This window comes from Drosophila sulfurigaster, chromosome 2L, assembly GCF_023558435.1.
Source record: "Drosophila sulfurigaster albostrigata strain 15112-1811.04 chromosome 2L, ASM2355843v2, whole genome shotgun sequence".
Taxonomy (NCBI): Eukaryota; Metazoa; Arthropoda; class Insecta; order Diptera; family Drosophilidae; genus Drosophila; species Drosophila sulfurigaster.
Window position 1 is genome coordinate 28,685,001 of NC_084881.1, and position 102,665 is coordinate 28,787,665.

The 102,665-nt window shown below is 39.8% G+C and overlaps 2 protein-coding genes and 1 long non-coding RNA gene across 3 annotated transcripts; 1 reads left to right on the forward strand and 2 right to left on the reverse strand.

Moving 5' to 3' along the window:
* Positions 1-2,317: 2,317 nt before the first annotated feature.
* On the reverse strand, positions 2,318-67,910 carry LOC133842653 (uncharacterized). The gene is made up of 4 exons (XR_009894420.1): positions 67,859-67,910; positions 46,123-46,221; positions 21,504-21,528; positions 2,318-2,362 (listed from the first exon to the last, which is right to left on the reverse strand). It is a non-coding gene; the product is annotated as an uncharacterized LOC133842653 (long non-coding RNA).
* LOC133846303 (damage-control phosphatase ARMT1) lies at positions 26,346-28,105 on the reverse strand. Its single transcript, XM_062281206.1, has one exon. It carries the CDS (start codon positions 27,932-27,934, stop codon positions 26,546-26,548), a length of 1,389 nt encoding a protein of 462 aa, XP_062137190.1. The 5' UTR covers positions 27,935-28,105; the 3' UTR covers positions 26,346-26,545.
* Positions 38,141-40,567, forward strand: LOC133844140 (zinc finger protein 286A). The gene is made up of 2 exons (XM_062277995.1): positions 38,141-38,392; positions 38,492-40,567. Exons 1-2 carry the CDS (start codon positions 38,305-38,307, stop codon positions 40,081-40,083), a joined length of 1,680 nt encoding a protein of 559 aa, XP_062133979.1. The 5' UTR covers positions 38,141-38,304; the 3' UTR covers positions 40,084-40,567.
* Positions 67,911-102,665: the final 34,755 nt, after the last annotated feature.

Consider the following 102,665-nt stretch of genomic DNA (forward strand, 5'->3'; position numbering starts at 1 on the left):
CAAGACGGACAGAGTCAGAGTCAGAGTCAGAGCCAAAAGGCGCGCACGCGGCTAATGAGCCAAGAGTGAAGCATAACATGTGAAGAAACGAGCAGCGCAAAGATTGGAGTGTGTGGAGTGTGTTGCAAAGGCGCCAAGTGCAGCGAAACAGGTTTCGCAAAGTTGTGGCAACAAGCAAAGGGTTGGTGTGGCACAGCTTCTGATGAGCCACAACGCATCTTCAGCTGCGAGTTCGGGGGTATTAATCACGCCGATTGTCCGATATGGGCAATGCGATATGTTGTAAAGGATGCGAAGAAGTCTCTCTCTCTCTCTCGCTTTGCACTTTGCTGTGTCGATAGCAGGGCGCATAATTTATCAAATACCTGAGAGACAGAGACAGAGACTCAACTAAAGCGAACTGAACTGAGTCAGTGGCTCGGCATGCCATAATGAACCTTAGCCTACTTCCAAAGGCCGCTGGTTGTTTCCCACAATTATGCAAAGAAGGAGAAAAATTGTTGGAAAATGCACAGAGTGAACAAACATGCCTCGAACATTCAACTGGCAACATTGGATAAGGTGCATCTCGACGGGGCCCAATTGCCAGGCCAAATTATAATGCATTACTTCATAATTCCCCGCCAGCAACTTGTTTGAACTGAGTCAGAAAGAGATTCCCTGGCCAGTGGGCAGTCAGGCAGTGGGTTGTGGGTAGCCATAGATAGCCATAGTCGTCGGGGATAGTGAATAGTGGATAACGTTTGGTGGGTAGTCAGCAATCAAATCACTTGTTGCCCCAAAGCTAGCCACGAGATTGTTAGACAACAATCAAAGCTAAAATCGAATGATCGACTAGGAAAATGCGCTGTAACTTTTGAGGGATTAAATAGGGAAAGATTTGACGCATAATCGAGATCACAATTTTATTATAAATTATGCTATGAATTGAGAAAATGTGCAGCATAATCCTGATCACAATTCAAAAGGAAATAGTTTCACAATTTGTTCAACTTTTCTACAACTTAATTCTTACGAACCTAGATCACTTCTATTTCATAGAATCATTTTCAGCTTCTAAACAGTCGTTACAACATAATCCTAACTATTGCATAAAGCGTGTCTTGAATAAGTGAATAAACAAATGAATTCAAAACTTGTTTACAAATTAAACTTTATAAACTGCGATCAAATGATTACTTTAAGCATCTACAGGGTATTGCAATCGTTACTCGCTTTTGTGGCCTACATTGGATACCAAAAGTCTCACTCCCTTTGCCTCGATTTGTTCTTCACTCTGGCAGTTAATTTGATTATGTTTGGCTGCATTGATTAACTGCCGCCTGACATGACAGCTCAATTCCAATGTCTCCTGCTTCTCCCTCTCAGCATTTCATGATTATCGATTGCGCAATGTCCCCATCGACATCGTCGTCATCATCTCTGACTCCTTAAGTGAGTCTTGTCTTTGGCAAACAACAACCAATCGAATTGGCCCTTTAGCTACCTTTGTCTGGGCATCGGCCACCGACCACTGAGACAACGATCGCGTAATCGCCCTTAATCCATCAATAAAACGGGGCCATCACGATATCGTTGCTCTCCCCCAGTTGTTGGCAGCAGTTGCCACTGTTGCCCAAAACAACAACAGCAACAACAACAACAATAACCAACGACAACAACATTCAAATTTGCCAATTGCAACCTAGAAGCGAAGCAAAACTGCAGTCGAAGCACCAGACACAAAACACCATCAGTCAACACAATCAATCTCTCAGAGACTCCAGTCTCGAGTCTAAAACTAAGACTTGAACACAATCTCACATCGCAACTCAGGATCTTTGGAGTAGTTTACAGTTTTGTTGTGAAAATATTTGAGCTGTTTTTTATTCATTAAGTGCTTTTATTGGAGCTTAACGAGCAGCCCAATCGATCAAGTACCCTAAAACCTTTCACTAATGATTTGATTATGCAGTCAGTTGTTTGTTGTCCCTTATTTGTTTTTGCTTTTTCCACGACAAAGTCAACGACAGCATAGCTCAGCATATGCCTCGGTCCAACTAGTCACAAAGTTGTGAAAATTAATTCGCAAATTGTTGTTGACAGTCTGCAAAGTTGCTTTCAATTTGTATTAATAGCAAGTCTTTGTTTGTTTTGCAACACTGTCACAATTACTTTTTATTAAGTTGCCAGCGTGCAAACTAAATATAGTGGAGCGCGAGTTAGCGAACATTTTTATTGGATGTTTTTGGCTCAAATCAATAATTAGAGTATTACGCAGATATATAATTAACTTGTCCTGATTAAAGTATTGGGAGATAATAAACTTACCTTACTTTTGAAGCAACTCTCTCTCAGCAGCAGTTAATAAAGGAAGTTATGCCTAGACAAAGATGAAAACTTTTTTTAGATTGATTGCGATCGAATTCAAATTGTGGAATTTTTTAAGAAATAATTCTGTATGGTAATTAAGTCTTGAGTTTTAGCTGCTTTGGCAGACAATGTGGTATATATTGTAACCCTTATGGTATATTTTGAATATAGTCCATTGTCGATATACCAAAAATGGCTTTCGGTATTTTTTTAAAGTATTTTTTGGTATATTAATTTGGTACATATTGTAACGTTTATTTTGATTGAAGTGCATTATCGATATACCAAAAATGGCTTTCGGTATTTTTCAGTATTCTTGGTATAGTAATTTGGTATATTTTAAGAATAATTCCATGTTTCAAAATGGGTGGCAGGATATTCGTTACTTTGACTGACAATATGGTATATTTTGCACTCTATGGTATATTTTGAATGTAGTTAAATGTTGCTTTGACTGACATTCTGGTATATTTATGCCTATATGGTATATTTCGAATGTAGTACTTCAAAATTATACCAAATATCGCTTTCAGTATATTTTAGTATTTTTGTGGTATATTGTTTGGTATATTTATACCCGCTACCCATAGGGTAGAAGGGTATTATAACTTTGTGCCGGCAGGAAATGTATGTAACAGGTAGAAGGAGGCATCTCCGACCCTATAAAGTATATATATTCTTGATCAGCGTCAACAGCCGAGACGATCTAGCCATGTCCGTCTGTCCGTCTGTGTGTCTGTCCGTCTGTCCGTCTGTGTGTCCGTCTGTCTGTCCGTATGAACACCTAGATCTCAGAGACTATAAGAGATAGAGCTATAATTTTTTTTCGACAGCATTTGTTATGTTTGCACGCAGATCAAGTTTGTTTCAAATTTTTGCCACGCCCACTTCCGCCCCCGCAAATCAAAAAAATCGAATAACAAGTGTAATTTTAAAGCTAGAGCTACGAATTTTGGTATATACAATAATTACTGTAGTAGTTATGATTCCTGAAAATTTGGTTGCGATCAGATAAAAATTGTGGAAGTTATTAAAGAAATACTTTTGTATGGGCAAAAACGCCTACTTACTAGGGGTCTGAGTTGCTTTGGGTGACAATCTGGTACATTGTGTCGTCTATGGTATATTTTGAATGGTGTGCTGTATCGATATACCAAACATACCATTTGGTATATTTTTAGTATTTTTTTAGTATTTTCGGTATATTTTGAAAATGATACCGCAATATTTTGCCTTTATTAAAAATGGGTAGCGGGTATCTCACAGTCGAGCACACTCGACTGTAACTTTCTTACTTGTTTAAGATTAATACCGTACTGTTTTTGCGAGCATTCTTACTTCTTTTTCATTAAATTTTTTGTCAGTTAATGAATTTACTTATATTTAGTTTGAATAATAAGGCTTTAAATGAAAACAAATTTCCTGATTAACTTCATAAACTTGCCGAGTCTAACAATGAAGCTCATCAAGTCGGAGGCAAACTCCTTAGCCTGAAAGTCAGGGCACGATCTTGCAGGCGGATAACAAATGTGTCCCAGAGACCCAAAACAAACGATGCGCCTTCACTTTTTATTTCCTTTAGCATATGGCAATAAAGCAACAAATTAACTGATGATCAGTGTCAATGGAATGCAACCATGTAAATTACACACAGCTCAGATCAGTTCAGTTCAGAGAGTGGAGTATGGAGTGGAGTCTTATGGGTAACGGAGACTTGCAATGTGAATCGGTGTCGTGATTACAGGTTGTTTGCAACAGCAGATGAGAAGCAGATGAGAAGGAGGAGGAGGGAGAGAACTATGCGAGAGTTGTTGTCGCGTTTTTAAGCGATGAATTAAGCGATATTTGCAATTAATAACTGTCATGCTGAAATCTGTTCGAATAATGAAAATTTGTTTAACTCAAATCAAAGCGGTCGCTGTGCAGAGTGCAGTGCAGCTGCCTCGAGGAGTCTGTGTCTCTTGTCTTGTCTTTGGGCCACACTTCCTTGACGTTGCCCACAAAGATTTCACAACGCCGTCGACGACGACGACTTTCGTGTTAATGGTATGCAGGCAATGCCATTGATTTCACTTCGATTATGGGGCACATAAAGAAACGCTTATGGCCTGTTCTCTCTCTCTCCCTCTCTCTCTCTCTCTCTGTGTCTCCTCGTCTGCCAATCTTCCACGCCTCCCCCTTCGGACAATAGTCGAGGTCGCCACGTGCGAGAAAAGGCGGCAAAAGTTATTGACTGATTATGAGATTTGGCACGCCATGCCACAACCAGAAGAAGGTGAATGCAACGCGTCTGCTGCTCTGTGGCTGTGGCTGCCTCAATCTCAACCTCTGGCCCTGCCTCCATCTCCTTGCTTCTTGCGTCGGCAGATTATGTTTTGAAAGTGCAGCCAGCGAGTGATTTCTTTATGAATTCATTAAACTTTAAATTGGTTTTAAATTGGCCACAGTTGTAAGCTGTGTGCCGAGAGTGTGGAATTTGGCACGAACTTGCTGCTGCCCACAATTATCAGACAGCACACATCTACATATGAGGCCTTACCTTGCCTTGCCCACTCGTGTGTGGCCAGCGAGTAAGCCAGGCTTTTGGGCCAGGCCAATAATATTAATAACACGCACTTTGTGCCTCCTGTTGCCTGTGGCCCCGTTGGACAGCTGCCGGCGGGTAACTGCAATGGCAAAAGGCAACTCCATCGCATCTTTTGTTTGTTTTCATTAAGAAAATATTGCAGCGTCAACATGAAATCAATACCGAGGCCAAGGTCTACACACACACATGCAAGACACCCGCACCCGCAGCATCAACTGCAACTGCAACTTCAACTGCAACTGCAACGGCAACAAACACCACGCCTTTTGTTTCACGGCTGCCTTTCTGATGGGGGTGACTGATTGCGATTGTGCAGCAGGCAGCCAGTCAGTTCAGCTCTCTCAGTTGTTGTTGTTGCTGTGGCAGGACATGTGCAATGTGCCGTTTGTCAGTGGCGCATAAAAGAAAGGAGTTTTGCTTGGATATATCAGGGCTGGTGCTGTGGCTGTGGCTGCTGCTGGTGGCTCGATGCTGCCTTCTACAGAAATCTGATACTTTCGTCTCTTGCTCGTAATTGTGCAGATGCATTGGCTAAAGGTGTCACTTGAGTTGTTATTGCTCTGCTCTCTGTTGTTGTTGTTGTTGCTGTTATTCTCGATGTTGCTGTCGTGTCGCGCAGCTATTTTTGACTAACGACAAACGGCACAAGTTGGACACGCGTTTGTGATTTGAGCTGACGTTTCTGGGATTGAAATAGACAAACACAGAAAGAGCGAGAGAGGATGAAGAGAAGCCACTCTTCGCTCACACCTGTTTTTGAGGCAGTGGAAAGGAAGGAAGTAAGGAAACATTCAAGGGGTTGCAGCAGCTGCAAAGTGGAAAGTGACTGAAGCACTGATTTGTATACAATTGGGAAATGTAGTTTCCTTCATTTATTTTCCACCTTAATTCTCTTATCTCGCAAATAATTACAATAATCCACGTGCTTAACTAGCCTCTTCGTATCCAGCGTTTGATCTGATTCGCTTTGCCTTTCCGAAATCGATTCTCACGTTGGCCAAGGCAAAGAAGGCAATTAAAATGAACGAATCGAATAATCAATAATCGATTGCATTTAGTAGCAGCCACACAAAACGTGCATTTAATTGAGGCTAGCAGCAAAATAAAACAACAGCAGCCGGCATAGTGCAAGCCCCACTTCATGATTACATAAAATTATAATTTAAATCAAATAGCGCAAATAGCAAAAAAGCAAATAATAAATAAGAAAACCAGCCGAAAATATCCAAGAAAAACAAAAAAACAACAAGCTGCCACCCACTCGATGCGAAGGACGTGGCTGCGGCTGCAGTTGCAACTGCGGCGCGGCGCCTCAAGCCAAATTATAACGATCTCTTTGCAGTCTCAATGTTCCCTCCAGAGTTCCATTCAGACAGTTGGCACACTGAAGACAACAGACACCAGACAGGCAAAAACAATGCCCAAATGATCGCGAGCCGATCAAAAAGCCAAAGCAAATGAAACCCCCCAAATGAAACAGAAACAACTGCCTCGCTGCGACAATCGACAATCGATAGTCGACAGTCAACAGTCGACAGTCGACATAACCCGCGGGCGCCTCAAACTTAAATGAAATTGAAATGGCCTCACAATTATAAACACAAACAACTAAGAACTGCTTAAGAAGTGTATGATGCAGACTAAATACCCTAGAAGAGGTAAAAGTTGACAATTCTATTTAAGGAAGCTAAATGAATATTTTAATTTTCAAAGAATTCTTCAGATTCAGATTTCAAATATCGTCCAGAAACTAGGGACAATAATCTTAACGTATTTGTAGTTAATTTATCAATAGAATTATCTGAAAGATATCAGCTCTTGTGAAATATTTGATAAATAAATTTTGCAGTGTAAAAAATAAGGGATAACCATATGTTAAATTCTTAAAAATAATTTCATTGTCCAAAACTAATTTATAATAATCTTTTCACCTAATCAACATTATTGCTAAATCTGCAGTAATTTTTAATGAACTTTACAATACAGAGGAGGAGAGAGAATACACATCTTCCATTCTGTAAAATGAACATTTTTAAGTTTAGCTATTTTTATATACTATATTATATTTTGAAATAGAGAAAAATACAAGACAATCTGTTGTTGTATTGCTCAAAATCATAGCACAATATATTGCAAATTTGTATAAATTTTGAAATAGAAGAAAATAATAGATTTGAGATATTGTATTTCTAACAATGATGACAAAAGTCCAAACTAATTTACAACCTTCTCCACCATCTTCAACCAATCAACACTAGTGTGAAATCTACACTCATCTTACATAAATTTTGCAGTCTATGGAAAGTTGTTATCTGTAAATATCTGTTATATACTTTAAATACATTAAACATCCACCAAAATAATTTAATGACACCCACTTTAACTAATATACATTAATATTTTAAGCATATCTGAAATATTAACATAAACGAAGATCCAGCAAAGTTATTGTAAATGTTTTGGCACATAAGAACTTCCTTAAAACTGTTTGATTTTAATTTGATTTGTCGCCTCATTGAGACAAACGACTGATTATGCAACTGCAGCAACTGCGATGGCAACTACAACAATGGAACCGCGAAAAGAGTGCTTAAAGCACGTGCAGACCTTGCCGCAAAATAGTATCTGCAACTATCGAGATATCGTAGATGCAACCGAAACGAAACAAACGATGAACGAACGAACGTTTGGCAACAATTTTAGTTTGAAACGCTTTTTTTGAGATATCTCGTTTGCAGCATCTGCGTTAAGTTGCCAAGCTTTTTATTTGCGATCATTATTATTATTATTTTTATGCAGTTTACGGTTTACAGCTAACAGAGTTTAAGAGTTTTTCCCCGAGACGTGGTCAGACATTGGCGGGCTGTCAGCCTGTCGTTGGACGGGAGAGTCAAAGTTCAATCAAATGAATGGCACCCACAACGTTTAATGTCTTTGATGGTTTTATTAGTCGAATGCCGACAGATAGATTCGTATCCGACTATGTATTTGAATACGTTGTATATTCGATCGCTGGTGAATGAGTGAATGAATGAATGTACTCGCGTATCTCTTCTTCTCCACTGACTCATTAGCCATTGTTGTGTTGATGAAGTTGTTTTGGCTTTTTCCTCGGCCAAAAAACAGCTGGTGATTTCGGCCCCTGATTACAGATATTTGCAGCGAGACTTTATTTTTTATTACGAGTATTTCGATTATGTTTATTGGTATGCAATTTTGCAATGCTCAAGAAAAAAGTTCAAGGTTTCGAAATTAAAAAGTAGCGCAGCTCGCAGCTCGCGAAACAACTCAATATCGATGCCGAATGCTGATGCTGATGATGATAATGATAATGATAATGATACTGACTGAGAGCTCTCTGGTCAAGGCTAGAAAACATCCTGAGGCATGACTCACACAAATTGGTGGGTGGAAATTGGCTGGAAAAACAGTGTATATTTTCCGAAGGAATGCAACGCTGTCTGCAGCTGATTACGGTGTGTATTTTTTAACGCGCTAAATTATATTTTATTTATTCTCAAATCACAATTACTAATTTCAATTACAGACTGCAAACTTCAAATTTCTATCTACTTCCTCTGTCACCTTTGTTTGACGTATCTTTTTATACTGGCTATAAATATACCAAAGGCTATAATTTGTATATTGGTATAGTACTTCAGTCAAAATATACCAAAATTTACTATATCATACGATGTTATACCAGAATATCACACTTTACCAATATACCAAATATATCGTTTGGTATATTTTTAGTATTTTTGAATATCTTAAAGTCGAGTCGGTTTTATACCGCGGTATGGTATTTTTTTGAATGTAGTACTATGTAAATATACTAAATAAAATGTTTGGTATACTATTAGTATTTGTGTAGTGTATAAATTTGGTATATTTTAAAGCTAATATTGCACCATTTTGAATTCAGTATATTTTCAGTATTTTTTCGGTATATATAATTTGGTATATTTTGTGAGTATCTCGCAGTCGAACGACTGTAACTTTTTTACATGCTTCATCTTTGCTCTCGGCATTTTCTCCTTTCCAAAAATGAAACACTGACAGGCTCATTTGTTGCTAGTGAGCCTTGTCTTGCCTTGCAGAGCAAAGAGAGACAGACCCCAATCACATAACTAGCTCCATCAGTGTTGTTTATACTCGCATTCTCCCCTCTCTCACACCCATATATCATTGGCTTGGCCCTGGCAATGATCGCTGGCAACAAGTGTTACGCCCAGCCAAGCCACATGACAATAGCTTTCAAATGTTTCTAATTAAAAAACAACGAAGAAATGGAAGAAAAAACCAAAACAGGCTGACTATATTTAGCTGACATTGTCCCTGCTGTTGTTTGTTGTTCTCCAAATAGATTCCTCCACAGCTGCCTCTTAACTCTCTGCCGATGCAGTGTAATGTGACCGATAACAACAACAACTGCAAGAGAGAATTGTGTTGTGTGCCCGCATAAAGTGAGCGTGTCGTGGCAATGGAACGCTAATCATAAGCATTTGGCGATGATTTAGTGTCGCCAGGCTGAGACACGTGTGTGTGTTAGTCCATCTCCCTCTCCATGTAAACTGCAATCAGGCTGCCACATCATGGGGCACATTGGGCGTCGTCGTCGTCGGCATCCTTTCAAGCTGCTTTTTCACACGCCGCACGTGAGAGAGCTTCTACCCCAAAACCAAAAAAACACTTTGGCTCCAATGAGCCGCACACAACTCACAAAGTGATTACCTATTCCGATTTCGATTCCGATATTTCGCTGGGGTTGTCTGTTTTTTATGTTTGGGGAGCGAACTAACGTTCAACTTTCTAGCCAACAGGCGCGTCATTAATTAACGTCCTGTTGTTGACTGAGCTCAGTTGAGTATTTAATGCTATTTGCTTTTGACGGCGCCGCACCACAACCACCCACAACAACGCTCTTTACCCCGTTCTCTTCCAGTATTTTTCTCTTCCATTTTGGTTTTCAATTTTCCAATTTTCGATTACCAAACACTGACATACTTTGGCTCGCTGCACTCTTAATTGCCGTTGCACTTCCACTTTACACAACTTAATTGCACCACCAGCTAAAGTACCCCCATCTCCACACCCTTTTGCCCTACCCCTTGCCCTGTGCTCCTACTTCTACCCCTTTCATGCTGCTTCTGTACTCTCGGCTATTTATTGTTTCCATTTGGCTGCAAGCGGGTTTATTACAATGTTGCCCTCGACTCAGCTCTTTGACTCTTCTGTTCGTTGTTGATTTTGGCAACTTTATTGACGTTTAACACGTTCACTCACTGAAAGGGGTTGACACTCGTCCTAAATAAGTTAACAACAGATGTTTACATCATTATTTTATGATGATGTTTATCACTGTGTTCAACCCGTAGAAACTAACTGTTCACCAAACGCACATTCCTGTTGCAACATCAACGACAAATAAACTTCTATGTTTCCTTTAATTAGCTAAAGTTCTAATGACAAACAAACTTGTTTAAAAAACAACATGAAGAATTAACTTGGAAGGAACTTTAGATTGCCTTGAATGCAAACTGAGCATAAACGAAGCTTGTCAATCAAAACAGTACAGTTAAATATAAGATTTGCATAAATTTAGTTAGAAATCGAAATAATTACACATTTGTATACAAAACAAACAATATAATTTATGCAAATTCTTACTTCAAGCAAACTTCTAAGCAATAAGAAGTCAGGATATTCTCTTTTCTATTGTTCGAGACTAATTGCAATATCTTCATCCTATTTGTATTGAAATTCTTCTGCTAAGCAACATTCTATTTTATTTCATGCTACACTCAATTTAGAAGTTGCACAATACTTAGCCCTCATATTTAAAGAATATATTTGCTAACAATATAATGTATGCAAATCTTTTTATCAAATAACACATCTTAATAATAAGAAGTCAAGAAAATACAACGTGCTCGTCAAGAAAGTTTTACTCTACTCTATTCTTCCTTTGTATGAAGTCGAAATAATTGCATAGTCATGTTAATTTTAAAAGATTTAATCCACATATTTAAACAACAAATTTGCTAATAAAGCAAACAAACTTCTCAGTAATAAGTGAAGCATTTCACATAAGACTAAATCTAAACTTTATCCTATTCAAATTGAAAATATCTCGCCAAGCTTCACTCTATTCTATGCCTCTTCTTTGCCCATATTTGATCTCTTACTTCCATCGCATACAATGTCATTCCAAACAAGAAGTTAATGTCGTATTTGTAGGCTGTTAGAGAAGCTTATTTCTATAGCCCAAAGTATTATTCATAAAGCAAACGCTTTACGTGTTGCGACTTGTGTTTTTTTCTTTTTCATTCTTTTCTTGACTGTTTTGTTATGTTTTGTTGGCTGCAAACACACCGATGATGATGGCTCGTAATCGCTGAAATTGGCTTAGTTTCACATAAAACTTGCCCTGCAGTCTCACCTCCCCATTTTTCCCCTCCTCCTGTCTGTGGCAACAATGCAAACGGCTCCCCGGTCGGTGCACATACATAATAAAACAATAAAAACAACTTTTACGATAGCCGCCGGATTCTTTTCTCGTATTCAAGTGCAATAAATGTTGGACGAGACAATCCGTCACTGCAAGCTTCCCCCTTGCACCTCCCTCCCTACGTTCCTCCAGCTGCAACACCTCCTACCGGTTGGCCTATTGCGTTGTAGAGAGAAATAGGTGACAATGCCCCCGAAAATGCTGCGAGACGCATATAAAAATCAACGTCGGGCGATTTGATGGCATTTTGAAGGAATCAATTTAATCGCATTTAATGCCAAGCGATAATACCCAATGCCTTCTGCATCAGATCAGTTCAGATCTTCAGATCTTCTTTCAGCGTTCATATAAAAATTTCAATAATTTTCCAGAGCTGCCCAAAAATACTTTCTTGCCTTTGCCGCTTGTAATGTGTGTCAAAGTGGGGAGCGAGTTAAGTGCGCCCCAAAGGGAATTGGATTCAACATTGTTCTGCTGTTGTTTTGTTCTTGTCAATGGGGCGACACCTTGCCGAAGAACATTCGTAGCAATAGCTTCAAAGATACATTCGTATCTTTACCCCATTGAGATATTCACTAATTAGTTGTTGGCTGCCAGATATTTATGCGTCGTTGGTGTCACTTGGCACATAAAACGGAGGTGGAAGATGGGGAGAAACTTCTTCTGCTGCTGCTGCAGCTGCGTGTGATAAAAAGGCCCAAAATTAGGCAAAAGGCGTGTAAAGTGCACACTGGAACGATTAACTGCCTGCATTAGCTGGGCGGCCTGATTAATACCGAGAATTAAACTGCAGTCTCTGCTCTCCAGCTCTCTCTTCAGCACGTGTTGTGATTTGCGACTCTGTTTTCGGGTGTCCCAAAAATACAGTTCTGATTCTAATTACCCAGTGGAAAGTAGTAAGAAATTTAAACGCCCATCTCTAAGACTTTCTGTATGCACTGCTAATATGAAAATGAGACTCCGCTGGCAACGGAACTGAGGAAAAACTGTTGCAAATGCAAAATGAAAAGAAAAACCACAAAGCACTAAAAACTGAAGACGTGAACGCGATGTTTGTGCGACGTAGCCTCGCCTGATCGCCTCAATGTATCACGATGGATTTATAGTTTAGTATGCACGATCAATCAAAAATCGTGAAGAGAAAGAATCACAGTGTGTAGTAGGAGAGCGACAGAGAGAACTCTGTTTTTTTTTTCATTGGTCTTGGCCATCTAACAGTAAACGATGCGCGCGGGGCATATTAAAAGAAAGTCGACGACGACGACGACGTCTTGACTTCCACTTTGGAGTTTTGGCACTGAGCGTTTTTTTTTTGTTTGAAGCGTTGCCAATAAGAATTATTACACCTGATTGGAATCTGCAGCCGCAGTTGTAGTTGCAGCAGTCAACAGAAATGAACTTGACCACAGCAAAAAATAAAAATAAAAAACGCCCACGTACTTGTGGGTGGGTCGACTTTTTTTATTTTTGTTTTTGAGGAACCCCAGAATCCAGAAAATCTGCGCCAAGAAGCGTTAGACCCCGACTGCATTTATTAACATTTTGACTTTGTGACCAATATACCGAAGAGACTGAAGACTGAAAACTGAAGACTAGAAGACTTGCAGCAGCAGCAGTTGGCCTGGTAGGCGTACTTAATCGATCGCTTGTTGATAGGCAAATTGGCAAAATGCAAAAAGGCAGCGAGGAAAACCTGTTTCGGGGGGCTTTTCCTTTGAACTAACTTCCTCAGCGGCGGCGACTGCCAGGAAAATTCGTGATGCGCAGCATTCATTTGGCTCACAACAAAAAAACTTTTGGTTTAGTTCTTGCGGTCCTCGTCCACTGTGTGATCTTTATCTGGTCTCAGAAATTTTTAGGGCTCCATCGACGACGACGACGACGTCCGCTAGTCATTTACATTTGCCTCAAATGAGAATTTCAAGTTTCGAACTTTGTGCGGAGATTTTTGTGTTTTATTTTGGCGACCGCCGTCGTCGTCGTCGTCGTTGTCGACGTCTGACAGTTGGAGCATTGCAAAGTGATCGTTAAATCACGAATATTTAATTGTCTTCATCACCTGAGGGTGGTTGAAATTAGTTTGGACTTGGCTTAAAACATTTCTTCTTCAAGCTCGTTGCTCCATTTGCAGTTGTTGTTGCGGTTTCTAGTCGGACTTCGTTCGTAATGGGCTTGTAATGGTTTCAACTTTCAGATGGACCCACTTTACTTAAAGCCAGTGCCCTCGGACACAGGCTTTGGCTTTAAAGGTCTGTTTTTCCCGTTTCAAATTGCATGCATAGATTTGGCCTCTAATGAGTCGTCAACCTCGCGACATTAAGTGCTAATTTTATGGCGATTGATTGAATATCCCCTTAAAACTAAGGTCAAGGAATGCCACAAAACGAAGCGTGAAAAATGCAAAGGCAACACTTACCAAAAGCAGATTTAAGCGAGATTGAGAAAAGGCTTTATTGGTATTTTAGTGGAAGAAATAAGATTCGTTGAACAGCTCTTGATTGAGCAATTGTGAGGAGACATTTAGTATAATACTAACAATTAAGAAAGCTAAAGCGCAACAGTGCGGTATTAATTTTAAAATATACCAAAATAATATACCACAAAAATACTAAAAATATACCAAAAGCTATACTTGGTATATTGTATACATGTAAACTATATCATAGAGTGTAACATTTGCCGAATTAATATACCGCAAAAATACTAAATATATACCAAAAGTTATATTTAGTATATTGATATAGTACTACATGCTAAATAAACTATATATTGGTGTATTGCGCCAATTAATATAGCGCAAATATACTAAATATATACCGAACGATATATTTAGTATATTAATATATGCAGTACTACATGCAGAATATACTAAAGAGTGTAAAGCCGAAAGCTAGATTTAATATTTTGATATACCACTAAATTAAAAATATACTATAGAATGCAAAATATACCAACTAAGACCCTTAGTAAGTACGCATTTTTTTCATATTAAAGAATTTCTTATACAATTTCTACAAATTTTATCCGATCAAACCGAATTAGTTATATTTGTGATGATTCAATTACAATTAAAAGACCATCTTCAGCTGCTGTTATTTTCAGCTTGATTTGCTGTGAACTTTGATGTAATATTCTCTGAATTTCCCATGTTTTGATCACACCTTGCCGACTTTTCCGAGCATAACTCATAATTGATAAACTGTTATGGAAGAACAATTCAATCGACTTCCCACGCTCAGCTACAAAATGATTTGTGTTAGTCGCTGTGCATTAACCATAAAAACACTTCACTTACAAAACAGAGCAAATATACAAAGAGTGAGGGCTGTAAAACAATTAACGATTGACCCCTTTCAACGAAAATCAGGCAGTGACTAAACAGTTATCAATTATTACGATGAATGTCAACAATTGAACATTGCGGGTTGGCAGCCAAAGCAATAGATAAACAGTTAGAAAGACAAAATGCTATTGAACGTTTCCCAGGCACAGAGGGACGGACAGGAAGTGGCAGAGGCATCGCATCATTGCACATGTTTCACATGATCGAGGGGAGGTGGGATGAGGGGATGACATCGAGCATATTGCTGCAACAAAGATTCCCACAATTGTCAAATCACAATTCCTTGGGGGGGAGGCAAAGGCATCGAAAATTCGCGAAAGCAGGAGTCGAGAAATTAAATTAGTCCAAATTAAATGGTAACATTGAGTCATTGTCGCAAGTCTCGAGGGTTGCTGCTGCTGGTGGCAAGCACAAGACTGCCACCGTTGCATTAATGAGCGACAAACGCTCTGATGATATTATTTACTTGTCCTACTTGTCACAGTCCCATTCGAATCATTTGCTGTCTGGCCACACTGGTCGAAAGTCAACGAGTAGAAGTTGTGGGGGGTGAACGAGGGTTGCAAGCGTCACGGCTGCCTGCACACCCTCACCCTCGCCCTCTCTAGTTTGTGCCACACGCATTTGACATACGTTTTGAGCAGCATTCAATTCTTAATATGCGACACGTGACCCACACTTTGCACGCTCTGCTCCCATCCACCTTAGTGGATGGATGCATCCCAGTTAGATGCAGGTCCTTCCCCTTCCCCTCCCACCTCCTGACGCATTTGACTTGTTGTTCTCTGACACGCGCAACGAGCGTCGAACGTCGTCCGCTATCGCCGAGCTGACATCTCTCTGGGCTTCCATTCTTCATTACTCTTTTGTGGGCTGACCAACGCCACGCGACATGCGATTGGCATTTGGGATTGCAATCGCGATAGCGTCTGCGACTGCGCCCCTCTGCTCTGATGTGGGCGTGGGGTATGGGGTGTAGTGTGTGTCTGCTTGTTAGGGTTGTCCACGGGTATGTGTGTGTGTGTGTGTACGTGTGTGTGTGTGACGACATGTGGCATACTGGTGGTGCATTAACGATCCTTCAGCTAAGCTTTGTTTGCTTGATCAAGTGCTCTTCTCTGAGCTGTTCTACTTCTTGTTTGATCATTACTTTTATGAGAACATAATGAAACAACCGCAGACATTTATAATGTACTGCAGAAATATTATAAATGAATATGATTGAGAAGAGGAAATATAAGTGCATATTTTTTATGAAAACTGAATTGAGAGTTCATTAATTTAAAGATTACTATGAAGGAAAAATATGCGAATATTTTGTATAAAATATGAATTCAGAGCTCATTTATTTTTGAAGAATACTGTCGAGGAAATGTGGAATATCTTTTATATTTTTTAGCTATAAAAAGTATCATATTTTAAATAAAAGGAATACTAAACTATAAAAAGTCAACTTTCAACTACATTTTATACTTTTCTAACACTTTTTCTAAGTTGATCTCTAAAACAATTAGAATGGGAATTACTCTTCTAATCAAACTTTTCATGGATTGAAATTCACATTTCTTTTGATGAGGCATTTTTTTAAACAAAATTTATATTGCCAAGATTTGAATTTAATGCATGATTTTACATTTATTTTACTTTACTTTCCATTATATTTTTAGTTGAATATTTTAACGCTTTTTAATAACACTTTTTGCTACATCCTAACTACTTTTCGGGGAATATGCAATGTAGAGAAATGTTTGGTAAACTCGTTTAAGGTGTGACCAACAGCTATGTCGCTAGATCCTAGTTTTGGTAGAATACGGTCACATAGTTTGAGATCTGAAACTAGGTCTGGTCACACTTCTTTTTTCGCTCTCTCGCGTTTTAAGTATGGAGTGAAGACTTAACTTTAAAAGCATCCATTTTCCTCACATAAGAAAAAAGTCTGGAGTGAAGTGAACTTTAGACTTCCCTTCACATTAGAATATTTATGAATGTAATTAGTTAAGTAAGCGCAACTCATCTCTGGCGATAACAATTCCTATATGCGACTTTCTATGCGCTGCTCATAAATCTGCTGGCATCGCCATGCTTGCAGCAATTGCAGTACTTTATTGACCCGATTGACCCAAAGCACGACGAAGTATTCGAGCGTTCGAACATTCGTCCCCGCGGGCAGTCAACGAAATAATCACCCAGCCGCAAAGTACTACAAGTACTACAAACGGCGGTCTAAGGATAATGTTTGTACATTATTTGACCAAATTTGCCCAAGTGAAGTCCAACAAGCAGACAAGTCCAAGTTGAAGGCATCGCATCGTGAGCGCATTTTCTTTCTTTTCTTCTGCCACAACAGCAACAACAATTTTCTACACGTTTCTTGCGGTTTATGTTTTTCTTTTCTGCTATGCTCTCTTGAGATCTGTTTGGGGCGAAAATTGCCATACAAATTAAGTGATTTGCTATTGACATTTCCGCGAGCCTTGAACGAAGCACGCGCGTGAATAATGAAGTGCCAAGATCGCTTACACTCCAGAGACCAACAACATCGACAAAGTCGTGGTCAATTGATCTTCTACGGGCGGACGGACTGCGGTCATTTTCACACAATTCACATTGACCCCGTGCGCACTGAGTCTGACCCTGGTTAAGGCTGGGTTTGTGCTCATGCTCAGCTCAGCTCTGAACCCTGCTGTTGTTGATGTCTCTGCTCAGGTTCACAGTTATGCAGCCGACAATCGATTTTAATTTGTTTAACTTGTGCATCAATTTCTGTGCTTGTTTGTGCAGCATCCTCTCCTCTCTCCCCCTCTCTACTCTCTTCGAAGATTTGCCAGCTGCCTTTGTGCATAAATTACTGACACTTGTCTCCATTAAAAATGAAGGTGATTCAACTGTCATTCGCAGCAGCATCTCAGACCTGAGAGCTCTCTGACTTTGACTTCGAGTTGGACTTAAGCAGTTGTTGTTGTTGTTACTGTTGTTGCTGTTGTTCTCTCAGTCACGGCTTGCATTTCACTTGGAATTGGAATTGGACATGGCTGAGGTTGATGTTGCGAACTGGAATGATGACGGCCTATTGCGAATGCCAATGAGCATCAATCGCTGGCAATTTTCATGTAATTGTTTGTTGTTGTTGTCTCGCATTGTTGCTGCTATTGAAGTGCAATTGACAAGCGATCTTCTGCCGAGCCTGTGTGAGTACATTTTAATGGCCATCTGACCGAACTACTCTGCTGAATCATGCACAAAATTAATGTAAACACATTCAAGTGGCAGAGCAAGCGAAATGAGAAACAAGCATGAGAATCAACTCCTTTAAATCATACATTTTCCTTCTTCTCCTATCTCTTTTTAGTTAACCTACTAATTAGCTACTTATGTTTATCATGTGGCTGGCACCTCGAGAGTCGTTAATCGATAGATCAACTTTCGTTTTATTCAAGTCCAGTTCGCACACAGATAAACACACACACACACACACACACACACACACATTTACAACAACTCGCGGTGGTCCAATTCGCTTCGAAAATGTGTCCTATAAATTAACTTTGACGCGTTTTAAAATATTTTAGCACTTTTTTGTTATCGCAGCGACAAAATCTATTACTTAATTTTTTATTTGCGCCCCATTCGGACTGCGCACATGTTTTGCAAATAACACTTGAAATGAAATATGAAATGCAACTAGCTCGAGAGGTCTCCAGCATTTAACTGGCCATTTATGTGCGTGATTATTACGTGATATCGCGCACATTGGGCCCATAAATAATATTAAGCCAGTTTCATAAACAGGCAGCCAAAGCAAGCAAAGGGGAATCCAGTCACAATCGCAGTTCCATTTTTTCTATACTTTTTTTGAATATGAATTTCGGTGCCCAATTGCCTACACCCTCTCTATAGCCAGACAGACAGATAGACAGACAGGCCTTATAAATGGTCGACTGCGGATTTCGATTTGGTTTTTTGTGGCTTTTGCTTATTTGCAATTGATTTCTGTTTGTGTTGGCGCATTGGCAAGCTTTTAAATCATTTAATATACCAATTATAACAAGTCAAGTAGTTAACATAAATCTGCAATGGACTCAAAGCAAACTTAAGTGATTTCTTGCACTTTACTTAGGCTCCAAATACCCAGGGAATTAGTGCGAAGAGGCAGTGTATGCTAGATATCATTGATCATGAATAGAATAGTAAATACACGAAAGAATTAACATGGTACGTGTGGTATTATATTTACTGAGGCCTTATTATTTTTATTATTTTCTACAAAATTTCAAAAGAAATTTTTCTAAATTAGATCAAATTTTAGAAATAGACAATTGTCACTAAACAACATCATTTTAAATCAAATTTTTGAAATCTTAATTAATTTTTGGGAATAAACTGTTGACTCTAAATAACATAATACATTCTTAATCATATATTCTGAAAATTTCAGAAGAGCATCACTAAAATAACTAAGAATGCGGTCAATATGATTTCGTACCTATTCTATAATTCATTAATACTGTAATCTGTCTATCCACATTTCAACATATAAACTGAAATTCTATATTTTATTTGTTGACTACAAAACTTAAAATCAAAATTTTCAAAATATGCACTTGACACTAAACCACAACATTTCAAATTCAGTTTTTGTTAAACTTAAATCAAGTTTCTAAACTAAACAAAGTTTCTGATACTAAGTAGATTAATTTATTTGACTGATTTTGAAAATTTTAGAAGAATCAACCTCCTACAGGGTATCTCGTCGCCTCGTTCAATAGCTAGACTATTATATTTTCTTTTTCTGTTGACTTTTTGACGTCGCTAAGAAATCAAAACTCATGCATTATGAATGCCAAAATTTTCTGACGTAGTCAATTTCAATTTTTATTTATTTTATTGCCTTTAATGCATTGCGCGCGGCACTCGCAAATAAATAAATATTGAAGCCAGCAACAGTAACAACAACACAACCATGACATTTTGCCATTCCCCGCATAAGGAACCCACATACTAATGTGTGTGTGTGTGTGAGTGTGTTTGCATATGTGAGAGAGTTGAGCCGGCAAAAATCGAAGGCTTTTCATATGTTGGGCTGACAGGTAGGTTAGTTGCCTCATTCGTGCCGCCGCCGCTAGGTGGCGTCTCGGCGGTGGCTGCCTGTCATTGGTAATGCAGTAATAACCAACAAGCGAGCAACCTCCTTCCCCTTCCCCTCCTCCACCTACTCTTCTATGCTTCCTGCACGTCAGACAGTCGCTGGTCAGTTATATACGAGACTCGATGCTTTTGTATGTATTTCCTTTTTGCTATTTGCTGTTTTCTCGTCTCTTTTTGATTTTCCTTTATTTATTTCTATTTTTCGGCTATTTTTCCACTGAATCATGGGGCATAGTAGTAACTCCCTCCCCCTCCCCACCCCTCTCCGTGTCTCTACGATGACGATGGAGCTACCCATTTGACTGTCTGCCCCAGTGTCTCATATTTTATCACAGCAGTCGGCGTCTCGAGTGGCCAAGTGTCTCTCTTTTTTGGCCAAGAGGTTTCTATGGCACATGCTGCACACAGCCGCTTTTGTTGTTAAGGAGTTGAGCCTCAGTCGAAAGCCGGTCGAATGGTCTTTTTGGCCGGCGTAAGTTTCGTTTTTTTTTTTTGTTTTCTGTGTTTTTTGGCACAGATTTACGACTTTTTAATGCTGTTTTGATTTGTTTTGCATAAGGGTGTTCACGTGGCCAAAATGAAAAGGAAAAACAACAGCAACAACAACAACAGCAACAACAACAACAACATTGAGAGAAGTAAACGTCTGAGATGGAGTCTTGGCTGCAACTGTTTGGCCGTTTGTCTTGTTGGCCGTTGTAATTGGGCTTTCAGAATATGACGGAAAGAGTGTTGCTAATCAGCAAATCGCACTCTGGCGTTGAGTAGACGAATTACATCGCACTTTTGACTCCAGCACGAGTCAAAGGAGGTGTGTATGTGTGTGAGGGAGTTGTTGAAGGAGATTGTAAAAAGGAAACTATGAGAGAATAAAATTGTAACTAAAGGAAGAGTTGATGTCTAATTGCCACGAATATTAACGAATATTAAATAGAATATTGTTTTAACAAAACTATGAGAGAATAAAAAATTAACTAAAGAATATATTGAGAACTAATTGTCAATACTAATTAAATAAAATATTGCCTAAACAAAACTGTGAGGGAATAAAATTGAAACTAAAGGAAGTGTTGATAGCTGAATTGTTTTATTCATTCAATTCATTTGCCAATTTGTCCTCTCACTGCAATTAAATATCTATAAATGCACTTTACTAACCAATAAACCTAAATCCGACGTTGTTAATGCACTTGGCAACTCCTTTAACCATATAAAATAATAATCCACAAGCCTATAAACCCATATTTTCATATCTTCATGCCACTTCTTAATACCCCAACCAATTTTAAGGCTTCCCTAGAGAAATTTCATGACTGTAAGCAAAACCACTTGGCTGCTAATCACAAAGCTGACACAACAACATTAACAAGCAATAATTAAATGCAAAAATAAACTTAAACTCAGCAAGTGCAATGAAGATATGCAGATAACTTTTTATAGGAAAACGAGAATATACAAGAAAAGTTGGTGAGGCATTTTTACAGTCAGTGATAAGAGTTATGTAATGGCATTTAAATAAGTTTTCACCTGCCAGCGAAAAAAAGGTGTGTAGCAAATAAACTCACCTCGACTTTGAAGATTGCAACAAACCTGTAAAGAAAAATACGAGGTATTAAATATTTATTTACTTATTTATTTATTGAGTTAAATATATAGCGTAAGACTGCATTTAAATATTTTATGGTTCACGGTTTGTGCTTTAAGATTTCTTTGTTTATTCATTTTATGAATGGAGAAATATAATCATACTAAGATTTTCACAAAATCTTTAAGAAATATATGTTGAGGTTTTATGTTAATATATAAACTTTCCTTTAACCAGATTATTGATTTATTAAGTTTAATATAAGAATAGAATTATAAGTAAGAATATACTTTAAGAATCTGAAATACTAACAACTAAGGCTTTTAATTTCTATGACTGCTTATTTGAGGTTTTTATTATTCCTTCATTTGATGAATGGAAAATTATACATAGATTTGAACAGAATCATTAAGAAACTTATGTATCATTTTAATGTTAACATATGAACTTTCTTTTAACCAGAGAAGCGAAAATATCTTTGTTGGATTTATTATTTATTTATTTACGTGTGTCTTTATTATACAAAATAATATAATAACTAAAAGAAGGGAGTGCTAGCTAATAAGGCCATCGACTAAATTTCTTTGCTGGAGCTTTTGAGGAATGGTCAGTTATAATTATATTAAGATTTCTCTAGAATCTTTAAATATAAGTATAATTTGATGGAAACATATAAATTTATGGTTTCCAAAGAATTAGGTTCTTTTCTTTGTCAAACTTTTGGCATAAAATGAATAAGTAATTAATATAATATTCAGTTTAGTCTTCATTTTAGTGTCCATTATAATTTTATTAGGTTAGATATTGAGTGATCTTTAAAAATATATTGTCTGATTAATGCAAATGATTGAGCTAAAAAGTTATTAAAGAGATGCACAGTGAACGCATTTCCATTTGCCAAATATATGGGGAACTGCAACTGCAACTGAGACAGTGACTGAGACTGTACAGGGCAGAGCAGGGCAGGGCAGGGACTGGACAGGACAGGCAGCTGGTTGGGCAGGGGCAGCGCAGTTGTTAAGTTGTTGTTGTCGAGTCGCAAGTCGTAAGTTGGGCAGTTGGCCAGGTGCGGGTGCCACACAAACTGGTTGGTCAGCGATGGCCAAACAACCGTCTATCTGTCTGTCTGTCCGTCTGTCCGTCTGTCTGTCTGTCTAGGCTGTGCCCAACGCAAGCTGACCAGCCTGTGCCTAGGCAGTGTGTTAGCTTGGTGTGGCATGGCCTGAGTCTGACTTGGCTGCGTGGTGGAAACACACCCGCATCGTGGCAGCGATCGTTTGGTCGGTCGCCTGGTCGCAGTTTAAAACCAGATTAGCGCCCAAGTCGATGGCTAATTTTTGTGGTACGTCGCTCGTTCAATGTGCGGCGGGGCGGGGCGGGGAGCGTTGTGTTGGGTTTATTTTTTAGCAAATTTGAATTTGAATTTTAGCGGGTGATAGTCGTTTGAATATACATATCTAATACTACTGCTATAACTACCACTTCACACAGGCCACTTGGTCAGTTTTTCAGATCTTTTTTTTTTTTTTTGGTTTTGGCGAATGTGTTGTTGCTTGGCGGGTTGACAGTGCCATTCGCCTGCCTAACCCAGCTACACAGACCCCGTCTTGGTGTCTCGCTGAAATATAGGATGACATGCTGCATGCTTATGGTTACGTGTGCACACACACACACACACTCGTATACCCAACAAACTGATTACGAAATGTTGACCTTTTTGCCGTTGCCTCTTGGCCACTTGTCAGCGCCTTTGGCGGCATTTTCGGCGAAAGGTTTATGTCAACTGCCAATTGGCAATTCACAATGTTCGCAGCGCCCCCAAAGGAGTCGCGATACTCGTAATTGCTCTCCAACTCTAACTCCAGCTCGAAGCTCGCAGCCAGCCAACTCATTTAATTTGCCCATAATTTAGACACAACATTTGCCTAATGCCTGTGACGACGACGTTTTGAGTGCCTGATTGTTGCCAAGTGCTCTCGCTATGGACATTTTTAGACTATCACAAACAACGCGTACAGTCATCCAACGATCCAAACACTGAATCACCCAATTGAAGCTTTGATTACACCAGTTTCTATTAGATAGGAGAGCGTGTCGTGTCTTTCCAAAGCGATATTTCAGTTTTATAGTAGAGAAACACAACATTTAAATAGTTCAAATAATGAAAGTTTTTAACTTAGATGAGTGTTATAGATATTTATGATTAATTTCTCATTCATTCTTTAATAAATTTATTATTTCATTAAGAAATATGATTGTAATTTGCTTAAATCTTGAAATATATTTTCATTAGTATTGAGATATTTATAGAATTCAGTATTTTTAATATTTATAGTATTTCTCAATATATCTCTTCATTGAATTCAATGAAGAATTAAAATAAGACTGTAATTTCATTGATCTTAGAATAAATTTCCTTTAGTATTTCAGTATTTTTAGTATTTCTCAATATATCTTTTTATTGACTTTTCTTCATCGAAATAAGATTGTAATTTCATTAAATCTTAGAATAAATTTTCTTTAGTATTTCAATATTTTTAGAATACGAAATTCAGTATTTTTAGTATTTGTTGTATTTCTCAATATATAACTTCTTGACTATCACAACTGTTTCTATTTTGTCGTGCCTGAAATATAATTTCATTGCCATCTCTAGCTTGTCTTATTTAAGAACTATGCGCATGACTCACTCGCAAGTTTTGATCCAATAAATTTATTCAATATTTGAGCTCAAACATTGTAAGCACTTGTACTATAGCTTTGACATCCGGTCAATCATTACATTTTTGGGGTGTAACATGCGATAAGCGATATGCAATTGATAATAAATATATACTCATCGATTATGCACAATGTTCACACCTTGCCTTCAAGGCAATGCGAGAGGAGAGTAGAGAGGAGAGGGAAGAGAGAGAGAGCGAGAGCTGGCGGCAAAAAACAACTCAACTTGAACAATTTGTCTGTTGATTCCTGTTTGCCAGCTGGTTCAGTGTTGCATACCTGCGCACAGCTTAAAGCTATTCAAATGTATGGATGATGGTTGGGTGGTGGAAATCACAGCAGCAACAATCATCACCTGGCCTGGTGATAAAGTTTTCAACCCTCCTCAGACAAAAGCACCAGCAGCAACAACCTGGTAAGCTGTTGACTGGTGAAATACCGAGGAGGCGAGGAGTCGGGGTGGCAATTGTGATTTTCAAGGGCGCATCTGCAGTCGGAAGTTGAAAGCAGCAGGAGCAGGCATAAACCACCCCACACCAAAAAAAAAACACGAGAAAACACGAGAACCAAGTGGACAGCAGCCAGTTGCTGTTGTTGCTGTTTGTGTTGTTGCCACTGATTTATTCTGGCTGTTGCTTTTGTTCTCATTCCGCAGCTGCGCAGTAGCTTGCTTTTGGCTTTGGGGTGGCTTTTTCTTTATGTGTGTTTCGGTGGGAAAATATAAAATTCGCCTGGATTGTTGTGTTCCATTTCCATTGCGTATCCCGACGTCAACAACAACATCAACATTTGCAATGTTCTGCTGATTAATTGCTCAACTTGGGAATGAGTAGGATGACTGTACCTTGAGATTTATGTGCAACGGAATTTTTGGCAATCGGCCTCATGTTGCTCTTTTCAATAACTTAATAGTTGTGGGAATGCTCATTTAAATCATTCGAAGTGCAATCAACTAAAAGAAGTAATTTCTCAATAGTTTCTTGATACAATTTTTAAGGAACACCCATGGCTAAGTATTCAAGACTATTCGAGTGCAAGTCTGGGAAATAACTTAACAAGAGAATGAAATAATTACAATAGGAAAGGAAAACAAGTAAGAAAGTTACAGTCAAGTGTGCTCGACTGTGAGATACCTGCTACTCATTTAGAATAAAAGCAAAATATTGCGGTATTTTTTCAAAATATACCAATAATACAAATATAATAAAAAATATACCAAACTGTATATTTGCTATATCGATATAGTACCACATTCAAAATATACCATAGACGGCACAATATACCAGATTGTCAGCCAAAGCAACTAAGACCCATACAAAAGTATTTCTTTAATAACTTCCTGTATTTTAATCTGATTGCAACCAATCAGGACTCATAAATACTATAGTTATTATTGTATACACCTTAATTCGCAGATTTAGCTTGAAAATTACGCTTGTTCTTCGAATTTATTGATTTGCGGGGGCGGAGGTGGGCGTGGAAAACATTTGAAACAAACTTGATCTGCTTGCAAATATAACAAATGCTGTTGAAAAAGGATTATAGCTCTATCTCTTATAGTCTCTGAGATATAGGTGTTCATACGGACAGACGAACAGACAGACGAACAGGCCTAGATCGTCTCGGCTGTTGATGCTGATCAAGAATATATACATACATACATTTCATGCTGGCACAAAGTTATAATATCCTTCTACCCAATGGGTAGCGGGTATAAAAACAAAGATTGCTGTCTTTGCTTTCTTTGCACAGTTAGCTTGTGATATCATCTGCAATTGTTGCTGTTGAGTTTCACAACTTTCCATTTTGTTATGTTTTTCTTTTTCAATTGATCATCAAGCCGCAGGGCAGCTCCTCTGCTGACAAATGGCTGCGCATGTGCGCCACATCAATAAAACCAACAGCATTAGTCACTCGACAATTGGCCAGGCTGCTCTCCGTGCAGATCAAGCTCCAGGCTACAGTTTGAAAATAGAAATGCAGGTGGCACACACACACACAACACAGAGAGTGCACCCAAAGGCACAACCCAAATAAACTCCTCTTGCTTGCCCCAACTTGTGGCAAGCAGCAGCAAACGACGGTGGGCGTAACGATGCAGTTTGATTTGGGCAAAGTGCGCTGACAAATTTGGAATCATTTATTTTGGGCATTGTGAGTTTTCTACGCTGGCAGCGTAATGCAAATTAAGACATAGTCAACTTCCCCCAGCTGCGGTAGCAATTTGTGAAAATAGAAAAAAAACCGTAATGAAAATGAAAAAAAAAAAATAGAAGAATGCTGATTATCAATGCAGACACCTCACTTGGCGCACATCAAGGACTTATCCATGCAACTTGCGGTCAAGTGCAAGCAATCGCATTTGCACTTCAGGCTATCGGTATATTGAATAACTCCATACGTGCCCGAGATCATCCAGTTGGGATCGGTGTGCAGCAAACGATCCGCAGTGCCCTCGCTTAAGCCGCAGATCACTTCGCATTTCACAGTGCGCATTGCACACATATTCGTTGGTCGAAAGCCTCGCAAGCACGTAATAAACTCCTCAGTTGAGTCCCAAATATAATCACCGAGCAACTTGCGATAATTGAGATCACCCTTGAAGATGGCCACGGCTGCTTGTGAGAGCAGCTTGTACAAACCGATGCTGCAGTCGACCATCACAAAGTAGGCTTGTGGCCCAGTCCAGAAATACGATGGCGGGGATATCACAATCCGTTGTTCGGCAAGCAATCGGTTTAGTTTCCAGCCCAGACCAGAGACACACTCATCTTTGTGATCCATCAAATACTTGAGGGTCCATTCTACATCGTGCGGCATCACATCGGATATATACCAGGGTATCGCCTTCACATGCATGCGCACCTGGGTGGCCAGGCCATGATCGAGCATGTATTCCATGAGCAGAAAATCGGTGAATAGCTCAAAGCCAGCATTATCGCAAATGTAATCGACAATGATTTCCTTGTTGCTCTTGGCCTTCATCAGGCAATTCCACACCAGCAACGACTCGTCGACCAACAGCCGCTTGTCCAGATCCGCCACCGAAGTCAGCACATTGATATCCGAGCGATCTTCGAGGGTGCTGAAGTAATAGGAATTTAGCTGTATGTCAAAGTGATTGCTCCACAAATTAATGCGCACAAGTTTTCCGAAATTGTCAAAGGATTTGCTCAGATTTCGCGTTGCCTTCGCCAGGCAAGTGATGGCCAACTCACTGATCCGCAGATCCTCCTGCTTGAGGTCAAGAAAATAGTCAAAGTTTCGAAGGTGCTTGCTGTTCTCAAAGAATGAATAGAGTCGCCTGTACAGATAACACTCGGCATGTAACCAAGAAGCCCTGAAATACGAACGCTTCGGATGCGGCAACTCGGATAGGAATGCATTCCATTCGGCCTTGTCCACCTCATTGCCATGGAACAGAGTGAATCTCCGATCGTTGCTCAGTTCTCGCTTCAATCTCTCGATGTTGTGCGTGATCACTTGAATGTCCTTCCACACCTCTTCGCCATGCTTCTTCACCAGTTCGTGTTCGTTGCTGTGCAGCGTGTTGATCACCTGCTGCATGATGCCAGGCATTCGTGCTTGCAACGCCACATAGGCAAAGCTCTGCTTAAAGCGACCCGAGAGCAGCGAGTGTCGCGGCGTTGCCACATCTAAGAGATCGGAATTGTTCGCGCTCGTCCTCATCTTGGGTTGAGAAGATCTTTCCGGTTATCGTTGCACATCTGTACATTTGAGACTGCTTTGGTTTCTACTTGAATTTGGTGACTAAAGCCGAGAAATACTAATGTTCTATTTTTGTTTGAAATACTCAATTTAATTTTGAAAAGTAATGCAAGTGATTTTTAAAATGAATTTCGATTTCTTCATGTCTTATTTCATTTTCTTTTGCATTTCATTTCTTTGCACTCTCAGACTCCTTTGGTTTCAAATAGAATTTAACGAGGTTGCATTCGATGTGATTTTCATTCGATATTCGTTTAATCTACTTCGTTCTGCTCTTCTTATCTCAATCCGATCTCAATTCATTTACTTCTCATTTCACTGTTTACTGTTTACCACCATTTCCGACACTCTCCTTAGCAACCAACTGTGGGAAAAGATCTCTTCCTCAGGGATGCGTGTTTGCTTCCTTCCGATCCGTTGCCCAGGTGTTCGTCGGATCATGTCCGAGGTTACTTTACACCACATACTCATCAACGCGATCAATGCCAAACGCAATTTGCATAATTCTCGAATAGATGGGATAACACTTGCGTGTTGTCATCCGGTTGGGAAAATCATAACAAGACAGAGGAAGGGTAAAGGGTTAATTTCGGGCCAAGGAAGCGTGGATCGTATTTGATGTGAATGTAATTTGCATGCGCTTGCCTTAATTGTCACATGTTAATAAACAAGTTCAAGAAAAGAGAGCGTCGCAATGTCGATGGGAAAAATGCTATCAAAGTGTTCGCCGATTCCCCCAGCGCAGTCCCAGGTTAATGCTATGCTAATGGGGCAAGGTGTGCACTTCCTCTAGCAACCCCTAAAGCAACTGAATACATCGAGAGTCGATCGAGCATTCTGCACTCTTGAATGTTATTTTTATTCTTATTATCGTGAACTGCGGATGACGCAAGTGTTCGTTTCTTTATAGATTTTGCCAAAAGCAAAAAGGAAACACCGAACTGATATGATTTTATGTTGTTTACTCATGACACACATGGATATGGATTTGCCCCCCAATTCGATTCAATGTTTGAATCCCCGTCGCAGACATAACTGCGTCAAAACATTAAGTTGCGAGTTGCGAGCTCATTAAGTGAGCATGTGCACCTTAGATGTACCTTCAACTTTGTCCAGGTGTTCCATAGAAATCGAAAACTTCCCCCCGTGACATACCAGTTTCAATATCTGCCTGCTGCTCAACCTTTTTTTTTCCTTTAGCTGGTGGTGAGGTGACTTACTACTTATCTACTTCTAGCTACTTCTCAAGGTGCTCGGCTGTGTTGCATATGCGTCTCTGCTTTGAGGAGTCGTTACTTTTCGTGTGGCAGTTGCAAAGCGGAGTGAAGTAAGAGTGCGTCATCGCGCTTTCAATTGTGTTGCCTTGTGAAATTCATGAGTAGCAGCTGCGCAATATTTGTGGCTACTTTTGGCATGTGCTCAACGATGCGCAATAAGAACACTTTCCTAGGGGGTTGAGGTTGTTTCCCACAAGCAACAAATAGTCGAAACAGGTCGAGAGGAGCTACAAGTTCTAACATGAATTCTATATTCTATTCTCTATTCAACATTTCTAACAATTTATATTATTATGAATTAGGAGCCATGTCCATTTGTTTCTCCATTCGCTAGACGTCCGAATTTTGGTACATACAATGATATCTATAGTCTTTAGTCTATAGTATTGGAAATTCTTTTGAATGGGCAAAAGCTCTTACATAGTACGATGTTAGTTGCTTTGGCTGACAATCCAGTATATTATATACTTTGTGGTATATTTGAATGTAGTACTATATACTATATTTGGCATATTTTGCATTCTGTGGTATATTTTGAATGTAGTACTATATCAATAAGCCAAATACAGCCTTTAGTACATTTTTTAGTATTTTTGCGGCATATAAATTTGGTATATTTTAAAATGAATACTAAATACTATTCAAAATGTCTAGCTGGTATCTCACAGTCGAGCAATCTCGACTGTAGCATTCTTATTTGGTTTAGTATGTTCACCGTACATATTCATATTTGCATTGATCTATTCAATAAAATGCAAACTTAGTACTAATATATACTAATATGTCTTTGCAATAAGTTATATAGCATATTTACTGTATAAATTTATATGTCATGATCTGTGCAACATTGCTAATAATTCCTTTTTATACCACTTTCATAATCTATATTGTGTAATCATTATTTAAGCAAATTTAATGTATACATTAACTTTTGTAATGATCTATTTAGCATAGTACCAAATTACTAATATACATATATTAGTGTGACTTTTCAATTACTTTTATGGCATATTCACTTCATAAACTTATATGCCATGATCTATTGTGCACTGTGCCAAATTACCACCAACTGTAATTAAGATGACTATTACCTAGATTTCTTTATTATACTTATAATTGCTGAGAAGAAGAATGATCTTCTAAGTAAATGTGTACATAATTATGCAATTATCTCAATGCTAAATACACTAATTATGACAGCAATTAAACTAAGTAAAGAATTAGTTTGTTCTATGTATAAAATAAGCAAAAAATCTTGCATAAATTTAGTCAGTTTCAATTAGTTATAATTTGCTGTTATAGTTGTCTAATTCTTTCACACCATTTTTTCTAAGAGATTGCACTCTGGAGTCTTAGTCTCTGCTCGTAGATATCGTTTAGTGCAGCACAGCAAGAGCTCAGCACAGCAGTCTCTAGAGTTATGGGCAGCCATAAAAACGCCTCAACTTTCACCCAAAAAGCGAAGCGAAATGTGACAAAATATGGCTCACCCGGTAATTGCTCCCGCCAGATCAGCGGATATATTTATGTTATTGCAGGTTCCTCTCTTTCTCTCTCTAAAAAATTGCATTATCAGAGCCATAAACAAATTAGGAGGGGAGACCTTAACAGAGAAGAAAAAAAGTGAAGCAGATCACTGGCAGCTGCAGTCTGCAGCAGTCTGATGATCGTTGCTCTAGGTGGAGCACTCGAAAAAATCTTGGCTCAAGTGGCGGTCCCATTAGGTGACACTTAGGAGCGGAGCGTACAATATTTTAGAAACAATGGAGGCCCCAACTAAGCTCGATAAGATTAATAACTCTCTGGCGCACGTTCAATTAATCTTTCGTCTAAAACAGAAAGAAATTTCCCTGCTTACGCCGCTGCTTCTTTCACAACTGACAACTTAACGGCAGAGGCAGCACGTCTCCTCCTCAGTCTCCTCTTCGGTCTTTGCGTCGTCGTGTACCTGCCGCATCGTCAGTGTCAATTGTGACAGCGCCCTGCCAGCCAGATTCTACCAGCTTCATTCATCCCCACTGACAAAACAAAAACAAACAAACGGACACGTTCAACAGCTACCAGAAAAGCTAGAGAGAGATAGAGATGCATAGAATGAAAGAGAAAGAGAGTCACTACATGGAATTAGTCGAAGATCATGCCCATGAACGTGACAAAAGTGAAGAACATGAAACTTTGCAGCTCACATCTCTCACTAAATTAGTTGTTTTAGTTGTTCGCTGCGCGTCTAAATTTAGTCAACCCAACAATCCATTGGCCATAAATCAATTATATGGTTTTTCGATGCCTCAGTCTCGAGACAATTTCCAGCATTTCCAACTTGGGGGCCCACCTCAGGTGCATGAGAACAGCAACAGAGACTGAGACAAAGACAAAGGTGCTTAGCTCTACCCTGTGCAGCTAATTAGAATATTCGGGCTGAGATAGAAATATACAGCGAATGCGACTAGTTCATTATTACGCTACTTATTTGTCGAAATAAGGTATTTCTGGCATTTGCAGAGAACCAAACAAAAAAAAAAAGAACAACACCGTTGACAACAACCAAAAAAACTATGAAATATGAAATCATTTGTAATAATTAGCGCGACATTTGCTGCTATTTTTACGGCAAAAAGATTGAAACTCCAGAGAGAGAGAGGTAAAAGCGCAGATCTGTTGCTTAATTTGTTTAATTACAAATCCCCGGTGTATGGGAAATACAAATAGGTTTTCTCGCTGACTTTATTAATGCCAACAGGCGCAAGCTGTCACTGAAATTGATGCACCCTCAACAGCAACAACAGCAAAAGGCGTAAGTTAAGAGTTCAGGAAAACAAAAGCAAATGTTTTGTAATGAGGTTGAAATTGCAGCACCACCAAAAGTTCTCTCTGTATTTCTGTTGTCAGCTCAGCTTACCGCAGGATAAACAACAACAACAATGGCAAAGCAAAAGCGAACCTGAGTCACAGCAGTTGAATTTTATTTGAATTAGCAACGCGCAATCAAAAACATTCAAACACGCATAAATTGAATCCCGTGGGATGATTTCTCTGCCGCGTTCCCAGCAACCCCCTCGGGCAGGCGGCAGCCAGCAACTTGTCACGTGATTCAAATAACAAATAATGCACCAAGGATCATCCCTTAGCTGCTGCTGCACTGAACTGGTCTTGGTCCTGGTCCTGGTTCTCTCTGTGTAATTCGAATCCAAATCCTCATCCTCATTCTCATCCTCATCCGCGCCCGCATTCGACTTGCCTGTAAGCGTGGGTACCTTTTATTTATTGGTCAACGGAATCGAATCATCCTGCTGCTCAGCCACCAGCAACCAGCCACCCTCCTCCACCCTTCTCCCTCCTTCACCCACCGCTTTCTCACGCAGTTGCAAGTGTAAATTCGCCTGGTCATGGGAACATTTGCACACAATTGAATCATTCTATTAGGCGCTCAATTGATGGCCTTTAATTGATTATTTGAAGTGCAAGGAGTGTCTTTTTCCCTTTCTCTCTATCAATTTCAGTTCGATTATGACCTAAATTTATGTTAAGCAACCCCTGCGTATTGCGTGTTCTTTTAACATATACTAAATTGAGTTGAAATTACGTGGGAGTAAGACACATACTTGAAATAAATTGATAGAACAAGCATCTGAACAGACGTAACAATCAATCATCAATTCGACACATCTTCATATTTACAGGATTTCAATAATCTTCAGCAGTTGCTTAAATAATAATTCAAATTTTTAAAAGAAACCTTTAGATATAGATTGCAGCTGTAGCTTTCCCTTTTTTGTTCTTTATAATTTTTCTTTCTCTGCAATTTGGCAATCACTTTAAATATTATATCTTGCAAATCTTTTTGTTAAAAGTAGAATGAAATTTCTTTGAAGAAGATGATTTCAATAAGCATTCTTCTGCTAGATCATTTATTCAATTGCTTAAAATATCCTTAAAGAAAGTGTTTGTATATTAGTACTATACTAGAATGGAATTTCTTTGTAGGTCGCTTTGCTTTTCACGATTCCAGTAAACATTATCTGGCAATTACCATAATTTGTGTTTCAAGTATAGCTCTAAAGTCCTTTGAGCATTATTCAATAAGCATTATTTTTCTAAATCATTTTTCCTTTTCTTGAATTTGACAACTACTTAAAATATTTGTCAAGAAATCTTTTTGTTGAATGTATATTAGAATGGGTTTGTTCATAGAAAGAACTTTTTTCTACAATTTCAATTAACATTAACTGGCAATTACTTAAATTATATTTCAAGTCTTGCTCTAAAGCCCTTTGAGTAAACTATGAGTCATCAAAAAATATGTCATTCCCTTACTCTTCCTTCCCTCCTTGACTTTTCTTTCCCAATAGCGTTTCATTCACAATCCCCGAGTTCAACCGAACTTGAACTTCAGCTCGCCCTTCAACTTGACGCAAACAAACAACCAAAAAAAATGTATACTCTTGAGGATGTTTGTCATTGATAAGCTAAAAATCAAAGACAAGCCAAGAGTGTGTAAAAATGTTGGCAGAAATATTCACAAATTTTTGGTGTGTTCGGTTCGCATATTAATATTTTCAAGTGAATCAGCGAGCGCAAAATAAAAGCTGAAAAAAGAAATATATATCATTTTTATGATATTTCAACATGCATTAACATAAACGCTGATGCTAATCTCTTTTTCCCATGAAGACTTCTGATACATGAGACTCGCCGCAGCATAAACAATTCATTATCGTGATTCATTTAACGAAAAAGCTAAAAAATATGAAAATTAAATCAAATCACCAGCTGATAATTATAATTCGTATTAGTCAAGATGAGAGCTACCGATGGATGTTGAGCTGAGCTTGGCTGAGCGGGTGGTCCCCCCTTCCCCTCTCTTCTCCTGAGTAGACCATGACAGTAAGCTTCCCAAGCAGATTAATATCTCAAAAAAAAGACTCCTAGAAGCGCATTTTAATTAGTTAGTTGACCAACAAATTTAATTTATTGTCACTTTGCGGGCCCCCTTAATGAAACACGTTCGAGTTGAGTTGAGTCTGCGTCTGCGTCTTCGACTTCGACTTCGACTCATAATTGACCAATTTGTGTGTGAGCTTAAGTGTGTGTGAGTGTCTTTGTTATATTATCTTCGTTATAATAGTGTTATCGAGAAAAGCGCACACGCTGTCAATAAAACAAATTAGTTTGAATTATAGACGTAGCTTCTAACTTGGCTAATTTATGCGGCGTCGGAAGCGACCCCCCAACCCGACTCTTTCTGTGTGTGTTCTTTACGTTTTCAATCTCGCTCTTGTTGTTGTGCTTTTATTTGTTTATAATTACCGTTAGCTTTGATAACAATATCAGATTTCAATAGTCGGCGGCATTTATGTTCACTGACCTGGACATTCTGTCCATTGGTCTCCATCTCTGCCTCTATCTCCGTCTGCGTCTCCTTCTCTTTCTACTTCGCCTTCGTCCAAGCTTCGCTTTGTCTGCACAGATCAGGCGCCAATAGTTCTAAGATCTTGTTTTGATTGCCGCGTCCCGTCCCATGGTCGGCGCATTCTTTTGCAGTCTGTCTGCTCAGTGGCTTGAGAAATCTGTAACTCGTGACAACACAACGGCGTGTGGCATGCAACTACTTTGCTTTGGGGGTATTGGGTTTTGCATTTCTGCATACTTTTCTTACACTTTTTCCTAGCAGACTTTCTTTTGTTGTCAGCTCGCTCTTGCGCAGCTGCAGCAGCAGCCGAGCTATGGCAAATTAATGACATTTTGCACTTCATTATGCGACTTTGGCGGCTCTTTGACACTTTGAAGTGAGGCACTCAGCTGTATCACAGTCGCTCTTTCTCTCTCTCTTGGCTCTGGGGCATGCCACATGCAGTTGGCAGTTTGCAGTTTGCCGTTTTCTTGCTTTGCTGTTTTGCGGTTTAGCTGCCAGGTGATGTGCAGTTAGCTTCACTCTGGTATCCGTTGTCAGTTGGCAGGCAGCCAGGCAGCAACTGGAGCTTCACTTGGTCAAAGATGACAGAGAAATGTTATCAGAGTAGAGACCCAATAAAAGTCTATTTAGAGCGTAAGCGAAAAAGAGAGAACTACAAGTGATCATTAAGCTATGATTATCACTTTGTAGTCGCTGCATTTGTGGCTTCAGTATTAGATTACACATTGATCTCTAAGGAATGCAAAGCTAACACACTTTCAATCAATAATCAATACACAATAATAGAGCTCTTAAGACAAACCATTTATTTTCAACTATCGTGTTATTGTATGATCATCATCATCAGCAGGACACACCGGTTCATTACAGAACGTTTGGCGCCAATTTTCACTTAAGAAAGGTTGTTTCGAAAATCAGTTGCACGTTGGTACGTGTCAAGGAGAAGAGGCAGCAGCTGTGCATCAGTCTTGAGGGGCACGGGACAACCCTCGTTGTGCTGTTGTTGAGATTTCTGCCAAGATCTCAAGAACAAGATGCTGCCCAAGGGTTGGCACAACAACTCAAAGTAAAAAAGTAACGTACAAATGCAGTTTCAACAAATCATTAAGAGTACCAGCTACGAACAACCACCGAGAGCAGGCGGCTTGGCTGGTTTGGGGTGGGCCAACTGCAGCAGCAGCAGCAACAGCAGCAGCAACGTGCCCAGTGTGGCATGCCAGGTAGTTTTGCACATACCTTTTTTTGGCGCATTCCAAGGCATTCCAAGACTTCAGGTAAAATGCGGCGGCGCAACCACCCCATAAAATCCCAATAGAAAGGGAAGCACAACTGCCAACAACAACTTGGCTGGCAGCTGGCGCAGCCAAACAATTTTCAATATCAATTTGAAATTTTAACATTATCACGGCCGTTACGGATTGCACCTAGATATATGTTAGATGAAAGAAAGGAGCGAGCCACACAGACACAATGGTTATTGATTTACACAGCAAAACGGATCTTTTGCTTGTTTGTCTCGCTGATTATTGTTAGCCAGCAAACATTTTGGCTGCATTTTTATTGGATTGTGAGCCATGTCACGTGCTATCAACTCAACAGCTGCCAAGCTATTAGAAGTATAAAAGCTATAGTTTCTTATTTTGATGTCTAGTCTATCTACATACATATATCTATAACTACATAATAAATAATAATTATTCTAAAGTAAAAATGCTAAAGTTTTTAAGCTTAAGTCTACCTATATTTCAGATCATCATCATGGTAGTTTCTAAACTTAAACTATAAGTTTATATAGATCTCAAATCATAATCTTTTTATAGTTTTTAAACTTTAACTATAAGTATAGCTAGATCTCTCTTTCATTTTATGTGAAATTTAAATTTTATTTTACTTGGTGTAGAAATAGTTTTCTTCAACTTCAATTAGTATTCATCTTTTCAGTTGTACTTTCTTATACAACGAAGCTGCCCAAATCAATGATGAATCATTACTTTATTGATTTTAAGCATATTAATGAAAATGTATAGAGATTGTATTACGTAATTCAATAAACGATCTACCAAGCTAAAGATTATTTACTCCTCTCTATTCTCTGATTTACAATTTTAAATGTTCCACACACAGTGTTCTACAATTTTGTAGAAATAAATTGATAGATGTATATAAATCGCTTTACTTAATTCAAGAATCCATCTCCCAAGCTAAAGGCTATTTACTCCTCCCTTTTCAATGATTTACAATTATACGTTTTCCATATATTCTGTTTTATATTTTTGTAGAAATAATAATCGACTTTACTTTAACCAACAAGAAATTATATTTCTCATTTCTATAAAATAATAACAATAATAAATAATCGACTGTACCGCAGCTGTTGAAATTTCGTGTTTGTGTTTAATTTCAAAAGAAACTTAGTTCAATTGAGTGTAAATGCTTGACTTAAAGCTGATCGTTAATGAGGATCATTGGGAGCTAAGGGAAGTCAGCGGCAAAGCTGATCGGCTTAATGCTTCAACAGTCTAAGAATCGTTCGCTATAAGCTGCTTAAAGCCAAGAAGAGAATGTTTCAGAGTGTGCTCAGACTGTTCTCTTAAATATGCTCCCCAAAGCAGTTGGCGCAACGAATGAAATGTGAAACACAAAGAGAGCCAAGTGTGGAGAGCAGAGCGCCAATTGGCTGCGTGCTCCCGCTCTCGTAACAGCTTAAAGCTGCTCTTAATCACAAGCAAAGAGCAAGAAGCTCACCTGCTCGCAAAGAGAGTGAACAGACTTCGTGTCTTTTAGTATATAAGAAAAGCCGATCGTCGTGTGACGAAAGGGACAGCAAAGCAACGATACGCACACTCGAAAGCGAGAGAGTGAGAGAACTGTGGGTTAAAAATAAACTTGCGTTGCAAGTTGTACATAAGCTCGGCAGCTGTCACACACACACACACACACACAACACACACAAATACACACGCACAGCTAGTGAGTGGAAATTTGAGCGTGTAAAATTAAATCTCAGTGGCAGCTGGTGGCGATCGTTGGCTGGTGTGTGAGTGTGTGTGCCAGAGGGAGAGAGTACTACACGCCGGCAACTGACGAATGTGTGTGCGAGTGTGTGTATGTGTGTGAGCATGTGGCACGTGCTCGCTTTTTGAGACAGAGATTTGTTGGCGGTGCCTCTGAGCAGCCTCTTGTGACTCGAATCTGCAGCTGGAGCAACGTTCATTGAACGACATACAGCTGTTGAGGCAGGCGACAATCACAGTACCAAGACCAACAGAGAGGGAGAGGGGTGCAGATCATTGAATGTGTGGCTCGTGGTGGTTGATTTTACAGCGCAGAATCCCCTAGCGATCAAGCGATAGGGAAGTAGGAAGTAGGTAGCACACACACACATGAGAGATTCTTTTCAAATTTTGCCATTTGCCACACTGAGCACTAAAAGGGGGTTGCTTGGCTCGGCTGGGGGTTGATCCTCTGTGCTTGATCCTCAGCCGTGGCCATATAAAATTAAAGTGATCCTCGGCGGTTGCATCATTCGTATACGAAACTGCAAGCGATCGAGACGCGTGCGCACGAGAGACGTCGCGTCAGTTAAACCAGAGTTCAGTGTGTGTTAAAAATATAGTCAGCTCCCTCAGAAAGTGATCATTATGGATAAACTCAAGTACAGCAAATGTCCGCTCAAGAAGCGACCGATACACGTCGAGGAATCGCCACTCGAGGATCAGTTATGCCATGGTAGGTTTCTCGCTCCACTCCCCGATTCGCAATCAACTATGGATACGCAAATATCTTGTGGATATAAAACTAACTCTGAAACTATTGCTTTGCTTACAGACGAGGGACCCGTTGATCTTAGCGTGGCTGCCGCTGCAGTGCCGATCGAGCCACACTGGAGCATCAAAGAGGAGCCCGAGCCACAGCCAGTGACCACAGAGCTGCGTCGTCGCTTCGATGCTGCCATGACACAGACCAAGGAGCAGCTGGCTCGTCGCATTTGGGAAGAGACTCGAGAAATCGCACGCGCCTTTCCCGATGTCTTCACCCGCGAGGAGATCGCCAAGAGTTTGGCTCGTTTGGGTTATGGGGACTTTGAGCTGCCGCCCGAGGATGAGGTGATGGAGCCAGAGCACGAACGGAATGTCGAAGAAGCTCGCAGTTATGCCAGCATTTCGCCACAGCCTCTGATGCCGGGTCCCATCAAAGTGGAGCCACACAACGAGGAACCGTTTGGTCTGCGCAACTACAACAACAATTTGATGAAGAGCATTGCCGACTACGAGGATTGCATGAAGCAGCCACAGACGCTGGTCGAAACCAACTATGCCGAGCCAGAGGATTTGAGTTTGGCGCCGCAGCGTCGCGGACTGAGTGAGAATGCCAATCTGCATAATGTGGCACGCGCTCTGCTCAGCATGCAACATATGGCGCCACAGCAGCAGCAACAGCAGTTGCCACAACAGCCACAGCAGATGTTGCAGTCGAAAGCACAGCATCAACACGATCAGGATGTAGACTTTGAGGATCAAGAGAATCAGGAGAATCAACTCAGTCTGAAGATCAAGAGCAGCAACGATCTGTACTATCAGTGTCAGCAGTGCAACAAATGCTATGCCACCTACGCGGGTCTCGTCAAGCATCAGCAGAGCCACGCCTACGAGAGCACCGAATACAAGATCATACGCAGCAACCCTGGCAACCCTGGAGCACCGATTGTCGATCAAACCGAGTTCTGCACCGATCAGGCTTCCGCACTCATTCAAGCTGCGAATGTTGCCTCCGCTCAGTCCATGCAGAAACCGGTGGGCGTGCCACGCTATCACTGCAAGGACTGTGGCAAGTCGTATTCCACCTACTCGGGCCTGAGCAAACATCAGCAGTTCCATTGTCCCTCCGCCGAGGGCAACCAGGTGAAGAAGGTCTTCAGCTGCAAAAACTGCGACAAGACTTATGTTTCACTTGGGGCACTGAAGATGCATATACGCACCCATACACTGCCCTGCAAGTGCCCCATCTGTGGCAAGGCTTTCTCCCGCCCGTGGCTGTTGCAAGGACACATTCGCACACACACCGGGGAGAAGCCTTTCAGTTGCCAGCATTGCAATCGCGCCTTTGCAGATCGTTCAAATCTTCGCGCTCACATGCAAACGCATTCGGATGTCAAGAAGTATTCCTGCCCCAGTTGCACGAAATCCTTTTCGCGCATGTCGCTGCTGGCCAAACACTTGCAATCCGGCTGCCAATCGGAGCAGGGTGCGCATGCCTCAAACGCTGGCTTCAATCAGCAGCAGTTGCAACAGCATCTGCAGGGCTACGAAGAGGCGCCGCATCAACATTACTATGCGGGGAGCGTCGGCAGCAGTGGCGGAGAGGAAGAGGAAGCTCATGAGTTCCAAATTCCCGCTCCCGTTAGACAGAGCATCTATTAAAACACAATTCTATATCTTAAGCATTAGCTTTGTAAGTTCTCAAGTCAGTTTACACACATTCAACTCAGGAATTCAGTGCCAAAAATTAGTCAAGGCAATTTTATTGCTCGTTAGGTTCAACATTATTTATAACTATTATTATTAATATGATATATTGAAATCTTAACGATTTTCGTAGGGCCAAGTCAAGGGTTAGCATTAGTTGAGCAGCAGTCGCCATTCGTTGTTATCTGTCGTTTTGTTTAAATTTGTTTGCCTGTATATTTCTTGTTGAAACTCATCGTGTACAAATCGAAATGGTGCGAGTTAGTATATTTTAAGTATAGTTTATCATTAATTTATGTATTTAATTTTAGTTAATATATTTATTTAATTTATTGTGTACATATTTACATTTATTTTATAGATTTATTTATACTTTTTTTGATATATATTTATTTTGTAAAACGCGGAAAGTAATAAAGAAACAAGCACAACAAAAGTTTACGACTTTTCCTAATATCGTGATATTTTTTCAAAACAAAATTCAACAGTTCAATTTGCTTTCGATTGCATTGTCACTTTCAAATTTCAAGCTTTTTATACCCGTTACCCATAGGGTTGAAGGGTATAATAACCTTGTGTATAACAAGCAGAAGGAGACATCTGCGACCCTATATAGTATATATACAACTTAATCAGAAGAAGTTATTTAAGAGGTACTTTAGCATTGGACAAAACACGACTACTTTCTACAGGTCTTAGTAGCAATGGCAGGCAATCTAGTATATTTTGTACTTTGTGGTATATTTTGAATGTAGTACTGAATACTATATTTAGTATTTTTTGCATTCTATGGTATCATTTGAACGTAGTACTATATATACAATATTTTTGGTATATTTTGCAATCCATTGTATATTTTGAATGTAGTACTGAATACTATATTTAGTATTTTTTGCATTCTATGGTATATTTTGAACGCAGTATAATATTTTCGGTATATTTTGCAATCCATGGTATACTTTTATTGCAGTACTGTATATTTGGTATATTTTGCAGTCCACGGTATATTTTGAATTTAGTACTATATCAATATACCAAATACAACCTTTGATATGTTTTTAGTTCATTGATTTGGTATATTTTAAGAATAATACCACACTATTTTGCTTTTAATGGGTATCGGGTATCTCTAAGTCGAGCACACTCGACTGTAGCTTTCTTACTTGTTACTGTTGCGCTTCTCTCTCTCTCTTGTTGTGTATTGCGGATGCTCATTTGCTGCGCAGCCGTTTGCAATATGGCAACAATTGGAGGCTCGCTCGTCGTAGGTGTCTCTTTATTTATCTATCGCATAAAAACGTTGCAGCTGATTCGCAAATTTAGCGAATCACAAAGCGCCGGCAACAACAGCAACCACAACAACAACAACGACAACCGAAAATAAAAAGATTGCCGCATTTTGTTGGTGCTAACAGCGGGTGGTGGGTGGTTGGTTAGTTGCCTAGTTGGCTCAGATCGTTGTGCTGCTTGACTGTTTGGTGGCTATTAAGACGACGAGTGGAGCAAAAATATCAATCGCTGCTTAAATCAAAATTAATTGCCAGAATAATAATTGTTTTGAACGTAAAGCGCCAAACGGCAAACGAAGGGGAATTGGCGCAGCTGCAACTACTGCGAGATTGCAACTGCAACTGCAACTGCGTCACCAGCCACGACAACAACGACAACGACTGCAACAGCAGGCGGCAAGCGCCAACAACAGCAACAAAGTACGACAAACGTCTAGTGAATTTTGAGAGCACTTTGGTGGGGACAAAAGGGTGAAGCGGGGGGCAACGAAAACCACTCAAAACAACAAACAACCCGATGAATCATCGATTTTGGGTCTACCACCGCAACCACAGCTCAGCAATAGCTACTTCTACTTCAACAACAACACCAACGACAGCAACAACAAGTTTTGCCCGTGCCGGCTTAGTGCAGCCGCACGCAGCTAGATGGCGCTAGTGGGCAGTCATCAGGCTTTGGTTCAATTAAACGCGTTTTCCAGTTCATTTTCATTATGCTTGTTTTTGTTGGTATTGTCGCTGCCGTTGCTGCTGCTGCCGCGATTTTTCAGTTTTTCCGCACTACAGCAGCCGCACCTTACTTTGTTGCCCCAAAGTCAACGCGGTTGCTGCCTCAAGCCGCATTATTATAAATGCCGTCCACGCAGTTTCTTACGCTCCACAACTTCCAGTTTCGTTTTCGTTTTTTCGGCGTTGCCTTTGCTTTTGAACCTCAGCCGAATTTGATACTCTAATCGAAGGGGTTTATAAGCTGCTAACAGATAAGGAAAAGCATTAAAGTTCAGTTGAACAAAAGTGTTTGTAGATAAGTAAAAGATCTTCAAGGATTTAACCTCAAAATATGTGACTACTATTAGAATGAGAAACTCTACTGTAGCAAAAGTAAGTTTGAAAAATTAAATATCTTTATTTATTCTTCTAAATCAATTTCATTCACTTCAAAGTCATTCCTTCCTGATAAGAAACTCTTCAATTTAGATAAATGTACCGATCTGTGCATAACGAAACTTTTCAATAAAGGTTTCATTTCTAAGTTAAGCGCTTCTGGGTTTAGGAACTTAAAACTTAAACAATCTATTACACACACTTCCCTTTAGATAAAATGTTCTGTCAGTTCTTCACTTCCAAATTTCTAAAATTATCGAATCTTTTAAACCAAAATTTGAGTTTCATGAGCCTTGAGCTTATTCAAATGTTAAATTTTCTTTGAAGAAACTTTCTTCATAGAATCATCAAATTATCGAAAATTTCTCAGTTAAACATTTATGAGTTAAGGATTTTTAAGAAGCCATCTATTACTATTACTATATTACAACTATTGCTCACACTTCCTCTTAGATAAAAATATCTATCGACACTTTTAAATAAAAATTGAAGTTTTCTTCTAAAGGTTTATAAGCTTTGAGCTTAATTCAATAGTTCAATCAATGTGCTTTTAATTTTCTATTTATTAGAGCATTTCTCATTCGTTGTGCCACCTTCAAAACCTTCTTTCCGTTACGAATTGTAACTTGTCAGGCGGTAGCTTTGGTCTATTAGGAAACACACCACGCGCCCCGAAGCTGCGACTAGGAAAGTCATATTGCATTTGCCAAGAGAACCTAGGACACACAATTGTCGCCCCACTCCGTGACCCGTTCAGTTCCACAACTGTCACCACCATTGGATGTTGTTGTAGGCGCACATTGGAGGAGGTTGACTTGGTGCGCGTGCTGCGGCTGCCGTTGCCACGCCTTGGAATCAAATGGGCAACGCACATGTGTGGCACACAAAAAATATTGTGGTAGCGGCTTTTGGTCAAAGGTTAAATGAAACGACCGTCAGTCCCCTTCCCTCCCCGCCGTCCACCACTCTCATTCTGACTGGTGACAAGTGCCACGCCGCAATTGCCTACAAAAATCGTTTAGAGCCTTAATTTATGGCACCCCAACAAAAAAGCACAACAAAAATTTATCAGCGTGCGCAAAAATCAGGAAAATATAGAAGCAAAAAAATAAAAACATATTTGTACGTTGGCGCTGCTCGAATTTCGTTTCATTTATTGCAGCTACGTGCAATGTGCGCTTAATTGGCATTTCGTAGCCAACCGACAAACAAAAAAAAAATAGAAATAGAAATCTAAAAAGAATAACACGCCTTGATTCTTATGGTCTACTTAGTTGAGGTGCTATTTGGGGGCCACCAATCCCCTTGGCTTAGCTTAGCTTAGGTTCAAGCTCGAACTTCCTCGCTTTGGCAATTAAAATTAATCTCTAATCGCCAAAATGTATTTTTAAATGCATTTCAGTTTACGAAATTAATTTTTTCGTGTTTAATTTAAATATATTTGGAATTTCAAATTCAAGCCACGTTTTCCCCGCTCGTTGTTATTAATATTTAATAATTTCAAATGCGCATGAAACAAGCGCGAAGGTTTAAGATAAAGAATGATGGACGATGGGAATGCTTTGTAGGAATATTTTGATGAGGTTTTGTATGGAAAATTGTTAAGTAAAAAGTGAGATAGTTAAATACACTTAATATGAAGTTTTGATTCGAAAGATATTAAATGGAATATAAAATCATTTTAAATATCAGATCTTTAAGAGAGAAAATTAAACTAAATATGACTTTATTATACCCCAACAATATGATCAATATTTAATGAATTAGAGTCTAAAAATATTAAAAATTCGCTTAGCAAATTAATCAAAATTTCTCTACGAATTTTTCTCGATGTTCTCTTGCGGTTGGTACAAAACTAACGTGAAAGATTGCTCGAAATTGAATTTCCATCGTAGCCTATTCAATATCAGACCTTTAACAACCTAGCTACCCTCTAATAACTTCAACTGCCCACAGGGTATACAAATTATGGAAGTATGATATATGCCAGGCGCCGTCGTCGCTGTTGTCGCCGCAGCTGTTGATTGACTCGAGACCTGATGCAGATACCAATTGTTGTAGTCACCGTTGTAGTTGTAGTTGTAGTTGTTGTTCTCAAAGCTGTTGTTGTTTTTGCTGCTGTTGTTATTGTTATAGGCAGTACGTGTTGTTTGTTTAACGCGATGGGTGTAAATTAATATTTAATTACGGCTGTTTCGCGCTGTGCTTGGTTTCGGCATTTTCTGATCTAATCGAACTTTAATATGGGCTACACAAAATGTGAAGTCGGTGCCAAAAAGTTGAGCAACAGATTCGATAATCTCGTGTTAAGCAATCTAATGTGAGCTTTGGCCAAAAATGCGAAAGTATCTCAGAAGAGTTGCACAAGAGCGAAGTAGAAGTCATTTCGATGAAATAGCCAAAGGATAAACACTTATGATAAAAGAGATAAAATAATGATAAAAACTCATGAAACTATCTCATGGCAATAAAGTAAAGTTTAAGCTTTAAACTCGACTAATTGCCTCGCAATTTGCAGTTTAATACACTTCAGTCATAGTTTCAGCTTGTGTCATTGAGCAGCACTCTCAGACTCCGTCTCCGTCTCAGACTCCACTCATAATTCATGGCACATTTTCAAGCAGCACAACTTTTAGATGCCATAAATCCATTGCCATGCACTCGCACAGTGTTGACGTCAAATTAATCAAAAGCTGAACAAACCAGCCACAGCCAGCCAAATGCAACGCAGGCAAATTAGCCAAAAATGAGCAAAAAAAAAACACAGAAAATAAAAACAAATCTTAAACAATTTAGAAACAAATAAAATAAAACACAAAACAAAATCTAGCAAGATTAGTGAGAATTCTAAGCTCAAGTGGCAGCAAATGAGAACTTGTTGGGTTATTTTCCCACACTGGCGATCAAAGCGAACCGAAAAGAACACGAAGAGAACCTCTTTGTACAAAATCACACTGGCAACGCCCCTGAATGAAATCGATATAATTATTTGCATTATTAATAATTACCATTGTGTCGAGAGTTGGTTTTTTGTTGGACTTGGATTTGGATTCGGATTTGAATTCAGAGATTTGAGATTCAGTTGCGTTGGCGTATTGTATGCTGAATAGTGTTTGGGACCAGGCCACACAGAGACAGACAATGTTTTTGTATCTTTTTAATATGCACAAGAACAAAATGTAGTTCGTCGTTCGGCTCGGTGCAAGCTAATTAATTCAAACCGCAAAGCAACAGCAGAGCTGAGACTGAAACTGACTTCAATACGGAAATAAGCTTAACGACCGCAACAAAAACCAATTTCAAAATTTAATACGCAGTCCGAGAGTTGGACCCGGGGAGGAATCGGACTCTGAGCCAACGCTGAGGCGCCGGCGGCGGCACAACAATTGCACCAGGTACATGTCCGACTCTCAATGCGAGTGTGTGTGTGTGTGTGTGTGGGCCACCCACACCAAAGGCCTGGCCATGGCTAAAAACCAAAGCGGCCCGTCAACAAGACAAGAGAGACGCAAGCTTCAAATGGGCGACAGCACATATCAAAACTGAAATGTGTCTACAACAACAATAATAACAGCAACAACAACAATTATAAGGTACGTACCGAGACTGTTTTGCAAGAGGTCCAAGTCCGTTTATATTTCTTATGAGCCACCTGACTGACGGGCCACGCAAAAGCTTCAACTTGTCAGCACGCTAAGTGCTGAAAAAAATAAAACAAAACAAAACGAAGAAAATGAGAAAAAAAAGATTTTTAAATATTAAATACGTATATGTATTTGTTGTATTATAATATGGCAAACGGCGAGCATTGTTCTCTGTGTGTAGCGCCTGTCGGGTTGGGCGTTCAACCCGCACAACAAGAGTCGAGAGCCACAAAAGCACTACAGAGACAAAGGCGTTAGAGACTCGTCGTCGTCGTCGTGAGCAACCTGTTCACCAGCGTAAAACGGATTTATCTTATTATTACAACATAGACAACAAATGGCACACACAAACACAACACACAAAAGGCAAAACAGTCAAAAGATTTAATTATGCCCGTGCCGCGTATTTGGTTTCAAAGAAAGCCACTTTCCAGTAAAACTTGAACACGCTTTTAATAATTAAACCTAGACTGAAAATAATAATCTATTAAACTTATTTAAGTAAAGGATTTCCATGTTAAACTATTTCAACATTAGCATTCATACTTAAGTAAAGGATTTCCATGTTAAACTATTTCAACATCAGTCTGAATACTTGACTTTTTGCTTCGACTTGGAGGCGTGTCGCGTGGGGCGCGCGCTGATGCTGCAAATTGAGGGCGTTAAAAGACAAAAGCAATCCCGTCACAAAAATTGACATTTCGTTTTCAGCAGCAGCAACACAAAAGTAGTGAGCTACAACAACGGCGAAAAAATCATAATTTGCACGTTTTTTGTGTTGTAGAAAACAAAAGACTTAAGCAACGAACTTGCTGTTAAGGGCCCACATGCAAAGTGTCAAGTTGCGCAACTTGTCAGCAGTTTAAAGGCTCAGCTCAAGTCTCAGTCTCTGAGCTTAAGGTTCACATCACGGTGTTCACTGTACTTTTGTGGCCAGGCCAAAAAGATTTTTAATTAAACAGGCAACGACGACGACGACGCGACAGCCACTAAACATGCCCCATTATCATGTCCCCGCATGTCATATCTATGCTGGACTATCTGCATAAAGCCCATGCGCCTATCTGCTCGGCTCGGCTCTGCTCTGCTCTCGTGGTGGTGCTTTGGGTGCTGCCGCTGACATAAACGCTGACATTAATTGAGTAATTTATAACGATGGCGACGGCGGCGGCGGCGTCGGTGCTGCCAGGCAGACAGCCAGGCAACCAGGCAGCGGAGACGGACATGAAACGACAGATACGACGGACAGCCGGACAACATCAAAAGCGCACGTCGTCGTCGTCGTCATCGTCGTCGTCGTTGTCTTGAGGCACTTCAGCGCTCTGGCACAACATGATATTGTTATTATTATTATGATTACCAGAGACATGAATTCAATTAACACTTGTCAGCGTTGTCAGCTGCGACGGTGGCGTCAGGAGACGGCAGCGGCAACGCTTCAATCTATGCCAAAAAGCCAAAAAACAGAAAAAACCAAAATCACACAAGAGTGCTTGCTCTAGTCTCGCAGACAACTCGACTAAATGATACCTTAAGTGGCTCATTTCAAAAACAGCTGCATGCTTAGCGATCAAGGTTAAGTCAACAACCAACATAAGCAGGTGTTTAATTCTTTTAGTCTTAGCTACCCTTTTGTTGCCATACGTACTTGCCGAGGGTATTTACAACAAGCGCACGATTCGCGTACTGAGATAACTTTGTAAATTTATGTCTGCGTACAAGATTTGGCATGTTTAAATCAGTTTAAGTTAAAGTTTAGATCTTGCCACAGTTTTCTGTACTTAGTTTTGTGTTGCTGTTGTTGTGGCTTTTGGTCCCTTTTTGGAGCGAGTGCTAACGATAATTGCAAGACGAGGCAAATTAGCCAAGCTTCAAACACAGAGAGAGAGTGAGAGAAGTTGGCCGCTAATGAGCCAAACACAACTAACCAGGCAGGCAAATGGAAAACCTTTTGCATTTAGGCCTAATAACTGCCAATGCCGTTCCAATACGAAACCAAAGTCGAAGCCGAAGCGACGGCAGCCCAAAAAGGCGCACAAGTCAAAGCAAATTAAAACAAGAATCACGACAGGTTACCATGCGAGCCCAATGCCAAGCAGGAGAAGGAGAAATACACGATTCACCGCCACAGCAACAGCAGCAGCAGGCAGCAACAACAAGCAAAACAGAGGTTCCAATCGGCGGCCTTTCCATAAATGCGACGACGATGCTGGCCAAGAAATTTACAAGTGTTAAATGTCGAATTGGGGGAAATGCGTGCAGCGGCTTTGACACAAACGAACACGGAAATGGCCGAACACAGAAAGTGGACAAATGAACCCACAAACCGAGAGTGTAATTCCCTTTTGTCCCCTTCTCCTAAATCTCTCTCTCTCTCTCTCTCTCTGCCTCTCGACAAATGGCGTACGTGTTAATGGCATTTGAATTTGGCCAAATATGGCAGAGTCGTCGTCGTTGTCACTTTGCATGTTTCGCCTGCCCCCAAATGGAATCGACGAAGCTTCAGCTTCAGCTGCCCAGGCAAGTGAAGGCATGCGCTAAGTCAGTCGTGTCGCTCGAATCCGAATCAGAGGCAGAAGCTCAACGGACCGCGACACGCATCCAGCAAATAACCAAACAACCAATAACAGGCAGCATAAACAACAACAACAACAACAAACGCAACTTTTTGGCCACACAACACAAAACGATCGATGGGCGCCCGCATCAGCTTTTTATACCCGTTACCCATAGGGTAGAAGGGTATTATAAATCTATGGCCCCAGGAAATGTATTCAATAGGTAGAAGGTAGCATCTTAGACCCTATCAAATATATATATCTGGTATATTTTGCAGTCTATGATATATTTTGAATTTTGATCTATATTAATATGCCAAATATGACTTTCAGTATATTTTATGGTATATTAGTTGGTATATTTTTAGAATATGATTGTCCGTATGTTTGTAATATATGGTATATTTTGAGTGTAGCACTATATCAATATACCAAATATGACTTTCGGTATATTTTTATATTTTTGTGGTATATTTGGTATATTTTAGATTAGCCATGTACTCTGGACACTAGTATATTTTGATACTATATTCAAAATTGAATACTACAATATACTAAATATGGATTTCGATGTATTTTACAATTTTTACGGAATATTATTTGGAATATTTTAAAATTAATACCGCCCTGTTAATCTTTCATTCAAAATGTGGAACGGGTATCTAATAGTGGAGCACTCTCGACTGTAACTTTCTTGCTTTTGTGTTGTTTATTTAATTTTGGGGAGGTTGGGAAAGGTTTTTGTCGTCGTCGTCGCTTTTGGGCACACAGCTTTCTATTGGAGCGTGACTTATAGCCAGGCATATGGATGAGCATGACGATAGCCACAGTTTGACACTCGGCTGACACATTTCCATTGGCAGCAAATTAGTTAAATGCCACAATGGCCATCGCTTGACAGGTTTCGTTCAACTGCAGATCCAATTAAGCTTGAATTTGAACTTATTATTTATTATTGAGGAGATATCTTTTTGCATTCCATTACAACTCTTCTGGTTGGCGACCTGCGCTGATCTTTGCTGATTATTATTCGCACTAAACACATTATGAGAGTGGCTAATCAACTCATGGCATCTGACAGGCCCTAAAGCAATTTCCTGATTATTTATATGTATATACCAACTGGTATAGGTAACATCACTTGCCAACGGCTCTCAGCCCACACTCTCTTGGTCTATACTCCATGGTTTGCTTAGTTCAATTGAAGTCGGTTCAATAAACCAGACCTGAAGAAGATGGAGATCGAGAGATGGAGACAGAGCAGTGACGTGTACAGTGAACACGTCAAATGACAGGCAACAACAAACAAGTTTAATTATAGCTCATGTAAATAATTTCTCAATTGTAAGCTGTTATCAACGAAAACTTCAATCAATCATTGGCAAACGCATGAACCTGAGCCAATGAGCCAAAAACCCGACCGACCAGACACAATAGCGATCTTGACTGAGCTTCAGCTTGAGGCGTGGGCCGTACAGTTTGAACTAGCCAAATCTAAGCTAATTAATCAAAATAATAATCAAGCAATCAGTGGATCATACGCCATAGAGACAGCCCAGAGAGACGTGTCGAGGGAGGCGTGAGTGGAGAGGAGAGGGGCAGCAGGTGAGGTTGGGTGAGCCACGACGCACGCCAAACCAAATGGAATGGAAGCAAAGTGTAACCCAAGATCTCTCAAGCACTCGAATCAACAGTAATACAAAAAAAAAAACAGACAGACACACAAAAAAATACATGACTTCAACTGCTGTCATTGCGCACGAGATTGGTTGATGCTGTTGTTGTTGTTGGTGTTGTTTTGTCGTCGTGTTGGGTTTTGTTTTCTTTTGAATTTCAGGTGCTTGTATCATTCAGTCATTTGGCCAACTATTCAACTATTCAGCTATTCATTCATTGAGCCCCACATGCAACTTGTTTTGTTCTCTCCCTCACCTCGACACTTGCGACTACAAAATACTATATATACATATATACATATATCCCCATATATGGACACTCACACTTGGATCTTGACATCACGAGTCAGAGTCAGAGTAACAGAAACAGAAACAGACATAGAAACAAAGTCAGAGTCAGAGATTGAGCGTTAAGTAACGTCTACGCGCTTGGAACAATTAATCACCTGTCGTCGTCATCGTCAATTGGGTTTTTGTTTCACATACTGAACGACATGGACAGTTATGCGGTTTAGTGGCCTTTTCTGGTATGTGACCAAACCAAACCAAACCAATTCAAATATGAGAGAGCAGCAATTGAACTGAGAGTGAACTGAGTGGGGAGTGCCGCCAATGTTAAAGGGGCTGCACTTGTACACTTGAGCACACACACACACACACACATTGCATGCTTTTGTAGGTTGATTACTTTATGTGATGGTGATAAATCATTTGGCTGCTGATTTCGTGTTGAACTTCGTGTTGCTTCAGCAACAATTATGTCCACTGTCTTGTACCAGAAATTTATACTGGTAGAATATGTCGGACAGTTGTCTTTCGATCACTCAAAAGTTGACTTATTATTTGTGCTATGATTGCGCATCAATTTCAATAGTTGGCACAAGAATTTTCCCACATTAGGCCGCCCCTCTTCAAGTCGAAGTTTTATTTTGCTTGCCATTTGCATGCGATCTTTTTCCACTCGAAACGATTTCTCTTCTGGTGTAAGTTGTGCTGCTCCTCCCCAAAGGCGAGACAAGTGAAAAGCGCATAAATCGACGCCCAACACCTCACACCAAGACTTTGTGCCTTGACATGCAAGTGAAATTTAACAAGCCACTCCTAAGATCAACCAGCAACAACAATGCGATCAGCCATGATCATGATCATCACACACACACACACACACACTCATACAATAATATACACAATAATACTTAATATAAAAGTTGAAAGCGGTGATTTTTCAAGCGCACACACCGTACCCAAAATACGTCACATTTGGGAGGTGGAAATATTGTGGCAGCGAAAAGTGGGCACAGCCTCAAAGGGACACGCCCCCAGCAGACTGGCGACTGGCGGCGGGGAAGCTTGCACTGCCCGCGCATATAATTAAATCAAATTAAAGGAACTAACAAAATATTGTTCGCGCATCCTGCCAACCAAAAAAGGTGAAAGATGGCTAACACACTCATCCAGCAACAACAACAATAAAACGAAGAAGAAATGGGGGAAGGGGGCAACGCAAAAGAAACAATAAGTAAGTTGAGTCGAATGTGCTCAACTGTGACATACCCGAACAATAGCAAAATAAGGCGGTATTGATTTTAAAAAAAATATACCCAATTAATATGCCGCAAAAATACTAAAAATATACCAAAGGCTATGTATGTATGGTATATTGATGTAGTACTAGATGCGACATAAACCATAGAGTGCAAACAGATGTCAGTGGCTATTCTTAAAATATATCAAATAATATACCGCAAAAATACGAAAATATACAGAAACCCATATTTGGTAAATTAATGCTACATTCAAAATATACCATACAGTGCAAATATCGTCTCCGCTATTGACACAGATCACGAAAATATTTTTTATAGAGTCGGAGATGCCTTTTTCTGCCTCTTACATACATTTCCTGCAGATACAAAGAGTTATAATACCCTTCAACCCAATGGGTAGCGGGTATAGAAAAAAGAGTTCCACTTGTCTCAATCGACGCCTCCTCAAAAGATCTGCGTGAAGTCGTTGTGGAGCCGCACCCGCTGCTTGGACTCGCCCTCAGCGCCAACGCAAATTCAACGAACGCTTTTCGCTCTTCAACTCTGCAGCTCAGCTCAGCTCAGATTTGTCCCTCTTCTCTTCCCTTCTGCAATCCCTATGTGCCTTGCTTGGATTAGCGCGCAAAAACCAAGTCACTGTCTCTAATTGAATTCGTCGGTTTAAATAATTCAGCTGCAGGGCATCGAAATAAATTTCGATCGCCGACTTTGGCTTGAATCTATTTGTTGTTCGTCTGTCTAGGCGGCCACTTGTAGCGCGTTGTGAGTTCGTCGCCAGGCGATGCGAGCGACACTCAGCAAAACTTTTGGGTTTCTGGCAAAATAATTAAATAGAAAATGTCTAAAAATATTATAGTTCATTGATATATGCTTGACTATTTAAATGATTAAAATTTTAAATTAAATTCAATCACATCGTAACACAATAATAGTTGTCTAATTACAATTTCTGCAAGTGTAACTTTAAAGTCAGTCTCGCGTCTGATGGCTCACACTAAATGCCTTTTTTTCCTCACAATTGATTTCTGCGTTTCGCTCGCTCGCTTGCTGTCTGCGGCAAGTGTTTGGCTTGGGGTATCTTCGGGGTATCTGGAGGCGCAGCAAATCAATCTGCAAACATGCCGCGCCGCCAAGTGCCGACTGTGACTCTCCTCGAGATTGAGACTGACTCTTTCTGTTGGCCAAACACACAGAGTGAGTTTTGTATGTGGGCTGCGGCTGCGGTCGACGCATCAGTTGGCTTTGGCTGTTGTGTCGATGCTGTTGCTGTTGCTGTATTGCTTTCTTGGTGCCGTAATAAATACATTTGGTGAATTTTAATGTCCTCCTCCCATTTTTCAGGCAATTTGAGCGCACAGCTTCGCCTGCCTTCCGTCTGTCTGTCTGTCTTTGTGTCGGGGAAGTCACCACCAGGCAACACTTGGACTTGGCTGCTGCCCTTTTTTGGGGCCAGCGCGAGTTGCGCTTTTGGTTTTTGGTTTTGGTTTGGCAATAAATATTTTGAATCAGAAAACATATAAATTTAGTGATTTGCCAAGTCAGTGGAAGAGTCAGTCGAATCGGTATCGGTATAGGTATCGGGATAAAGATGAGGATGCACATGAGCAACAGTTGCAAGTTGTTGTGCAGACTGTCGAGGATCAAGAACCGCAGCTCAGCGCAACGCAACGCAGTTCAACATAAATTGGTAAATTGTTTTTGGCGGCTGTGGCGGCACATATTTTGTATATTGCATTTTTAGTTCATCTTCAACTTCGGTGTGTCTGTGTCTGGCAGTGGTTTATACTTACTTCCCTCCGCATCTGCGGACACGAATGTAGGTCAAACCGAGTGGCAGCCACAACAGCAGCAGCGACTCATGCGGTAGCCAACATTCAAAGTAGGTGATGAAGTTCCAATGCTGCCTGATTTGTGATAAGCTTCATATTTTTAGGGTTTAATTCAATGAAAGTTGCGTGCGTGCCTCCAACGTTGGCGATGGCGACGACAATGCCCCAAAGATTCGTTTGTTCATCCGTTTCGTTTCGTTTCGTTTGGGTAGGTGAAATTATGCAGTGCCTCAATTGGCTGTGCCACTCGCAGTCGTTGTGGCAGCGGCGTGAAAATTTTTTTTGCTTTTTGCCAGGCCAGAGTTCAGCAGGCCTTCTGCATGTGCTTCTACTTTTCTTTTCTTGCCTCCTTTCTTGGCCGAGAGTCATAAAATTGATTTTAAGCGATGGGTAACAGTGAAAGCTACCACAGTCCGCTGCACAGCACATTTTGCTGACACGAAATGCGCAAATATCAGAATATGCTTAAGGATTAGAGCCAAGTGTGTGTGTGACTTATCAAAGATATCTAGCAAACGTCATTGAAAGAATATTCGTTAAGATTACAAAGTGGCAAATGAGGATGATAGTAAAGAGAAATTCAAACGGCAATTGTTCTGCAATTATTGAAGCTTTTGCTTCAAAGAAATTGGCCACTCACTGTCCAATGAAATCACTATTTTCCAGAGAGTAGGCGTCACAATTGGTCGCACGTTGTGGTCCACAATTACGCCATTTGCCAAAATCAAACTATCAACTTTGACACTCATTAGCGTCAAATTACAGACGTCCGTCTACGGCGGACATCTCAAGGGATGAGTGGGCGGCAGAGATGCGACGACGCCAAACGCCGTTGTACAAAATAAAACCTCGTAAATCCATAAAAGCAATCGTAAATTTTTATTGTCATGCCACTTGCCAAACGAACGGCAGCCACCACAATGAACGATGAAGGAAAATGCCTCGGCCATGGATGAGAACTTTTCTCGAGGGAAAACTACTGCGCACTGCCAGAGGTTGGCTTTGGCTTTGGTTGTGCTTCGCTGGCTTTTTTTGGTGGTGCCTGAGAGCTGAACTGAACGGATGGCATATTAAACGAGCGCGCACATATTTCATAACAAAATTTATGAAGGGCCGTTAACTTTAAGAATCTTTTGCGCAATTTACTCCGCACTACGAGGGACGTTGCTCAAATGCCGCATGCCGCTAACCTGAAGGGGGGCAGCGCGCAAACGTCGCGCCAAACTAGCGCCAATTTTTCGTCTAACAATTGGCGACGACCTAATGCCCCGTTTAGCAATCGAAGCTGAAGCTCCAAGCTCGCCACCAGCTTGCATTTAATTCAATGGTTAGAGACTCCTCCCTGTGCCTGCCCCTTGCTATGAACAAAGCACAAGTTGCACAGAGTCAGGCAAGCAGCCACAAAGCAGCAGAAGCACAGGCTCATGAAGTTCACATGAATGCCATGAAACAATAAATTATGTTATTAATAAATAATAAATGTAATGGGAGACTGCAATTGCTGGAGAGATGCAGCTACCTGTTTTTGCTTTTTTGCCAAATGGACAGACAGCGACCATGGCACGAAGTACTCCATTATTATTATGTGCCTGGTTAACTACTGTGTCAAAAGCCGCTTGGCAAATAAACTAAGCCAGCAGCAAAGCTGCTCTCAGGTATGTTGAGCTTACTAAAGAAGCGAATAACAAATGCTCTAAAAGTAAAGCTGTGCAAAGAATGGGAAGAGATGAACTATGAAATAGCAGTGCTGAAGTTGAATTCGAAATATATTTAGAGTAAACATACCTAAGAACTTTTAGACATAGACAACTATTCTATAATGAAATCATTAAAAAATATTTACTTTAAAATGTCAAAAAGTGTTTAGACTTTTGACTTTAGAAAGGAAGTCTTGAGGGAGAGTTCAAAATACCTTTAGATTAAGCCGTTCAAGAAGTTTTTATACATAGAAAACTATTCTATAAATCAATAAATAGTATTTCCTATAAGGTTGTTACTTTATATTTAAAATAGTCATTCCACTTTTGCCATTAAAAAGGAAGTGCTGAGGGAGAATTCATAATAGTTTTAGTGTAAAAAGACCTAAAAGAGAATCAAAACTTTTTAAAAGTATTTACTAGTAAATTGCTAATCAGTTTTAAGAGTTTTTAGGCAGAGAAAACTATTTTATATTAAAAAAATAATTAAATACCATAAAATTGTTACTTTACATTTCCAATAGTCATTCGACTTTTGCCTTCCTTTATTCAGTTTCAAACTGAAAACAATTGCAATTTGGTGTGGTGCAATGCATTTTGAGTGCAGGAGCAAACCTCATCACGCGATGCACCAGGAAGAAGAGCATGAGAATTGAATGCCTGAGCTGGTTATTAATCATCCATCGAGTCATAGAGCAGCAGCAGCCCAGGCGACGATCTGTTGATTGCGCGTGATGTTCGAGTAATTGAAATTTCAGTTGCACCGTTTTGTTCACGAAATTGGCCAAAAGACACTAAATGAATCGCAATTAAAAGCCTCAGCCTGAGTCATAATTTGAGCACACTTGTCGCCGCCAGGGCCAAAGCGCCAAGATGACAGCCAATCGAATTGAATTGCTTTACAATATTATCCCCAAGTTAAAGCAGCAGCACTCATCTACATTTGAGCTACTTTTTCATATATCGCTGAAATGGCGTTTACAGTAGCCAACGACATCGACATCTCGAATGGGAAAACTCATCGTCACTCTGCCTCCCTCCCCCCTGCAGCATGCAACACAGGGAAGCATTGCTACAGCTGCCCGCACGCGCATATATTTAAATAAAACGTGACTGCAGAATGGGCTCATATCTCTGTGTCGTTTTCGCTGGACACTTGTGTGTGCTGCTACCGCTACCTGATGCGAGAAGCCATTGCCATGCCATTGCCATGGCCCATGGAGAGAGACTCTGCTGTGCGATATGACTGGCATCCTGCTGCGAGAACTTTTGGCTGGCCTCGCCGCAGTGGCGAATCGCCAGCTCAATTCATATAGACAATATAAATATTTCATCTAATGCTCGCAATCTGCACTTGCCACTTGGCCAGCCGAAAAAACAAGCAAGAGATCTAGAGTGTGCTCGACTGTGAGATACCCGCTAACCATTTTTAATGAAAGCAAAACAGTGCGGTATTAATTTGAAAATATACCAAATAAATGTACCGCAAAATATACCAAACACTATATTCGGTATATCGTTGAATTGCTAGAATAAAGATATACCAAAGGCGATATTTGGTACATCTTAATTTGAAAATATACCAAATAAAGGTACCGCAAAAATACTGAAATATGCCAAAGACTATATTTGGTACATCGTTGAAATGTTACATTCCAAAAAATATACCGCAAATATACTTGCACTATACTAAATGATATATTTGGTATATCGTTAAAGTGCTACATTAAAAATATACCAAATAAGGCATAGATTAAAAATATACCAAAGATATTTAGTATATCGTTAAACTGCTACATTCCAAAAAAATATACCGCAAAAATACTTGCTATATACTAAGTGATATATTGGGTATATCGTTAACGTGATACAAAATATACCAAAGAATATATTTGGTATATTGTTAGATTGCTACATTTAACATATACTAAAGGCTATATTTGGTATATCGTTAAAGTTATACATTCAAAATATACCGCAGAATATACTGTTATCACTAATAAATAAATATATAAATTCTTTATAGTGTCGGAGACACTTTTTTCTTTCAATTACATACATTTCCAGCAGCCACAAAGTTATAACACCCTGTTACCAAATGAATAGCGGATATAAAAAACAACATAGAAATGCAGCCTTGGGCCGCCTTCGACTTAACCAGGGCGACGCCTGCTGCATACACTTAAAGAAATATGGGCATTTCCACAGAAAGGTCCACCGCGACCAAAAAATTAAAATTTCTTGAAAATGATTTTTTCCAACATGGTTACATAAAGAAATATTCAAATTTAATAAACTTGAAAGAATTTTGCATTTATCATTTATAGATTTCAAAATATTCGAATGCAAAGTCCCGCAAACGCACCTGTTGTGATTATGATGTTTGTAGGGCATATTTTGTTTTGATAACAACTTCTAAAATAAATGCATTATGCTTTGTCTTTTGCTTTGTAAAATCATTTGGAGATTGCAAGAAACGAAAGAGAACGCAAAAAGTAACATGCGATCACCAATAACGGTAAAAATTTTGATTTGCATTATCACTTATTTTAATGTCCCGTGCGCGACCGAAAACAACATTTCTTATCAGTAAATCCAAATCACTTGTTCGAATTGCATCAAATTTTTTTGCAAACAGAGTTTATGCGCGCAGTAAATATATAAAAAAAATTTGGAGAAAAAAAAATATTTGTATTTTTGGTGATCATTTAAAGTTTGTCCCGTGCGCGACCGTAAGTACACAACATAAGTACCAACTTATTCCTCTCTCATATTTACACAATATGAATGATGGAGTAAGTTGGCAGCATTGCCGCAAAATTAACAAGTAAGAAAGCTACAGTCGAGTGTGCTCGACTGTGAGATACCCGCTACCCATTTTGAAAAAAAGCAATATATTTTGCGGTATTATTCTCAAAATATACCAAATATTCAACAAAAATACTAAAAAATATACCAACTGGTATGTATGGTATATCGATATAGTACCGCATTCAAAATATACCCTAGACGGCACAATATACCAGATTGTCAGCCAAAGAAACTCAGACCCATAGTAAGTAGGTGTTTTTGCCCATACAAAAGTATTTCTTTAATAACTTCCACAATCTTAGTCTGATCGCAACCAAATTTTTAGGAATCATAACTATTATAGTTATTATTCTATATACCAGAATACGCAACTCTAGCTATAAAAATACGATTGTTATTCAACTTTTTTGATTTGCGGGGGCGGAAGTGGGCGTGGCAAAAATTTGAAACAAACTTGATCTGCGTGCAAACATAACAAATGCTGTCGAAAAAAAATTATAGCTCTATCTCTTATAGTCTGTGATATCTAGGTGTTCATACGGACAGACACACAGACACACAGACGGACAGACGGACATGGCTAGATCGTCTCACCTGTTGACGCTGATCATGAATATATATACTTTATGGGGTCGGAGATGCCTCTTTCTACCTGTTACATACATTTCCTGTCGGCACAAAGTTATAATACCCTTCTACCCTATGGGTAGCGGGTGTAAAAATAGTGGTGGTAAAAAATGTCCCGTGCGCGATGTCCCGTGCGAATTTACTTCAAATTGAATTAAAAAAATACAAGTCGTTTTTGAAAAAAATTATAATCTTCTTAATGAGGCATCAATGCACAAAAATTTAAAATTAGTTGTATTAAAATATTGCCTCTGGATTAGCTGAAATTTGCGTTTGAATTGGTTGACCTCTTAAACCACTTCCGTTTTGTGTCCCGTGCGAATCACTTGACTTCTGCAATTATCTTCTAAATGAAAAAATACCCATCATCAATCTTTGCACCAATGAAAGAGCTAATAAAATGCTGTACATTAAGCGTTTCAGTTGAAAAAAAAAACGTTTCCTTTTTGCCGTGTTTTTACTTTGAACGCGTACGAATGTCCCGTGCGCGATTTTGGAAATGCCCATATGCTTTTTATCGAAGAAGAGGAGGAGAGCGGAAAGCGACTTCCATTCAGTTGCTTTCTTATCACTTCCAGCTTCGTTTTGCTAGCTGCTCTTCTAGATTAACAACTCGTTGGCTTTAAGAATCGCATTTGCAGTGCAGAAGAGGATAAACATATTGGAGTACTATATGCAGGAGCATTCGCTCGATAGGCGATTGCCAGGCGACGATAGACTCTTCATCATCATCGAGTGGGCTGCTTGCGGCGGGTCCACGTTGGCGTATCGCGCTTTTGATTTAATTTTGCTGCCTTTTTTCCTGGCTCTTTCTTCGTATTTTGTTTTTCGTTTCTGCTATTTTTTTTTTTGGGAGCACACACCCAAATGAAAACAGAGATGTCGATGTGGATGTGTGCTTGAGGATGTGGTCCGATGCGATCTCATGTAAATTAGCACACGTTTCGTGGCTTTAACATAGAAGAACACAGAGCGCTGCAGAAGTTTATTTGTGCCAAGTTCCTAAACTGCTAAATGAACTCATATGCAAATGTGGCCCAAGAAGTGGGTTGCCCGTCGCGACACTCGGAAGACTTCTTTGGCTGCCTGCTGCTCCGTGGGTAGCCACAGCGAACCACAAAGAAGACTACATTGTATGCCCCACATTCAAAAAGTTAAAAAGTTCCCCCATTCCATACTGAGTAATCCCTTCGACGAAACTAATGTTTCAATTTCCTATAAAATCGCGCATACGCAATGTGTGATTTGTTATGACTCACTTGAGCGTCTCGATGCCCATTGTCTTCTTGAGCCATCCGTCGACTAATCCACTCAAAGCGGAACCGCATCGAAATGAGTCTCAACACAATGTTACAAATCTCCTCGCATAAAGATTGTAGATGCATTAAAAACTCGGCTACCCAATATAATCAGCTATGGATCTTTTAATAGTCCCCAAACAAAAAAGCTCAGCGACTCAATGCCAATGGTCATCGTAAAGCATCGCTCAATCAACCCCAGCCCAACACATTTTCTACGACTTCTCTCTTCTTTCATCAGCCAGAGCCAGTCAATGGCGGCATTTATCTAAGAGCAGCAGTTGTAATTAAAATAAATTTAATAAATTAATAATGTCACTCCCTCAGAGCCAGTTGAAAAAAAAAATACTCTTCATTCAGAAGATCTTGTAGATTGATTGGTCAGCATGTTAGGTGAGTTTATAAATTGTTGCTTTGAGGTGTTGCTTTGGATACTTGAAAGTTTCCTCTACTCATCATTTCATCATTTACTTGACTTGCATGACTCACTTACTAAGAACTAGATTTGAGTGTATCTATTAGTCAGCTATTAGCTAAGACGGCTCAACAAATTTCACTTGGCTTTATTTTGACGCTTCATTCAGTTCGAGTTTTTAATATTTTGTTTCGTCGATCTTAATCAATAATTTAAATTTTTTTATTTGAATTTTTATGATGGCATTTTGTATTTTAATCCAGGCTGCTGCTGGCTGCCGTTACAGTTTTGTTTTTGCGTTAAAGGTTTATTTACCTTGTTTTTATTATTATTTTTGTTTGCCTCACGCGTTTTGTTATTTTAATTTTATAGCTCGCAGCTTTTGTCTCACTCTCCTCCTCCTGATCAGCTCTCATTGGCGGTTTGGTACTTTGTTTCAGGCATTCAAAGAGATTTTGTGTGAGAGCAATAAAAGTGGTCTTATTAGCCGCCATATTTCAATAGCGTTTCGATACGGACAACAACTCAGCGATTTCCAATGAATTCTTTATGATTTGCCAAAAGCAAAAAAGATTCAAAATCAACTGCATTTCCCACGCTAAGAGCTTCAACAAAGTGCATTTCGTTTGCTATACATTCAATATAAGAGGAGGCGGGAATCTAACACAACACAGCACACAACATTCCAGACAAACTTTCTCTGATGTTGTAGGTGTTGCCAAACACTTGTTGTCTTGCGCCAATCCACACACTTGGGTAAAAGTTAGTTGTTGCCTCGTATAATTTGTATGCAACGGCAAACAGCAACAGCAACGGAAAACTCACACAAGAAACAAGTGGCAAATGCTTATTAACATATCACACGAGACGCACAAACTCCGATATACTCCCATACTCCAACTCCATTTCGAACTGCAACGGAAGGCACATTAACTTGTTGGACTAACGAGCCGCTCCATTTAGGTTTGTAACAATTCGTTATGCGCCTCAACTTTTTGGCCCCAGAGGCGAGAGCAAACAAAACAGTCCCGAAACTCATCAGGCGTACCATCATCAGCATCAACATCAGCATCGGCTTCAGCTTTGGCATCATCCTCATCATCATCATCAAAATTCGTCGACTTCTTCGTCGTCGTCGTTGACTTGACGTGCTCACACAGTTATCGCTTATCACAATCAGTGATAATTTTAACAGTAATCAACCTGTCCAGACCAAATGCGTCGTCGTCTTCGTCGTCGTTGACTTCGTCTTCAGTCCAGACGGACAACGGACAAGGGACTTTGGGACTGAACTGACTGACAGGCTGACTTTTGGTATATGTCTGTGCAGACTTTTTCGACAGGTTGTCGGGAGCTTCATTCAGTCTCCGCTTGCTCCTCGGCAGCTTCTTCATTGTGTATAATTTTCAGTGAAATTGTTTAAATTTCGTTTTAATTTAATGATGCCGACATCGGGGGGCGAGCGCCAGTTGCGCAAAACCAAACAAAACGAATGAAACGAAAATACAAAAACAAAAAATATCTCAACTAAAATAAACAATATGAAAAATGTTGCGTTTCGGCAAAACGCAGAACCACAGCGAGCAAAAAAATTATCAAAAGCTGCCGCTAAAATGTATGCGTTTGATCTTTGGGCCAAGTGTAGAGATGATACTTTGTTGTTGTTCAGTTTTTTGCGCTGTTGTGTGTGTTACCTGCTGCTGTTGCTGTTGGAACTTGAGGCTGCTGTTGCTGCTGTTGGTGAACTTGTTAACAAGCAGCCAAAGCCAACGCGGTTTCCATGTTTCGCTACCCTTCGTCGTTTCATATTTATGGTCTTAGATTTGGGTCTTCAACTGGCAATCCTCTATCCATCGAATTCTCGTTGTTGTTGTCTACAGGCGTTTTATGTATATTAATTTTATTGTCTTTGTCGATAGCATTGACAATGTTCGCAACTATGTGGGAACTTTTTTGTTTGTCTCAAAGCTTCGATTTGCCTTGCGAGTTCGTTGCCTAAGTCTTTTGATTTGTGTGCTCGATTTCTTCGGTGTGTATGTGTTGTTTCTAAACTAATCGCTACCGAACTGGACACGCCTTCTATTGGGTACCTGCTTTGCCCTTTTAATTACCACACGCCGCGTCAGCTAAATTATATTTCCTGTTCTCGAAAAACTCAGCGCCTTTTCAAACTCTAAACCGAATAAACCCGAATATCATTTTTGTTATTTGATTTAAGCCGCATCTCGCAGCAACAAGAACAAATGCCACGCCCGCAACTGCCACAACTTTTTGAGGTAGCTGACTTACGTTTCTCAGCATCAGCGTAAAATGTAGCAACTTTATTGCCTCCAACGGGCGGGCGTGCATATTAAATTAATAAAAGATCAAACTTCGGGAGCGAACACCCAAAAAATGAAATAAGAAAGCTACAGTGGAGTGTGCTCGACTTTGAGACACCAGCTACTCTTTGTAACTAAAAGCAAAATAGTGCGCTATCAATTTGAAAATATATCAAATAAATATACTGCAAAATACTAGAAATATACCGAATGCTACACATAGTATATTTATATAGCACTACATTCAAAATATATTGCGACAAAGCAAAGCTGTATTCATTTTAAAGTATGCCTAATTAATATACCGAAAAATAACTAAAAATACACTAAATGCTATATTTGGTATATTAATATAGTAGCACACTCAAAATATACGGTTGAGAACAAAATATAGCAACGCAAAACGATATTTATTTTAAAATATACCTAATTAATATACTGCAAACATACTAAAAATTTATCAAATGTTGCATTTGGTATATTGACATAGTACTACATGCAAAATATACCCTTTTACACATGGGTACCGGGTATAAAAACTTTAATCCAAATGTATAATCGACATTTAAAAAATAAATCAAACTCTTCACTTGAAAACGCTTCGGCATCATTTCGGCAGTTGAGGAAATCAGGTCGCCATTGAAGGTGCAGCTGCAGCTACTTAAAATTTTGCGATATTTATCAATTCTTATAATTATTTACTATTTTGCTACGCATTTTCAATTCGAAGACAAACGCCAAAGATTAGTTGTAGCTGTTGCTATGCTTGTGTTTGGTGGCCCATTTTCTGTTTGACTAGTTCAAATTTGCACAGGAGAATATTGTTTTGTCAGCTTTTTATTGGCCAACATGGGCCATAAAGCTACTCAAGTAGTATATTTGCGATAAAATACAACAGAACACGGTCCATCCGCGTATAGAGTAGAAGCTGGGGAGGAGCTGAACTAGAAGCTAGAAGTTGGAGTTGGAGAACTGAGAACAACGAATACTGAACAGACACCAGAGACAAGAGGCGATAGCAGACGCATAGGATAAAAAGAAGCCTGGGACAAGCAATGCCAGATAGCAAAGAGCAGGCGACAAAGCAACAACAGCAACAACAACAACGGACAAGGAATGAACAACCAAGTAACAACAGCAAACAAGCAGGCGGCAGCAACAACCAAGTGAAGCACTTTAGCTGATGTTGTTGACTGGACCGACCGGCAAGGTAAAGTAACTTGTAAAGCTCGGGATCTCGGGTTCGGCATCGTTTGGGTTGCGGGGGCCGCTGCTGCTGTTGCTGCCGTTGTTGTTGCTGCTGCATCTTGTACGGATAATTGGCGGCCATGCAGCTGCCGTTGTGTCTGCCTCTGCCGCGAAGGCAGTGCAATGCCATTTGACCATAAACGAGCTGAAATTTGTTAAACTGCAACAGCAGCAACCAAAGTCCAAAGCAGCAGCAGCCACATCGTCAAGTGCAGGGCAGCATTTGGATAATGTACGTGACCGCCAAGTGGCAGTTGGCGGTCAAGGGCCAAAACTGTGTGAAAAGCTTTTTCTAATGCCAACATTTGCTATCATTATTTATTGGACAATCATCAACATTAGCCGCCCCCGGAAAAACGGCGGCAGCAAGTGCCAGCAACAGCAGCAGCCATCAGACGAGCAGCAAACTGCGATAAAGTTACGATTTATTAGCGAGGAGTCTGTGCTTAAAATCAATTATGCCGGAATGTGGAACGATCGAACACCCAAGCAGGGTCCACAAAAAGAACACAGCAGAACCTGTCGGGAGAGACAAAAGGGGAAACAACTCTGCTCGAATCGCGTCAAGGAAGCGCGAGATTATGCAATGCGAAACACTTTGCCCGCCACAGCGAGCAGCGAGTCCAGCCACAGCATAAAAGCAAAAAATGGTAGCCTAACCCAGGCATAACCTCTACTTAGCCCCCAAGTCCGAGTGGTCGCCATCGTCATCGTCGTCGTCGTCGGCTGCTGCTGTTGTCTATGGATGATAAATTAAAAGCCTAACTTGACAATCACTTAAGCATAGTTTGTAAGGCGTCCTCATAGATTTAAGCCGTTGCTATGTTGCTGCCATGCGCTAAAGTTTGCTCCCTGTCGTTCCTGCTGCTGCTGCTTCTGCTGTTGTTGGTGTCGTTGTCTCGCCAAGGAGCAACGACGACGTGAACACGTTCCTATTAGTGGCGAAAGATCAGCGAAAAATAGAACGGCGGTTCATTAAAATGAGAATCGACTGGGGGCTAAAGTCTAGAGGCGGCTGCTCAAGGAGTCACCCAACAACGCCACCGCCGCAAAGTTTAAGAATAATGATAGCGGTATTCTTGAGCTATTGTAAGCCAAGCAGCCGAAGCAGCCAGCAGCAGCAATATCCCAGGTAACATGGCCTGGCATGGGCCACAAAACCAGCGACCGACCGGATCAGTGTTCACTTTCGCGCCTGCTCTTTTAAACTGTGAACATACAAATTCACTCAGCGTTGATATCAGAGCCAACCTTAACAACAACTGCAAGACTTGCAGATTTAACCAAGCAGTTAAAATCGACGACATTTTAATACTCTAACGCGGCCCTTAAATACAAAACAAGTGAGAAAGCTACAGTCGAGTATGCTCTAAAAGCTACTCGCTACCCATTTTCAATAAAAGCAAAACAGTGTAGTATTATTCTCAAAATATACCATATTAATACCTAAAAATACTAAATATACCAGATTATCAGAAAAGCCAACTAAGGACCGAAGCAAGGGCAAAAAAGTGTGGTATTCATTTAAAAATCTACCAAATTAATATACCGAAAAAATACTGAATATACCAAATCATCAGCAAAGCTAAGTAAGAACCGGTTACCCATTTTGAAACAGGGACAAAACAGTGCGGTATTAATTAAAAAATATGTCAAATTAATTTACCGAAAAAATACTGAATATACCAAAATCTATAGTTGATATTTTAATATAGTACTACATTCGAAATATACCATAGAGTGCAATATATACCGAATTATCAACCAAATTCAGCTTTGCACTTGCCTAGCAAAAGCATTGAGCTATGCTGCATGCTCATTGAAAGAGTGTTGAGCAGACGCTGCCTGCGCTGAGTTGGGGGCGTTGCAGCTGCTTTTGGGGCGGGTATCGAAAACAAGTTGGCCGCATATTTTGTTCGAGTTCAAAGTTCAGCCAGCCAAGCACGGTAGGCGGGTGGGGAGCAGAGAGTGGAGCATTTGAACAAGTCCAGTTCAGTTTTGTTGGCGAGTCAGCGTTCAGAGGAGTTCTGTTTAGTGGCAGCTACTCGGCCACTTGTCGTTGCAAGTGGCACGTCGCAAGTTGCCAGTTGTCTCTCTCTCTCTGCCTCTCTTTGCGTCTCCCTCTCAACTTGCTTGCTTAGCTTGTCATTGTCACCGCCTGCGACGACGTCGTCGTCTGACATTTGCCTATAAACAACAGGCACATAGTGAGTCAAGTCGCGTATAGAAAATGCATTTGCAACTGTGGTCGGGCCGCCTCTTACTCACATGTGTGTGTGTGTGTGTGTGTAAGGGGTAAGGGGAAGGGGAGGTAAGTGTACTCTACTCGTATAGAGTATTGTTGCCACATATTTCAAGTGTCAAACGAGCAAATTGCATACCATGTTCCTGTTTCGATACCGAAAGTCTATTTACATGTTCTTGTAGGCGTACTTAAGATTGCTGAAATGCCGCACAGACCAAACAATTGCCCCAACTGCAGCCAACTGCCAATTGCTGACGCTGGGGATGCTTCTCTCTTTCTTCTTACTGCTGCCAATTTGCTTACCAAACTATTGCCTCTTGCGCCAGGAATTTGTGAAAATTGTCGCCATGATTTAAAATTCCTCAACTTGCATGCCAGCTGCTGCCTGTTTTTTCCTTTTCGATGAACCTGTTGCCGGTTACGGCCAAGCTGTTCCCTCGCATTAACCATTAGCCACATTAACCATAACGAAAGCAGAACTAGAACTAAGAGAAATTCTTTTTTATGGCTTTACGCGCATTAAAGTGAGAGCAGCTCGCGTTCTAATAAACCAAAAGAAATGTAAAGAAATGGTAAACAATCCAACAGATGAAGTCGATTAATCATAAGCTACCAGAGAATCCAAGTCCTTCAAAGCGAACCGCCCCGCATCTCTGCGCCATATGACACTCGCTTGAAATGCTCTTTTCTTTTTTTAATTTCCTACTTGTTTTGCCTAATTTTATGCAGCCTCAAGGATTGCTGCAGCCCAGACGAGCCATATGCTGTTTGAATATTCCATGAGCTGCACAAATTAAAAACAGAGTTCGACCCCCTGAACACTCACAGGCAGGCAGACAGACAGAAGCGCCGAGCTACTACGCATAGTACAAGCCACTTGATTAATTTAGCCCGCACAATGATTAAGTACTTTTGCGCATCTATCAAAGACTGAGCAAGGGCAGGAAGGAAGGAAGGATGAAACAGAGAAAGAGCGTGCAGCAGACTGACGGCCAAACTGAACCCTCATTCGAGTCAGCGTTATCATCGGTGTAGAGTGCAACCAACAAAAAAAAAGTGCAGCAGTGGAAAACATTTGGCATTAAGATACACCATGGAAAATAGTTAAAAGTTTTCATTTTGTAATTTCCATTTGGAATTACCAGCACATTTTTATGCATTTTATGCCGGATCAGCTTTTTATGGCTGTCGCATTTACATCGTGCAACATGACAACACACCCTGCAAGCCAGTGCTGCAACCCTTTGCAGCTTATGGTGCGATCACACCTAAGAAAAGTTCTAATAGTATTTTATAGAATAGCCGCATACTCTACTAATACCCTGCTCTATTGTACTCTTATTTTCTAATTTTAAAGTGAAGTGTTTTAAAAATAATATAGAAATACTCTAGAATATAAATGACATAATTTCTTTACATACCCCATTGTTGAAAGCTTTCGTGCTGTCACTTTTTCTCTTAGTATTGTATATATAATGATTTCTGTAAATAAATAAATATTGAAATAAAAATTAATTAATAGTAAATATTGTAAAGTGTTCATGCGTATTAATATTTTCATAATGAACTATAATAAAATTAATTTAAAAGCATGTATTTTAGAAACTTTAAATTTCCATAATTACTAAATTTAGTAAAGCATATTTTATATTCATATTATCAATAAATACCAGACTTTGTAAAGCATTAATTTACTTTGTACTTTGTTTTCTGTAATAAATGTTATATAGTCTCACTCAAAGGTGTACATGTTTTTCTATCATAAACTCTTCCAAATTTAAAATAAATATATAGTAGAACACTAAATATTCAATAAATACCATAACTTTTGTGTTCACACTCTGTTTTTTATATTCCAATTATCTGGTCACACTCAAACGCAAAGATGGTGTGAACGCAGCATAGAGTTAACGTGTCTGCCTTGTTGTTCTACCTGTTGGCAACCCACTCAACATGAAAATTATAATTAATGAGCCCACGAGCTGAGCGCACGTCAGAAGGTGAAAAGTTTTGCCTCCGAGTCGTTTCAATTAGGCGTAAAAAGTTGCAGCCCTAGGCCAGTCATCGCAGGAACACAGCCACGATGAGGGTTGAGAGAATATCATATATTGGGACGCGTGCTCGTCGTTGTTTGTGGGCTTTTGTTAGGTTACCTATGCCCAACCAAGTTAAACCGATGAGCTGCGCCCATCCGGGCACATCCTTTGCCTAACACTCGCACACACACACAACAACAATAACAACAACCAAATACCATTAAAAAACAATAGCAGGACGAAGTCCAACTGATGTGGGTGTGAGTCACGTGACGCATTCGCGTTTGCTACGGATTTTTGCCTACTTGGAGAATTGGAATTGGTTGCATTAACGGCGCACTGCACGCGTCCAATGGGCTGGTCGGTCGTCTATCCACGTCACGCACGCAACATGCAAAGAGTATCGCTTCCCCCTCCCCTCCCCTCGTCTCTGTCACCCACTCTACCTCTGCACCTTTCCCTGACCAGAGCTTGCAATGTCTGGCCGTCTGCTGCCATACATTAAAATTAATAATAAACGATTTCTGTGTAATAACAATAATTTTACCCAAAAATTTAGTGCCCGCTCGAAGTTGGTTCAATGCTTGTTTCTCTCTCGCTCTTCGCTCTCTCTCTTTTACTCTCACTCTGTGCTTCATCGTTGCAGAGATGAAGCTGCCGCTGGAGTTTAAGAGCTGGAGAATGGGCGTGGGTGCAAATGGCAAACATTCGAACACGCAATGGGGCAAAATGGCAGGTAAAACTGCCTCAGAGTTTATGACGTGGGCGTTTCAATTAAATTGGTGACCAGAGACAGGGGAAAACCAGGGGAAGTTGGGCGGCCAGCAGGCTGGCAGGCAGTGCAGAGAGTGCAGCACGGGGCACCACCACAACAGCAAACAGCAGGAAGCTCTGACAAGCTGTCGAGGTTGGGGGACCCCAAATTGATGGAGAAGTTTGTTTTGAATTTTCTTGTCAGTTTGCATTTCGGTTGTACGAATTAGAGACAAGTTGAAGAAAGACAAACGAAAGAAGCAAGAAAATTACAGTTGAGTATGGGAAACTGTAAGATACCGCAAAAATACTTAAAATATACCAAAAACTATATATGGTATATTATTATAGTACTACATTCAAAATATACCATAGAGATGAAACATATATATCAAATACTAAAATATACCATAGCTTATTTTTGGTATATTGCTATAGTACTACATTCAAAATATATCATAGAGATAAAAAATATACCAGATACCAAAATATACCATAGCTTATTTTTGGTATATTAATATATTACTACATTCAAAATATACCATAGAGGGCAAAATATACTATCTTATCCAACAAAGAAACTAAAACCCGTAGTAATTAGGCGTTTTTCATTTTCTCCAGGCACAAAATGATAACACATTCCTACTCTATAGCGGGTATAAACATCAAGAGAGACTGAAATTCCTTTACAACTTTTCCTGAGAATCATTCACAAATTTCACATCCATTCATTGAGGAGCAACTAAATGGTGTATTGATAATAAAATATAACTCAATATTAACAAGCTTCTCTATTCTTTTTTCGTTCATATCTATTCAAATTTTCAATCAGTTCGTTTGTTGGATAGTAAAATTAATTTTCCACGCCATAGCTGACTAAATTTCGAATCTCAGTTAACTCTAATCTTATTCATTTCCTTCCCATTATTATGTTTCCCTTCGTGTTCGACTGACTACAAACAAGATCTTTACAAGCCGCACTCGTTGGCTTTGTGTATCTATCTTACTGATTGTGGCTCTGACCGTGTCAAGTTGAATCTTTCGATAAATATACAAAACTATCCGATAATTACGCCGCCTGTTAGCTGTAACCAATTAAAATCATCAAATTGCGTTACACATTCCCAGCGGAGCTTCATTAAAAAACAATCAATAGTTGGGGACGTGTGTTTGTGGATTGAAAATCAAAATTAAAATACAAATGCGAACGAGCAAATCAAAGAGACAAAAGGCCGCAACTGACACAGTGATAGTCTTGAGCTCGTCTTCCAACTAAAAACTCATGACTGTCACTTTATGATACCGTAAAAATTATACAAATTTTATGACAGGCCAACGACAAAACTGATTGGGAAAACAAGTTGATCGGTGGCTGAATGCATAATTTAGTCAAATTAGACGCCATTTGAAATCGTCTTGACCATGAAACACAACTTGTGGACTCAAAAGTCAAGACTCCATTATGGAATGGAAATAGCCAACACCTGATTCGTTGTCTGTTTGCCAAAGGGCGGGGTGGCCGGCTCTTTGCCAACTGGCTGCCTGCCTGCTTGACTAACTGGCTGTCTGTCTCTCAGTCCAATGTTGTCTTTGGATCATGTCTAGAGACACACCATGGCGACAAGACAAGTGTGCAGCTTTCGATTTTCGAGCGTCAGCGAGACAACTAATTAAAAAGCAAGTCGGCAGCAAGAACTAGTGGACCTTATCTGATCAGCAGATACCCTATATTGGCAGCAGAAAAAAGGTTAGTTTTACTAATTTTTGGTTTAACATTTAAGCCACTTTAAACAACATTTTGATTGGTCATTGATTGCTACTACAAAATGTACATTTTGCATATTACTTCCTTTTTTCTGTAAGTTACATTTTTTAAAACTGTCTCATACCCTTTCAAAATAACTACAGGGTATAATGAGTTCTCAGGGATAGTCGTTGCGGTTGCTTGACATGTTTATAGCTACTTTTTACGAGCCTCAAAATGCGACTTGCCGCGACTTTGTTGCCAAAAACAAAATAAGTTTAAAAAGAAAACACGAAAATGTCGCTTTAAATGATATTGTCAAATGCTTAAACAAGCTCGGAGGATGCCTCGCAACGTTTCAACGATTCAAATCGCATCGAATGGAATTGGATTTTTTGAGCGTGTGTGTGTGTTATTCATTAAATGGCGACTTAACGCAAATATTGACCCCTTCAAACAAAATAAATAAAAATGAAAATAAACTCTTAGAATTTATGGCACATTGAGCCACGAGATGCTAAGAAGAGTTCGCTTTATTTATTTTATGAGCCCTCAACAACACAACAAACACACACACAATTTGCATGTGCTGGCATTTTGTTGAGCCGCCTTTGAGAAACACGAAATTCTCATTAGGCGCCCCGAAAAAAACAAAAATTATTTCAATCAGCACCAACAAAGTTTATTTTTTTTATATTTTTGATATGATTATTTCCAATGATATTTTTCGTATGCAAGCGCAAAGCGCCATTGACATTTTTATTTTCAAATTTTGTAGGTTGTTGTTTTTTGTGCCGTTTTAAATGAGCTTCACCGACAGGTTTGTCAACCTCAAATGCGATCGAACTCGTTTAGAATTTATACAATGAGCGAGCAGCTTCTCGACTAATTTGTGTAAATTCTAAATTTACAAGGCCTGCACACAAAATGGCCGTCGTTTGCTTTTGCGCTCGGTTTATGAGGCCGCCACATGCCAATTTTGGATCTCAGCTGCTGCAATGAGAAGCCAATGTAGCAGCGGAATGTGACAGAACGGAGAAGCAGGAGCAGAAGCTGCTGGGTCAATGTACACGCAATGTGAGGAGAGCTCGTGGTGGGTGCAGTGGCTTTTAATGAGCTGGTAAATGTGGATGTTGCTGCACTCTATAACGCTAGCCATGGTAACACTACACCTGACTATCTCTTAACCCACTAAAGATCCCACTTTTATGATTTTCTTTTAACTACAACTACTACTATGAGTAAATGTGAGTCTCCTAAATGTTATTATAATTTAAGCGCTGTTCCCAGACAAGCTTAATCGCGTTTTTTTCGCACCCGTCAAAGTGAAGAGAAACATCAAAATGGAAAATAGTAAATTAGGAAGCGTTTGGGGACATTTTCTCAACAAGAGAAAATAGCACTAATAAAAGCTGTGCTGTAACAAGATTGTATTTGGAATTTAAATTCAAAAATATATTTCCGACAAGTTATAATAAAATTTGCTTGGGATATTGTCGCCAAAGAAATATACATCTGTTTCATTTCATTTCATTTATTTAATAAGCGAATGTTTCAGTCTGGTTTTCAATTTATTGTTCACAATTTTCGTACTAAATTTATGGTCATAAAGATTACTACTATGGGGCACTTTAAAATTTGTAAATATATGTAATAATGAAATATGTATATAAGATTAAATAAAAACTAATTACTTTTAATTAAATTAATTTTAAGTTATTTTTTCCTTTCTTTTACTTCTTGCTGTTTATTTTCAAAATCATTATAATATATATCTTCTTCACATTACCTCTTCCTCTACTTCCTCTACTTTGAAATCATTATCATATATTTCCTCTACACATTACTGAAGTTTCAATAATAAAGATTATATGCTTTTAATGGAATTGTGTTGTCTATTAGTTTCCTTCCTTCCTCCTTTTCTGTAAAATCGTCAACAATATTTTCTACACCTTACTAAAGCTTCAGAGCTGTGCATCAATGGGTTAAGCTTGTGCACTTGGCAGCGCAACGAGTTCAGAACTGGAGCTCAGTTACAGACATGCAAAGTCGTCGTCGTCGTTGTCTTCTGCCGCACGTTGCACGTACTTGTTGTGGCTTGTGGCTCGTGTCTGGTGGCCAGTGGTCAGTGTCTGTCGGTGGCTGCAACAGCGGCTGCTGCTGCTGCTGTGGCAGCATCTTCTCGTTTTTGGCCTGATAAAGTTATTGTCGCACCATGGAGACATTTAATAAATGGTGCAGGCATTAGACCGACGACTCGACTCGCCTTGACTCGACTCTGGCTTGCATGCATGTTGCATGTTTAGCCATTGGACGAAACGAAACGAAGCGAAACTGTGGTAAAGAGCGGGCGATATGATACGAGTGCGAGTCCATGTTGCAGGCATAATGAGTGAGTAGCAGCCGTTGCAATGAGACGCTACGGACAGTTGTCAACATAATTTAGGCGCATGCAAAATGCTGGGCGAGAGAGCGAGCGAAAGATTGTCCAGCACCACGAATTGGGGATTGCAATTGCAATTGGGATCAGGATTGGGATTGGGTTTGGAATGGGGATTGAGGAGATGTGGGTAACATAAGTGCGAAGCACACTTTATTGTCACACAAATGCCATATTTTCTCATTACGATCGGACATGATGCATGTGGAATGCAACACGCAACACGTTGCAACGTCTGTGGTGTGTGTGGAAAATATCGAAATAATTAAATTCGTCAAGTGTTGGCAACCTGTCAGGTCGGGGGAAACTCTGGCACACACACACACACACACAACAAACTGAAATACATTTAGATGTCTAGTAGAACTCAAGTCCGAGTATCGCACTTTGGTTTTGTGTGTTGTTCTTTCGATGTGTCTCGAGTAACTGGGGCTCTGGCTGGCTGGCATCTTGTTTATGTGTCCATGTTGCACATAAAGCAGACGAGTTGCGAGTAAAATGTTGTATGCAAAATACCGATACCGAGAGAGGAGGAGGAGGAGGCAACACACACACTCAACAAGTTTCAGCCTCCGCCTTGCGAGAGGTTTATTTGGCACCTGAAGATGATAATCGGTTACAAATTAATTGCAACTATGTTGACATTGTCTGGCTCAAGGAGATGGAGTTGCAGTTCGACTTGGAGTTCGAGTTAAAGTTACCAAAGGAGCAGCAGGAGTTGGAGAGCAGCACCTTCCACATCCTACTGGTGCACCTCAATTTATATAGACAGTTGCCAACTGTAAATAAATAAAATTGTCAACGGCCTGCACTTGAGTTGAGCTCTCTCAGAGGAGAGCGCGCGGGGAAAGAAGATTGCTTAACGCTGATTGCGTTGCTCTTAAATTGTGCTGCCAACTTTTGAAAAATCTGCAAATTTACACAGAAATCTTTTCGGGAGAAGACGGTGCCAAGTTCGAATGCAATGCTCCTTTCATTTCACTGTTGCACTGACAGCTTTGGCGGGGGCACAAAACACACACTTCTGGAGCAAGTGGACGCTGCGTAAATTGGATTAATGCATTTGATTCGCTCAGAATCAGAGACGCCACAAGTCCACAAGTCCACTGTCCACTGTCTGCTGTCTGAATTGTGACAATAGTCTGTAGGTGCGGTCGGTCGCTCGGTTTGCTCGCATTGTTCCAATTTGGCATGCATATAGAGACGCGATTGTCTTGCGTCCCGTGCATTATGCCATGTTGTTGCCAACTTGTTGTTGTTGCCTGCTCTCTGCACAGGTGATATATCAGACAAGTGACGACGGGCGGTACACGCAGCCCCCTCAACAACTCCCTTTCCCCCTCTCAGACCCCTTCCGCACTTCGCTGCGATGACGTGCGACGATAATGCAACGCTGACTGAGAGAGCGCAAGGAATGTTGACGGCTCGAAGCCTGATGCCAGGCTAAAGGCGTGGCGGCAGCTTGTGGGTGTAGATTGTGTCCGTGTTTGTGTGTGTGTGTGTCTGCCTTGTAGGTGTCGTTTCTTGTCTGGGCGTTTGTTATTTCTGTCGTCTCGCTGTTGTCTTGATGCTGACTCGGACATGTGGCCAGAGGTCAAGGATGTCTGTGCAGCGCAAACGATGTTGCACGCTCAGCTCAGCTCAAGTGATGACCATTGAGAAAGTTGAAGATCACCATTTGGGATTGGCATTTGCGAAATGCCCACTGACAGCCTCCACTTCGGGCAGAAGAAGCGCAAACAACAATTGAAAAGAATTCCATCAAGACACTCGATATATGTATAGCGATAAAGCAGATCTAGTTGAAGAGTCTCTTCATCGCTCATCTTTTAGCTTAACTACTTCACCTCTGACCCTCTGACAAATTCATTAGTCACCTGCTCATTAAGCACAAATTCACATCATATTTGCCATAATTTCCACACTCCAAAAGGGGCGATGGAGAGCCATCATATTTCTGCACAGTTATGTGCGCCTTATTAGCACATCATTTAAGCGAGTTACTCGACACTTCTTCTGCTGTCCGTTGCGAGACACAACAAGCTGAACAGACAGACGGACAGATGGACAGAGCATTCACTGTCCACTTTGCGGGCACTTGGCTGGGTTGCTTCCTGCTCATTAAATTTGAAAATATAGCCGCCGTTGTCATATAAATCTTGTTTCCATCAATATTGACCTGTCAATGTCGCCACAGCAGCAGCCACAGCCACAGCTACGTCGTAACGTTTTCACCCGTTTCAGCCCTTTTGGCCAACGCGTATCAAAAATTCAATATAATCACACCATACGCATCTCTCTCTCTCTCTCTCCCTCTCTGTCTTTCAAGCCGTCGCTCGGTGTTGGCAATTATTTTTGATTTTTTGCGATTTTTGCGCCCGAGACGCGACTTGCGAGAAGACTCTGCACAGTCAGCAACAACAGCAGCAGCAGTTGAAGTGAAGAGAGACGCACTTGGCCATTGTACACTTGCCCGAGCACTTGGCCAGGCAACCAAACACATCCACCTTCAATGTGCGTAATAGCTAGAGATGAGCGCGTGCTGTGACTTATCGTTTAGAAGTGACTTTACAGATGAAATAAAGTACTACAAGTTCTCAGTACTAAGAAATTTGGGTTAAAAAACGCCTCAAGAACATGAACATCTTAATGTTAGAAACCTCATCTTGATTTGAAATGAGAATAGGTGAAATGAACTATGAATTTATATAGAGATATTCAGTAGTTTGCATGTCTCATTTATAGTTAAATATGAGTCACATAAATGACAATATTATACTATAAAAATATAACTCAAAATCTCAATGTTAGAAGACTCATCTTCATTTCAATTGAGAATAGCTAAAATAAACTCTAAATTTGTATAAAAATATGCAGTATTTTACAAGTTTGTTTTATAGTTAAATATTAGTCACATTAATGACAATTTTATAATATAACAATAATATTGATTTCAATTGAGAATAGGTGAAATAAACTCTGAATTTGTACAAAGAAATTAAGTATTTTAATTTATAGTTACTACTACTACTATACTACTATATTACTATTACTATAAAAATATAACTGAAAATCTTAATGTTGAATTGAGAATAGGTGAAATAAACTCTAAATTTGATAGTATTTTACTTGTCTGATTTATAGCTAAATATTGATCACACTAATAACAATATTAACTGCTTTAATTATACTACAATTTTGCATTTCAAGTTTCCCGTTTCATAAACTTTACTGCTTGCTCATCGCTAAGCAAAAGCTGTCAATAAGCAAACACAACTGCAAGCTGCGACTGCGATCCTTGGCTGGTTACGCTTCTTGTGCCTATTAGTCCAAAGTCAGACTCAGAGAGAGAGAGAGAGAGAGAGAGAGAGAGAGAGAGAGAGAGCGAAGGGAGCAAAGGGAGGCAGAAGGTAGCTTCATCCACTTGGTCGAGTGTCTCCCCATTGATGTGTCAGCGCATATGTTCTTTTATGTCATCATTTCACAGCTAAGTGGCAGCTACTGGCGCGCATGTCGATGTGTGGTTGGTTGCTGTTGTTGTTGTTGCTTGTGGATTCAACTCCGGCACAAGTGTAAATTCAAATACACGTAGTTGTTGCTGCTGCTGTGTTTCTGTTTAACTTCTGTTTTTGGGGCTGTGCTCTTGTTGTGGGGCTGATACAATTCAATTTCGTACGCCGAAAACAAATGCCAGCCAATTAGATTTTTCACGCTCCACTCTGGCAGCAAATAAGAGAGAGAGCAACAGCAACAACAACAACAAAATCTGCGCCTAATTGACATTTTCAGCGCAAGAATTTATTGTGCCCAGAGCGTACATAAGTTATTCCCTTTGGAAATGAATACATACGACGATGCTGACATGGACACGAGAGTCACCGAGAGTCGAGTTATGGAAACTGGCCAGGCTGGCTGCTCTACCCGGTGCGTGGCCATAAAGTACACATACTTACACACATACACTTGAACACTGGAGTGAGAGACAGTTGCAGGCACAAAGAAATAGCAGCTCACCCCCACGCAGCGCCAGAGGAATCGGAATCGGAGTCCAAGTCCAAGACACAAGTGTTCCATTGTGTGTAGCTTTTGTAGTAGGAGGTTGCACACTCTCCAGCAACAACCACAACAACAGCAACAAATGTCAACAGTAGTTTATTGTTGTTGTTAGTGTCATTTGACTTGGAGCCTGCCTTTTGGGCCAACTCGGACAGTTGCAGTTGGCAGCGCGCTAATTTGTAAGCCTCGGCTACATTTGGCCAGCCTGATAACACTCACCGAGAGAAAGAAGCAAGCGGGGGCAGTGAGGGAGCGAGAGAGAAGAAAGATCTATGCTGTCTCCATATTGGTGGAGAAACTTTCAACTTGTTGACCATTGGGCGTTTGACGTCCGTTTGATGTTTTGCGCATCGAGCAGCAAACAAGCCAAAGCCAAAGCCAGAGCCAAACGGGCCGCATCACGAAACCATCAAATGTCAGTCAACCAAATGTGGGAGAAAATTTCTTGCCACAGGGCCACAACAGCAACAGTTGCTGCCACTGCAGGCATCGAGGCTAACTTATGTTTGCCGAGGTTATCCAATTGCAAAGTCCAACGCAAGTTTCCCTTTATTTATGTCATTTAAGACATTTCCCCCAGGAAAATCTTCAACGAAATTATTGCACAATTGTGTGTATTTACTTTCAATTTGCAAACTTGTTGCAAAATCTATTGAGCGCGTTTTTATGAGTGCCGTAAGAAGGCTAAAATGGTTGGGAATATGAATCAAACGATATCATAAAACAACTATTAACAACTTAATTGGCTAGTAATCTTCACAACAAATAAGTGAGATACCCTCTACCAAATTTGAATGAAAGCAAAACAGTGCGGTATTACTCTCAAAATATACTGCAAAATGCTAACAATATACCCAATATCATATTTGATATACCGATGAAGGACTTAATTCGAAATATACCATAAATGTCAAAATATTCAAGGTAGTATTTCTAAAATATACCAAATAATATACGGTAAAATACTAAAAATATGCCGAATGTCATTTTTGGTATATCAATGAAGGACTTCGTTTGAAATATAACATAAATGTCAAAATATTCAAGGTAGTATTCCTAAGATATACCAAATAATATACCGCAAAATACTAAAAATACACCAAATGTCATTTTTGGTATATCGATGAAGGATTTCGTTCGAAATATATGTCAAAATTTATCAGACACCTTAAATATACCAGCAGTATGGGTAAGAAGTATTTCTCAAATAACTTTTATAGGGTATATCCTTTATAAAGTTATTAATATCCAAGGTGATTAACAGATCAATACTCTATAATCATAAATGTTTATATGACCAGTAAAAGTAAACAGTTTAACTAAATATTGTGAAATCTTGTCATTTTGAAATTATTCTAAACTTTGAATTATCTGAATAATATCTTCAGATCGTGCAAACTCCATAACAAGCATTCCAATTGCTGTTGTTACAGATTTTTATCGTTTTTTTATTTGATTGGAAATGCCAACCGAGTTATGTGGTTTGATGTCCCGAAGCTGCACTTGTTTATTTTTAGTTAACTGGCGCAGATCCAAAGAAGCCCAAACAAGAAAACTGTGTTCAAAAGATGGCATTGCATAAATTAAGAAAGAGAGAGAGCGAAAAGAGTGAGCGAGAGAGCGAGACTGATGACAACGACTTAATTACGCCAAATTCAACGAGCAATTGCCATCAATAACATGGGCTATTAATATTCTTGCGCCAGGCTTGTTTATTACCACTTTAAGCCACAATTAAACAGTGGGGCCCAAAAAGCAGCAAAAACAGACACCGCACCAACAACAACAACATCGACGACAGTTGACGATGGCCAACAACCAACAGCAACAACAACAACGACAACAACTGTTAAAACAGGCCTTCGAATGTGCGCGGCAAATAAAAATTTGTAGTAATAGCAAAACTATGTAAATAATCAAAAACGAAAAAAGAAAAAAAAATGCCTCCTCGCTGCGTTGTGCGTGTGTGATTCATGTTGTGTGCAGTTGGCAACAGCCAGTCAGCTATCCAGCCAGACCAGGAGTGGGCCAGACCAAGAGCTTAAAGACGGCACGAGCCGAGTGCCAAGTGGGCAACACTTGCCAAATACACTGCGATGAATAAAGGAATACTTCGAGTGTCCAACCTCTTCGTTTTCTCGCCGTGCAGTGTGTGGTGGCTGGAAAATCGCACTAGTTTTTCCAGCTTTTAAGTTCGAGTTGTAATGCGAAACCAGCGCCGAGCGGAAATGCAAATGAAATTAATGTGCTGACAACTCGTGCGCGCATGCGCGTTGACACCTTTGGGCATCAGAGGCACAGCGAATGAAAGAGATGCACAAACGGAGGACAGAGACAGCAAGAGGGAGAGAGAATCCCAGTTGTTGTCCACAGTGAAATTACAATTACACATGGCAGCGTGTGCCATATTTCCTACAACATCAGCAGCAGCAGCAGCGACTGTGGGCCGACAGTTGTCGCCGTTGCTGTTGTTGTTTGCGTCTGGTTAAACAGGTACTCTGACTACCAACTACACTTGTTAACATGGCCAATGCACATATGAAGCTAACTGCCCTAGGATTGAGGATATTATATAAAACAAAGAAAACACTCAGACAATGGCGTAATTAATAAATGATTAAGAAATGTAAAATACTGTTTACACATTGAACAGTCATCATTATGAGACTCTAATTTAGAGAACAGAATAAGATGACTAACCTATGATGTACCATATTATGTAAAACAACAATTTAATTAGAATTGTTAAATACTTTAAAATACTATTGATAGATTAAACAAACTCTATGGTAACTGAGCTAATCCACATTAATCCACATATTAAACTTGCTTTAAGAATAGAGCTCAAAACTAAGATAACTGCCCTGTAATACAAGAAAGTACTTCGACAATAGGGTAACTAATAATTTAATAAGAATTGTAAAATAGTTTAAATGTACTTTTTAAACACTTCAGCGAACTCTCTCATAATAATTATTTATATATTATATTAGGAGTATACTATTATATCATATTATATACTAAATACTAGTATACTATATAAAGTATACCATGAAGACAACCGCCGTTGAAGTAAGAAAATACTGCAAAGAAAATGCTAAGATAATGGCATAATTAATACATGAAAATAAATTGTAAAATACTTTAAAGTTAACTTTAAATATTGAGATCAACTTCCTTCCAGAAACTTTTCTTATACTATGATAAGAGAATAGATCTGAATATGAAGATAACTGCCATTGGATTGAGGACATACAGCAAAGAATATACTTAGACAAAAACGTAGCTAACAAATACAACATTTAAAATACTTTCAATAAACTCTTAAGAGATTGAAGCAAATTGTCTAGCAAACTTATGCAATCAAGATCATAATCATTATTATTAGAACTACATATGAATATAAAGCAACTAATCATTAATAAATTGTAAGTTTCCTAAGCAGACATTCATTATTATTAGCAAACTTCGCAGCAAGTAATCCAATCAGCATCGACAACAATAAAATCATAATATAACACTTGTTGTGTAGACATAGAAACCAACAGCTAATAACTTCATTTCAATAAACAATAAAATCGACAAGAACGAAGAGCGAAGCAACAGCAAACAGACAGAGGAATATTTGTAGTAGCAATAAAGAATCGCGAATAGCGCCTAAACGTCTGCAAATTAAACACTTTAAGCGTAATAATCATTAAGTTATTTATCTTTATTAATAAGGAGAAAATTGGCACGCACAAGAAGTCAGTCGGATGACAACAAAGTGCGAAAAGAAGAGACGATGATGCTGACGACGATGAGGCTCAAGATGAGAATGTGGTATGAAGTTGATGCGGATGGGAATGAGAATGAGAATGGACAGAAGATGTTGTTTGCACTCTTGTTGTTGTTATTGTTGTGGTTGTTGCTGCCTTTTGCCTAGAATGCGCACAATTTGAGCTACGTAAATGGACACATAAAATGTGTTCTGACTGCCGTAGAGGAAGGGAAGGGAAGGGAAGGGAAGGGAAGCGAGAGCATCTTCTTAACTCTTGATGAGCAAGACGTTCAACTTGTGGCTGTTGCAATATGAAAAGCAACGGCGGCTGCCCCAACGATCATGATAAAAATCAGCTGCTAAAGTGCACAGACTGCTGTGGCTGCTGCCGTCGCATCGAGGCGACACTTGATACGCCAATAAATCAAGCAATCTGCTTAATTAATGTGCAACTTAGAACATTTAGATGCAATTTATTTTAATGCGATAATTTATTAATTTATTGACTTTTATTAAACGCAACCGAAACTGGCTACCAACTTGCTTCCTTGGGCGTTGTCCACACACTCCTCTCTTCAATCTCTCTCCCTGCGAAGTGAAGTGTAGAGAGATCTATGGAAGAAGAAGCTCGAGAGATTTACGAGCTGACAGGCGTAGAAACTGTTAAACTCTGTTGACAAAAGTGTCCCAGCCACTGTACATATAACCAGCTCTCCTTCGCCTCCTCCTCCTCCTCCACCTCTAGTTGCTGCTCCTTTCTCTCCCACCTGCTGATTCACCTGTCCGGCATACCTTGGCGTATCTTAATTGACGTGCACATTTCGCTATCGCGTAATGTGAAAATGCTGCTGGTTGCCTCGTTGCACGTTGCACGTTGCAAGTTGCAACTTGCTGTTGCTTCTTCTACTACTGCTTGTCCAGGAGGTTGCAAGCTGTTCTACAACTTGTAGTTTCACATGATTTACGACTTATAGTTTTGCTGGCGTTGCGATGATGTTCTTCTGCTTCTGCTGCTTTTGCTGCGCTTAGCTAATTTCTTAACACAATTTTAATGTTATCATTAGGAGGCATTGCGTCAACGAAGAAGAGAACAAGTCTCAAAGTTTATGGCCAACTCGCACCATTTATGGGTGAAAGTTTCTCTGTGTTTGGTACTCCACTCATTTGGCGCACTGTTTGAAGTTTGATTTATGCCTCTGGCACTCGCGCTGAGAGTTAAGAACATCATCAGCAGGATATAACATATCGAAACTTTCCCATTCACTGCCTTGTTCTTTAAATCGAACACATACTTAATATACTTAACTTTCTCTCTTTAATAACTTTATCATCATAACTTGTCAGCTTATTCCTTTATCTTCCACTAAGGACACTTGACTCGCAACCCTTTTTTATTCGCTTGTATCCTTGAAACAATCGTAGTACAGCGATCGCTGTCCCCTTCCTACTTGAGTCTGTCAATACGAGCCCTAAAAACGATTATTTAACAACTGTTTAAACTGAAATTTATGTTTATTAATAATATCAACAACGATTTCGAGTGTCCGTCTGCTTGTCTGTCCCGCCATAAGAAACGTTTAATCAACGCGTTTTTGTTTTACTTTACGTTGAGTTTTGTGCTGAGCTGAGCCTATGAATCAGCCTGGCGCGAATCGAGAGCTAAAGTTGAGTGGGGTCCAAGTGGAGGTGGAGGTGGAGGTGGAGGGCGAGGGCGTCTTGAGCGCCAACCGTAGACACATTTCGTGTAGATTTTTGAGTCCGTTTCATATGAATTTTTGCTGCGGTGTAACAAGTTTTATTTAGTGACAAGCAGCGGAGGAGTCAACCAACAACTACAAGTTAAGATGAAATGCTCGACTGGTAAATACTCTACACAGAGAGAAAAACCGTGTTAAAATCAAGAATAAAATCTTAAATCGAGATTGTGTGATGTCATAATTGAACCAGGAAGGAATAAATCTAAATCAAGATTGATTCCACAAAACATTGAGATTGTCTAATCTTGAAATTACACATTTCTTTATGCATTTATGAATGATGTCTAAATCTTGAATCAAGCTTGTATGATGTCAAAATTTAATCAAGAAGGTTTATTTTAAGAATATAATTTATAAAGAATATAATTCTACAAAATATTTAGATTGCCCAATTTTAAAATTTAATATATGAATATTTATTTATACATTTATGAATGTTGTCTAAATCTTAAATCAAGATTTTATGATGTCTAAATCAAACCAAGAAAGTTTGTTTTAAAATAAAGAATGAAATTCTACAAATTTAAACTGCCTAATCTTGAAATTATACATTTCTTGACACATTTAAGAATGTTGTCTAATTTTTATAATCAGTTACATTTACCTCTTTTTTATATACAAACTGACTAAAGTTTGAACACAAGACCAATTTCACAATCATTTGCGGCATCTCTACTTACTGCATCTCTAATTATTGCAAAATTTTGGCAAAGCCACAGTTAAGCAAGTGAACAATTACAGGGTATGCAATTCTCGTTTCTACTTGAGATGCTGTATTGTAGTGTTGTGTTGTGGTGTGCTTGCTTGACTGCGAAAAAATTCAAGGTTAGCCGCCGCGGCACGCTCGAGATTGTCTGGACAGGTCCCTCTCTCTCTCTGTCTATCTCTGTCTCTCTTTCGGTGCCACGCACCTTCAGGCTGTGCCCAGACCCTTGGAATGGCGGAGAAGCTAAGCAATGGACAGACAGAGAGACAGATTGTACAAATGAATTTCATTATATTGAACGCATTCGTGCATTTTACCGCACACGTTGGATGCGATCCGAAGCGAGGTGCGGTGCTGCCCCAAAAGGGACTTGTAATCAGTTGGCAACGCGAAAACGCATAAAGTAATTGCTAACCATTTGCGTTGGCACCACTTCCTGCGACTTCCCTTCTACCTCCCTCCACTCTGTCCCTCTCCTGGCAACCAAAGTGCAACTCCTACTCCTCACAAAGCAAACTCTGCGCGGGCGTTCATTAACAGCAACCTGTTGAGACGTCGTCGGGGCGACAAACGTTGCCTTTTATGGCCAGCAGCAGCAACAGGCAACAACAAAAACGTTGGCTATAGAATTAATAGCCCAGACTGGGGATGGGCTGGGCACGAGCTGAAGCTGAATCTGCAGCCAGAATCGAAGCTGAAGCTAAAGCTAAAACTAAAGCCAGCGGGAGCGGGCGCATTAATCAAGCCCCAAACAAGTGGCAAAGGCAAGAGAGCTTTAGCAAAAGGCACAAAACACAGAACAAGAAATCGAAAGTCCAATGCACTTGTCTTCAGCTCCGGTTTCGAGTTTTTTTTTTGGTGCGTTCCATAATTGGCCAAATTGACGTTTATGTGCGACTTGGGACGTGGATCTTGCTTGAATCTTGGATATTGAATCTTGAGACTGGTTGGCTGGCTCTCAGCTTATGCTTTAGCTCAGGATTATGCCATTGACAGTCGGCAAAAGTTCATGCGCAACAGGAAGCAACAGCAACAGGCCAAAAGGCATTAAACTTGGCTAATTTACGTGGCTAAAACTTGTATTTTTAGCTCGAAACAACAACAAAAATTATTCTTTTAGGCACTTTTAATTAAAATACCATAAATTCGTGAAGAGAAAATTATCATTAAAATTCCAAAGGCAACAGCAACACAAAAAATTTAATTTCTTCCTTATGATCAGGCTCCAAGTTCATGTTATACATATATAGAGATGTGTGTTGTAGTTGTGTCTCTCCACTTTAGGCAGAAGGATGCAGTTGATAAGCCCAAGGTTGCTACGTTTCATTTCGGATCCCACATTTTAACGCATTGCAGCAGTAAAAATAAAGTCAGCAAGCAAATAAAAAAAAACCTCATAATATTTGAAAGCAGCTATCACAAACTTTTATTGCAATTGAAGAGAGAGAGAATTAAAGCGCACCTAAGCATTATTTTTGTAGCTTCATTTTGTTGAGCTAATCTTTTCGCTTCGTGCTCCCTTCGACACTCGACATTATTAAGATTTTTGTACAGCGGCCGCTGGCTGGAATGCATTCTCACAATGCTGTTGCTTTCTCTGGATAAAACCTAGCCCAACAGGTTGCATTTAGCTGGACTTCTTTTCGATCACCTTTGCGATGAACCCATAAAGATTGCATTGCATTATGAAATACTCGATATGCCATGTCGATGGCCTTACCAAGTGGTCAACTGAGAAGACTCAGAGTCAGAGTCAGAGTCTCAACCACGTATTGCCGCAGGTAGCTGCATGCGGGCGCAACACGAATTACATACATCAAGTACTAACTACCGAACCGGAGCCGCAGCAGCAGCAGAAGATGAAGAAGAGTGGAAGACAGATGCCAAGCGCTTCTACGTAATCTGCAGCTAAAAGCCTGAACCACGTACGCATATCGAACACAAGCAAAGCTGACCGATAACAGCGGGGCAGTGAAGGGGGGCGGGAGGGAAGAAGAGGTACAAGTGCAAGTACGAGGTTCAATAATGTTGCCACTTTTGTTTTGTAACCTGTCCAAGGTGTTGAAGATGATCATGTCTTAGTCTCTCTCTCTCTCTCTAGCCTCCCTCACACCATGCAACAATGAATTGCATAAATGTACGGGCGCAGGCAACAACAACAACAAGAACAACAACAATTGAGCCGCTTCATACGATCACTGGCCAAATACAATTGCCACCATAAAGCCTCATCCCAAACAGCCCATCGATCCATCGATCGCAGACGCTTCTCTAGCCACTTCAGTTCTCCCCATCCTCTCTGTGAATTCTGGCTTCGTCGGGTTTTTCCTCAGTTCTATCTATCGAACAGACGCATCTCTGTGTCTTTCCTTCTCTCTCGCTCTCTGTCTTCTCACTTCCACTTCATTTCGTACGATTGCCGCGATCATTGATCGCTTCCCTCTCTCATCTCCAGCCACGCCACTTATACACTTGTTGCTGCGGGTTTGCGGTCGCCACTCGCTCGCAATTCGGTTCATTTTTTCTTTCCTTATTTTTGTATTATTTTTTCTGTGTTGGGCTCTGGGGGCACCCACTTCAACAGCAGCAGCAACAGCAGCAGCAGTCGAAGCCTCAGTCTACGCATTCATTTGCGGGCTCTCATTTTTGTGGGCAACCGGGTTGGAACGTCTCGAGTCGAGTCGGGGTCTTGATCGGCGACGTCACCCTCACGCTTTGGCATTGGCTTTTGTTCTTCGGCCTCAAGTTTTATTTATTATTTTTATTTATTTTCAACTTATTTCGCTTTTGCCGAGAAGAGCTCTCCTACGCGCGCGCTCGCGCTCCATTCGAACGTTTTCGATTTTGTTCAACTCGTTAAAACGCGCCCGGGTCGAGGCATTCTTTTATAATTCCATTTCGCGAGAATTGCCCATGCGCGCCCTTGGAGCTGCACTGTGTCTCACGTCTTACGCTGCAGCGCAAATTCTTCTCTAGTAAAGTGTCTCATACACTTTGGCCCCACTGTGCACACAGCACAGAGACTCAGAGTCAAAGTCGAGCTTGGGACGATGTGTTGTTGTTTCCATAGAAATGTGCTCTGGACGCGACCGCAGCCGCATTTTGTGGCTGTGCGTGGATTATTGGTTCGTTCTCGCATCCATGGCCTAGAGGCGACTGCAAGTACCTGTTGTCGTTGCTTTTGTTGTGGTCGTCGTCGTCGAGAGAGTTGTAGATGCTGTTGCTGTTGCTGCTGCAGGTTCACATTGAGGTCTCTGATCCACAGCGAGAACGTGCTGCTGCTGGCTCTGATCTTTTCTTGTTGATTTCATCGACCGCTGCTTTTGCCCTTCCTCTCTTCTCTGTTGTGCTTCGTCTACTTCAACTTTTGTTTAGACTCGCACCGTTGAGACACGCTCGCCTTAATGTTGGTAATAATATTATTATTATAAGCATATGCAGCGCTCTTTTTAGCCTACAGCACAACAGCAGCAGGTACTTCATTTTATGCTGGTACAGGTGAACTTCACTCGGATCCTATTTCTTCTCTATGTGTGTTCAGCTCAAGTGTCTGACTTTTTTTAAATTACATCATCATAAATAAGACCTTTTATATTCTAAATGTTAATTGACTTTAAGAACTGTGGCGTTGCCACATTATACATTTAAAACATTTCGAATATTGAAATTGAAGAAGCAAAAATGTTCAGTAAACAAATTGGAACCCTTTCAAGCAGCATCGTCACTTGACATTTTGACGTTCCAATTACCAAATGCAAACACTTCAAATAATATAAACAAAATATGTGCTGTATGTACTTAGAGAAACGAACGGCCCACACATGAAATCATCAACTGTCCCGGGCAATTAAAAGAGCTCCAAAAAAATATCACAGCGCTGGCGACGAATACCAAGCAAATAAACAAAAGCCTAGAGAGTCATTAGAATAAGTTGTCTAGAGTGGGGGCCACCACAATATGGAATACCTCAAAGAAGTTGGAAAATAAACAAATGTCAGAATGCGATCACCAATGCGACGACGAGCAAGTGACCATGACATGATTCCAAAGTGTCCACAAAATCCAAATCTGATTCGCTCTTTTTTTTTGAGGGAATATTCCACAAAGCTAGGTGGTCTTTTCTTATCAACGAAAACAGCTGATAAGTCAGGGCAAAGGCAATTCTCTTTTAACGGTCTGTGAAACGCTAATTGATGGCTTAATGTAGCGGCAGGTTTTTTCAGAACTTTGAAATCCAGCTCATAAATCACAGCCACATCCATAAAGTTTGACTAATTGAGGGTCTATCTGTCAAGTCGAAGTCGAAGGGTTTTCTGTGCTTCGAACTTTAACTAGAAGACTAAAATAGTTTAATGAAGACAGCATAGCTTACATGCTAATGGAATATCGAGATGGAAATCAAGATTCTCATACAGTTCAAATGCGAATTCAAGTAAGAAAGCTACAGTCGAGTATGTTGAACTGTGAAATATTCGATAACCATAGTGAATAAAAGCAAAACAGTGTGGTTTTCATTTTAAAATATACCAAATTTGTATACAGCTAAATACTAAAAATATACCAAATGCTATATTTGTTATATTGATATAGCTATATAGCTACCATTGTGAATAAAAACAAATCAGACTGCTATAAATTTTAAGATATACCAAAATAATATACCGCAAAATACTAAAAATATATGATACTAAAGAATATATTTTGTATTTTGATATAGCTACCCGTTCCCCACTGTGAATAAAATCAAAACAGTGCGGTTTTAAATTTAAAATATACCAAATTTGTATACAGCAAAATACTAAAAATATACCAAATGGTATATTTTTAATATTAATATGGCTACCCACCAACCATTGTGAATAAGAACAAAACAGACTGGTATTTTATTATTTTATTTATTATTTTATTTTAAAATATACCAAATTTGTATACCGCAAAAATCCTAAAAACATACCAAAACCTATATCTGGTAAACTGATATGGTACTACGTTCAAAAATTAGATAACAATCTGACAATCGAAAGTTAGTTACAAATCTGGTATATTTTGCACTCTATGAAATATACCACAATGTCAACTAAACAACTAAAACCCATAGAAAGTGGGTGATTTTACCCATACAAAAGCATTGCTTAAATGACTTCAACAACTTCTAGCTCTACTTCTTCACAAGGACAGACAGACGGATCGGCTGTTTACTTTGATCTAGAATTTATATACTTTCTAGGGTCAGATATTTACTGGGAACTCAAAAGTATACCCTATGAGTAGGTAGCGGGTATAAACATTCCTCCCATCTCAACTCTAACTCCACTAAATTCATGTTTAAGTATCAATACTGCTCACTTGGCTAATCTGTTTGATTATCTAGCTGGACTGTCAATCATTCAACACCTCAAACTACACATTAAGCTTGACAATAATTTCACAGCTCGAGGCTCAAATACGAAGCACGTATGAGTAGTCGCCTCCATTGCTCGCTTTGCCTGACAGCAATCACTGAACTTTCATTCGAGAGCTCCACTTTAAATAGAGAGCGAGATAGAGATAGGAATTGCTGCTGCTGGCAAATGTGCAACACAGTGTGACAGGTCCATGACTATTATTAGTCATGCGGTAGCAGCAGCTACCTCATCAACATTTGCCACTCGCTCTGGCTCAAACGCTCAGAGGCGTCGTAAGCTAATGAAGCCATTTCACACCTGCCTGCTAAATTATGCGGCAAGTGGGTCTGCGGCCTATTAACTTGTTACAGATTGCTTATAATTAAATTATAATCAACATCAAGGCGCATCACGCAGCAGACACACAGAGCCACAGAGCCACATCCCAAACTGCTGACATATCGGGGTCCAGCAGCATCAGCAACAACATCTCAGTAGCAACCGGCTATCTACAGTCTACGACGGTGCTCATCGTGTTTGCCTGTCCCGGAGTGGCCTGGCCGCTCCTCTGACATGCATCTAACAAGCCTTCAACTATCTAATCAACGTACAAGTCAAAACATCAACACCTCAAGTAATCAAAATCACTTTAGAATTTCAAATCAGTTTCGTTGATGGCCGCCTGCAGCAAGCAGCGTCTCTATGCGAGGCACGCAAGCCACCTCTAAGACCGTGTCCAGCTGCATGCGACAGTTGCAACAGCAAAAATGAAAAACAGCAGCAAACTGAACTGCACACACACTCGCAACAAAAAAAAAAAACTAAGATTATTCAAATTTAATGGGCGCAACGCGCGTGCAGACTGCGCAAGTGAGGCAACAACGAGAGTCCGAGAGTCATGTTAGAGGAAAGCTTTGCGCTACCTGTAGCAGGACGTCGTTTGCTTCGCTGGTCCGATCTGTGCTGTCATCATGATTGATACGTTTGATGGATTGATTCGGAGTTGGCTGCTGTGTGGCGTCCAAGTTTTCAAGTTAGCTGATTGATCTCCGCGCGTTGATTACAATCGACGGCGCTGAGACGCAGGCGTCGTCATCGTCATCGTCGTCGTCTCAGACTCAACGCACGCTGCTGGGAATTCAATCAAAAGTGTCAGCGCCAGCAACAACATCTCTAACTGCAACGGCACTAACTAGCCAACTACAGTATGCACATTATGACAGCGACAACAATTCATATGGTTTAGATTGATGGTGGAAAAACTGCGAATAGTTCTACATAGCTGCAGCTTCACTGTACTTACATCAGAGCACTCAGTGCTCCCCATGCGAAACAGGTACTTTAGCGGCAAGTGTCTGTGTGTGTCTTTAGTGCCATGTTATATGCCACCTTAATGATCTTGTCTTGCCAAGCGCAGCTCCGCAGCTCGCAGTCCGCAGTCAACAGCATCGGCAACGTCCAAGAGTCTCTCGCTCTCTTGTCGAGTTGGCGCAGTCCCGAGTTGCCAACATTTTGAGCTGACCACCAACGGCGCCTTTATTGACTTCACAGTCGACTCCAAAGCCAAGTCCGACTGGGTGGCCAATATAGTTACAGCAACAACAGCAACAACAAGAGGCACTGTTAGAGCCAGGGCCTATTAAGTCATAGCGTTCACTCATTTCTGATCATTTCACGGCTGTGCCTTCTCTCCTGCTTATGAATAATGGGCGCCCAGCTCCATATGCCTCTCATTTAGATTATGTTGTAAATGGCAGCAGCAATAACAACAACAACAACAACAGCGACGGCAACAACAATAAATAATCGAGCAGCAGCTACCACATTTACATGAAAAATTGCCAATCGCGCAGTACAACAAATGAAAATAAATCGAATTTTATGTTAATTCATCGACCTTTTTTTTGTCGAGCTTTTTGTTGTAACATTTAAACAGATTTTAATTAGTTACGAACAGCAGTGGGCCGTCTGTCAATAATTTGTCAATATCTCTAACAACTATTTCAATTCCCATTTCAATTTTTCTCCGCACACACACGAGTTCAACAACTTTACACAACAAGTGTGCGCTGTACTTGTTGTTCGACTTGTTTGAAGTATCCGCCTCGTTTTTTTTTGTTTTTTGAGGCGGAATATTGAAATTAGTTCAAAATGTGACCGACGAGAGACTTTCTTGTAATGCCGCCGCCGGACGCTTCTTTTACGGATTCTTATTTGGTCAGAGATTAATGATGTTTTAATGGAGCGTGAGAAAATGTTATTAATTTTGTGCCGTTTTCTTGAATTTAGCAATGCGCAAAACGGTGTTGCAAGCACCTTGCGTAGTCACAGCACACACGTGGCGTATGAGTGATATACAATTAATATTGGCATTCAATTCGAACCATTTGTGTGCGAATTTCTTAAACACAACAGGTGATTGCCACACAATTATTTGAAAGTAATGCGCAGAGAAATGGTTCGCAACCTCACAACAAGTTACGGCAAGTTGTCGTTGTTGTTGCTGTTGTTGTTGTTCGTACAATCTACCTTTGGCATTGCCACACAATGTATGTTGGGACAAGTCGGGAGACAAATCAACGTAACAAATTCTTTAATTTCGAGTTACAACCTGTTGCAAGCAGGCTGCAAGCAGCAAGAACATAGCTGAAAAACAAGAGTTGCAAACAAGGCGCAAAACGAAAGACTTAAGACACGAACTTGTCGTACATACAACACTGAACACTGCAAACTCAGCTGAAACACTCTTCCGAGAGCGTAGAAAAGATTGTCAGGGCGGAGGGAGAAGCGAGGGAAAATAAGCCTTTACGTAATTAAGCAAAGAACGTTGCGCTAATGTCGCACATAAGTCACACGGACCATGGAGAACAGGACAGAATTGCAGAGACAAGAAACGAGAATAACAGCAAAAAAAAACAAAAACCCCCCAAAACGACAGCAATACAAAAACGAACAAAACGGTTAATGTTTTTCCGAAATTTGCCTGCCAAGTACGAGGTAAAAATACCAGCAGCCAGTTGTTGCTGTTGCGGTTTGCTGTTGCCATTGCTTTTGGCTCATTCACGCGAATTTGTTTGCCAATTGAACTTGGCTCTTGAAACTTGGCGTTTTTCGCATCGATTTTTTTTTTGGGGCCAGTCGGCAACGGAGTCGAAGTCGAAGTCGGCGTCGGCGTAGTCATCGTCGGCGCCTCAACGCGTTTTTGATTAGCTTTCCGCATTTTAGCGGCATTTGTTTAGCCCCGAATGTTTGCCAAGACTTTCGGACCACAGCGGACAACAACAAATGATGCTTATCAGGAATCACGAATATTTGCTGTGATGCTGTTGCTGCTGTTGTTGCCAACAACAAATTCAAGAAGTTGGCTGGCCGTACAAATACTTTTCTTCCTATTTTTCTTCACAAATGCAGACAGAGTGAATGAGTGGAGAGACGAAAGACAGACAGAAGGTAGGCAAAGGAAGCGAGAAATCCTAAACTTGACTCACGACGCATTTTGTATATAAACTCAGTATACATTTAATTTCAAACAAAACGGCGTCAAGTGTATCGAATAGCCTCAAGTAGCAACAGGATGACAACTTTTGAAATACCCTCCAGAATATTCAAATTAATTATAATATAAAAGTTCTTAGCGTAAAGAGAGGATCAATAGAACAGAGAAATATAATTTACACAATAAGTTGGGACATCGAAAGTATTACAGAATAGAGATAGCTAGGAAAGTGAGAATACCCTGCGACGGTTGAGAAATGAAGTGCATAAACAGTTGCATAAACAGATTATAGATTTGGTCTTTTGGCGCCTGTTGCAGCAACACCCACGCGACACAGTTGCCACTCAGCGTTGCCACATCGCTACAATCGGTGCCGCGTGGGCGACAGTTGCAAGTTACAAATGATTTCGCCAAAATATTCAACGTATGCATATTTTTTATAATTTTCACAAATTGATAAACCAAATTGCAAGTGATTTTTCATAGTTGTGTGTTGTTGCACATTGCACCCGCCTGTCTTTCCTTTCTCGGGTGTGACTCATATGTACTATATGTTGTGGTGCCCCACAGTGCCGCAGCAGCACAGCACTGTGGATAATTATGATGCCAGATAATGCGATATTAAATAATTTAGCCTGGCCCAAAGTCGCATTTTATTTTTATTTGCCACTTGGCCGGTGCCGACGGTGGCAATCTCTGACAGCTGCATGGACACTTGGCCCATGCAAGTACACAACAACAACAATAACAAGTACAAAGACAACAACGACAACAACAGCGACAACGACAACGACGACGACATTTCGGGCCAACCACTTGGCGCCCCCATTTCTCAGTTGTGTTGGTCTTTCAACTATTGTCGCGCTGATTTGCAATTGCAATCGGTCTAACCCACACTCCACACTTCACACACTCCGCACTCCTCATTCCTCACTCCCAAAATATTGCACTTCCTTCTCTCTCTCCGCTGTTATCCACCATCCATCTGCCGCAGTGGGGAATGCGCTTATGTGGGGGTTACCCCACTACTCCAATCGCAATCCGTAAGTGCATAATGCAGCATATTGTCTGACCAGAGTTTACTTTTTACGAGCGGCTTTGTTTGCGCTTTGAGAATTATTATGTCATAAATTAATAGGGGCAATTTTTTTGCAGCCAGCCAGCCAGCCAGACTGTTATTGGGAGCAAAAGGCAACCCCCTCCGCCTCCTCTATCTCCTCACACAATTACACACAACACATGCCAACAATGGGGACACTTGGGCAGTGAAAAATGTGATGCCTGCAATGCATTAGGATAATGATTAGCGATTTTGCTCGATAATGTGCGAGATACAAGCAAATTAATCGCGATACCTGCACCTGAACATGTTGTAAGTGTCTAAGTTAATCTTCAACTCTGACTTTAACTTTATAACGAAGTCTAGTTAAGATTGCTAGAAAGTCTTCTTGGAATTTATATAATCAAACTTTAGGAGTCATTTTTACCTATTATATAGCATTGCTCTAGTCTTTTTCAAAAGAATTCGTTTTGCTTTTGAAACACTCAAAAGACATAGGCTGTTCATATAATCTAAGCTTATTGTTCTCTTTACCTCTTACACCTAAATTGCTGTTGAGTATAGTAATTTGTTTCTCTTATGCAACGAAACTTTCCATAAGGAATTTAAAGACAATGGATTGCCAAAGCATACAAAATTCGATCTGCATGCAAATAATGCAATTACCACACTTGATTTAAATACTTTCTATATAAGAAGCAACAATATAAATAAAGTTAGTTGTTTGATTTTGTATCTACAATGAGACACACTTGTTTTATAGCCTTTCTATGGCTCACCTTAAATATATCAATGCTACGCTGCGAGACTGACTTCCCTTGCTGTAGCCCACAGTCATTTATTTTTTCAATAACAAATCGAAAAGATCGCTGCATGGATTTTCTGGATTCCAAAAAGTATCATTTCTGGGACAGATTAGTGTGCATAGTGTCGCTTTGCGGCGATTCACTTGAGAAACCCACGGGCAGAAGATTTCCGTGCTGCGGTAAAGATTGCGATGCAGAGTGTTGTAATTGCAAAGGTGGATGCCCAGTATCATCCATGAAAGAAACGCAAACTGCGTTTGCCAAAAAAATGGGAAAAGCCATATTTAATATTCATGCTTATACATCGGCTGCTAAGTCAATGAAGAATAAGAAACGCGGTATTATATAAAATTAATGTAACCTAAGCGATTGTTGAAATAAAAAAAGAACGAATTTCTATTTCTTTGTCAAATTAAATCAAAATATGATGCCTAGGATAATGCATTAGGATAATGATTAGTGTGCGAATTAATCGCGATACTTATACTTGATCATTTTGTGAGTATCTGACTCAATCTTCAACTCTGACTTCAACATTATAACGAAGTCTAGTTTAGATTTCTTTTTATTCTCCTTTAAATGCATTCATATAGCTTTCAATTTATATACTCAAATTTTAGTGTCCTTTTTACCTATTGTATAGGATTGCTTTAAAGTCTGCTTCAAAAGAATTCGTTTTACTTTGAAATATACAAAACAAATCGGCAATTAATATAATCTAATCCTATTTACCTCACACATTCAATTTGCATTTAAAACAGTCAATAAATACTTTAATTTCTGTTGACTATCGCAATTCGTTTCCCTTGTGAAAGAACACATTCCATAAGAAATTTAAAGATAACAAAGCCAAACCATGCAAAATTCGATCTGCATGCAACTAATGAAATTAACAGATTTGCCATATTTAATTTTTGATATTCTATACACAACAGGCTGTAATAAGAAGAGATTTAGTTTATATTCTTTGGTATCTACAATGAGACACACTTGTTTTATAGCCTTTCTATGGCTGGGCTTAAGTTTATCAATACTGTGCTGCAAGAATGAGGAGAAAGATTACCCTTGCTGTAACCCACAGGCATTTATATTTTCATTATCTTATGAATATGATCGTTGCATGGACTTCCTAGGTGCCAAAAAGAATCATTTCTGGGACAGATCGGTGTGCAAATTGCAACTTTGCGGGGATTCACTTGAAAAACCAACGGGCAGAATATTTCCGTGCTGCGGTAAAGATTGCGATCTAGGGTGTTGCAATTGCAAAGGTGGATGCCCAGTATCATCCATGGCAGAAACGCAAGCTGCATTGGCCAAAAAGTTTCGAGATCAAATATATGATATTCATGCTTATACATCGGTATTTCAGTGAATAAAGAATAATAAACGCGGTATTGTATACAATTAATGTAACCAACGCGATTGTTAAAACAAAACGAAAACGAATTTCTATTTGAGTGTCAAATAAAATCAAAATATGATCCATTAAGATAATGATTAGTGATTTTGTTCGATACCTACACTTCAACATGTTGTAAATAGTTCAGCAAATCTTTTGCTATGCCTTCGACATTATATAGATGTCTAAATAAGATTGCTTGAAAGTCTTATTCGAATGGATTCACAAAACTTTCGATTTAAATAATCAAATTTTAGTGTGCTTTTTACCTTTTACATAGGATTGCTTAAAAGTCTTCTTCGAAGGAATTCGTTTTATTTTTGAAACACACACAACACATTAGAAGTTAATATAATCTAATTATTTTTAGCTCACTCAATTAATTACCATTTTAAACAGTCAATAAACACATAAACTGCTGTTGACTATAGTCATTCGTTTCCCTTGTGAAGCAAAACATTACATAAGAAATTCAAATATCCCCAAGGCATGAAAATTCGATCTGCATGCAACTAATAAAGTTAACAAATTTGCCACACTTAATTTGTAATATTTTATACACAACAAGCTGTAATAAGAAGTGCTTTAGTTTCTATTATTTTGTATCTACAATGAGACACACTTGTTTTATAGCCATCATATGGCTGACCTTAAGTTTATCAATGCTACGCTGCGAGACTGAGGAGAAAGATTACTCTTGCTGTAACCCACAGGAATTTATATTTTCATTAACGAATCGAAGTGATCGTTGCATGGATTTCCTGGGAGCGAAAAAGAATCATTTCTGGGACAGATTAGTGTGCAAAGTGCCACTTTGCGGCGATTCACTTGAAAAACCAACGGGCAGAAGATTTCCGTGCTGCGGTAAAAAATGTGATGCAGAGTGTTGCAATTGCAAAGGTGGATGCCCAATATCATCCATGTTAAAAACGAAAGCTGCATTTTCGAAAAAGTTTGGAAAAGCCATATATAATATTCATGCTTATACATCGGTATATCAGTGAATAAAAATAATGAATATTGTATAAGATTGCTTGTTACACAAAAAAATGAATTTCTAATCACCATAAAAAGAAGACTGCTATTTTAGTGTCAAATAAAAATCAATTATAACACAAACTGCATCGATTGTTTTTCGTATTATTGAAAATACATCAAATCTCATTGATGTTATAACACCCAACATACCTAAAGGCACTTTGCATTTTGTCTTTTACAACAAACGAATATTTGCCTCAAAGCGCGCTCTGCATGTTTGTTCAAAAATTGTTGCACATTTTCTACATAACACATAAGTTTATGCGATATTTTTGCATAGAGGAATAGCAGTAACACGCCCCGTAGCACCAGACAGATCACTTTACGTTTCCCCACCCTTTTCCCCTCTTCCCGCTTCCGATCGCCAACTAACTGGGGCGCAGAGTCTGTCTGCGCAGCTGTCTGGGCCAAGAGCTTTTGCTCGGCTTTCGGGTGACTCATTGGGGTCTCTGCAGTTTGTCTGCCACTATTTGTTGCATATGCACATGATTTTATTAGTTGCTATAGTTTTCGAGATTGTCTGTATGTTTGTGTGTAGCAAACGTGTGTTGTCGGAGTACAACTACAGAAAAACGCCGCTGGTTGTTGGTCAGTCAGTCGCCGTCATAGTGTGTTTTGTCAATTAAGCAGCAAATTGCCGAACAAATTCAAAAATCGCGTTTTACAAATTTTTACTTGCAAATGAAATCAAAATGCATTTGGCATTGCTCATGATCTCTTGAAGCGCTTTAACTGCTCTGTTATCATAGCCACGCCATCGTCACAATATTGGAAAAAAAAAATAATACACAAAATAATAGCAGTCTGAGTCGAGGGGAATATCAACTTAAATGACCATTATTAGCGGTATATAAACTTACCTGGTGGCAGTAGTTAGTACTCTTGGCAACCGAAAGTCAGAGTCAGAGGCACCACAAAACGAACGCTGCAAAGAGTCGTAATAAAAGATCATGTTAACACAGTGCAGACAACAATTGCGACTACAATAACAGTAATAATAATAATAGTAAAAAGCTAAATAAAAGCAACAAGAACTAAGCTATTTATGACAATGTTTAAACCCTCTAACAAAATGAGCAGAAAATGTTCAAGTTTTTTTTGCAGTTCCACTAATTTTATGGTACAATATTTTATTAGTTTCGGTAAGTTAAATCATAATTGTTTATAAATGGTATACATTTAGTTTTGTAAAACAAACTTTCGGTGAGGGTATTAAAGAGCAATGACAATGCCACCAACAACTAAGGAACTTACATCTGATAAATGATATAGTAGCTCGTTTGGCAGCCAAAGAAACGCAGCGCAAAATATTGCCAAGCCAAGCAGTGAGGAAAAAGAACAAGAAAACTACAGTCAAGTATGCTCGACTGTGAGATACCCGCCACTCATTTGAATAACACACGGTATTAATACCAAAATATACCAAATTAATATACTACTGCATTCAAAATATACCACAGAGTGCCAAATATACCAAATTGTCAGAAAAACCAACTTGTAGGCGTTTATCTCATACAAAAGGAAATATTTATAAACTTTTACAAGTTTCATCAGCTCACATCAAAATGCACAAAGTTATAATACCCTTCTAACCTACCCATAGCGGGTATAAAAAGCAGGGAACAGACTGAGGCTCTGTGGTTCTGTTCTGGCTGTGTTGGGATCGTTCTATTGTTCTGCAGTTAGACTCCAGGCTTATCACTGGAGTTCTTTGGCCGCCACCACAGCCAATTAGGCGACATTTCTGGCACCATCTGCTTTAGCAATTATGAAAATGGCAATTTTTATTGCACACAAAGCGCGCCAAGAATCTGGAACCTGTCGCTTTTTGGAAAGCTAGAGAGAGAATGAAAGGAGGGGGAGAGAGAAAAGTGGGAGGCGTGGATCTTATGGAATCTTTAATATTTACGCTAATTGGCAGCCAGGTGCATAGTTGCATAAAGATTCAGCTCTGACTCTATATAACTAAAGTAAATTAATTTCGCATGCCGCTGCACGCCCCAGACCCAAGCACAAAAATCTGCTAATGGTCATGTAGGAAAGCGTGATTCACTTTGACCTCCAATCGGCAGTCAGCAGATTTTAGGAGAGCACACAGCTTCAGCTACAATCCCTTGTTGTTGTCCCGTGCTCAGTGGCATACCGTGTGTGTCATGCTCCAAATTTACATAAATCTGTAACCGAATTTCCCCAACGGAACGAATATGGATGCAATTCATGTCCAGGTGAGGAGAGGTGAAAGAGATAGAGAGTAAGTTTTCTGGTCCACCTTTTGTTTAAATATCTGTCTTGTGCCAATGCGGAAGAAGCCATTGGCTTCGATTTTGGGCAGTTGCTTTAGCTTTGCTTTTGGATTTATTAAAATGAATTAATTTGAAAATTTTCAAGTACTTTCTTGGCATTGGCAAATGTGAAGCATTTTAATGATGTCGCTAAAGACTCCCGAAGTATGGGCATAAATTTCATTTGCATTTGCTTAACCTTTTGGCTTAAACCAAAAAGCAAAACCAAGAAAAAAAATGCCATCGACTTTGTCTCTAAAATGTTATAAATATTCTGAGTGAGAGGGGGAAGATTGCTACGGGATTCGGTAAGCAAAATGATGATGATATGAGAAAGAAAATCTCATAAATCTTACATTAATTAACATTGCATCACATCACACAACCACTTGACTGCCGTCTAATCGCACTCACAATATGTTAACGTGGCCAATCATTGAACCACACCCACAACTAATCAGCACACACACAAATCATAAACCCCAATGCACTTTGAACACCTGACGTAATTTGCCAATTGCCAATATGGTCCAGAAAAAACACCCGAAAAAACACATTCGACAATCGATATACACTCAAGAGACCAACAATCACAATTGCTTAGCAATTTCACACTTTCAATCGATTCAACACAACTGCAACCGGCGGGCAATCCACCCAAATAAAAAATAACAACAACACAAAATAGGAGCACTGTGGTGCTACCCACTGTGCAATTAACACCTCAACGTCTGTGGTAAAGAGACTGCAACTAAAATTATATACAAGACACACACTTAAACGCGGTATTGGGAACGTTGCAGGTTTTTTTTCTTTTCTAATTAATAAATACGAATAGCAAGTTTACCTCATATGCAAAGAGCCAAATATCACATTTTATTGGTCATACACAGCAATGCACTTTGAATTTGTTGGTCCAGTCATAAATACTTATCTACTCTCGTGCATACAACTCGAATGAAATCGAACTTATACTAGATGATAAAAGTAAAGTCGTACATAAGTATTTACTGCCGCACATTTATATTTCACCTGCGGCACAAACAATTTATTTGTCCCCTTTGTATACCCTGTAAACAAATAAACTCAAGCTGAGCTTTAAACAAATACTTAACAGAGAATGAAAATAATTCATTAACCAATAAATTGTTCAAAAATTTATTGAATACATTGCAGAGCATCGACTAGTCTATGACACTCTGGAAGTTTGTTTTTATCCACCACTTGGCGCATTATTAATAATCACATTTTGCCATAAATGTCGTCTTGGATTGGTGGCCAATTGCCAACCATTTGCCAATTGGCAGTTGACAATAATTCAATGGCTCAATGCATGCGTTTAATGGCATTTTATTGAGCAGCCTGCAGTTTGAGTTGCAGTTGCTGCGGCGCCCCAACTAGTGGCTAATTGATTTTCAATTAATTTATGCCTGCTTGGCATTCGTGACACCTTTGTTTGGCTCCGCATAATTAAAAGTGCAATTCGCTCGCTAGCTCGCATTGCACGGCCAATTTTTAAATGATTTATATCAGCTGACAATAAATCAACTCAAAATGCGGCGATAACAAGCAGGAACTGTTTAATTCGGCAAGTCGAATATAAAATACGCTATGATAAATTGATCGATTGAACGCTTCTTTCTCGCTAATCGTTTTGCTACTCAAATCGACAAACTTCGCAGTCTTTCTAGTTGGTTGCGATCATACAAAATACAAAATCTGGTACATTTTTAGTATTTTTGAGGTATATTAATTTGGTATATTTCAAAGATAGTACCGCATTATCTTGCTCCTATTCACTCCACGATATATTTTAATGTATTATCAATATACTAAATATAAAATTTGGTATATTTTTTAGTATTTTTGTGGTACATTAATATGGTATATATTAAAACTAATACATTATTTTTATTTAATTCATACATCAATATACCAAATATATCATTTAGTATATTTTTAGTATTTTTAATTACATTAAAATAGTACATTATTTGATTCTCAATGAGTAGCGCGTATCTCACAGTCGAACACATTCGACTGTATCTTTCTTACTTGTTGCTTATGGCATTAGGTAATCATGCATAGTTTGTGTCCACTGCGCATTCATTGCATGTATCCTTTAGCCTGATTCAGTAGGTTTAGTTTTTGTTGGACAACAACAATGTTTTCGTTTCGTTTCGTTTCGTTCGTTTTCGTCTTGCGATCGGCCCGTGGCGCTGTCTTTAGAATCATGAAGCCATTGTCAGAGGCTGTTGCTCCACTCACTTTGGCATATTAGTTTCAATTCATTTTAGTGTCCGCGTGTCCGATTTGTGGCTTTGTTTGCGCTCGCTTATTTTTTTTCTGCCTCGAAGTGTTGCGCTCAATTGACAGTCCGACTGACAGAGCCGCCTGCAGGCCGGCGAGTCCAGGACTTTTATGGTCGTCTGTCTGGCTGGGTCTCAGCCTTATAAATTATAACTGCCTTTAAGTCTGGCCACAAGACAACTCTGTGCAACGGCAATGTCGTCTGCACAGCACAGCACTTGCCGTTGCCATTTGAAAATGAAAAGTGAGTTGCACTTGGACTGGACTGCATATAAATGTGTTTCTATATGGCAAGCTTATTACCTAATTTCATTGGTCGACTTGAATCTCTGGCATTTTAAGTGCCTACGCTTTTGACATTTCAGGCTACGTTTACTATATCTTGCATGTGTTAGAGAAAGTTGTAAGATTTATAGAGAAGGAGAAGTTTAAATACACTTTTTAATTAATTAGAACTTCCTTATTGATATGATAAAACGAAAAGAGAAAAACTTAGTTATCAGCTGTGAAATCTATTTAAATTTGTAGGCTCAACTTTTATGTGTGTTATTATATTCAACAGGAGAGAAAGTTATCTAGAAAACTTGAGCATAGCATCCATCGATCACAACAATCAGCAAAGGGACAACATGGACTACAGAAAGTGTTTCTGCCGCTTTTGCGACGAGACGAGGTCCACAAAATGCAATGCAATAAATTTACTTTAATTTCTCATAAATTTTAGCTTTGCATATTTTGCAGCCAGACCCCAAAAGACAATAGGTTTCCTGCATTGGCTTTGCCCCGTCTGTCTATTATTCGTTTTCTTCTCTATTTGCGCCTGGGTCTGGGCCAACACCCGCGCACATTTCCATGCAAATGAGCTGGAGGAGCCTGTGTCGGTCCGGGCTTGGTCCAGAGAGAGAGAGGGAGAGACCCGAGTGGGTGCCGCTAAGCACCATTTGACGCCAGGCCGCTTTTGCACATGCCGCTGACTAGCTGACTGACTGACGGACTGACTCTATATGACTTTTCTGGCTGGTCAAGCGGAGCTAGCGACAAGATGTCCATCAACGCCTGCGTATCTAACGAAGTACCAAGATCAGGCGTCTCCATCTCCATCTCTGAAGCCCGACGCCGACGCCGACACAGCGGCAGCCATCACATCAAAAGCCTTTGGCGCCAGCAGGATGCGAATGCAGCAGGAGACGTGGCAACTTTA

What these genes read in the sequence shown, in the direction of transcription:
- LOC133846303 (XM_062281206.1), bottom strand. Translation starts at nt 27,934, where the DNA reads ATGAGGACGAGCGCGAACAATTCCGATCTCTTAGATGTGGCAACGCCG.
- LOC133844140 (XM_062277995.1), top strand. Translation starts at nt 38,305, where the DNA reads ATGGATAAACTCAAGTACAGCAAATGTCCGCTCAAGAAGCGACCGATA. An exon ending in CGAGGATCAGTTATGCCATG is followed by an intron (nt 38,393 to 38,491) that starts GTAGGTTTCTCG and finishes CTTTGCTTACAG; the next exon opens with ACGAGGGACCCGTTGATCTT.